Here is a 144179-nt window from a genome sequence, read left to right as displayed (position 1 = left end):
TTATGACTGTGAGGTAAACACCTTATCCATTATACCACCCCCCAGGCTGATAAGCATCATTTGCAAAGCCATAGAATGCATTATATCTTACCTCATACACTGCAATATCAAGAATCTTATTAGACTTGACTCCCAACAGTTTAACTTTGTGAAGGGTAGATCCAATTTAATCCAGTAAACTTCTTGAAAATTGTTATGGTAGCTGTAGATGGTGGCCATGCATTGCACATGCTTTATCTTGATGTGGTTAAGGCCTTCAACAACAGTCCCCATGCAGACAACATAAAAAAGCTAGATGTTTTAAAAATTGTTACACCACAGGGTGGGAGGATGGCATAATGATTAAGGTGTTTACCTTGGAGACAGAAGGTGCAGGGTTTGATCCTCACATAGCCTAATTGGCTAGGCTTAAAATGACCCACAAAGGCAGTTAGCCTAGTATAAACCTATAACATCAGATAACTGACTGATTGACACAACCGAAACAGTATGAGTTGCAGGTACCTCACCAGAAAGTATGAAAGTGACCAGCAGTGTCCCTCGGGGTCAGGGATGGGGTCTCCCCATTTTGCTACTCTCTTTTCATATTTCTAAACAGAGAGCCAGAGACCTCTGACTAATAAACTTTGCAGATGACTGCAAACTGAGGGTTGATGTTAAGTCATTCTATGACACCCAAACCCTCATGAATGAATTTTTCTTAGTAAATTATAGGCGTAATAAAATGGGCTGAAACTAAATGCTAAAAAATCTAGTATCATCACTTTTGATAGTGCACTTCTCCCCCTCATCATACTGCATAGACAGTACTCCACTACAAAACAAAATGTAGTGAGTGACCTAGGTACTTCATTTGACAGCTGAGTCTGTTTTAACCATCACGTGACAATAATTATCAGGAAATCTTTTTTATTTCATCCAATTAATTGATAAAGAAATATCAACTTCTAAATAGCATTGCAGAATGATGGCTCTACTTGAGATTTTTTTTTCAAATTCCGAGCATTCTGATTCTAAGTAAAGTATTGTTTCAGAGTTCTCTTTGAAAGATTATTCTTTTTCTGAGACTTTATCTAAGATGAAAGGGTTTTTTTAGTGGGAGTTGAATGAATGAAATTCCTATTGCACAGAAAATGCATTGTGGTTTGTTAGAGTGGGTATGTGTAAGTCTTAAGGTGTTCATGCTATTTCAGCTGATTTAGACAGTATTTTGTCATTGCTTCTAGTTTACCTGACAGTCAAGCACCTGTCCCCAGGAGGTCAGACAGGTTATACAGGGTACCTCACACTCATAAGTATTTGTTTTCTAATTTAAAGCAAATGTGGTAGAGATTTATCACTCCAAAACTGATTCTGGTAAACAAATATATGCTGCTAACCCCATTCTCTCTAACAAGGATGAGAAAGCTTTTGACAAGTTGGGGAAGAAAGTTTTATTTTATTTATTTTTATTTAGCATTTGTTTACTGGGAAGTCTGACTGAGACAGAGCCCATTTTCAGAGGAGGCCTGGGGAGAAACGCTCCAGATGCATGTCTTTAGTGCATTCTTCTGTTTTTTTTTTCAAAATTCTAAACTGTCAAGCTCATATGTTAAACGTTTTACTTTTATCTTTTAAGAACATGAAAAAGTTAAAGGTTAACCTTCCTTCTTCTAAGGTAGAATATTTTGGGAATGTCTCTTTAATATCTGCTTATCATGTTGCTAAGCATGTTTGAAAGTGTGTTTATGATGTTGCTGATTCTCGCTTCAGAGCTGCTGTTTCTGATCAGTAATGAAATGATTTTCTTGGCTTTATTAAAGTGAAATTTACATTTCTTACCTAGACAAGGAAGTCCTGTTTAGACCTTCTGCTGATGAGGTGCTCAATACGTGTGATGAAAGGGGGAAGACTGAATCAAAGAGTGACACAAAATTTCTGACCCAACGTTTTTAAGGCAAGTAGGAATTTACTTCCGCCTCAGCTGCCTTTTTCAGTAAGTAATTCAACCAGCATAGTCATCAAATACGATTTTAAAAAGCAATGGCAAGGAGGAAGGAAAAGGCTCTACTAAGCATGGGCAGTCCTCCCAGTCACCTGTTCAGGTTCCCCAACTCCTTCACCCCCACCCCGGGAGCATCTCCATTACTCTGATGTTTCATCTTCTCTTGTGGCAAAGAAAAGGAAAAATAAAGATTCATCTAAGGATAAGTCTTTGGAGAAGCGTTGTGGAAAAGAGGCTCAGAAGAGGTCCCCTGACCTTTTGGGACCATCATGTCTGGTGCTGAAGCTGTCAGAAATTTTTGATCCAGCTCCTTTGTTGGAACCTATTGGTATCTTTTTACACACTCCTCCTCCTTTGGTGATAGGCAGGTTCTCTCTGGGGCTGATCAGTCCTCAGCTCAGATACTCCCTTCTCCAAGAGAGGTCCTTTCATTCATTCTCTAGGCTGCCACTAGAACTGATGGATTCGTACCTAAGGTCCATGGGGTCATCAATGAGCCTGTCCAAGGCTGACATGGGCAGGATGATGAGGAGATTTTTCTAGACCCAGATTCAGTTAGATGTCCTCCCTGTACCTCCTGCTGTTGGGGAGCCAGCAACCATAGCTTCCACCTCTCTGTTAGTTTCTCCTTCACCGAGTCAACCCTCCAACTACCTGTGCCAATGCAGAGGATCAGGGTATCTTCAACTCTGTCAGTATCTTTTGGGCAACTCTGACAGCATTGGACTGCAATGGTTCCCAGACCCAAAAGGTTGGAACCAGTGCCTGGGGGAGTCAAGATCAACTCCAAGGCTCTCAGATCCTTCCCTCCCTTTCAGACATTGGCACTTTACAGCTTAGCTGTTGTGTATGCTTTGGAGTTGAGCAAGATTGGGTCTCAGGACTTGCCCTTGTTGAGCTCTTCACATTCCACAGGGATGTCTTCAGGACTAGTTTCAGTTTTGGCTTTTGAGGCTGTTGAAAGAGTTTTTTCAAAGTCTATAAAGCAGGTATCCCACCCATGCTCAGAAGACCCCCAATCTCTGCTGACATATTTGACTCCTTCTCCTCCTCCCCCTCCTGTTTTCACCAGACAACCAGCTTCCAGAGGCCTCCAGACAGTTTATTTTCTGGATTCTCCATCCAGATCTGAGTCTTTCCTGGAGATTCCAACCACAAAAGTGCATAAGGAACACACCTATTAAATGATGCACTTGGACGCCCCTCGGGAGTCCCTCAAGGAGTATACTGATTTCAAGGGAGGGGAGGTTCCTTTAGTTACCCCTGGAAGACATCTCCATTTCTAGAGTTATTGAGACCATGGGGGGCATTGATGCACCCCCTCCCAGGAGGAATTGGCATTCCTCAAAGCCATTGGGGCTGGCCCATCTACTACAAGGGTGATCCCTCTGCCAACAAACTTGTGGATTTGGTCTGACAGTGAGTTTGGAAAAAAACAGATGTGGTGGAATCAATTCCTCAGAAACCAGAAAAGATGTTGGTCTTTCCTCTAAAGACAGACCATACTGGAGCAAGGGTCCCACAATGGATTTCACTGTGGTAGCAACAGCCACAAAGGAAGAGCTTTCAGAGGAGAGCTCTACTTCCCATCTCCTTGAACAAGTTTGGAAAGTGGGTTTATTCTTCAACAGCATTTGCATTATGGATGTTGAATTATTTAGCAAATTTTGCATGCTTTTAGAGGGACTTAATCAAAGAACTTTTCAAGTCCCTCTCAGTTGGTTTAACTGCAGAGTCTCTTAAAGCTGTGGATAAATAGTTGGCTATCCCACAATCCCTCTGTAATGTGTCCATGCACCTATTATCCAAAGCGATGGCTGTCACATCTAGAGAAGCATTTCTATTTACCACCATGCCTGGATGCATCTTTGCAATTTTGCAGAGCATTTCAAGATATCCTTCATCAGTGCCACTTATGATGGGTCCACTGTTTTTGCAGTTAAAGTCAAATAAATGCTTTCTAGAAGTGAGCAGGATGAAAAAAAGCCTGTCTGCCATTGTGAACCACTTCTCCACCCCAAAAGTACTTTCTTCAGGAACTAGAAGGGTTTCAAGAAACCTTGGTTCGATAAATTGCAGGGTTTTATGCATGACAATTCTGGCGATAGACCACCCCAGAGGCAGAAGGGGGAATAACAACAATGAACATTACCTTTGCAGTAGAGGTTGTTCGTAGAACCAAGGGTTTTGAGGCCACTTCTCTGACAAACCCTTCCAGTGCTCCTGAAGGTTTGTCTGACTGCTATACTCTGGAGGCAGCCAGAGGTTGTTTATCTCTGCACCCCACATCCTGGACAGCTATCACCCAAGATATACAAGTGCAAAGAATCATAATCAATGGTTGCACTATTTCCTTTCTTTCTCTACCTCCGAACTCAAAAAGACTTCCCGATGTTCCACCCCTGCAGAGGAAGGCAGTATCTCAGAAAATCAGAAAGCTGCTAGACAAGCAATTTATCCAGGAGGTCCCACCAGATCAGTAGAGATCTGGAGTCTATTCAAGATTATTTTTGGCTCCAAAGAAAAATGGGAACCAAAGGCCCACCTTGGACCACAGCTACCTTAACCAGTTAGTGAAACAGATGAAATTTTGGATGGTCCCATTTCAGACCATCTTGCCTCTTTTGAAGAATAATGACTAGATATGCTCAGTGGGCCTTCAGGATATGTACTACCTCATAGAAATAGCAAAGAAGTCCAGAAAATTCCACTTCTTTCATCTGAGAGCCAGTCATTTACAGTTCAGGGAGTTGACCTTTAGTCTCGCCAGAGCCACCACCCCCCTAGGGTGTTCAGCAAATGCACAGCATTGGTCACAGCTCTCAGACTGCAAGGGTTTGGGGTGTTACCATATCTGGACAACTGGCTCATAACAGCTACCACCAGGAATCTACTCATTCAAGCCAGGGACATCTTGCTTCAGTTATGTGACTAAATAGGAATCACTATCAATGTGTGAAAGTTCAAACTATCAACCATTCAGCTGACTGAATTCATAGGGTCTCACTTAGATGCAACCTTACAAATAGCCAGATTCCTGGAGTCAGGAAGTATTACTCTCTGGCAACAGGTTTCATCTGTTCTTTCCCACCAGAAACCTCCCATCAGATGCATTTTTCATCTTCTAGGGTCCTTGACATCCTCTGTAATTATCATCCTTCATGTCAGATTCTACATGAGAGTGGTACAGGAGATCATTGCAGTTCAATTGTGTCTGTTAATTCAACCCATGCATGTCTCAATCTGTCTTACCAAGATATGCAGGCAACATGTCCAGTGGTTGTTGGACTCTCCTCTAGTCTTCCTGGGTCATCTCTTTATTCTACCACCCCCTCAGCCACAGTGACTATGGATGCTTCTCTGCAGAGGTTGGGGCTATATCAAGGCAAAGACATTCCAAGGCATGTAAATCTTCTCACAGGTCTGTCAACACATCAATGTTCTGAAGATAGGGGTGATCGTCTTTGAGGAATCCCTCCCCAGGCCTATGATTGTTTTCAATTCATACAGTCAGTCAGTGGTCTGGTACATCAACAAATAGAGCGAAATGTGAAAAGCCATGAGGTTTGGCAGTGGATGATGTCTTCCCAGCACTTTCTGGTTGCAACTCATATCTCAGGGAAAGTCAATGTTTTAACAAATAGGCTCAGCAAGTCCATTCAACTCCCCCATGAGTGGTATCTCAATCAAGCCATGGCTGTGCAGATCTTCAACTACTAGGGCAGCCATGCTGTGACCTGTTTGTAACCCCATCCAACTCCAAATGCTGCTGCTATTTCACCCTGATTCCCAAGTAGACAGAGTCACTGAGCATGCTCTGGTCCACATTTGGCCTCCGGGTCTTCTATACGCTTATATGTCCACCCTTCTCATAGAGATATTTCTTCAGAAAACCATGTGGTGCAAGGCCAAGGTGATCCTCATTGTCCCTTTTGTCTCAACAGGTATGATTCCCCGTTTTTCTGGCCTCACCTGATACACCCTCCATAGATTCTGGAACCTCTTTTCGACGTTATTTCTCATCTATCTGGCAAACATCATCCAGACATAACAGCCCTGAAATTAATCGCATGGTTCCTCCATTTCCAATCATAATCAGAAATCCAGACCTTCCTCCCTTTTCTTCATATCTAACGTAATCTCAGAAACCTTCTACAAGAAAAGGTTTACAGAAGTAAGTGGAAGATATTTTCTGTTTGGGCTTCCACCCAAGGGCATGGACTCCTTTTCAGCCCCACTTCTTTCTATTTTGGATTTTCTAGTTAGCTTATTTCAGAAAAGAGCTAGTTATTCTGCCATCAAGATTCAAATGACCACCATCTCTAATTTTCATGTGGGAGAGCATTATGTCCCTATTGCTTCACTAACATTATTGAAAGCTTTTTAAGGGGTACTTTTCTTTTTGCTATCCCTTAAGGATGCTCTTCCACCTTGGGATATTACCTTCTTAATCCAGGCTTTGATCAAACCCCCTGTGAACTTGCTACTATTGCTGAGTTGAAGTTTCTTTATTGAAGATCACTTGTCCTGTTAGCAGTCACCTCCACTCAAAGGATTTCAGGGCTGCAGGCTCTTTCCTGTAAGCCACCTTAGCTGATATTTCACAAAGATAAAATGTCCCTTTGAACCAGCCATAGCTGCTTCCCCAATTTGGCCTCAGACTTTCCTTTTAATCAGACCAAGTTACTTGGAATCATGTCATCAACTTAACAGTTTTCTTTCTGAATTTCTCGAACTAGGACGGGTATACCCTGCATTTGTTCATTGTAAATTAAGATTCTACCTACATCTCATTAAAATCTTTAGGAAAGCTCATTCTACCCAAATGGTTACAACTTCCACAGCTTTCTTTTACAGAGTTCCTATTGAATACATCTGTGCTGCAGCCAGTTGGTCCACTGTATATACATTTATAACCCATTACAAACTGTATTTTCAGTCCAGGTCTCAGGCTTCCTATGCTTCCACCATCCTTAGGAATATCCTTCCATGTGACCACCCAGGGTTTTAAGTAGCTGGGGACTCTGCAGTAGTGGATTTGGACCTTGGAGAAAGAGTGTCCACTCTCCTCTGTCCACTCTCCTCTTTTTTTTCTCTTTTTTTCTTTTTTGATAAGCTGCCATACAGCCAGGTAGAAAAAAAAAGCTTTTTAACTGTTTCAGTTGAAATCAGAAAATATGCAGCGAAAGCGGTACAGTTCTGAACGTACCTCATTTTCTGGTGTATTTTCTGATTTTAATGCACAAAGACTTGATTTTCATTTAAGTATTTATTTTTCTGCTTTGTTTCACAAGTCATGATGGGACACACAATCTGAGGATCCAGTCAGGTGACTTGATAACCCTAAGATCCTGACTGTCTCTTCTGTTTCTCCCATTGTGACTATGAAAGTACCTGAGTGGGAGATCGAGAGAAGCTTGTCTGAATAACAGCTGAAGAAACAAAGAGCACAGGGCACTTGAAGGACAATGACAGGCTACAGAACATGCTGCACTATTAGCATGTATTAACACTGACTATCACTCATATTATGTAAAAATATATTACCGCACCTTTAAGTCCCACTTTCCACAATTTTTTACTTGCCATACTAACAAATGCAGTATAGCTAATCTTGGAATTATTTACAAGTTTGGTTGCGCCTGCTGACAAATTAATTCAATCCATTTATTTACTTTTTCTACAGCTCTTTGACCTGGAAATACTCCATCCTTATTAAATGTCTTGGAAATACTCCGTCCTTATTAAATGTGCATCCCAAACCATTGCTCAACTTTTCACCTCAAATAAATCAACATGATAAAGACTTAGGAGCTAGTTTTCTGCCACCATTTCATAGGTGCAGTTATTTTTATGGCAAAGTGAAGCATACACATATTGAATGTGTACTGAATGTGTGTTTTTATGTTGTACAGAAAAAGTTGATCCTGGAATTTCTCTGGATAGTAGCAGGTAAGTATTTTTTTTATTCCTTCTGTGGTCAAAGCAGATACTATGGGTAGCAAAGGGTCCATGGCTATTTGTAGATGAAATGACTGGTCCTGCTGTGCTGTTTGATGTTATAATGTTGGTATTTCAGGGCTAATGTGCAGTTGGACGGAACAAGTTGGAATTGATTTTGTGCAGCAAAACTACACTGATGTAACCATTTGTGTTATTACTTATTTTTATCCTGATATATGCTTTAGGAAGGCAGTGAGTATAGGGGATGTTTGTGAATGAAATCTGGCCCTTCTGTTTGCTGTTGTAATTCTCCATTTACAGAAATAATGTGTACTTGTTTGAAGTAATATGGAATTCAAGCTGTGATTACTGTTTATGTGACGAAATACATTAGTGTAACGATTATTTATTTTTGATTTAACCTGGCAGGGTAAATCCAGATACTATGGATAACAAATAGTTTGGGGGCTATCTGTAGATGAAAGAATGGCATTGTTACTTGCTGTTGTAATTATTTTGCAGGAATAATGTGCATTTTGGTAAAGCAAGATGGAGTACAGGTTATTAGACAAAAATAATTTAATGCAACCATATTTTTGTTGTTGCTTATCCTGGTAGGTTTAAACCAGATACTGTGAGTAGACAATGGATATTGAAGCTTTCTTTGCATGAAATGACCAGCCCTGCTGTTTGCTGTTCTAATTCTTACTTTGCAGGACTAATATGTATTTGTGTGAAGAAAGCTGGAATACAAGCTGTGATTACTGTTTCTATGAAACAAAAAGTACATTAATGTAATATGTTTTTTGTTTATCCTGGCAGAGTTAATAAATAAAAAAAAAATAAAGTTTTTTTTTCCTAGCAGGGCCAAAACAGATAGTATGGTTAGGCAATGGGTACAGGGACTGTCTGTTGATGAAATGACTGGCCCTTTGCTGTAGTAATTTTGGTTTTGCAAGATTAATATGTATTTGGTTTAAGCAAGCAGGAATACAAGCTGTAATTACCGTTCTGCAAAGTAAACATGCATTAAAGTATTCCACAAAAAAGGCCAATACTTCAACCATAGGCAAATGAATCTCAATGCCAGTCCATCCAGTTTAAAACAAAATAAAACAAACTTTAATTTTCCATTGAGCTCAGTTAAACAAGTTTAGCACTTTCATGGTTGTATCACACCACTTCATCAGACCATAAATGCATTGAATTGTCGTCCCTTATAAGTATACTCAACAATTAAATACAATAAGTCTATAGCAATTACCTTAAATTCTTTTCTATATAGATTGATATAGGTTCCATTAACCAATTTCTTCCTGACACTATGGGTCTCAATGGGGGTTTACTTGGATGTTTATGTACTTTAGGTATTCCATTTATTACGGGTATTACTGGTTTTGCTATTGAAAAATACTCATATAAATCTTTATGTATTGTCCCTTCTAATAGGGTGTCATACAGTATATATTCCACTTCTTTAATAATTTCTTGAAGCTGTGTTTTTTCTATAAGTGAATATACCTTTTCTTCCTGTAACATTCTATACATACTTTTATTGTAAAACTGTGTGTCCATTACACCATGGGGCCTCCCTTGTCTGCTGGTTTTATGGTGATAGTAGGATCAGATTGTAAGTTTTTTAATGCCTCACTTTCCTCTCTTGTTATATTATATTTCTTAGTTCTTCCTTTTTTATCATCTTACATTTTTTCAAATATTTCATTTTCACATATTTTTGTGAACATATCTATGGCAGGACGTTTCTTAGGCATATATGTGCTAGGTTTTTTAAATTGTTTTACACTGACATCACACAAATTTTTAAACATCATTTTAAGTTGTAAATTCCTACTAAACATTTCTAGATTAATAATTGTCTCTGTTACCTCCAGTCGCTGGGATGGGATGAAAGACAATCCCTTGTCAAGTAACGTAATTTCAGCTGGTTTCAACTGTTTAGATGAAATGTTCCATACTGGTAGTCCTTTTTGTGTGACGATGTTCGTTTCGCCCTTGTTGGTGACTCCTGTGAGAATTTTCTCTTGGCTCTGTTTCTCGAGCGTCCTCTCCAATTCGTAGACGCCTCTAGCCTTATTGGAAGTGTTGAAAAAAACGATTCCTCCTTTGATTCTAGCTGATTGCTAGAATTACTATCACTGTGAGTGTCTGAAGTAAGTTGCTGCTCTTCTAGTATTGTCGCTGTTTGTGATTGTTCCTGTATTAGAACCTTCTGTATTGGTAATGCGTTTCCTTTGCGTTTGGCGCCAAGGCGCTCACCTTCATCTTTGGAGCTGTTCAGCCCGGTATTCACTGACATCATCCGCTCTCCTGCTGTTGTTTCTATTTGCTTCAAAGTTAGCCCAGCAATAAGGGATACAAAGATACACTAGGCTGTGTTATAAACAGCAATTAAATACAACAAAACAAAACAAGAGAATTAATCAGGAAACAGCTCTGCAAAAGCCAGAATTACTCACACACTTAGAAAATGTTAGCACTCAAGCCCCTCTCACAAGACTAATTGCTACAATTTCCAAGCAGGCCCCGATACCTGGCAACGCAAACTGTTTTCTTAAAGAACAAAATAATGTGGCTACAGTTAACAATTTTCAAACACAATTCCAACAACAGAAATAGCAGAACAAAATCAAGTGCAGTATATCCAAATCAGTGCAATGAGGTACAGCTTCAGAGTTAGTCCAACCACAAAGTACGTGGATGTTATGTGTAGTGTGCATGCATGCATGCATGACCACTGCTAAGCACATATGTCTCCCTGGCAATGCATATTACATGGTGTCCTGTATGTTCAGTCACATGCATTCAGCTACCACTTTTCTCCTGGTTTAGACCAGCAGAGTGAACATGGTCTCTTCAGGCACTGAGATAATCAGGTTTTCTATATGGTACAAGAAAGACAGTAAAATCTTCCTCCAGCTACTGCACAGAGACTATAGAGAGAACCTGCTTGGGGATTATGAGCCCCCCCCTCTCTAAAACTGATGCCTGGCACCAGCTTGGGAGGGCACTGAGTGATGCCACCAGCTTCAACTGCTCTGGGAAGACGTGCAGGCACAAGGATAGGGATCTGTGGAACCTCCACTCAAATCTTTTCCACCAGTGAGAAGTAGAGGTTAGGGACAGGAAGCCATCTTATTATCATAAGCATCCTGTACTTGGTTTGGTACTGTACATTAGGAGTCACCTGTAATCACAAATCATTTCTGTTGGTGGGGATATGCTGTGCAGATTATTATTTGTCTGACATTTGATAGTGGAAGAGGAGATGCAATAAAACAACATGGCTTGTCTATGGAGGCATAACAGGCTTTCCTGGCAGTGGGGTAAATTTTGTGAATTGTTGTCAGTACTGTACTATTTTAGTGATGCATAACATATATTTTTATGTCTCCCTCTATCCTTCATTCTCTCTCTGTCTCTCTCTCTCTCTCTCTATCTCTTTTTGGGGGTCTTTCACTTGCTTTTATTTTCCTCTATTTTTCTTCTTTTTCTACAGGATCAGATATGGTGTTAAGGTAGCCTCCACAGTGTTCTACAATGGCCATTGTGCCTACTGCTGGGTACCCAGCTCTCCCCAGGCCTGCTTCTCTGCAGCGTGGTGAAAGTCACCATAAGGGATGTAACCTGGATGACTGTGTGTGTGTGTGTGTGTGTGTGTGTGTGTGTGTGTGTGTGTGTGTGTGTGTGTGTGTGTGTGTGTGTGTGTGTGTACATGTGTGCGTTTCTGCATGTGTGTGTATGTGGTGGTGGAGGGTTTCAAAAGTACCTCATCTAAGAATGGTGAAAAGGAGACCCTCCTGGGACATGCACTGGGAATTGTGGTATTTGATGAGGATCAAGGTGGAATGGTGACTATATGCCCACATTTTCACCCTGGATCATCTTCCTTGTGGGGATGACTGAACTGAGCAGGTTTGCTGCCCCCATCCATTAGGCTACAAAAGATGGTGTCTGCCCATGATTTCAGTTGTGGAGGTGACTGACATCTGATTGAGTTTCTTTCTGAGCCAGTCAGACAGGCCCTCCACATCCTTCTCTATTCCCATACTTCTATTATCCCCCTCCGATGTGTACCTCCCATCAGATTTTTGCAGTCCAGTCCTACCCATCACCAGTTTTCCACCTTCCACCTATCCGTGTCGTTCCACTGTTAGGCTATGTGTCAGTACATCTTCTGTTAGTCTTTATCAACATTGTATTTTTTTTTTTAATTTCAACCTTTTAATGAAGTTTAAAGTATTTTAATTTGCTTTACATGAATCACATTAATCCTGCAAAGTTAGAATAAAGAGCAAACGGCAGTTACTCATTTTTCTCCACATACAGCCCGGGCAATTGTAGGCATTGTGTCTGTGTAAATACCACATGCCCAATTCTTATAAAATAAAATAAAATAAAAAAAACTGCCCCACCTTCCCTAAGAAAGAATTAGTGACAGAGCCAAAAATGAGGAGTGAAAAGGGTCCACAAATTAGGGGCATTTTGTAAATATTGCCTTTATTTCAAGAATGCTTTAATTTTTTAACATACAATCAGAAGTACATTTGATACAGTTGCAAATAACAATACAATTGAAAAAAAAAAGAAAATTGTCTTTCTTTCAACAGGGGGAAAAACATATATACAATGTATACAATGTACCTGTGAGATATTTACTAAAACAAATTGTGGTACTCCAGAGAGTAAAGTTCGGTATAGTAAATAGTAATATAGTAGTTATGCAACAGTAAACATTTTCAGAAACAAATTCTGGAGGCAGAGTTCTGCTGAAATAAATCAATTAGATTTAACACTTGCTCAATGATTCTTGGCACATGTCTTAGGAAATAACCTACTTTCCTGTATTTTAGTCTCAGTTAAGGCTACTTCTTTTAAGTGAGATAATTCTTCAAAGGATGGTGGTGAAATTGATCTCCAGTGCTTCGTGGTACTTTTCCTTGGCACAGCAGAAATGGTCAAGAGCAGGTAGAGATTCTCATTATATAATATGTTATTATAATGTATATTATATACAGCTAAAACTCAGTTAAAGAAAAAGAAATCAAGCCATGAAGTTTTCATGAAATCTTATATGAAATTCCAAAAAGGTTTCAAAGAAAGACAGTTAAAAACTATATACATCCAATCTGCATTATAAACCTTGGTACACCTCCAACATTTAATGGTTCTGTTTTTATTTATTTTAGCCATTTTCTTTAGAGTTAAGACAGATCTGTATAAAAATTTCAAAGTAAATATATGCCAAGGTTGAGACCAAGATGTGTTTTAAATATAATTTAAATATTTGAGATTTCTGTTCTTAAGTAAAGAGATATGATCCAATGTTATATGTTTACAAAATGATTCATTTAAATTGATGTTGTACTCTATCAGAATTTTTTTGTAATTTAGACAGAAGCTTTTCTACCTTAGATTTGCTGCATAATATAGCATAGAAAAGTTAAATTAGTTTAAGGTTTTCTTTATGACATGAATGTATGAGAGATCAATGTTTTTCTTGAGCTTGTATTTCAATATTCCATAAAAATAACCAGTCTTGAGTATCCAAATAATGATTATTCATTAGCTGTTGAAGATATTCTGCTGTTACATCTTTAAAACATTGATACCAACAAGAAAAGCCTTGGGTCAAGTTTAATTATGGAGACTTTATTAAAGAAAGATTTGGTTATACTAAATGGAATAATAGTCTCAAACCAAAATTTCATGCCTATTTTGTTGAGTATGATATTTCTGAAAGAATCTAAGATATGGTTCATAAAAGAAAAGGATGACAGAGAGGGAGAATTATATTGTATGTTGTTACAAAGTAATGCCAAAATAATTTACTTTAGTCATCACTAGTATTAAGTAGGTCGAAATTTATAGTGTTCTAATTTGAGTTATAATCCAGTTTACAATAGTTTTAAAAACTGTTGCTTAACATAGGTATCTGCATCAGAAAAGTTAATACCTCCTAAGTTCCAAAGTTTAGTATGATGATGTAGGGCTAGAGTAGATTTGTTTGGAAGCCATAGGAATTTTAATAATTATTTATTAATGTCTTTAGTAAGTTACTTATCAGGATATAGGGTCAAAGCTCATATTATATATAATAGTTTGAGAAAGAAAATAATTTTATTAATTGGAATCTATCATCAAAAGTTATTATACTTTTGTTATATTTATTAGTTAGACTTGAGATTATGTTTAAAATGTTTTTATAATTTATAGTTCTTATTCCTTCAATAGTATTCATTATATATATATATATATATATATATATATATATATATATATATATATATATATATATTCTTAAGTACCTGAAGGAAGTGACCTGTTTACCTATGATATTGGGGGGGGTTGTATTAGTAATTTCCCTTTTTTGTTTAGAAATATAAACTTGGATTTCAGATTGCTAAAGTATAGACCCGAGTATGACTGGAATGGCATTATGATAAAATCTAAGCCTTCAAAAGTTAATCTTGAGTTGGCAAGTGTTAGTAGTACATCATTAGCAAGTAGCATACTTTTGAAAGTATAATTTTCTAAAATGTTGATATTTGAGTTATTTTGAATTAAACATGCTGGATCATCAATGACTATAACAAATAAAATAGTAAGGGAATAATACTGTTTAGTACCCTTAGTCAGGGAAATTCATTCAGATGTGAAAGGCCTTAATTCAGTGTAAGCTTTATTTTCTTTATAAATATTTTTAACAAGGGAATTGAATTGAAAAGGAAAATCAAATAATTTTAAGACTTTAAATAAATAATTCCAATTTAAAGAATCAAAGGCTTTTTCAATGTCTAGACAAATAAGAAGAACTTCTTCATTGTTATTTACAAAGTCTATAATGGGTAATAATCTTTTAATATTGTCATGAGTTTGTCTTTGATATGCAAATCCAGTTTAGCATTGTATTTTTATCTACTCCTGCTTTCTTTTATATACACTACTTCCTACTCTCCCTTTCCCCTTGCACCTTCCCCAGCCTTTTTCTGTACCCCAAAAGTCCTTCTTCCTCCACCTATCATTCCTTCATGTTGTCTTTCTATGTGTTCCTGTGCTTCTTCTTCCCCAGCTCTACCTGTGCTACCATGCCTGTCCATCCTATTTACATGATGAATGTAGGGGCTCACCTCCATGCCCTTGTTGTAGCTATGGGATGCTTTGATGCACATGTGAATTCACATAGCATTGGGAAAGTCACCTACCTGACACTTTATCTTGGGTCACTTGACTGTGCCTAGCATGGTCATTCCAGTAGAGTAGTTCCTATTATTATTGCAGTTACAAAGTGTTTTTTTTTTTGTTATGCAGACCTGCTCCCAGGCAAGATGGCGTTCTTATGTATGCATAACCAGTGTTGAGCCACATTGTGCTAAAGTCATCTCACTATTGTGTTTTTTTTTAATATTCCCTAAAAATTAACAAGTTAATAAATAAAAATCTTTGCTATACTACCGCTGAAAGAATAACAAAATCCTAAGTCCCCCCTTAAAAAACAAAATGAATAATAAAACTGTGTAAATAAAACATACCCAAACACAAGCAAATATAGACACTTACCTTTTTAGTAAATGAAAACTCCATCACAATAAATAAAGAAATACAAGAAAATAGCATTTAAATCCCCCCAAATAGGTAAAATAATGACTTCCAGACATCGGCTCCACTTATGAATGTGTGAAGGATGAGTATAAGTTGAAATGACCAATCTGAAAGTCATGAAAGGAAAATTTTATCATTTGCTCTATGTAATACCATGTAATATGTATATAAATTGAATATGGAGGACACGGAGATGGTAGTTTGTTAATAAACTACAAAAAATGAATAGGGGATAGCAATCAATCATTACAAGATTGCTTTGTCAAGAAAGAAACAGTATGAGGTGGTGCCTCCTGGAACTTTAAAGTGCCAGTTTATTAGGTAATTTTTGATTCACTGTAACCCAATGGTGGCTACCCTAAGAAGAGGGTCTGGATGGAGCATCTGTTAAAATAGATTAACTGTCTTGGTAAGGACAGTGAAGAGGATGCCTGTTAACAGGTCTTTTTTCATGTCCTAAAGTATATCATCTGACAGGGTATAGAAGACTCCTGTGATGCTTCTGCCAGGCCAAAAATCATGTTGATGCCATTAGAGAATTTTGCAGATTTGTATACATTTTGAAAGTTGACTGAATAGTAGTTTCTCAAATATTTTATCCAGAAATGGTAAAATGTATATTGGCCTGAAGTCATTCACAGTTTGCAGAGGTGCTTGAGAGGTAGTAGGATATGTTCTTTGCATACTGTAATAAACCACAGATGAAGGTTATTTGCTCCTTTTGAGGCATTAGAGAGTATTTGATCGACCTGTGTTTCAATACCTTTGTTGTTATGATTTTGAAGTAGAAAGGAAGGTGCCTACTGGTGGATCCGTAGTTATATTCTAGAATTTCAAATATTGTTGGGGGTTTGTAGATGTTATGGATGTAAGCAGAAGTGAGAGTAATTTTAAAGGAAGTTAAGTAATGTTAAGGTCACTGATGTGGTTGTTGTAGTGTTTTATTTTAATCTTAATTTTATTTATTTATTTGATAGGAAGGTCTGTCTGGGAACTGAAATGCCCATTTCTGGCAGAGGCCTGGGGAGGAAAGCTCCAAAACAAAGTTAGAAATATATTTTTAACAATTCATAATAAAAATGGTCAACAAATATTATTTACAAAGTATTTCAAAGCAAACTGGTAATTCATTTTTATATGTGGAGTGTACTGTTACTTGTTCTCAGAATTTCAGAATTTGTTCTGACTAGCCACTGGGGATGCACAAGTCAGTGCATTTCTTTGTGCCTGTCCCAAGCCCGGATAAATGGGGAGGGTTGCGTCAGGAAGGGCATCCGGCATAAAACCTCTGCCAAATGACTTATACGGAGAACATTTTGTATTTCCATACTGGATCAATCGAGGCCTGGGTTGACAGTACTGTTAGCCAACAGGGTGCTGGCAGAAATTGGGCTACTGTTGGCCGAAGGAGAAGAGGAGGGGGAAGGCATGTCCGAAGGCAGAAAGAGAGGAGGAAGGTTAGGAGTGTAGTAGTGAGGGTAGGAACTTTGAATGTTGGCAGTATGACTGGTATAGGGAGAGAGCTAGCTGATATGATGGAGAGAAGGAAGGTTGATATATTGTGCGTGCAAGAGACCAGATGGAAGGGAAGTAAGGCCAGGTGTATAGGAGGTGGGTTCAAATTGTTCTATCATGATGTGGATGGCAGGAGAAATGGGGTAGGGGTTATCCTAAAGGAACAGTATGCCAAGAGTGTTTTGGAGGTGAAGAGAGTGTCTGATAGAGTGATGTTTATGAAGCTTGAAATTGATGGTGTAATGATGAATGTTGTTAGTGCATATGCTCCACAAGTTGGATGTGCAATGGATGAGAAAGAAAAATTTTGGAGTGAGTTGGATGAAGTAGTGGTGAGTGTACCCAAGGGTGAGAGACTAGTGACTGGAGTGGACTTCAATGGGCATGTTGGTGAAGTGAACAGAGGGGATGAGGAAGTGATGGGTAGGTATGGTGTTAAGGAGAGGAATGCAGAAGGTCAGATGATTGTAGATTTTGCAAAAAGGATGGACATGGCTGTGGTGAATACGTATTTTATGAAGAAGGAGGAGCATAGGGTGATGTACAAGAGTGAAGGAAGATGCACACAGGTGGATTATATCCTATGTAGGAGGGCCAGTCTGAAGGAGATTGGAGACTGTAAAGTGGTGACAGGGGAAAGTGTAGTTAAGCAGCATAGAATGGTGGTCTGTAGGATGATGTTGGTGATCAAGAAGTGGAAGAGGAGTGTGAAAGCAGTGCCAAAGATTAAATGGTGGAAGTTAAAAAAGGGTGATTGTGAGGTGGAGTTCAGGGAAGAGTTAAGACAGGCACTAGGAGGCAGTGAAGAGTTACCGAATAGCTGGGTAACTACAGCAGAGCTAGTAAGGGAGACTGCTAGAAAGGTGCTTGGTGTGACATCTGGACAGAGGTTGGAGGACTAGGAGACCTGGTAGTGGAATGAGGAAGTACAGGAGGGTATACAGAGGAAGAGGCTGGCGAAGAAGAAGTGGGATTGTCAAAGAGATGAAGAAAGTAGACATGAGTATAAGGAGATGAGACGCATGGCAAAGAGAGAGGTGGCGAAGGCTAACAATAAGGCATATGGAGAGTTGTATGAGAGATTGGACACTAAAGAGGGAGAAAAGGACCTGTACCGATTGGCTAGACAGAGGGACAGAACTGGGAAAGATGTGCAACAGGTAAGGGTGATAAAGGACAGTGAGGGAAACGTACTCACAAGTGAGGAGAGTGTGTTGAGTAGATGGAAAGAGTACATTGAAGGGCTGATGAATGAAGAGAATGAGAAAGAGAGAAGGTTGGATGATGTGGGGATAGTGAATCAGGAAGTGAAACAGATTAGCAAGGAGGAAGTAAGGACATCTATGAAGAGGATGAAGAATGGAAAGGCTGTTGGCCCAGATGACATACCAGTGGAAGCATGGAGGTGCTTAGGAGACATGGCAGTGGAATTTTAACCAGATTGTTTAATGAAATTTTGGAAAGTCAGAGGATGCCTGAGGAGTGGAGAAAACGTATTTTGGAACCTATCTTTAAGAATAAGGGTGATGTGCAGAGCTGCAGTAACTACAGAGGGATAAAATTGATCAGTCACAGCTTGAAGTTATGGGAAAGAGTAGTGGAAGCTAGGTTAAGAAGGGAGGTGATGATTAGTGATCAGCAGTATGGTTTCATGCCAGGAAGGAGTACTACAGATGCAATGTTTGCTCTGAGAGTGCTGTTGGAGAAATACAGAGAAGGTCAGAAGGAGTTGCATTGTGCCTTTGTGGACTTAGAGAAAGCATATGACAGGGTGCCTAGAGAGGAGTTGTGGTATTGTATGAGGAAGTCCGGAGTGGCAGAAAAGTATGTAAGAGTGGTACAGGATATGTACGATGGTAGTGTGACATTGGTGAGGACTGCGGTGGGAGTGACAGATACGTTTAAGGTGGAGGTGGGATTACATCAAGGATTAGCTCTGAGCCCTTTCTTATTTGCAGTGGTGATGGACAGGTTGACAGATGAGATCAGACAGGAGGCCCCGTGGACTATGATGTTTGCAGATGACATTGTGATATGTAGTGAGAGAAGGGACTAGGTTGAGGAGACCCTGGAGAGGTGGAGATATGCTTTCGAGAGGAGAGGTATGAAGGTCAGCAGGGCTAAAACAGAATATATGTGTGTAAATGAGAGGGAGGGTAGAGGAATGGTGAGGATGCAGGGAGTAGAGTTGGTAAAAGTGGATGAGTTTAAGTACTTGGGATCAACAGTTCAGAGTAATGGTGATTGTGGAAGAGAGGTGAAACAGAGAGTACAGGCAGGGTGGAATGGGTGGAGAAGAGTGTCAGGAGTGATTTGTGACAGACGTGTACCAGTAAGAGTGAAAGGGAAGAGGCTACAAGAGGGTAGTGAGACCAGCTATGTTATATGGGTTGGAGACAGTGGCATTGACAAAAAGGCAGGAGTCAGACTGGATGTGGCAGAGTTAAAGATGTTAAGATTTGCACTGGGTGTGACTAGGATGGACAGGATTAGGAATCAGTATATTTTAGAGGGTCAGCTCAGGTTGGACAGTTTGAAGACAAAGCAAGAGAGGTGAGATTATGTTGGTTTGGACATGTGCTGAGGAGGGATGCTGGGTATATTGGGAAAAGGATGCTAAGGATGGAGCTGCCAGGTAAGAGGAAAAGAGGAAGGCCTAAGATAAGGTTTATGGATGTGGTGAGAGAGGACATGCAGGTGGTTGGTGTGAAAGAGCATGATGCAGAGGACAAGAAGAAATGGAAACAGATGCTCCGCTGTAGCGACCCCTAATGGGAACAGCCGAAAGAAGATGATGATGTTCTGACTATTTTGTACTGTGATTTGGGTTGCTTGCAGAAAGTTAGATTTGTACCACTGCTCACTTTTTTGCTGAATTTCTAATCAGAGTAAATCTGTCTCAGTGTTTCCTAGTGAGGGTAGGTTTTAGCACTGAATCAGGCTATGTCTCATTACTTTGTATAGAGATTTAGGATGTTCATCATCAGATCACTGTTGCAGTAGCCTAAGCTATATGGGACATATCCTACAAAGGACTGGATGACTGATCAGTCTACAAAGCTTTAGGGTACCTTCCAAGCTCTCTAATCATTGTAGAGCTCAAGGAGAGTGGTATAAAGTCACTGGTTAGGGTGCCAAACCTTCAGAACTTTCTTGCCATTGAAGCTGGCTTTGAATGATCAAAGATCAGCTAGTGCCTCTTCTAGGCTGGGCATTTAAATACTCCATTTGGGGGACTTCCTTCCATTTTATCAATTTTTGTGAGGAAAAGTTTAACTTTTATGCTAACATTTATTGCTAGGAGCTAGGACTGGTGTTTTGGTGGCTACCACTAAAGTACTTTACAACAAAACTTAATTTTCTAGTCAGAAGATATGACCAAATTACAAAGGCTCTCCTACCCTCTTGTCAGACCTTTTTTTTTAATAGAGACTTAGACTGGGATCCCAGCTCCTTGGCTGGTCCATCTCCAATCCTTAAGAAGAGAAAAGCTGTATGGGAGGCTTTGGTCATGACCTCAGTTTCCATTTCACCTCAGCCAACAAAGATTGACTCTGCTATGGCCATATTGGTTTTCTCAAACTGCTCATCAGTTTCTCTTGGTTCCTCTGGTGTTGTTCTAATGATTGAGAAACAACACATCCTCTGAGTTTGATAGGCTGTCCTCTTTGGGCAAGGAAGAACCAATCCTAGTTGGTTTTGGAGGAGTGAGCAGACATTGTTCCTTCACAAAGCCTTTTTGAAGAGCTTGATTTCCAGGGAAAGGGCAAATGTTCTTCACACTGATCACTGCTGCAGTAGCCTAAGCTACACAGGTTATATCCTGCAGATGATATGACAGGAGACCAGCTTCTAAAGCTTCAGGGCACCTTTTATGCACCTAAAACCACTAGTCAGCTCAAGCTGAGATGACTAAAAAGACAGGTTTTGGCAGCAAGTCCTTCAGAGCTTTCCTGACACCATGAAGAGCACTTCTCTTTGGGGATTTGAGGAGTGACGATCATCTAATATTGTCTCATTGTTTGGCATGTTCCCTTCCAAGAAAAAAAACTTCTCCAGTACTTTTACAGTTGTTTAAATTAAGTTTGTGTGAAAAACTATTACTTTCAAGCTGTAGAAAAATATTTTTCTTGATGGTCTCATTATATTATGTACTTTTAAACAACAGCACACTTTTTTTACATTTCTGGTAAAATATTGTTAAACACATACTTTTTCTGTGGTGAAACTGTGTTTATTTTACTTCTGGGGCTGGGGAAATTGTTCTATGTGCATTTGATTATGTTTTTGTGGGGGAAAGTTACTTTTTTGCTACATTCCTGTTTTACCAAGTGTTGTTGCTAAGCTTCCCCAGGAAATAAGCACCATTTTCGGTTTAACATGTAATAAACTACTGGTCCCTCGGTTGGATATACTTCCAGTCATCAAAAAGAAAAAGTTAACTAATAGCCTTTGCCATAACAGTAGGCTGGCAATTTGCCACAGCCATAGGTGGGTGACTCTGCTCTGGTGAGGTCCATTCAGCAACCATGGACCAGGGGTTAGCCACATCCTCTATGGCTGTTGGAGTCCCTTCAGAAGGCAACATAGATCCTCTTTTGTTGGTTATGGGAGAAGGAACAGGGAATATGCCCCTGGTTAGCCAGAATGCTGTCCCCAGCCCTGGGAAGCTGTTGCTGGTGATACTATATTTGTTCAAAATTTCTTGTCAAAAAAGAGACAGAAAACTAAGCATTTAACTTCTCCTGAGCAAGTTTATCTGTACATGAGTAATTTACTGGGCTTGGCTCAAGTCTTGTGCAGACTATTGACCTTTCTTGTAAGGTGGTTTCTGGTAAAAGAAAAAGGGATTCCTCTTTACCGGAAGTGGTTCAATATGTGGAATGTGTAGGGGAATGGGGAGGGACAGATGCAGGCTTTTCTCCCCAGGTTTCTGATTCAAATTCTGAGGATGGTGTAGCATCTGAATGTCCCTGTGAGAAATTCACTTTCTCTGAGATTATTTCTGGAATGAGCCAGTGTTTTTCATTGGGAGAACACTGAAGTTGCTCAGTCCCACAGAAAATACTATGAAATGCTACAACTGAAATCTCCAGAACCCTGACTCACCCCCACTCCCATTTCTGTCAGCATTGGAGGCTGTGTTTGTCACAGTCTCTGGTTTCCTTGACAGTTAACCTGCTGCCACTAAGAAAGCAAATGGAGTGTTCAAAGTTCCTCAGTCTTTCATGTTTTTATGCACTAATCCCAGACCTGGCCCAGCAGCTATAGTTTTAGTTAATCCAACTGCTGCTTATCATTTTGTTACATATATTTCTTCTCCTTCAGTCAGAGATAGTAAAACTATTGATTAGTCCAGGTGAAAAATGTTTGCTTCTGCAACATTGACTGCTAGAATTTGAAAGTGTCAGGCTCATATGTTAAAGCTTACATTTTTAATTGGTGTCAGTGTGGCACAACTGCAAACTGCTTTTTCATACTGAGAGTTGTATTTTCTGTTTGTGAGTGCTTTATCTGTGCTTTTCTATACATTTTTTGTGAGGTGTCAGTGTTCTAGTCAGGTATCATATAACTGATTTGTTTGCAGTTAAAAGCATTCTCTAGAGTGTCTTTGCTCCTTTATCTGTTTAAAACTTTCATTTAGTGGCTACAGCTAGTAGCTGTAATAGTTTCCCACCTGCACTTCCTATTGGTGTGTTGTTCTTATACTTGGTGGCTTTGCAGTTGCCCGCCCATACTGTAAATTTGATCTGGGACACTCCTCACAGTCTAGTGTCATTAGCTCATTCTACATAATACAGAAAGAACATTTGAGAAGGCCAACCCATTTAGGTTCTTAACCTTGAATTATCTTCTGTTCCTGCTTTCTCCGTTTTTCTATCTCTTTCAACTTTCTGGTTTAAAAGCCCGCATTTGCGCTTTTCTGCCTTTTCTGTAACTAGTCTAGTCCAGATACAGATTTTCTGTATCCAGGACTGTATGTAAGCTTCTGAGCTCCCAAGCCTTTCTGTATTGGAGGAAGCTTTCTAGCTTATCAGTGGGAGTGGTAAACACTAGGTAGCCTATCTACCATAAGAGGAGTGGTTTCTGGCCCAGAAATTGTAGTTTATTGGCCATTTGGGGATTTTTTTCTATCTCTCTCAACTTTTAGGTTATAAAGCCTGTGTTTGCGCTTGTTTCCCACCTTTCCTGTAAATAGTCTAGTCCAGATACAGACTTGCTGTAACCAGGACTGTTTGTAAGCTTCTGAGCAGTGCCAAAGTCTGCTCTTCAATTTTTCCCTTAGATCTACTAGTTCTCTCCTCTCCTGCACTTTTATAGCTTATTAGTCTAGCACTTTACCAGACTTCTTGTAGCAATTACTGTAGCACACACAAGTGCTACCAGCACTAAATTTTCTACAAGGAAACAGATCCACTACTTATTAATGCCCACCCCTTCAGGCATGTCTACAAGTCAGTTCCCTGTGCTTTCTCCTATTAACCTGGTGAACTTGGGCATCCTCAGACAATGTAGCAACTGCCTCATGTACACCAACAACCCTCTCCTCTTACCTCCCAATACTCAGACTTGCAAGAGATGCACTTATATATCCAAACTGGAAGCCACACACTCTGCAGCCAGGACTGGAATAGCTGGTCAAGAGTAGAAGGCCAACACTTGCAGCACACCATATGGAACACATAGCCCACCAGAACACACACCAGCACTGCCTTCACATAAAAACAAAAATCACATACTCACTTTCATTTAGGCTCTCAATAAAAAGCTACCCAAACAGCAGAGACATCCAAGGCAGAAACACACTCAACACCACAACACAACACTAATCATGAGACACATAACCCTCCTAAACAGTGTGCCACTCAACCAAAGCCCCTACGGCAAAACAGCATGCACAACACACTAGTCATAGGTGAGTCCATAGTGAGGCACACTCATGTCCCACTGACTAGGTTGAATAAGGAGAAAGTAACAGTCAGCTGCCAGTCAGGTGTCAGGATCTGCCACATAATGCAAGCACTCAGGTCCCTCAACAACAGGTACAAATATGACTCAGTCATTGTACATGTGGGTGTGAATGACCTGAGATGTACCTCCCCGTACTACATGAAAAGAGACATGGAGGAGCTCTCGGATTATGTAACCCAGGCGGGTATGACCCTAGCCCTGAGCAGTATCCTACCATCACCCAGAATGATACCACAGTACAAGCAGAAAATGAGTGATTTCAACAACTGGCAAAGTTTCTGGTGTCATTCTAAGGGAAGCCAGTATCTGTCTGCCTGGGATGATATGATTGACAGACCCCAATGCTTTTCCAGAGATGGCCTGCATCTGTCACTCCTGGGCTTCCGGATACTGGCCAATGCTCTTGCTACCCCTATAGTGCCTTTTTTAGGTGGTGTTCCAAAGACCAAATTACCACCATAACAGCTACAAACAAATGTAATCTGAGGGTCATGCTGCTCAACAGTAGAAGTCTAAATCTCAAAATGCGCTCCTTAAAATGGAGAACATCAACATTTGTGCTGTAACAGAGACCTGGTTCAAGGCAGCAGAAAGCACCCCTACACTACCAGGTTATAACTCTTTCCACACTTTTTGACCCCAGAACTTGGACCAAAGCTGCAAAGGTGGTGTTTCATATTCATAAAGGATGCACACACCTCCAGACTGGTAGCCCAACATAACGCATCAGAGATACTTCAGGTGCAGCTAACATTGGGTAAGACAGCAATTCAGGTCATAGCCTGCTATAGGTCCCCAACCATGTCTTAAGACTGACACTCCATGTTTCTAAGCACCTTGGAGAGTATTAGGGTCCAACCTAACACTCTCATAGTAGGTGACTTCAACTGCCCCTCCATTAAATGGGAAAACTACTCATGTACCAATACACTTGCCCAACATTTCCTGGAGTTCATTAATTCCAATGCCCTGGACCAGCTTGTTCTTACCATCACTAGAGGTAGTAACATCCTTGACCTGGTCATTACTTACATGGAGACTGTTGCTCTACACCAATAGTCAGCTCCTCCCTGGTGAGATCCAACCACAAACTAATCACTTTGGAAATCCACATCACTCCCACCCCACCCCCTCCCCCACAAAGGTAACCACCATGAAAAGCTTCTCCAAAGCTAACTTTGGGCGCCTAAATACAGAGGTGGCTAACTTCACGGCACCCATTAAAATGGGAATAGTTGCATGACCACTGAATCATGCACCAATGCACTGTACGAACATGTACACAAATGTATGGATCTCGCCATACCCAATAGAACCAAGACACTCTCCTCCAAAAAAAGGAAGCCAATCTGGTGGTCCACTGCCATAAACAAACTCTACAACAGAAGGAGGAAACTGATGTGGAATAAGATGAAGTCCCAAGACTGGAAAACCTCCCTTATCAGCCTCAACAAAAAGTTGACATCCCTCATCAAATCCTCTAAAGCTAGCTATGAAAACAGAATTGCAGCAGATAGTAAAGACAACCACAAGGCCTTCTATAGTTATGTAAAGAATCTCCATGGCAATACCCAGATTTGCTCTGAGGTAATGCACAATGGTACCCTCCCGCCCCAAAGGACCAATCACAATACTTGTAGATTGCAGGCACCCAGAATTACTGTTGCACAGGTTAAAACAGCACTGTCAAGGCCAAGAATACAGCTTCTATGGGACCTGACAATATCCCTGGCTGTGTTCTACATGAACTACAGAGTGAACTGGCACCTCACCTGTGTGCTCTGTTCAATCACAGCCTCACCTCAGGCTTTGTCGCAACCAAATGGCGCACTGCTACAGTCATCCCTCTCCACAAAGTAGGAGTGACTACAGACCCTGGGAACTATCGCCCGATTAGCCTGACAAGTCTGATATGCAAAGCTATGGAACACATCATCATGGACCTAATAAACAAGGATATATGGAATCTCCAAATTCTGGATCCCACACAGTTGGTTTTTTGAAGGGTAGATCATGCCTGCTCAACTTGGTCGACATCTTTCAGTCAGTCACCAGAGCTGAGGATGAAGGCAAGGTGGTTCATACAACCTACCTTGATCTGGCCAAGGCCTTTGATACCATTACCCACTCAGGAATCATAGAAAAACTCACTAAGGTAGGCATCAACCCCTATATCACTAGGTGGGTTGCAAACTGGCTCACAAATAGAACCCACAGTGTGAAAGTAGCTGACTCCAAGTCAGACTGCTGACTAGTCATTAGTTGATTCCCACAGGGTTCGGTCCTGGGTCCTCTCCTGTTTGGTATCTACTTCTTTGAAGTCCAGGCCGACACGAAGGGACTCTGGCTGACAAAGTTCAGAGACAATTGCAAGTTGGGAGCTATTATTAACTCCCCAAGTGATGTTCACATCCTACAGAATGACCTCACTGAGACCAACGACTGGTGTCAGAACCATGGTCTTAAGCTCAATGCCAAAAAATGTGTCGTCATCCCCTTTGGGAAAAACCTGGCTCCCATGAATTACCACATAGATGGTAGTCCACTGAACACAGAAGGCATTATAAGAGATCTAGGAAAACAGGTTGACAGCAATCTCTCTTTTGATCACCACATTGCTACTGTGGTCAGAAAGTCCTTCTATGTGGCACATCTCATTACTAAGGGTTTTGTATCCAGTAAGAAAGAGGTCATTGTCTCCCTCTACTCTTCCCTCATTATTCCAGTCATCGAGCACAGTACCCCATTTGGCATGTACCTCACTAAAAACCTGCAGCATCTGGAGAGGCCACAATAGTCCCTCACAAAGAGGATCCTAGGCCTTAAACACTTGTCCTATATGGACAGGCTCAAAGATCTCCAACTATTCTCTGTCTCATATCTCCTACTTAGAGGCAATCTCTGCTTGATTTACAAAGCCATGTCCAACCCAGCTCTGTTAGAAGTGCTACATCTAAAGAAATCCCAATCCCTCCGCAGCACATGCTCCAGAGACCTCAACCTCATTACCACAATCAACAGAACGTACTGGAGGGACAGGTTCATAACCCAAACTGCACATGCTATGGAATAGACTTCCTATACATGTCAAGCAGAGCACCTCACTGACCCTCTTCAAGAGAAATCTTTATGATTGGATGGAAAATAGAAAATTCACCCCGGGGATAACTCCAGTGGCTCTACTTGACAGAGACAGTGGCAACTAAGGTTGGGTGGCACGATACCAGGGTAATCCTATGGCTAGGCTTGTAAAGGACCCAGAACCATTAGCCTAGTACACATCTATGAACCTATGAACAGGTAGACACATTTCCCTTTGGTGCCTATGGCTGTGAGTTCTAGTGGGTTCTATTCCCACACTAGGTAGATTGATTGCCGACACTGCAGTGCAGTATAAAGGTGGGGTACTGCACTCCTGAGTGTGTTGTCCAGATAAGATGTTAAACTGAGGTTACATTTGCTTAAGCTGGTGCTAGCTCAGCTGGAAGTAAAAGATTCCAGGGCACGTACCAAAAAGAGTAGTTGTCCTCTATTTTACACAACACAAAAACATTATTTACGTATATAAATATTTACAAACTGTACATATTTACAGACACATATACACACATTTCTATTTCTTTTGGCTTCCTATGGAAATGTTGCCACTTGAAATGGTGAGTGCTGACTAGCTAAAAAAAAAGTCCAAAAACACAGGAGAAGAACGAATTTCGAAAATTGCTCTTCTTTAAGCTTCTTTTTGCAGGGGGAATTTACTCTAGTTGGTCCCGACATATGAAACTGTAACCATTTTTTTTTACTATTTATCATTTTTCTTACATTTTCATTTTTATTCTGATATAATTGACCCACAAGTCTTCTTCAACTACCATAATCTAATTTTTCACCATATGTCTGACAAAATCCATTTCCCATTAAATAAAATTTCCATCAATCTTTCATTCCAAATAACCCATAAGACATAAAATAAAATCTTATCTACACTTCCCACATATTCTTTCTTCCTGTTCTTATCCATACATAATCATATTCCTATCTATCTTGTTTATTTCATTAATATTTTCAAAATGTTTTCTTCACACAACATTTTCAGAGTTTCACCACTCTTTTACGTTAAAAAATACTCGCACCTTACTATCTTGGTACAATACATTTTTTTAACTTTGATGGCTTTATTCATTTCTTTTGGTAAAGTTTCCCACGGACTTGCATAATAATATTGGCATTTACTTCAAGAAGTACCAGAGTTGACTAATATAATCAGTGAAACTCCATTATTTTCTTTCAGGAATAACAAGTCTTTAAAACAACATTTATGTTATAGAACAGAACCTAATAGGTTTGATTTTTCTACACGTGTTGGTACTTTTCCATGCAGACGTTGTACTGCATGTAAATATATTCATAGCAACAAGACATTTATTCATCCTCTACATAAATTTACTATAACCAGTTATAGCTATGCTGATTGTAGGACTGCTAATGTTGTGTATTTTTGTTTCTGTCAAAAATGTTTTGCATATTATGTAGGACAAACTAATAGGGTCCTGAAAGACAGGATCCTTGAGCATGTTAGTGATGTAAATAATTGTAAAGAGACAAGTGCACTGGCAAATCATGTTAGAAAAACTGATTCGTCTCATACTTTTAAGTTTTTTGTTATTCAACATGTCCTCTCAAATATACGGGGAGGTGACTTAGAAAATACTACAGAAAGCATAGAACAAAAATGGATTCTTAAGTTGAATGCTGAGACATATCCTGGCTTGAATGGAAATAGTTCTTTAAAACCTTTTTTAAAAGCCAGACCATTGAAGCACTAGAATTATTATATTATTATATTTCTTTAAGTATTTTATTTAATTTTACGTATCTGTTTTATGCACCTTGTTTTTACCCTGAGTCATTCGTATTCTTTTTGTTTAGATTTTGAATATTGTTTCTATAAAAGTAGAACGTTGCTAGAATGACAGATTTTGCATTATTATATTTTCTGAAGGATATGAAGTCAGAAACTCAAAATTTTAACTAAGTCTTTTTTACATATATTTATAGTAATGTTTTAACCGTTTATTAGTATATTAATGCATATTTATTTATGGTTTTATGTATATTTACATTTACGTATATTTAATGTTACACATTTATAAGCATGACTACTGGATTGTCAGCTGACTTTATTGCATCTTCTATATAAGCTTTATTATGTTAAACTACTGTGTCTGATGAAGCAACTAGTGTAGCTGTGAAAGCGCTAACCATTTTTATTTTTATTTTTGGTTTGAATAAACGTATGTGTGTTAACTTGGTGCATTTTAGTTCATCTATTATGCCTGAGTGGGGAATAGTGTTGAAGGCTTTGGCCAGGTCAAGGTAGGCAGTGGGCACTGTCTTCCCCTCATCCATGGCTTTGGTGACTGTCTCAAAAAAGTCAACCAAATTTAACAGACATGACCTCCCCTTGACGAAGCCAAACGGTGTGGGATCGAGTGTTTGGAGTTTGCCAATGTCCATGTTAATGAGGTCCTTGATAATCTGTTACATGGCCTTGCAGATCAGGTTAGTTAGGCTGATGGGGCTATAATTTCCTAGATCAGTGGACACTCCACCTTTGTGTAAAGGGAGGACAGTGGCTGTCCTTCACTCAGCTGGGACAAAACTGGTACTCAGGCTTTGGTTGAATAGGGTGCCTAATGGTGCTGCAAATTTCTGCCTGAGTTCATGTAGGATGCAGCCCGGGATGTTATCAGGTCCCATCGAGGTTGTGTTTTTTCCTTTGAGAGAGCAGTGGTGACCTGATCCCTAGATATAAGGGGAAGGGGGCAGGTACTGGGAATGTCCTGATTTACTGATGGGGGAGACAGAAGGGTGAAATTTTCACTGAATCTGTCAGCCAGCAAGTTTGCTATATCTACGGCATTTGTATATGTGGTGTCCTTGACCATCAGTTCTGAACAGATCTGGGTGCTACCTTTGAGATTACGGACATATGTGAAGAAGGCCTTATGACTGCCTCTACTAGATGTGGCCAATTTGGACTCGAAGTTTGCTTTGGAGGATTTCACCAGTGTTCTTATTTGCTTGTTTAAGCTAAGGAGAGATTGCTTCCAATTGGACACCTGCTCCTTCTTGGTCCTGTTCAGCAATTTTTTTCTTTTGTTATAGAGTTTATTTATTGCAGATGTCCACCAGACAGGTTTACTCTTCCTTGCGGAGGATGATTTAGTCCTGTCAGGTATTCCTGATTCCATGCATCTATATAAATGTTCATATCGTGCTTTGGTATAGTTTTGGATACTGGTGCCAGTTCCTAGAGAGGGGGAGAGGGCTGTGAAGCTGTTTATACCACCCCCAGGAGGCTGTAATCAGATTTGGAGAAGTTTTTATGATTGACACTAGATAGAGAGGGGTCAGGGGAGATGGTGACTTCAAACATGACCAATTTATGGCCAAATCTTACAAGGGAGGATGATACTGTAGGGATGCTGCAATGGTTACTTATGTTGGTTAATACCAAGTCCAAGATATTATCACCTCTTGTGAGGGTATCGACTAGCTGTTCTAAAGCACTTGCATTGACAAAATCGAGGAATCTCCTGGCATTTGTGTTCTGGCATAAATAGTTCTTCCAGTCTATGTTTGTGTAGTTAAAGTCACCCAGGATCAGGTTAAGGGTTGAATCTTGATCATTTCAAAGAGGTCTAGATAGGCAGTTTGGGCATCTTGGGTCAAATATGGGGGCCGGTATCTAGCTATGATTTGTATGGGGGTCTTGTCAATAGTTAACTGCACCTGGAGTGTCTCCTGTGTCATACTGTTTGACCAGCCTGGAGGTGTGTATGTCTTTAATATATATTGAAACTCCACCTCCTTTGGCTTTACTACCCACAGATTGGGGTCTGAATGTATGATAGGAAGAGTAACCAGGCAAGGCTGGAGTGCTCTCTGTAGCTTTGAACAGGTTTCTGTGACCACACAGATGTCAGCATTTTCCAGGGTTAGGAATGCTTGCAATGACTGCAGTTTCATGTTTAGACTCCTAGCATTTAGCAGCATGACCTTTAATTTGTGTTTTGTTGAAATATTGCTCAATGCTGTCTTAACTCAATGTTACAAGTAGTATTTTTACTGTTTTGTTACACAACACAGACACTGTAGAACAACTTTCACTTCCTAAATTCTATATTATATTTCCACCCCACGATTTTTCTGTTTGCAGTCTTTTTTCACTTGTCAGGAATCTTACATTCTCTAACAGAATAACATCCACATCACATTCAGCACACCATTCCAGAATCCCTATCCTGGCGCTAATTGGTTAGGAGGGTGGCCTGATGGTTAAGGTGTTTGACTTACAAATCCAAGGTGTAGAGTTTGAGTCTCACAAATGATAATTGGCTAGGCTTAAAATGGCTTGCAAGGGCAGTTTGCCAAATACTAACCTATGTTAATAATACTCTTCACATTTACTGAAAGTACAAAAGCTGATGCTTTTCCTTCTTTTTAAGTTTAGGGGAAACGTCTTTACATTTTCATTTTCTTAATTTTCCTTTCCCCAGTTTAATATTATTCCTGAGTTTGTGTACAAATAATTATTGATCCTCAGAATCAGATTTTTCACTGGATAGAACTTCAGAAAAATATTAGTATCCATCTCTTCTCCTGAAATCTCTTCCCGCATGGAGTTTCTCTCATCATTTTTCCCTCCATATTTTTTCTACTTCTACAGCTTCATATTTATCTAGTTCACCCTCTCTCTCAGTCTCTTGTCCTTTCTTGAGTTAAGACAGGCAGTGGGTGGCAGTGAAGAGTTAACGAATATTTGGGTAACTACAGCAGAGCTAGTAAGGGAGATGACTAGAAAGGTGCTTGGTGTGACATCTGGAAAGAGGAAAAAGGACAAGGAGACTTGGTGGTGGAATGAGGAAGTACAGGAGGGTATACAGAGAAAGCGGTTGGCGAAGAAGAAATGGGATTTTCAGAGAGATGAAGAAAGTAGACAGGAGTATGAGGAGATGAGGTGCATGGCAAAGAGAGAGGTGATGAAGGCTAAGGATAAGGCACATGAAGAGCTGTATGAAAGATTGGACACTAAGGCGGGAGAAAAGGACCTGTACCGATTGGCTAGACAGAGAGACCGTGCTAGGAAAGATGTGCAGCAGATAAGGGTGATAAAGGATAATGGGGGAAATGTACTCACAAGCAAGGAGAGTGCGTTGAGCAGATGGAAAGAGTATTTGAGAGGCTGTTGAATGAAGAGAATGAGAGAGAGAGAGAGAGAGAGAGAGAGAGAAGGTTGGATGATGTGGGTATAGTGAATCAGAAAGTGCAATGGATTAGCAAGGAGGAAGTAAGGATATCTATGAAAAGGATTAAGAATGGAAAGGCTGTTGTCCAGGTAATATACCTGTGGAAGCATGGAGATGTTTAGGAGAAATGGCAGTGGTGTTTTTACCCAGATTGTTTAATGAAATCTTGGAAAGTGAGAGGATGCGTGAGGAGTGGAGAAAAAGTGGTTGGGTACTGATTATAAGAATAAGGGTGATGTGCAGAGCTGTAGTAACTACAGAGGGATAACATTGATCAGTCACAGCATGAAGTTATGGGAAAGAGCAGTGGAAGCTAGGTTAAGAAGGGAGGTAAGGATTAGTGATCAGCAGTATGGTTTCATACCAGGAAAGAGCACTACAGATGTTTGCTCTGAGAGTGTTGCTGGAGAAGTACAGAGAAGGTCAGAAGGAGTTGTGTTGTGTCTTTGTGGACTTAGAGAAAGCATATGACAGAGTGCCTAGAACAGGAGTTGTGGTATTGTATGAGGAGGTCAGGAATGGTGGAGGAATTTGTAATAGTGCTACAGGATATGTACAAGGATAGTGTGACAGCGGTGAATTCTGCAGTGGGAGTGACATGTGTTTAAGGTGGAGGTGAGATTCCATCAGGGATCATCTCTGAGCCCTTTCTTATTTGTAGTGGTGATGGACAGGTTGACAGACAAGATCAGACAGGAGTCCCCATTGACTGTGATGTTTGCAGATGACATTGTGATCTGTAGTGAGAGTAGGGAACAGGTTGACAAGACCTTGGAGAGGTGGAGATATACCATAGAGAGGAGAGAAATGAAGGTCAGCAGGACTAAGACAGAATATATGTGTGTGAATGGGAGGGAGGACGGAGGAATAGTGATGATGCATGGAGTAGAGTTTGCAAAGGTGGATGAGTTTAAATACTTGGGATCAACAGTTCAAAGTAATGACAAGTGTGGGGGAGAGGTGAAGAAGAGAGTACAGGCAGGATTGGGAGGGTGGAGAAAAGTGTCAGAAGTGACTTGTGACAGACAAGTACCATTAAGAATGACAGGGAAGGTCTAGTGAGACCAACTATGTTATATGGGTTGGAGACAGTGGCATTAACAAAAAGGCAGGAGTCAGAGCTAGATGTGGCAGAGTTAAAGATGTTATGATTTGCACTGGGTGTGATGAGGGTGGACAGGATTAGGAATATGTATGTTAGAGGGGCAGCCCAGGTTGGATGGCTTGGAGACAAAGCCAGAGAGTAGTGGGATTATGTTGGTTTGGACATGTGCTGAGGAGAGATGCTGAGTATATTGGGAAAAAGATGGTAAGGATGAAGCTGCCAGATAAGTGGAAAAGAGGAAGGTCTAAGATAAGATGTATGGATGTGGTGATAGAGGACATGCAGGTGGTTAGTGTGACAGAGCAAGATGCAGAGGACAGGATTATGTTGGTTTGGACATGTGCTGAGGAGAGATGCTGAGTATATTGGGAAAAAGATGGTAAGGATGAAGCTGCCAGATAAGTGGAAAAGAGGAAGGTCTAAGATAAGATGTATGGATGTGGTGATAGAGGACATGCAGGTGGTTAGTGTGACAGAGCAAGATGCAGAGGACAGGAAGAAATGGAGACAGATGATCCACTGTGGAGCATCCCTAATGGGAACAGCCAAAAGAAAGAGAAGGAGATGTTGTAATGTCAATCTTCACAGGTTACCAGTGATTTGCCAGACATAACACAACTCTATGAGTAAATGACTACAAATATGAGGCACACATATGGTCAGTATACATGACACTGGACAGTTGAATGGTATGAGCTCAATATATCACATGCAGTTCAACACACACATCTGCAACAGTAGTTTACTATGCAAATACCGTGTGTAGGTCTCCCACATTTCTGAGACAAACATATATATCATAGTTGTATTCACAATTAACATATGGATATCTACAACATCCCAGTAGCTGGCCTAGCAATGTCACAGTCAGTATTGTTCAACACACACTCCAGTAGTATTCATATGTGAGCCATCCTTTCCTGGGGTGACTCAGGGGCTTGAGCTGTAATATATGTCACTGCAGACAGACCCAGATACATAAATGTATGCCATAGGTTCTGATCAGCAATATATCAGTACAGCAAGTCTTGTTGAGACATATTTGTTGAACTTCCTATTTCCCATTATTACATACCCCCTACTGCATTCCATTACATGCTTACTTGTTTGGCATACCTTTTTTTCCAAGTATGGTTGGTTTGATTCCAATATGTGTTGGTTGGTTGGTTGGTTTGTCTGTCTGTCTGTCTCTCTCTCTCTCTCTCTCTCTTCAAGATGTAGGGTATATATCTGTTTTGCATAGGCAGCAGCTTGCCTTTTGTAGGTAATGCTCATGAGCAGCTGATGGCCTGTGCACCAATTGGTGTCCCCCACTTGCTAATTGTATGCAGAACAGCTGTGTTATTATTCCTTTAGCCAATGGCATGGCAGCACACTCCTATAATTGAGTACTTCTTATGGGCATTGTCCCTTTTCCTTGCCTGTGAGGAGGACTTCATGGAGGTGTGTGAACAACAGCATCACAGAGGGTAGTTGGAAATACCTCTTACAACGAAAACTGTGGAGACAGAGCAACAAACTGGGGGAAAATGTTCCAGACATAGGGACAGAATGTAAGTATTGCTGTTATACAGTTGATTTAATGTTAGTTTAACAGGGTTTGTGTGGACATGGCTTTTCTGCATGATTTTAAGTCTGACAGTGTTATGTGGTTGACATAAATCTCAATTGTAGGGCTATCCACAGAATGGCTAGATTTTGGAATTTCATGTTTGGTGTGTTCCTCAGACATTGTTTGCCTTTGGAAAATCAGTAATATACTGTGGAGATTGCAGTCAGTAAATGGCATCATCAGTTTGTGTTTCTGACTCCATATCCCTCAAAAAGACATGTTACAACAAACCCTGTTACACCAGCAACTGCCTCAGTTTATAAGAGCAATATTTAACATATGCCCCTGTGTTTGGGACTCTGTCCCCCAAGTATGTCAGACTTTATCCAGATGTCATGCAGTAAACGGTTGATAGATAGGGTATATCATTATTTAGTGCTTTCATTCCTGATACCATTCCAGTGATGTATCAGAATGCCAGACATGTAACATGTAAGAGGCCTTATATATGAGGACAAAGCCTGGACATTCTGTGGTACTCTGAACAGTTGAGAGGTCTGTGTATTTCTGGCGATTGTTGACAAGACTGTCAGGATTGTGAAGCAACATAGTGTGTAAATGTTATTTGGCCTGTGTAGGGAGGGGGAAGTAGATGTATGTGTTATGGCTCCTTTTCTATCTGACTGTGCATGCTGCTCCAGTTTCTGGTGGTCTATCAGCTGTATATGTTTGTAGGGGCAGACTGAAATATGTCCCATACCATGGTCAGGCGCCATACTACACCATGAACTGGGCCAGTATATGTAGGGGTAGTGTGTAAGTGGCAAACATGATGAGATGTTTTGGATCACACAGTCGTTATACTCTACTGTTCATTTGGCTTACTGGTATGTCACTGTGACTGTGGTGAAATTGGTTGTGGGTATGCACTTTCACACTGGTGTCTGTTTTTCAGTGCTCTTACATCTCTGTAGTGTCTGATATATTTGCAAATACATGTGTAATTCCCCATAACAGATTTGGGTTAGTGTTGTGTCAGTCTGAGTGTAGTTTGGACGGTGTTTGGTGACATGCTTAGCAGCTCAGTATAGCTTCCCTAATGTGATGTTATCTCCAGATATTTGTAGGATGTACTGTTGCATGGCCCCCATAAGTGTTGTGTTTCTGACACATCATTGGGATGATGTGAGGATTTAAATCACTAACTGAGTGTTGGACGTGCTATTTCAGTCAGTATATGTTAGAACAGACAGGAGGGTGTTACTGCAGGAACTGTGTCAGCTTATCTACTCCAGTATTCTGTATTTCAGATATGTCCATATTTTCATGGCTTTCTCTCCCCATTTTGTCAGGCTTGGACTAGATTCATTGCACTAAGGGGTTCTGAGCATATCTCTCAACTGGCTGGATTGTTTCAGAATGTCCAGAGGTTTATTGCTCATATTTCTGGTCTATTCCATTGATTAATTATTTTTATTTTGCTGGTAAATCACTGTGATGATCTGAATATTTCTGTCAGTAAATGATGGCATACATTTACGTTTCAGAACTCACATCTTTCAGAACATGTATGCTGAAACAATACCTGTCACTCTAGCAACACTCTACATTTATAAGAGCAATATTTAAAATATGTCCCTAGTTTTGGCCCATTGTCCCCCCATTTTGACAGCCTTTGGCCAGATTTCTTGCATTAAGAGGATGAGAGGTATGGTTCTGAGGTATGACTCCACTACATGTTATGAGTATATATATATATATATATATATATATATATATATATATATATATATATATATATATATATATATATATATAATATATATGTATATATTTTATATAGGGCATTTATAAGCCTAGCCAGAATGTGTTTGGCTTTCACCACCCATTTTAAATTTATTTTGCTATGCCCTTTTTAGGTTAGTATACTGTGCCTCTGTCTAACAGTGACACAGAAGTGATACCCGGGGTAAACCTACGATCTCCCATCCACTCATCAAGATTCCTCTTGAAGAGAGTCAATGAGGACTCTGCCTAACCTGGACTGGGATTTTATTCCAGAGTGAAGGGAGCCTCTGGGTTATGAATCTGTCCCTCCAGCATGTCCTATTTATTTCAGTGCTGAGGTTCAAGTCTCTCAAGCTCGATGGGATTTGGATTTTCTGAGGTGCAGCATGTCCATTAATTCAGGTTGGACATGGCTTTATATGTCAGGCACAGATCACCTCTGAACAGGTGGTATGCCACTGAGTAGAGCTGGAGTTTCTTTAACCGGGCAGCATATGGCATCTGTTTGAGCCCTTTGATCCTCTTGGTGAGTTACTTTTGGGGTCTTTCCAGTTGCTGCAGGTGTCTGGTAAGGTACATCCCAAAAGGGGCATTGTACTCAATTATGGGCCTGATAAGGGATGAGTAAAGAGGCATGACCTCCCTGATTTGGATGTGAATCCCTTCATGATTAGGTGGGCTATATAAAATGTTTTTCTAAACACTTTGGCCACGTGGTTGTCAAATGAGAGATTGCTATCAACTTGGGTCCCCAGGTCCCTAATTACTTCTTCTGTACTTAATGGATTACCACCTATGTGGTAATTTGTAGGCACTTTGTTTTTGCCAAAGGGGATAACTATACACTTTTTGGCATTTAGCTTGAGGCCATGGCTCTGGCACCAGTTGTCTGTTTCTATGAGGCTCTTTTGGAGGATGCTTGTGTCGGCTGGAGAGTCGATTATGGCACCCAGTTTGCAGTCATCTGCGAACTTGGTCAGCCACAGTCTTTACGTGTTGGCCTGTACCTCCGAGAAATATATACCGAACAAGAGAGTTCCCAGGACTGAGCCTTGTGGGACACCACTTGTAACTGGTTTGGAGTCTGACATGGCTCCAGCAATTCTAACCATGTGGGTTCTGTCCTTGAGCCAGTTTGCAATCCATCTAGTGACATAGGGGTTTATATTTAAGCTGGTGAGCCTATCTATAATGCCCGAGTGGGGTATTGTATCAAAGGCTTTTGCGAGGTCCAGGTAGGCTGTGTGGACCACCTTCCCCTCGTCAATGGCCTTGGTGACTGTTTCAAAGAAATCAACCAGGTTTAAGAGGCAGGATCTGCCCTTAACAAAGCCGAACTGGGTAGGATCCAGTGTCTGTAGGTCCCCAATATCTTTATTTATGAAGTCCATGATGATCCTTTCCATAGCTTTGCAGACCAAGCTAGTCAGGCTTATGGGGCGATAGTTTCCAGAATCCATTGAGGCACCACCTTTATGGAGAGGGACCACTGTTGCTGTACGCCACTCTTTGGGCACATATCCTGTAGTAAGGCTGAGATTGAACAGTAGTTTTATGTTTGGATTTAGCTCTTCTTGGAGTTCATGTAGGACGCAGCCCGGGCACCGTCTGGTCCCATTGATGCTGTGTTTTTTGCTTTGGAGAGGGCGGCTCTTACCTTAGCATCTGAGATGTCAGGGGGGGCAGCACTCTGCTGAGATAGATATTTGCCCTTTTGGTGGGGAGGGGGGGAGAAGTCTGCACTGATATATATGCATCTCCACACATATATCGTGTGTATATGCATATATATATATATATATATATATATATATATATATATATATATATATATACATATATATATATATATATATATATATATATATATATATATATATATATATATATATATATATATATATATATATATGTATATATATACAAAACCTGACTGATTCTACAGAATCTTTTCCCTACTGTTGAATAACTCTACTGCATGATATGTTTGAAAAAGCATCAGCAATCCCTATAGTTCAAATTGTGCAGTGGCACATTGTTATGACTATGGTGTACAGGGCACTGCGTTTCAGACTTGGCAGGGCTGATTATTTTGTTGTTAGAGAGAACAGTGGCTGATGGAAACAGAGTTATTAAAGCAGTTTTAAGCGGCTTTAAGTCGGTTTGCATGGGTTTGCATGATGCTATGCAATGCCAACACACGGTTAACCATAGAGATGCTTAATCTGTGTTAGCTTCACATAGCATCACACAAACTCACTTACTCCTGCTTAATCCCATGCTACTTTCTTTAAAAGAAAAGAAAAAGGGGTGATAGGAAAGTGGTGAAAAAGGGACACGTAGAGGGGAAAAACAATATGTAAGTTAGCTTGGGATGTGCAGGACTGGTGTAGGGAAGGTCCATATTTGTCCATTTCTTATACAGCAACAGTTGTGCATTTGTACAGAATTTGGAGGTCAGTTTGGCCACTCAAACCCCATTGAGAGGGGTAAGGACAACAGAAATGTGTTGTCAAGCCAATTGGACCAGATTACCTGTGTCCAGAGGACACGTGTGCGAAATGGACAGCTATGTATGGGGAGATATTTTTGGGGGGGACAGATGCCCTTTTCTTTTCTTTTAAGGTGAGAGTGGGATGTTGGGGAAGCATTGTAGGTACATCTGGGGAGGTAGGTTGGGTAGGAAGACAGACAAGACAGCAAACAGGGGTGGTATATGACACATGAGGGGGTAAACACATTTGACGGGGAGGGTGGTTGAGAATCCAAAGCCCATGGGCCCCCATATGGTTACAGTGGGACTGAGATCCCCCCCATGGGCAGTCACCACTGCACCTTCACAGCCCCAAAGGTGGCTGTGCTGGCAGCTGGACAGGAGGGGCAGCTTGCCCCTCGAGGTGTACAAGGGGCCCTCAATCTGGCAGAGCTGCTTTCCAAACTCAGATCAAAGGGTGCTGCAAACCAAACCCCAGACCTGACTGTGGGTGACAGCCTCCTGTCCACGCCTGCTCCCAGGGGGAACAGACCCCGTCCCCTGCGGTGGCTCTACCCGAAGGTGGTGCATGACCAGCAGACGAGGGAGATCCAGGTTGGGTGGTGCTATGGCCAGATGAGGTGGGACAGGCGGATCCACTGGAATCCACCTTCCCAAACATGCTATGGTGTTGAGGTTTTACAAAATATGTTGGTTAGTCATGAACAACACATTTCAAGATTAGTTATAGCAGCATGCATGGGTGTTCCAATTAACCCCATAAAACAGATTTGCAATGATTACATAGCAAACAGAACACATGTATAAATGGAACAACAGTATGCATCGTAACAGCATGCCAGTAACATTGACAGCAGCAGGCCACCAACAATGGTATTTGAACAAGATATGTTAAAATGCAACCAATCAAACATATTAACAATAATATAACACAAGTTCCAACATTAGGATTGGAGCACAACATACCTGTAGTATATGAGTAATAATTATTGATGCAGATGAGGGGTGGGAGAGACAGAAGATCCATTAACAGCTGTTTATGCTTCTATTTTCCACAACAGTACCGCTCAATACTCTATGGTTCTGCCCTCACTTTACATCTACCTATGCCCATGGCTTTTGTAGTACAAACAAACCTATTAAACTGTCAGCCTGGAATGGTGTGAGGCAAACAGTGACAACTCTGTGTACATGACTAAAGGGGACTCGTACATGTCAGGGTTACATATCTGGCACAGGAGGGGTACCCTGAACTGTTGTTATGTGAGTGTGCTACTGGCATACGTCAATTGTTTTCCTATCTGCATCCAGGATTATTTGCAGCAGTGACCACTAGCCATGACAGTGTGACACGAGAGACATGTATCGGAAATATACCTCTCAACCTCGTAGAGTTGAGAGGTATGATTCGAGAAGAGTGCATATTGTATGTACCTACCCTGCTGTCATTTGCAGGCATGTGGTGGGACAACTGAACAGTTGTACACACTTTATTAGTATACCCTTCATACAGCTACTGGCAACATTTACTTACCTATAAAACCTGTGGGGAAAATATCTGTTAACATGACCTGACTGTTTTTACATTTATTCCTGATTCCTTGTGTGCACATCTTAGTACCACTCCCTGGATTTGAACCCTGTCTAGGTGTGCAAAATTAACAACTAAGCTATTTCCCATCACCCTGAAGTACTGGGGAACTACAGTTTTTTGTTTCACTGTTTTCTGCCTAATAGTCTCTGGGTTAGACAGTCTGAACTTGTAATCCTGTGAGGCATGCATGACAGATATTTATTGTACTGTGCATTACTCCTTTGGATTACTACAACCTGGAAAGCAAAGGTTAACACAAGGCAATGCTGCATGGTACACACATTGATACTTTAATATTACTATTCAGGGTTCAGAGCTTACTACAGTATATATTTCAGATTTAATTTATATCTCGTTTTACAGCTGCACCATCTACGGTTTCTCCTAACAGCTTGTTCACAGATGCACCTCAGTTAATGTATTCTGTCACAGCCATATTTGCTTTGAAGAACATGTATACATTCTATATATGTCTACAACAACATACCAGAATAAACACAACAGTTTTTTTAAGGGTCTTTATTGTACTTCAATATTCATCAGTCATACTTTTTTATTTATTCAGTTCACACAGTAACAGTATACCTACTAGCAGTAAGCAATGTACTCCTTCTTAGCTATTTTAAAAATATACTGCAAAATAGATTTGTACTCACCAGCTTGTCAGCGCAGCCTCAGCAGTCTGTCACCATGGGCTTCCACATTCACAGCCCTCTCTGCTGCAGCTGCAGGGGAGAAAAACACACATTATGCATACCTGTCTATCACATTCTCAGTCTTGTATTTGCTACAAACTACTTGATAGTTATATTTACACACTACTGGAGCATTCCAGTCTTGTCTATCTTGGATCCACTGGTCTAAGAGTGCCCCCTTCATACTCTTTAGGTCAGCATAGTGGTGCCGTACCTGCTCACCAGTCCAGGGGATGCCAGTAGCAATGGCGAGGTCATGTGTGAGGTGGTCCCAGACCTCTGCTTTGTATTGGGAGCCCTGGTATTGGCCCTGCAGCAGTCTCTCCTCATGGTTTTTAACTAGGAGTCCACCCATGACCTTGGTCTTCCAACTGCTCCAGCGTTACGCTCGAAAGCGTACTCCCTCTCCTATGCCAGCCATTGTATCTGCACAGATGAACTACAACAGATTATGGCTGTATTCCAGCCTGTGCTGTCTAAATAGTAATATATTCCTGCCCTTTGCTGTCATTGGACCATTTTGAAAAGGTTAAGGTCCGCTAAGCAGTGCAAATCCGCTAAGCCAGTTTTAACACTGCTTAAAGAGAAGTTGTTGAGCAGTGTTTAACAGTGTGCAAATCCGCTTAGCTGAGCTACCTGCTGCTTAGCATTCACGTCTTGGCATTGGTTACACCTGTAAACATAACTGACCATTGTTAACATTGCTCACTTTTATTTTTTTAAATATATCAGAAGACAGACTTCATTTATTAAGTGTATATGATGTACTTTACATGGCCATCCCTCTATGTGCTTTCCTTACATTGGCAAGGGGTGTGACTATACTGCATGGGACACTTGTGTGTACATGAGTGGTTTCACATGTTATATGCACTCACACTTAGATTGTACACCAGCTACACTACCCTGGTTGACAGAAAACAGTTACTACATAATTTAAGTTAAAAGAAAATAATTTAACACTGCTTTCCCATATAAAAAATAACTTGCCTGTCTTGGTTCTCAAACCATGAATACCTGCATGTAAATGCAGGACTCTAACCACTACACAATCTCAGCTTAGAAATTTCATCTGTATATTTGTATTTATCTCCTATGGGATGTTTAAGTTATGGTAAGCGGAGGGCCATAATGTGCACACCCGCTTAGCTATGCTTAAACATTCCTTAGCCTAGAAAAAATATATAATATTATTATTATTATATTATTATGTTATATAGTGAGTATTGTGGTGTTCTGAAAAGTCATTCAGGACTGCAATCAGGAAATAATGGCATACATTTGGCTTTCAGGCTTCTATCCTTCCAAGATTCCTGCTAATACATATCCTGTTTTCTATCAACTTTCTAAGTGTGTGAGGTCAATATGTATGATGTGTCCCTATTTTTAGTGTTTTGTCCCCCATTATTTGTGGCTTTGTCCACATGGACTGCTGTCATAGGATCATAGATTCATAGGTTCATAGGTTGGTACTAGGCCATTGGCCCTAGGGCCTATACAAGCCTACCCATAACAATTCACTGTCTCTTTCTTCCCAGGGAAGGGAATATTGGCATACATCTGCTTTCAGACTTCTATCCTTCAGTAATTTATGCTAATGCATGACCTGTTTTCTATCAACTTTCTCAGTTTGTGAGGGCAATATGTATGATGTGTCCCTTTTCAGGGATTTATCCACCATTGTTTGTGCTTTTGTACACATTTCCTGCTTTAGCAGGTTGTGGGTCACACATCCCCTGCATTGCTTTCCTGCTGCCATATATATTTTAGTGTCTGTGGACACTGAAATGATCACTTATTTCATTTCAGTGTCTGTGGACACTGAAATACTGGCATAATATTGGAGAAATTCTCTAATATTATGCTAGATCGTATTAGAAAATGCCAGTATGGCACTTTCTGAGTACAGGGGGCGTGTTCAATGTCCATGCACTTGTTAAACATGCCCCCTGCACTCATTCATGGTTCGTGTCAGTGTAAATTAAACAGCAGCATGCCATCATGAATATGCAAGGCGTGCTGCTGTAATATATGGACACGGACCACTCCGTGCAGGAATAGTGCTATTCCTGCATGAAGTTTATTGAATCCCAGGGATTATGATTTACTATAGGTGGATTTTTCTCCTGTTTTGCTAACCTTACAGGATGCCTTCCTTGAAGCAGGTAGTATGTCTTACAGCCCACCAGCTGGACCAGATAGTCTGATAAATTATATAAGCTTCTTTGTACCCATAAATGTATTTTATCAAACCCGAGATCAGACCCTGCAGTTATTTCTCTGACAAATCCATCTTCTGCCAAACACCTTCTGACAGCTAATCCTTTTCCATCTGACAAGGATGGCAAAGCCTTTAATTGATTTGAGAAGAAAGTTCCTACCACTTCCACCTTAGTCTTCAGAATAGTAAATTGTCAGGCTCACAGATCTAAGTTTCTACTGGCTTTTTTGACAATAGGAAAATTGCTGAACTCCCTACTTCAAAAATTAAAACATCTCTGAATTCTTTAATATTTTCTGTGTCTCAGGTAACCAAACACTCAAAAATGTTCATATGATACTGCTGATGTTATTTGTAGAACAGCTGCCACTGCGTCAGTGATGAGAAGGTTTGCCAGGTAGCCTTCTAAGTATTTACTAGAGGATATCAAAACAGAGCTACTAAATGCTCTCATAGATTAAGAGGTATTATATGTCCCTTCTTCTGCTGATATCCTTAAGAGATTTTATGAAAAGGAAAAGTTAATTTAGGAGGTTACCCAGATGTTTCAATACCCCATGCAAAAATATAACAAGAAACTTTCCTTCCAGTTCAGGTTCCTTTATAGAAAACCAAATAAACAACCCCAGTAAGGTACGGGCAAACAAAACTTCAGAAAGCAGAGGCAATGTGGTTCAGAAAAGAAGGGAAGATACTCCCAAAACCAAGGACAATCCATTCCCCCCACACCTTGGCAATCCAGTAAAACTTTACCAAAGTCTAGTTCTTTACTTCCGTTGGTGGTACTAGTTACCTTCAGACACTTGAGTTCTGAGAATAATCCAAAAAGGCTACAGCTGGCAGTGGACCCTTTTCTCAGTGTGATTTCAGGTGAACATAGCTAAATCTCTCAGTCTGTCCCACAGGTTATTTTTTCTGGAATGTCTTCTAGATACATCCCTCATGATGGCTTTTCTTTCTCAGGACAAAGTGGAATGTTACAAGAAACAGTTTCTGATATTTTCCAACCAGAAAATATTCCAGCATTTGTTAGGGAATATCTCAGGATTCTAGGTTTCATGGCCTATGTGACACCCGTGCCCTAGCCCAGCAATCAAGGAGCCTCAGTCCTCACTACTTAACACCAGAGAGGATGTCTCATATATGAGGAAAGGATAACAAATACACACAGTAAAGTGCAATTTCCCTTAAGAGCACACAGAGATCACAGTCAGTCTGGGGCTGGTCGCTCCCTTGCTCTCCAGGACCCCAATAAGACTCCCCACTGGCACAGCTATAGGGTCCAGATCTTAGCCTAGTGGGTAAGCTAAAACCTCTAGCACCCTCTCTGTCCAACCAGTGCTTTGTGTCCCTGCCCAAGTAGCTGGCGCACACACACACACACACACACACACACACACACACACACACACACACACACACACACACACACACACACACACACACACACACACACACACACACTTTGAGGAGAGTTTATACAACCACACAGACACTCCTGGGGAAGGCTGGCACAGGTTCTCCAGCTGTGCCCCCTTTTCCCAGACTATACGGTAGTACCCTGCAACCACCCACTAATAATTATCAGCTACTCAAAGGCCCTTAAAAGGGTGTCCAATTATTAATGTGCAATATTATTATCCAGTTGGTAGTATAACTTAACAGTCAAGGCTTATTAGAGTGGCTTGTTACAGTAATCACTATAAATATGCAATGTACTTTAAAGCTTAAATTATCTCTACACAAAACAGCCACAGTTGAAAGGTATCACAGAAAAGCACTTAGTCTAATCTTTCTAGTTTCTAGCTATTTCTAAAAGAAAACACAAGTCTAAGATAACTTACATAAGAAAACAGGCATTGTGCTGATGAGTTGGATGGTCAAGACAAACATGCGTAATGCCTTCTGATTCTCTCTGTTTAAATAGCTATATTCAGTCCTGATTCTCATTACATAATTTTTCACACTTTCTTGGGGTTTCCATGCTAACAGATACTACATTATTTTGTTATATTGCACCTGCAGGAAGCTACATCAATAAAAGACATTCCACATGCAAACTCTAATAATTATTCCTTAAGTTAAAACAATAAAAAGAATGTGCTAGCCCAGACGGAACGACTCCGAATCTTTAACTTCAAAGTACAGACAGGAAGTAATTTTAACTTTAAAGGACCGACAAGAAATGCCTGACTTAGCTTTATTTACAGCAGAGGGCAGTGTTGTTACATTTTTTTGAAGTTCAACATTTCACAGCATATTCTTTCATTTAAGAAAACAAGCCTGTATTTCAACATTTCACAGTATTTTCTTTCAATTAAGAAAACAAGTCTGTAATTCAACATTCATATTTACAAATGACAGAATTATGTATAAAACCTTATCTGGCTAGGCTGGCAGCCTTCATCTATTTTCACCCATTCTTAATGTCCTCTACAATTCTCATGATTCCTTTGAACAGACTACACTTTAGGAAAATGCAATGTTTCATCAAATCAGTTTGGCCCCTACAATAGCATCCTACATGTCATTTCTTTTTCAAATCCCAGTGCTGGAGATTGTAACGAGGGAGCTACTCTGGTAAATGAATTAGCTATCTCTCATGCCATATGTTCATAGAGTCATGGCTGCTTACTAGGTTAATGACCATAAAGGGCCTTTTTAAGCCTAACCATGCATCCCAAATCTCTGACAAGTTCTGATACCCTTGATAAGTGTAAGCAGGGGTTTGGAAGATGAAACATTTATAAGCAGGTGTCTGGGAGAGGAAACATTTACAGGTTGCCTGTGTCCATTATGGACATAGGTGCCAAACCAGGGATGAATTTCCTGTTTTCCATCCAATTGTCCAAGTTGCACTTGAATTATATTGGGGAGGAACTCTGCTTCACATGGATGGGGAGTCGTTTCATAGACAAGGTAGTCTCTTGGATACATACCTGTCTCTCCAGTAGGTCCTATTTATATCACAGGCAACATTTAAGTTTTTAGAAAGGGTAATTATGGTGCTGTTTGTTTTGTGGATATGCAGGAGGCCCATCAGAGTGGGGTCAGACAATGCCCTGTACACCAGGCATAGATCTCCCATCAAAAGCATGTAGGAGACAGAATACAGGGATAGGGCCTTGAGGAGGTCTGCATAGGACATTTTACTTACACCGTGTATTTTTTAGTGAGGAACATCTGTGGATGTTCCAGTTGTTGGATATGCCTGACTAGGTACATACCAAAGGGAACATTGTACTCAATGATAGGTCTGATAAATGCTGGATACAGTGGGACAATGACTTCCTTGCACTTAGATGCCATACCGTTGTTTATACATTGGGCAACATAGAATGATTTCCTCACTACTGTTGACATGTGATGGTCAAAGGCTAGATTACTATCATGTGTGGCCCTAAGTCCCTGGCTACTGGATCTACTCTGAGGGCTGTGTTGTCAATATGATAGTTACCAGGGGTGGATGACTTCCCAAAGGATACTATTATGTATTCCTTGGCGTTTAGTTTTAGTCCATGGCTGTGACACCAGTTGTTTGTCTGTGTCAGCCCCTCTTGGAGAACATTTGTGTCAGTGTGGGATTCAATGACAGCTCCTAATTTCCCTTCCAGCCCCTACTCAGTCTGTAAACACAAATGAATCAGACTTTCCAGAGTCCTTGGGGACTGGTATTGAAAGGTGGGGGGTCATGGTGCCTTGGAAAAGCAGGACTATTTGAAGCACAAAAATGCTAATGAAATGATGGCACTAATAAACATTTTAATATATTTGAATCATCTTTGGATACTAGCCCCTCTACTAGTAATTCACAGACAGCAGCACGATAATGTTGTACATAAACAAATGGAGGGAACCAGATTCTAGCCCCTTTGCAGACTAGCTGTGGTAGCCTGGAATCTTTCAACTCAGCTCAGTCTTTCACCATCAGAGCAGAACATTATCACAGACAATCTGAGCATGACCAAGAAGGACCCTCACAAATGGAAGTTGCACCCAGGGGTCTTTCAAAATTGATCTATCTGTGGGAAACTCTTCAAATAGAGCTGTTTGCCTCCATTCACAACAGACAATTAAATAAATTCTTTCTAGGATTCATTGCAAGCAGGCCTGAAAGACAGATACCTTTTCATTCCAAAGGATGGAGATGTTCTTGCATACCTTTACATCCTTTGCATCCTTTCCACTGATTTCCAAAATTATTGTAAAGATTCAGATGGATTCTCAAAATATAATTCTGCTGATTACTTTTTGGATCAGACAACTGTGTTTCTCTCTTCTTTTGAAAATGGCCAAGGCAGTTACCACAAGGATTACTCACAGACCAGACTTACTCAAACAAGATAAGGGTTTGATACAACCCAACCTGAAAACTTTTCAGATGAATACCTGGATAATAGAGTTTTAATACCTTGGAGGCAGCTGTTGTTTAAGGATGTGCAGCAGGTATTAATGGAGACTAAGAAACCTGCTAGTAGAATATCATATATTGTTAAGTGGAAGATATTTTGTAGTTGGTGCCAGACAAGTTCATAGGTGTTTACTAGGCTAATGAACACTAGTGCCTTTTTCAGCCTAGCCATGCATCCCAAATCTCTTGCAGGTTCTAGTACCCTTCATTACTATAAGCAGGGGTTTAGGAGATAAAACATTTACAAGCAGGGCCCTGGGAAATGACCCATTTAGAGGCTGCCTGTGTCCATTAGAGACATATTTGCTAAACCAGGGATGAATTTCCAGTTCCCATTCCAATTGTCCAAGTTAACCTTGAATTGGGTTAGGGAAGAACTATGCTTCACATGAATGGATGGCCTGTTCCAGAAATAGGCTAGTCTCTGGAACACATACCTAGCACTCCACCATGTCTTATCTAGATCACAGGAAAGGTTTAAATTTTTAGAATGGGTAATTCTGAGGTTGTTTGCTTTGCAGATATGCAGGAGGTCCATCAGAGTGGGGTCCAACAATGCTTTTTATGCCAGGCATAAATCTCCCCTCAACAACCTGTAGGAGACAGAATACAGGGATAGGGCTGTGAGGCAGTTTGGATAGGACATGTTACTTATACCATGTATTCCTTTAATGAGGGGTCTCTGATAACATTCTAATTATCGGATGTGTCTGGTTAGGTATAAACCAAAGAGGGCATTGTACTCAATGACAGGTCTGTTGAATGCTAAATATAGTGGAACAATTACTTCCCTGGACATAGATGCTATACCTTTGTTTATAAGTTGTACAACATAGAATTATTTGATGCCTCTGGTTCTTCAATACTTGTGTTAATTGTCATTCTCTGGCATTTCTTACTCTTCTATCAAGATTCACCTCTTGGCCATCTCTGCTTGTCTGCCCTTAAATCCTACCCTTTATACCACCTTCTAGTTATAAGGTTTTGAAAAGGGTTCTTCATATCAGTCCACCTAGAAGACAGGTGGCTCCTTCTTGGAATCTCAGTTTTGTTCTATAGAAACATTCACTTTTTAAGCTCTTATGGTGAGTCAACCTTATCTACTTTTTTCATAAGGACATGGTATCTTTGAGGATAAATCCTTCATCTATGTCTAAACTGGTTTCAGCATTTACTTTGGGTCAAGCTATTCAACTTCCTGTCTTTTTACTTCTGGATCCAAAAATAAGAGAGAAAGGATTCTTTATACTCCAGATGTCCACAGAAAACTCAGATACTACACTGATAGGAAAAAAACTTTCAGGGGTTTGAATCAACTGTTTATTTTCTATGAAGGTAAGAAAAGGGACAACCAGAGTCAAAACAGAACATTTCTAAATGGTTGTTTCAAACTGTTGTTTTCTGTTATTTTTACCATGACAGTTCCTCTCCAGACAAGGTCAGGGTGCATTTTACCATGGCTTTGGCTTCTTCTGTGGCTTTTTGGAAATGGTTGCTCTCTAGAAGTCACCTATAGGTAGCAACATGGTCCTCTGCACACTTTTACAAAACATTACAAATTTGATTCTCCAGATCCAGAACAGTTTTACTAAGACTATTCCCCAGGAGTTCCTGTACTCTAATCCTTCTCCTTCCTCCCTTTCTTTCTAAGCTCCAGTAATCTACCCATACAGCTTAGGCTACTGCAGCAGCAATCTGATGATGAACATAGTATAGTTGTGTAAGTTAACTTACCATAACAATAAATGTTCATACAGATTGCCATTGCAGTAGGAATGCCTTCTACCTACCCCACCTTTTATTCTGTTACGTTTTGCTATAAGGTGTGTATATTTATTTACCTTTGTTCATAGCACATAACTAAAATGGCTGTAGCCTGCCTTCTGTGAGGGAAGAAAGCTGCAAGGGTTTGGCACCTCCGCCCCTGAGTTATACTGCTCTCCTTGATCCTTTCAGTAGTTAGGATGCATGGCAGGGGCCATGAAGCATGGGATTCGGGCCAATTGACATATCATTGGCAGGATATATTCACACAGTTGTAACAGGGATGTAATTAAGTATCTATTGTTATGGTAATTTAACTTATATGACTGTACTTTCCCTCTTGTTCTGCTGCATGCAACAGAAAATGGCGACACTACATTCTCCTTTTGGAGTCGCCCCTGTTGTGGAACATCTAGATGAAAAACAGCTTCCAATTCTTCAGCTCTAGCAAAGGGCTGAAGGAGCAACTGAGGGATTAAGCTAGCATATTCACATTAGCTGGGACCTGAGGTGCTGAAAGCGTGATGCCCCAATCAGCCATCCACTGCCAGATTCAGAGTGCCCATCTACACAAGGAGTACAACCACATACCACATTGCTTGTTCATGTACCACCCAACAGACTGGGAATCAGACCAAACTAAGGGGCTCAGTAACATCTTTCCAACAAGGAGGAGAGCATGTAGCTCCAGATGATGTAGCGATGCACCTCCTACCCAGGATGACTACTTTCCTTGAACTCTTCAGGAGCCAAGGTGGGCTGTCCACCCTATTACTGAAGCTTCCATCATATTCAGCTGCAGGAATGGAAGACTCCTTCATGCTGATGATCATTGTCCACCACTCCGGGGTCCAGTGACAGGTGTCTAACACCATGAGAATATCAGTAAATATGTGGCACCTCTGTACTCACTGACCCTCACAGTCATTCCACTGCAACACCCTTATCTTCAGGTGTGTGAATAGCTCTGTGAAAAATTTGATAGCCATCAGACTCAGTAAATGCAAAAGGGCCTGAGCCTGGGCCCTCCACTGTGACTTGACATAGGCTTCCAAAGCCATGACCTCCTGGGTCCTCTCCTTGAGCAGAAGTGACCTAAAACTAGAGGGTGTCCAACTCCATGCCAGTGAATACAGTCCTCAGAAATGGTATCTGAGAGGTTTTATCCCAGCTTATGGTTACCTCAGTGACAATGACCATGGCAGTTTCCTTTCTTGGACAGTGTATCCCTCAGTGTGGACACCACGTATCAATTGATAAGTTAGGGAACCACTTGCAGTTCCTTCAGCTGCAATGCCACCACCATGAGAGGACATGGGTTGGTGAACACCCTGGTTACAAAGTGAAAACCAACTAAGAGCACATTGCATTGAAATTGTCATGTTGCATTGAAGCTGATTGTCTCTTTTTCACTCTTGCTCACTTACTGAATCTGGCTTATCCCGCTCGGGCTCTGTCCGCTCCTCTACCCTACCCCCATTCCTACCCACCCCTGCCATCATTAGATTTATACTCTATCCTAATTAACTAGACACCTTCCCCTACACATCATTCCTCCAATTAGGCTACTATACCTGACCACATCCCACACCCACTCCATTCCGTCAGCTACATATTAGTCTCTGCCTTGCTTATAATTAAAATTTCCTTCTCCTTTCACTCCATTGCTCATGGCTCACTTATACCGAAGTATACCATTTCTTCCTTGAAGGTTGGGCTTCAGGCTGGCAACTCAACACCGTAAAAATCCACTGCCAATCATTAGCGGACCAGAGTTCTACTGTGGCAACTCCTAACCAGGAAAAGCCAAAAGACATTACTTTACCCTTTCTTATTCTACTTACTCAACTCTCCTCTTACCACAGCAAGCTACATTTCACAGAAACTTCCCCTACTCCTTCTGATTCCCTCAATAACCATAACATAACCTACTCCTTCTACATCTCACCATCACTCTTTACCACCTCCCATTTTCATCTTTACAAGGTGAAAACTCTCTCCCACATTCACACCAATGACAAACTAAAACTACTCACCTGTAACCCTAACCCACTTCACCCACCTCACCCTACTTCCTTTAAAAAGACTCTCCTCCTAGCTAGTGACATACAGCCCAACCCCAGCCCCACTAAACCCCAGCACACACCGCTCTGCTCCTCTGCCCCCACAAACTCACCCCTGCCTTGTCCACACTGCACCACTTGTGTGGCATCTGCTTCTCTGAAGTACAGGCCAACACTAAGGGACTCTGGCTAACAATGTTCGCAGATGACTGCAAACTGGGAGCCATTATTGAATCCCCAAATGATGTGGATACTCTACAAGAGGGTCTTACAGAAACAGATGCTTGGTGCCAGAGCCATGGGCTCAAGCTCAGTGCTAAGAAATGTATAGTTATCCCCTTTGGGAAAAAACATGTATCCGTGAATTACCATATAGGTGGCAGTACACTAAACACCAAAAGTGTGATAAGGGACTTAGGGACACAGGTGGACAGTGGTCTCACCTTCGATAACCACATCACCACAACAGTCAGGAAATCCTTCTATGTAGCACACCTCATCACTAAGGGCCTTTCATCCAGAAAACAGGAGGTCATTGTCCCATTGTACTCATCCCTCATTAGATCCATTATAGAATACAACGCCCCATTTGGTATGTACCTCTCAAGACATCTGCAACAACTGGGAAGGCCAGAGAAATACCTCACTAAAAGAATCACAGGCCTAAAGCAGATGCCCTACACTGACCGCCTTAAAAAACTCCAGCTATACTCTGTCACATATCGTCTACTCAGAGGCGATCTCTGCTTAACATACAAGGCCATGTCAAACCCAGAGCTGTTGGACATGCTACACTTAAAGAAATCCCAATCCCTCAGGGCCACACGATCCAGGGATCTAAACCTTGTCATCACAATAAACAAAACATGCTGGAGGGATAGGTTCCTGACCCAGAGACTCCCCAGACTCTGGAATAGATTGCCCATACATGTCAAGCAGAGTGCCTCTTTGGCCCTCTTCAAGAGGAACCGTGACGATTGGATGGGAGAAAGGAAATTCACCCCGGGGATCACATCAGTCACCTTGCTAGACAGGGGTCCAGGTAAGTAAATAGTGTGGGAAGAAATAGCCAGGGAATTGTTATGTCTAGGCTTGTATAGGCCCTAGGGCTGATAGCCTAATACCAAGCTATGAACCTATGAACTTTCAAGACCCTTAACCTGTTCTCAATTAGCATACAAAGCCTTCTCAATAAAACCACTGACTTGCACTCCTAGATAGCCCAACACTCTCCTCATATTTTAATTTTAACCAAAACTTGGTTAAAACCACACATAGCGAGTAATGAAATTTTACCCCCCAATTACAACATATTTTGAGTAGATAGAGAAACTAGAAAAGGTGGTGTTGTTGCTATTCTCTATTCTGATCTACTTAATCTCTCCCCCTTACAAACACCTCCAACAGGCTTTCACCCCGCTGAACTAATTGTACTAAACTGTCACCTGAACTCCCACAAAAAGTTCTCTGTAGCCGCAATTTACATCCCACCAGGGAATAACATTCCTGTCCTTGAAAATATTCTTTCATGGATGACTGACATTTCCTGTGAAATTATCATTCTGGGAGATGTTAACACTGAATGGTCAAAACTAATGGCTGACTCCCCCAATATGTGTATTAACCTTCATGGTTTCAAACAACTCATCACATCCCCCATTCATATTAATAAAACTTCAGGTACCACTTCTATCCTTGACTGGATATTTACTACAGACCCTAATCTTTACCACAACCCCTGAACCTTACCCAACTACCTTAGTGACCACCTACCCATTCACATCCAAAGGCACTCTATTCCAATACCTAGATCCCACATATACAGAGATTGCTATAAATTATCCTCATTTGATGCTGATTCATTTAACTCTAAACTAGCTTCCATTAACTGGTCCTTCCTTCACTACCCTTCCCTTAGTGAAACTGTGGAAAAATTTAACCAGATTTTCCTTGACATCCTAGACTCACTCTCTCCCCAAAGAAAAATTAGGATAAAAGCCACCCATACACCTTGGTTATCAAAATAAACATGATCCCTCATGCGTAAAAGGGATAGTATCTGGAAAGCCTGGCAGAAAACCAAATCCCCTACCCGACTTCAAAGCTACAAGGAAAGCAGAAACCATACTAAAAACATATTTACCAAGACAAGAAAAACTTTTATAATACTACACAGTCCAAACACCTGTCCAACCCCCAAAGATTCTGGTCCACCACCAATAATATCCTACACCCCAGCGACACCTCAATCCCAAATCCCTTCCCTAATAACTCACCACTAGAGACTGCCACTCTGCTAATAACTACTTTATAGACACCATCCACAATCTAACTCACTCTGACCATAACTCGAGTCCACCTAACTCTACCCCCTCTTCTACCTTTAATAACGAAAGCCCTTTCTCTGTTAAACGTGTCCCCAACTCCTACATCAAATCTATTCTTTGTAAACTTAAACCTTTCTCCCCATTTGCTGATAAACTGCCTCCCCTATTTCTTAAGCTTGCTGCTGATTCCATAGCCTTTCCCATGTCTATACTAATAAATAGGTCAATCCAAGAAAGCACAGTCCCCAACATCTGGAAATCCTTCTATACGGTAGCACTGCATAAAGGAGGTAACTCCCCAGACCCCTATAATTGTAGACCAATAGCTATGCTAATCACCACTTTCTAAAATTCTAGAAAAATGTGTCCACTCTCAACTCCTTAATTACCTAATACAGGAAAACCTCTTAACCCCTACCTAACATGGTTTCCGGCCTAACCACAGCACTGCTACAGACCTTTTACCTTTTACTCACATAGTTGCTGAAGCCAGAGATAATAATCAACTTGTGTCCTGATCTTCCTTGACCTAGCCAAAGCATTTGATACAGTGTCTCACTCTAAATTACTAACAAAACTAACTGATCTTAACCTCTCTCCTTCCACTGTGCAGTAGTTCTATAGCTACCTTACTAATAGACTACAATATGTCTGATGACTCACTTCATGCTCCCCAATCTTGCCTGTAAAAACAGGCATCCCCCAGGGTTCTATCCTAGGCCCCTCCTATTCAATATCTTTGCAAACAACCTCCACTCCACCTGCAACCATACTACTCTTATCCAATACACTGATGACTCAACCTTCATCACCATCTCGGATAACATATCCCATCTCCTTTCTCTTACACAAAATACATTTAACACCATCAAAAATGGCTCAACAAAAAACAACTTATCCTAAACCCTAAAGAAACTAAACTCTTACTCTTCCTGTCAAAATCACTTTCAGACCAAAAAGCTTCCTTCTCCATCTTTTCACTGATAACACTATCATCAAAGCAGACCCACATACAAAACTCCTTGGTAACATAATAGGTTCATATGTTCATAGGTGTGTACTAGGCTAATAGCCCTGGAGCCAAACACAAGCCTAGCCCAAGAAAATACCCAGTCGTCCTATTGCCGGACATTAGTACCTTGTACCCCTATCAAGGAAGGCTGTTGAAATGATCCCTGGGGTGAATTTCCTGTTACCCACTCACTCATGAAGATTTTTCTTGAAGAAGGCCAGTGAGGTGCACTGCTTGACATGAATGGGGAGTTTATTCCATACTATGGGTAGTCTCTGGGTTAGGAACTTGTCCCTCCAGCAGGTTCTGTTTATTGTGCTAATGAGGTTGAGGTCCTTGGACCCTGTGGTGCGAAGGGATTGGGTCTTTTTCAGATGAAGCATGTCTAATAACACTGGGTCTGACATGGCTTTTTATGCCAAGCAGAGATTGCCTCTAAGTAGGCGATATGAGATGGAGTATAGTTGTAGTTTTTTGAGTCTGCCTGCATATGGCAAGTGTTTGAGTCCTGGGATCCTCTTTGTGAGGAATTTCTGTGGCCTCTCCAGCTGTTGCAGGTGTCTAGTGATGTACATGCCAAATGGGGCATTGTATGCTATAATGGGTCTAATGAGGGATGAGTAGAGAGAGATTATGACCTCCTTCTTCCTGGATGAGAAACCCTTTGTAATGAGATGTGCCACATAGAAGGACTTTCTAACTAGAGTGGCCACATGATTGTCAAAGGAGAGGCTGCTATCCACTTGTGTCCCTAGATCTCTTATCACACCTTGGGAGATGAGAGGGCTACTGTCAATGTGGTAGTTCAGGGGCACCGAGTTTTTCCCAAAGGGGATGATGATGCACGTTTTGGCATTGAGCTTAAGACCATGGTTCCGGCACCAGTCGTTGGTGTCAGTGAGGCCTTTTTGTAGGATGTTGACATCAGCTTGATAGTCAATAATGGTTTCCAGTTTGCAGTCATCTGTGAACTTCGTCAACCAGAGTCCTTTGGTATTGGTCTGAACTTCAGAGAAGTATATACCAAACAGGAGAGGACCCAGGACCGGTCCTTGTGGGATGCCACTTGTGACTGCCCGGTAGTCAGATTTGGAGTCTGCTAATATAACCATGTGGGTTCTGTCAGTGAGCCAGTTGGCAACCCATCTTATGATATAGGGGTTGATGCCTAGGTTGGTTAGTCTGTCAGTGATCCTTGAGAAGGGGATAGTGTCGAAGGCCTTGGCCAGATCAAGGTAGGCTGTATGGACTATCTTGCCTTCATCGACCTCTCTGGTGACAGATTCGAAGAAGTCTATCAGGTTGAGCAGACATTATCTGCCCTTCACAAACACAAACTGTGAGGATCCAGGGTTTGATGGTTCCCTATATCCTTATTTATGAAGTCCATGATGATGCGCTCCATGGCCTTACAGATCAGCCTTGTCAGGCTGATGGGGTGGTAGTTTCCTGGGTAGGTAGTCACTCCCCCCTTTGTGGAGAGGAATGACTATAGAGGTGCGCCATTCAGTGGGGACAAAGCCTGACGTGAGTCTGTGGTTGAACAGGGCACTCAGGTGAGGTGACAGTTCACTTTGTATTTCATGTAGCACACAGCCAGGTATATTATCAGGTCCCATGGAGGCTGTATTTTTGGCTTTGGATAGTGTGGCTTCTACCTGCACAGCCATGATATTAGGGATTTGGCATTCCTTTGGTATTTGGGATGGCCCTTTTGGGGGTGGGGGAGTAAAGTTTGCACTGAACCTGTCTGCCAGGATGTTGGCAATATTTGTTGGTTCAGTATAAGTAGTGTCATTGTGCAATAGCTCAGAGCATCCTTGCGTTTTGTTATGCAGGTTCTTGGTTATCTTTAGCCTCTGTCACAATTTTGTTTTCGTAACTAGCTTTGCAGGCTTTAATAAGGGTTCTCAGTTTTTTGCTGAGACTTACAAGGGAATTTTTCCAGTCTTGGGACTTAGCCCTTCTCTGCAACAGTTTTTTTCTTCTGTTGTAGAGTTTGTTAATGGCAGGGGACCACCAGATTGGCTTCCTTTTTTTGGAGGACATGACCTTGATTCTGTTAGGGATGGCCTGATCCATGCACTTGCATAAATGCTCATACAGTGCCTTGGTGTATAATTCTGCGGTCATACATCCTTTCCCTGTTTGCGTGGGCGACGTGAAGTTTGACACATCTGTCTTTAGAAGCACAAAGTTGGCTTTGCAAAAATTTTTCACTGTGGTTTCCTTCGTGGAACCAATAAAACCAAACCAAAAAAGACAAAGAAAATGAGAAGCGAGATATGGAAGCCAAGGACACTCCAGCAGTAGATATATAAAATTCATTTATTGAGCACTTTCATCTCAGTAGGACAGACTTCTTCAGAATAAATAAAATCATATGAAAATATCCCTATATATGTACTCCTGCCCCATGATAGGATGAATCAACATGAGCACACCCCATCAATTGTACCAAATCATAAAAGCTTTATTTTAAAGGACTTCAGAACCATAATAAATATATACACACAAAAAAATCACAGACAATAAGCAGCTTTGAGTTTCGAAAAAGGACATAAAGAAATTTTATCATTCAATACAGGAAAAACACTGGCATTTAGTCTGACCTGCCATTTCATCTCATTCATTCATTAGAATTTATTGAGGTGAAATGGCAGGTCAGACTAAATGCCAGTGTTTTTCTTTTATTGAATGATAACATTTCTTTATGTGGTTCTGTGGGATTTGGATATCGACTGTGATGTCAGATCTGACCAGGGAGGAGATGATCACTGGTGTAGAGCAGTGGTCCCCCATGTTAGTGATGACCAGATCAGGAATGTTTCTGCCTCTGGTGGGGGTGAGAATGAGTTGGTCCAGGGCATTGAAGTTAATGAATTCCAGAAATCGTTGGGCAAATGAGTTGGAGCAGGAATAATTTTCCCAGCTAATGGAGGAGTAGTTAAAGTCTCCCAGTCTAAGGGTATTAGGTTGAACCCTAATGCTTTCCAGAGTGTTCAGGAAAATGGAGTGGGAGTCTTGGGACATTGTGGGGGATCTATAGCAGGCTATAACCTGGACTGCTGTTTTATCTAGTGTTAGTTGTACCTGTAGTATCTCTAATGCACTATATTGGGCAACCAGTCTGCATGTGTGCATGTCCTTTATGAAGATGGATATGCCACCTCCTTTGGGGCTTTGTTCCACACCTCCTTTGGGGCTTTGGTCCAGGTTTGGGGGTCAGAAGGTGTGATATGCTGTGCAGCCTGGTAGCACTGGGGTGCTCTCTGGAGCCTTGAAACAGGTCTCTGTTACTGCACAGTGGTCGATGTTCTCCAGTTGTAGGAGTGACTTGAGCGTGTGCATTTTGAGATTTAGACTTCTAGCGCTAAGTAGCATTATCCTCAGGTTGTGTTTGTTTGCAGTTGTTATGGTGGTAGTTTTGTCTTCAGGGCATTGCCTAAAAAAGGCATTATAGAGGTGACAAGAGCCTTTGCCAGTATCCGGAATCCCAGGGATGACACATGCAGACCATCTCTGGCAAAGCATCAAGGTCTGTCGATCATGTCATCCCAGGCAGACAGATATTGGATTTCCTTCGAATGACACCAGAAACTTAGCAAATTGTTGAAGTCAATCATCTTCTGCTTGTATGGTGGTATTATTCTAGGCAATGGTAGTAGTATGCTACTCAGGGCTAGGGTCATACCTGCCTGAACTACAAGATATGAGAGCTCCTCCATGTCTTTTTTCATGTAGTGCAGGGAGGTACATCTTAGGTTGTTCACACCAACATGAACAATGACCGAGTCATACTTGTACTTGTTGTGGAGAGACCCAAGTGCATGCATTATGTTGCGGATCCTGGCACCCGACAGGCAGCTGATCGTAACTTTCTCCTTATTTAGCCTAGTGAGTGGGACATCAGTGTGCCTTACTATAGAGTCACCAATGATTAGTGTATTTGGTAGATTGTTTTGCCATAGGGGCTTAGGTTGAGTGGCACACTCCTTATGTGGACTATGTGATATAGGGGTTGTGTTTGGGTGAGACGTTTGCTTGCGTTTTTGCCTCAGAGGTCTTTGCTGTTTGGGCAGCTTTTTATTGAGAACCTCCGCGAAAGAGGGTGTATGTTTTGTGTTACTATGTGAGAGGTGTGATGGTGTGTCATCTGGTGGACTATGTCTTCTATGTGGTGGGGAATGTATGTTTACCTTTTCCTCTTGACTGGCTAGCCCAGTCTTGGTTTGAGAGGGCGTGGCTTCCACTTTGGTTATGTACTTGAATCTCTCACAAATGGATGTGTTAGTAATTAGGAGGAGAGGGTTATCTGTCTAAATGAGGCAGTTGCTACATTGCTTCAGGATGCCCAGGTTCACCAGGTTGATAGGAGAAAGTGTAGGGAACTGACCTTTAGACATGCCTGGATAGGTGCTTAGCATTTAAGTACTGTAGCTGTTATACAAGTACTGTAGTACTGTAGCTGTTATGCAAGTACTGTAGTTGTTATTCTTCTTTATAAGTATTAAAGCTGTTTCTGTTAGTGCTAGTAGCAGTTTGTGCAACTACAATGACAGCTACAAGATGTTCTGAACAAGTGCTGGGTTTAGAGGTTTGATCTGAATGCCCAGAGATGAAAGCTATCAAGATCTAAGTGAAAATTTAAAGAGCAGACTTTAAGGCACCGGTAATAGTTTACCCTAGCTTATTGGTGCTGCTCAACACGCAAACACAGGTTTTTAAGTCAGAAAGTTGAAAGGGATAGAAGCAGCCCAAAACAGCCAATAAAAACAGTTCTTGAGCTGGAAACCACTCCTCTTAGCGATAGATAGGCTGCTCAGAGCTTACTACTCCCACTGATAAGCAGAAAGACTTCCCTCTATTTCTGCAAGGTCTGGACAACCCAGAACACCAAATACAGTCCTGGAATCAACAAATCTGAGATATCCGGACTATTCTAGTTTGAGAAAAGGCGGGAAACAAGTGAGTAGATAGGATTTTATTTTTGTTTTTTAGTTACAAAAACAGAAATGCAGTATAAAAAATACACTTATAAGACACTAAAAGGCTAGCACACTTGAGTGTGAAGCCTGTATCAGTAAATGCAGTTGAAAAAAATGATTTTAAAAGTTCAGTACACAAAATAAGCAGCTAACAGTTAAATTAAATAATAAAGCTTGTAAAACAGCTATAGAGAAATGAGACAAGGCAAAATCAAGCTCAAAAAGCCAAAAACAGGTACTTATAATCAGGAAAAGTCTCTTTCTCTCTTCTTTCTGCTGCTGTAGTACTCTGCAGAATGCCAAGACAGTATCCACTGAGGTAAAACAAGCCAAAACCCACGCAAACATGGGTTTTTAAGTCATAAAGTTGAAGGGGATAGAAGCAGCCCAAAACGGCCAATAAAAAACAGTTCTTGAGCTGGAAACCACTCCTCTTAGCGATAGATGGGCTGCTCAGAGCTTACCACTCCCACTGATAAGCAGAAAGACTCTCTATCTCTGCAAGTTCTGGACAACTCAGAACACCAAATACAGTCCTGGAATCAGCAAATCTTAGATCCGGACTATTCCAGAAGACCATTGAAGAGTCTACTTCCAATAGTCTAATAGTCTGATATCTCAACTGCAACAGACGACTGCCTTGTTAAGTAGCTCAGAGTCGCACAGTAGGCAAATGGTGGCTGAGGGAATCAAACACTAGATTACAGGCTGCAGCTCATTACTGAGACCAATTAATCCTTTGTGCTAGCTATTAGACTTGAACCAGGGATCTCCTCATTTGCAATCAAAGGCTCAATTATTGATCTATACCTCCATTCAAAAAAATCAGAGGAACAAAATATGCAGATCCCAGATATTTATGTGCCAAACTATGTCTATCATGTGTTCTATCTTGTAAGTATCCAGTGACAGCAGGGACATGACTCCCTGGAGAGTCACATCCAGAACATGTAGCAGATGTGTTCTTTAACAGGTCCAAGGTAGGATGGATTTTTACCCTATTCAAATCCAGAAATATGTGAGAGTATAACCACTGTCTGCATTCCAGAAGGAGGACAGAACTGACCTGTGATATATATATATATATATATATATATATATATATATATATATATATATATATATATATACACACACACACACACACATATATCTATATCTATCTATATATATATATATATATATATATATACACACACACACACACACACACACACACACACATATATATATATATCTATATATATATATATAGATATAGATATATATGTCTGTTGTGTCTTTCGGCTTTTCCCGGTTAGGGGTCACCACAGCGGAACTCCGGTCCGCTAATGATTGGCAGTAGATTTTTACGTACCGAGTTGTCAGCTCTGATGCACAACCTTCAACGAAGGTACGCCCATTCACACATGTCTCCACACAGAAGACGCTTTAGCTGAGAATCAAACGGCACAACATCTTACTGTGAGGCGACAACGCTACCACAGCCCCACCACCTCAGTATTTATATATATATATATATATATATATATATATATATATATATATATATATATATATATAAAATTATATATTCTGGACCAATTCCAAGAACCTTGTGGAGACAGCTTAGTCGTTTAGAGGAAATTACTCTGCTGTAAAACACATGAGCTCTAAGACAATGCCTACCATGAACATGGCAAGAACTCACAGGTCCTTGGTAATAATCCTCCAAGTTGCATCTAATCAGAGAATTGGTCTCACACAGAAATATCTAGATGATAGCAAGGACTGCAATTATTGGGTCTTCAGAGTCTTCTTCTTCATCTATCTATTGCCACTGGGAGGCATGATCATCTGACACTTAAGAGCTCTTAGCCTGCAAGGAGACTTCTTCTACTTGGAGGGGAGGTCAGCTGTGCCTAGAAGAAGTGGTGTAGGATCAGGTGAGGTTAATAACTGTATTCCACAGTGTTGTGGGTTTGCATTTTGTTCAGGAGGTCATCCACCAGGTGTTGAGTAGGGTTAGCCAAATAGAAACTATCCTCCAGAAAGGGGAATCTAGGATGGACTGCCTCAGCTACTTTTCCATGAGGTCAGCCTCAGCTGCACCTTTTCAAGTGTCTAACCTATTATAAAGGACTAGAGCCTAGACACGTGGGTCAAACAGGTGAGAGACAATAGTTATGAATACTACAGCATTCACATAGCATGATGTGGAAATGGTATATACATGAAGCCAGATGTGTCTTGATGTAAGCATATCTTCAATAGTATGTTCAAAATATATTTTCTATTCTGCTGTAAAGATTTACTGTGTATTACTGCTGCCTAATTCACCACAGTGCAAAGCCTTGTACATAGTTTACTGTCATATCAACTTAGCATCAGTTGTAAAATTTTTTTTACAGTTTCTGTACTTCCCTGAATCCTCATGTGAGAACTTTATTCCCACACTAACAATTACTAAATATACTATCTCCAAAGTTGCACTAATTTGGAATAATAATAATAATGTGTAATTCAGTTTAAATTATATTTAAATTAAAAGTAAGAATTCCATTTTATGTTGGTTACTGTAAAATAATGGTTAGTTTATTTATTTTTAACTGGGGTAGAGCATTGATTTCCATGGACCTTTTTCAGTCTCGGCTCAGAAGCATTGCCTGTTTAACTGACTTGCTCAGAGTCACACAGTTAGCCAAATGGAGGCAGAAGCAAAACCCTGGACTATAGGGAGCAACTCAATAACAACTCATAACCTTAATCATTTGTAGCAACTGCCAAGACTCCTATATCAGGAGGATGCAGAAGGATACGTCGGTCCTGCAAAAAATAGATTTTGAGTTCTCTGTTTCATTATATACTAAGGTGGTAAAAGGAAACAGAGATATACTATATGTAAACAGCTCATCATAGGTAAGTTAAGATGCAACATTTTATTGTTGGCTTATTTGTAAGGTGAGCTGCTACCCCTTAACCTACTATATTTAATTATGTATCCTTTGTTGACTAGGTTAGTCCCACTGGGTGGATACTACTACTGGATATTTGGCCAGGGCATCTAGGAACTTTGCCTACTTACAGCTCGTACAGCAAGTGAGTTCATGCACATGTCTCATTCCTAGCACAGTGGTGGCTGGGAGGAGAGTTTGTGGCATGGAGAGAGTAATGAAAGGAATGGAGGTGAAGACCAGCTCACAGGGAGAAATGTGTAGAGTAATTCAGGATTTAGAAGCTGCTTTTCAAAAAAAAAAGTGTTTGCTGAGTTGGAGGTGATCACCAAAGAAGGTGTTGTTACAACCCTTCAGTCTGGAGGGTTGCATGATGATGTATTGCATGAGATGATTAACCAGAGTGAACCACAACATGGAACAGATATTTCCTGGGGTGACATAATGGGGAAAATACAGTTGGGAGCAAGTACTGAGAGCAGAAAGAAAATAAAAGAGGTGACAGCATGAAAAGAAAATTTGTGGCAAGAATACAGAGTTAAAGGAATAAGGAAATGAATAGATATGAGGTATGGGACACTATAATATTTCCCTTAGCTGTGAAATTACAAGAATTAAGAGGTTCCATTTTGGTAAACAAAGAGCCATTTTGTGATATTATTTTTGAGACAGTTCATGGTATGGGAAATTTTCTACTTTAAGTATGAAAATAGACAGAATGATAATCCATGGAACAATTATATAGTAAAAGCTTTTTTTCGAGAAACAAAGAAGAAAATACATATACAGTTTTGGACAGAAGTGAAAAGAGAGAATTTGAAAGTACATTAAAAACATTCATAAAGAAATAATGGACATTTCAAAAAATATGATAACAGGGGTTTATGTACTGGGGGATGGGATTGCAATGTTGTTTTGAAAATAGAAATGGAAAAAAACGGTGCATCTTCCAAGTGTTATAACTGCTGAAGGCAATAGGGGTGTGGTAAAATATTGGGGACAAATAAGAACATGCTATTTTGAGGAGAAAGGACATTTTGTAAATAATTGAGATAAAAAATGTTATATAGGTGGGAAAGTAGGCCATGGTACAAAGAGATGTCAACTAGAATGTTATAAATGAAACAAATTGGGCATTTATGGATGGACTGTAAAGAAGAGTTTAATGAAAAAATAGTGAAAAAATTGAGAGGATATAGAACAGAATGGAAAAGAGCTAGAAATATAAATACAGGCTAACATAGAAAAAAAAAAAATATCAGAGAAGATAGTGAGGAGACAGAAAAGATTCAGAAATTAGTGATGAAGAAGATATAAGTTGTAAAGTGGTGAAAGGGAAAAATCAATTGGGAGAAGAGAAAAATAAACAGCACAAAGAAGTTTAATGGAATTAATTTAAAAGAGAAGAATAAAGGAAATAGGTGTTAGGTAATACGAATTGAAGGGAAGAATGACAAATTAGTATAAGAATAAAATTATTTCCATTAAATTAAGGAAAAGAGAAAGTAATAATTTAAGACGTCTTTCGGTAACTGTAAGTTACCTCATATTTGTTCATTTCCATATTAAAATATGGCATGAAGGATAGAGATTTTAGAATTGTGTAATAAATGCAATGGAACAAGATTCTTAAATAAAGATAGATTATAAACAGAAAAAATATGGAGTGGAAATGCATTTTGAAATTTGGCAAATGAACTTTAAGTAGGAGAGCAGTGAAGATATTAGATGTAACACTAGTAAAAATGGGAAGATTAACTATTGCTGTTTTAAGATGGCAAGATAAAGTATATAGAATTATAGCTCTATATGCTTATGTTACATGTAAAGAAAGGAATAATCTATTTTAACAGATGTTAGAAATTGAATATGAATATTATAATAACAAAAGATTTTTAACTATGATTTAAGGGATAAAAGAAAAGAGAAAAGAAAGGATATAAGAAAAATGGTAGAAGTTATGAAATGTGTTAAACTGGCTATATGGAATAGAACATTCTGGCATATAGAGAGGTATACTTAAATCAGAAATTGATTATTTTAAAATATCTAAATGAGTAAGTACAGCAGAAAGAGAAGTGGTTGTAATGGGATTTATAGCTCATTTGGCAATATGGATGGAGATAAATGAAAAGAAAGAATATATTAAAATATTTCATGGAATAACTAGAATAAATAAAAAGAATGGAATGAAAAAGTAGAAGGAAAAGTTATACAGTTATTGTGCTATTATGAGAGAATTTTATGTTAATTGGTCAGAATGGTGAATTAAAAGAAATATAAAAAATGTTTTTACAATGGCAGAGTCAAACAAGAAAGATGGATAAAGAAATATATGTAGAGATATATGAAAATCCTTTTGAAAATTTAGAAAAGAATGGGAGTACTACGACAAAGAAAAATAATTATACAAAAGAAATTATGAAACAATTAAGATATTTACTACAAGGAAGAAGTGTCAACATACTTAAGCAAAATAGTGAAATAAGATAGTAGTGTAATTAGAGAAATGAAAAATAAGAAAGGAAAGGTAGAAAGAAAACAAATACATTATAGAAATTGTAGTTTACTGTGTGGAAGAAATGTTTAAAGAAAAAAGAAAGAATGTAATAAAATATGGCAAGTAAAAACAATTCAAAGATCAAGTAAATAAGGAAATTGAAAAACAGATTACTTTGTATGAGATGGATATAACATTTAGATAGGGAAATACAGAAGCTCAGATTAAGTAAATAAGGCAATTGAAAAAAGTGATTACTTTGTATGAGTTGGATATAGTGCTTAAATAGGGAAATATAAATTTGGTAGCAGGCCTGGGTGAAATGGGATATGAAATGTATAAAAATTTAATGGAATGGCAAAAAGAATATTTGTTACATGTTCTGAATGAATGGGTAAACAGGGGTTTCATTATAAGGAATTGTGTAGTGGTATATTAAAATTTACATGGAAAAAAAGTAGAAAAAGGAGATATAAAAAAACTAGAAGACCAATATCATTAAATAATACAGAGTATAAGATATTTATGAAGATAATACAAAAAAAGATTGGAAAATAAGATGGAAATATATAATGAAAGAAAATGTATATGGTATGAAAGGAAAAAGATATCAAGAATTGCTAATGTGCTAATGATAGTAAGAGAAATTATGGATGCCATTTTAAATAGAAGAGAGGATGTAAAACTTATAGATGATGTTAATATTTTTATACAACAGAGTATGAAACATCATGGGAATTAATATAGACATATAATAAAATTAATAAAGTTTGTATGACAACATATAGTGTAAATAAAATAAGAATTCTTGTAAATGTCTGGTTAAATAAAAAAAGAGATGAGTAATGGGATAAGACAGGGATCTATATTATATTCAAAGTTTCAGAACTTTGAATACCATATGGTCGACACCATATGATTGAAGTACTGAAACTTCAAAAATCTAAAAAAAAATAAAATAAAAAAAAAAAAGAAAAGTAACTGCTTTAAGTAGGAGGACAAGCCCCCTTGCACCCCCACACCCCCTGCTACTTAAATATACCAACTCCGAGATTGCACTACAGTGTAGGAAAGAGAAATCTTCCCTTTCCACACCATATTTCGTTAAACTGTGATCTTGGAGTTGGTATATTTAAGTAGCGGGGGGTATCGGGGATGCAGGGGAGCTTGGTGTTTAAAGTTCTGAAACTTTGATAATCTAATATAGACCCATAAGACAGGGATGCCCTATGTGTTGTATTTTATTTGCTTTAGTTATGAATATGGTAGTAAGTGAGGTGAACTGTAGAATGAAAAATGCAAAGTGTGTAATGCAAACAGGTGCAAACATTCCACTTGCGATGACATATGTAGATGATATAATAACAAGAACAGTTTATGGATGAAAGAAGCTATGCTTTGTGTAGTTGAATGTTTAAAAGAAATAGGTATGACATTAAATAAGGATAAAAGCATAGGTCTGGGAGATAGGGTAAAGATAGGAGGAATACAATTTACAATGAAAGAAATGTCAGTGATGGAAAAAAATTTTGGTTATAAAGAAATAAGTAGAACACAATGGAAAAAAACATTTAAAGGAATTAAAAATAGTTTTTTTATGGAAAACATACATATTATCTTATAAGAAAAGCTAGTATGATAAATTCAGTATTAATGGGGAAAATAGTGTGTCTATCAAGTGTCTTTATGATTCCAAGAATGTATGAGAAACAATTATTAGCAATGTTTTTTTTTTACATTTATTTGGAGTTCTAGATTAAATACATAAAGAGAGGAGTATTATATATGAATAAAGATGAAGGAGGACTAGGACTGTTAAATCCAGTGGTATTTGTAGCTTCTTTAAATTTGTATAAAGCTTTGAAATGGATAAATGAGAAAATGAGAAATTAGTAACAAGATTGTTTAAATATACATATGAATTTTGGGGGGAAATAATAAAAAGAAATACAAGAGAAAATTTTTTTTATGAAGAAATAAAAAATTATCAAGAAAAAAATAGAAATGTGGAAGATAAAAACTGATGAGATAGAAGAAGATAAAAAAAAACATAGTATAAACATATAATGGTACAATATCATTGCATTAATCCATGGTAAAATTTACCAGAAGAAAAGATTAACACTATAAAAGAAAGGACACAAGAAATGGTGTAGTAATAAAATAGAATGTCGAGATTTTTTTATGGAGACTGAGAATAAATAAATAAATTACCAGGAAAAGGAAATATGTCTTATAAAAAGAAAAGTGAGAGAATATGTTGGTGAAGAAGAAACCACAGAACATGTGTTTTTCTAATGAAAGAGGGTGAAGAAATTCAGGGAAAAATTATGCAAAGAGATTTTTTTGACATTTAAAAGAGAGTAGCAATATAAATACTAATATGATTGAATGTGGACATTATAAGAATAGAAACAAAGAATATAGGAATGGACAAAAAGTGTTTTATGTAGTATGGGTGATTTGGAGTAAAAAATTAAACAAGATTATATGTTTAATGGGAAGTGGATACTGTCAGTAATATTAAGAAAAATCAGATGGTGGTTATGGAAAAAAGAGTGGAGGTTTTGTATGAAGAAAATGTATAAATATGGTAAGCATAAAATTTATAGTTTTTTTAATATACAATGTATAAGCATGAAATTATATAAGCAGATGTGTAATTTTGTAATATGTACATTTATTAATATTTAAAAATGTAAATTTGTAAGTAATATGTTATGTTAATAAGATGTAAATGAATAAAGGACACCTACTCTTTTTGATAGGTGCCATGGGATCTTGTACATCCACCTGCGCTACCACCAACTCAAGCAGATGAGACCTTGGTTTGATGTCTCATCCTAAGGGGGGCACACTGAAGTGTGCAGCACCCCCCTTTATGCTGCACTGCAGTGTTAGCAATTGATATGCCCCCATGTCAGACTAGAACCCACAGCCTTCTGCAGCAAAAGTGAGTATGTTACCTGTTGTGCCACTGACAGTAATAAAGGAGGCTTCAGAGTGCCAGCCCCTTTGAAAACAGTATTATAGAAAATACAGTTTGAAGAACTGAAACTCAGTTTATTCATTTGTTAATGGTATAAGCTCACTGGACATAAGGACACATTTTCATGGGTGACCCCTGAGGAGCTTCTGGTCAGATGATTTGCAGAGACGCACACAGTAGGTAGAGTGAGGTAGAAGGAGTCAAACCCTGTACCCAGACATAGACTACATAAAGGGGTCTATATTAGAAGACTGAAGACGCATTCTTTTGAATGCGTCTTGGTCGAACTTAAAAGGCTGAAAATGCAAAATATCAAAGCAGCTGTTAAGCGAATTCTTTCCCTGGGAAAGAATTTGCTTGGCCGCTTTGGTACTTTGCCATTTTCGGCACTGTAGTGCGGTCTCGGAGTTGGTAAATTTAAGTAGGGGGGGCCCACTTAATGTAATGTTTGAAATTTATTTTTGTTTTAATTTTTTTGTTGAAGCAGCGATTTGGAAAAAAATTGCTGCTCTGACACCGACATTGTAAGCTTTCACTTACATAGGGTTGATTAATCACTGTTCACTTTTTTAAGCATTCAGTGATTTAATATAGACCCTACATGAAGCAACTATGCCAGTGTTAAAAACAAGTTATGTTTCTGTTTGAGCTGACAGGCACCATTCTAGGTATGCTCATTTTATATGGCTGAATGGAGTAAATCCCAAGTAATTTTAACCCACATGTGCTTGCATACATATGTGCACATACATACACACACACACACACACACACACACACACACACACACACACACACACACACACACACACACACACACACTCGCACAAATATTCATATGTGAATTGTTATATTAACTTTGAAATATCTGTATGAGGGAAGCAGGTAAATGGGACAATATTGTGGAGGCTGTCTACTGAGAGGCACTGCTGACTCAAGCATCTTACAAGCACACACCTTTCGAATATGCAGAACTAAGAGACTGGAGCACATGCATGTCCACAGAGCAACAGCTTCATGAACCCTATTCTAAGCTGTCACTCTGTGATACTGCTGCCTAATGAGATTCCATCATATTTAGTATTAGGGGTGTTTATAAGGTATGCATGGTGTTGCCACAATATCTGCAAGTGTGTATCTGAAATTAAACCAAGTTATATGTATAGGAGATACTGTAGTTCTTGGGAAGATGAAGAGACATACAAAAATGCAAGCATACCTTACTGCTGCAATGAAGACCTCAGTCAAGGTTTACAAGTTTTATCTGTCTTTCTTAATTCCTCCTAAAAGTGTTGACTTTGGGAGAATAGACTGAATTACACTTAATTGATAATGACAATAATTAAAGTTATAGACTTCTTTTACTTCAGAAAATGTATATTAATTTGCATCCTATCTCATTCTGTCATTGTCTTAAGTTAATAGTACTAATATTTTAAAAGTGTCCCTGATTGTCCCTAATTATTTCTGGATTAGTCCATGATTATGTTGAGATAGGTCCCTAAATCATTGAGAGCTTTGCTCCTTACCATTCCTGACATAGCAGAATCCAAGACAAGGACTCAGTGGATCTGATCAGTCTGGTTGAAGTTGTCTGGCACTGCAGCTCCACCTGTAGGGCAGCGCATGTACTAGAGCTGCTGTACAGATGGATCTGCATGATTATGTGACCTTTGTACACAACAACACCACCTGTATGATGGATAGGAGAATGCATGCATGACAGATACCCTGATCATCATAGTTTCATTCTCACTCTCCACTAACTAGGACAGGCATGTGGGGGCACTAGCCCCCCTCCCAGAAAAACATCTGTTTTTACCTGATTTGTCTCTGTGAGCCATCCCCTTTGAAATTCAGTGTTGACTTATACAGAACTCTACAACACATTTGTCTTTCTATATCAATATATTTGTTCCTTTTACATTAATGCCTATGTAAATTCTACTTCTGGAACTTTTCTCCCGAGGCCTCTGCTGAAAATGCGCTTACACCCAGACAGACTATCCCGGCTAATAAATGTAAAATAAATAAATAAATGAATATTCATGGGCACTTCCTTCCCTAATGGCTCCCACACAGTAGCAGAACAGCTCTGCCTGCAGTAACAAGTTCTCTTACAGGTTGAGAAGGAGCTGCACTGAAACTACCCCTATAACCTCAATGGGCCACTCCGCTGCTTTGAGGTTTTCCATTGGCGAGCTTTGCCAACATAAAGCTCCAAGTTTTGGCATTGCATGCCCAACTCCCCTTTAGGAATCATGAGCATGGCTCCTCTAGTTCCTATTATCATACTCCACATATGGCCTGGCACCGCCCGTCATGTTTGGACTTGGGTATGGGGTAACTGCTCTGTGTAACATATTGCCCCTTAGACAAGTTCTTTTGAAATCCCGCTGTTGATTTACTATCTTTTTCTGCCCATTTCTGGTACCCATAACATAGTTTAATTGTAGAAAAAGTAATCAAGGGGTTTATTTGGGTGATAGGCTGTAGTTTTCATTACTGGATTGCTTTTAAGTTATCTTCCATTTAAGAACACTTGCATTAGGGCACCTCATTAAAATCTTATTAAGCAACATAAAGAATTCAGAAATAGTGGCCTCAGAAAATGTTGACTTTATTCAAAAAGTCATTTTGGTAAGGGCAAGAGACACCCTCTCCACCACCACCACCCCCACCCTCAAAAACATGGATTAAAACAAATTACTTGTCCTTCTGTGAGGAAAGTTGTTTCAAAGTAATCCATGTTTCCTTTTAGTTGTAAACTTGTAATAAAAAGTACTTTGAATGCTTATACCAGACAGCTGATATGTTAAAAAGTTTGCACCAATAGCATGTAAGATATAATTTAGAAACACAAAATAATTGTATTGACTTGAAGTATGTACATTTAAACTTATTAACAAATGGCATGACCATTTATGTCCTGATATGGGCAGGCTTCTGAATGTTCGAAGCTTGTTTTATAGTCAAGGTAGATCGACATTTCAGCATGCAGGTTAAGACAGTAGTGAATTCCTTAAATGATGCACTTTTTGAATCAGTAATGCAGTTCATTTTTACCCCCTCTGTTGTGTTTAAATTTTACTACACATCAAACAATTGAAAGAAGTACCAACATGAGATTTACACTCACCACATACATAAGATACTGTCTAGCAGAAAGTGTTGATGTAGTGGAATATGTAATAATTTCATTTCCACTTTGTCTTTGTTTTATAACCCCCCTATTCCCATCACATATTTAAACACTTGCGCTTCTAGTTGTTATTACAAAGTAATACCTTGTTTTGAGATATGTTCTTTTTTATCAGACAGCTAAATACCTAACTGGAAAGAAGTGTAGGAGTTGGGAACATCATTTATACCTGCATTTACATCTGGCCAAAGCATAGCAGCAGGTCTGGAATAGTGACTGGCATGTTTTCCACAGATGTCACCCACACAGAGAGTAAAAGACATTATCAGTTACATGTAGCTTTATTTAAATCACAGCAGAAATGCTTATGAATGAATTTACCATTAGTACTATGCTGTGTTTTATAAAGTTTTTAAAGTATCCTCATGACATAGCTTTTCAGTGTTTGCTTCCAGTTTCCTCATAACCTGTTGGCAGTGGGTTGGCGTGAGGGTTATGGATAAAGGTATGGTTTCCATCACCCCATGGAAATGGCTGCAAAAATGAAAAAAAGTCACATTAGTAACGGTACAATGAATATTAAGGGATGTTTTTACACACACAGGGAGTTAAGTAGTTGAAATACAAGGCATATTTTGTTTCTAAACAGACGGCCTGGTCCCTGGCAGGTAGTTTCCTAGAAAGGCAAACTGCACTGTATGCTAATCAACATAATGAGCAAGATCAAATGAGCCAGCAGGACTCTGGTTGATACTTACCTTTGATGGTGGTCGTCTATGAATAATCTTGTTGCTAGGCAACTGTATAACATAGCAGTGAAGAGCAGTGAGCTCCGAGCTTCAGAATCTCATTAACTACCTATTGGCTACCTTATGAAATATGATCATATGTGGAAACAAGTTCTATCATAGTTGCCTAAGAATAAACAGTACAGTTTACCTTCTTATGCAGGGTCACCTGAATTTGTCCACCAAATGTCCATTAACGTTCCCTAAAATCTTTACAGGGAATATTAAGATGTGTTTGTGCATTAAAACACTAACGTTGCAGAACCACTGCTCTGCAGTAAACAGACATGCATTTTTTATAATGTTTTTAAGACCTTGTACTGTACCTCTAGCTTTCCTTGGAGGACAGATGGAATGATCCTGCCATTCAGAGAGTTTGAAGATCCTGAGTTACCACATCATGATTCTGAGGTTCATGCATATAGCAAGAGTATTTACACAATTAATAATCCCTGATATTATGAGTGTTGTTTGGGAAATAACAGACTTAGAGATGCATAGGCACATACAGAGTCAAACACACACATAAACACACAGAGTCACAAAGAGATAAATCCATATAGCTATAGACAGAGACACACACACACACACACACACACACACACACACACACACACACACACATACACACACACACACACACACACACACTTAGAGATGCAGATGCACATACAGAGTCAAACACACACATAAACACACAGATTCACAAAGAGATAAATCCATATAGCTATAGATAGAGACACACACACACACACACACACTTAGAGATGCATAGGCACATACAGAGTCAAACACACGCATAAACACACAGAGTCACAAAGAGATAAATCCATATAGCTATAGACAGAGACACACACACACACACACACACACACACACTTAGAGATGCAGATGCACATACAGAGTCACGCATGCATAAACACACACACACACACACACACACACACACACACACACACACACACACACACACACACACACACACACACACACACACACAAACACACACATGCACAATTGTGTGCAGCAATTTCAGCTACTTTCTTTTGTGAGTACACTTCAGATGTCATATTCTGATCAAATGAATGAAAATATCATGTAGTGCAAGGCATTGAAATCCTCTTATCGCACTCAACAGCCCCTAAATTTATTGTGTCCCTCAAAAACGTTTGATCTTATGGAAAATCTAGCAATGGCACCATTATCTCCCCTGATGACCGCACAAAGCTTTTAGGTGTAATAATAGACATTATACAATGACCCCCCCCATTAATATTCCAAAACGTGCACGCTGATTGGTCAGCATGCACATTGTAAATCAGACTTATACTAATGGAAAAAGGTCCAGTCGCCCAGATTTTTTCCATTAGTATAAGTCTTTTTTTTACAGCAACAGAGAACAAAGAGCAAGATCTCCGTTGCTGTTTAGACACTGTCTAACTATGTTAGAGTTTAACATATTGAGACAGTTTTAAAAAAAAGTAACGGAGATCTTCCTTTCTCTGTTGCTTTTTTTAAAGCTGTCTCGCTATGTTAAACTCCTTTAACATAGCGAGACAGTTTGTAAAAAGCAACAGAGATCTTGCTTTCTCCGTTGCTTCCACCCAAAGCTCTGATGTACTGCGTAAGCATACGCATGCGCAGTACATCAGAACTGCTGCAGAATACCAGACAGCTGCAGAAGGGCAGCAAGGAGGCATTATACAATGCGATTATTTAAGAAAAGTAAGTATTTTTTTTCTTAAATAATGTCATTGCATAATAGCAATAACCCACTTCTGGGTGTGGGTAATGCTGGCTTTACCCACGGTTGTCTTTGTTTGGCCACTCGGGCTTTGCCCTCGTGACCAAACCACACCAACCATGGGTAAATCCAGCATTGCCCACATCCAGGTGTGGGTTATTGCTATATGACCACACAAAGCTTCTAGGTGTAATAATAGACAACCTTAAATTTGATAAATGTAAATCACACTATTAAGTCCGTCAACAAAAAACTTGGTCCCCTATACAGAGCCAAACCTTTCCTCACCCCCCTAGCTAGGGTAGCTATTGCTAGATCTCACCTCCTCTCTACCCTTATGTATGCCTCCCCTGCACTCACCAACCTATCCAAAACTGAACTCAACAAATTATCAGGATGTTACAGTCATATAGCAAGATTTGCTGCTGGCATGGCTTTTAGAACCCATCATTGCCAGAATCTCAAAGCACTGGGATGGCTAGAGTATCCTACCCTTCTACACTTCAACCAGCTTATAATAGTGCATAAAATACTCCATCAACTTGCTAACACCCCCGCCTTCAAAAATATCCTCACCCCTCATAGTGCCCTAAGGCCATTATGCTCGGCTGATAAACTAATGATACTGACCCAAAAATCCAACAACTCTGCAAGGTGATGCTATATTTGCCAGTGCAACCGGTAAACTCTGGAATCTACTCCTTACTACCGTTACCACGGAAACCTCACCACCCCTATTTAAAAGAGAACTCAAAAAATACCTCACATCTCATTGGCTGTGCTCTTGTTCTAAACCTGACTAACAACTTCACTAATACAGGTCTTGCTACCCAACCTACTGTTTTAGCCAAGTATCTATACCTTATTGCATTTTGAATGTCTAAGCATTGTGAATTTTAATATCTGATTGTATTCTTTGTTCACAGTTTTGATATGTCTCAGCTAATCATATGTAAGTCTACACATTGTGTATAATGATATTTGCCTGTATTCTTTATCTATATATTTTTTTTCCTAAACATGTATGCCTGAGTTTATCACTCAGTGATATATGTACTATCTCTTTTTTTGGTATGTGAAGCTTTTCTACCCGGACCTCCGCTGAAAATGAACATATATCCAGTAGGACTATCCCAGTCAACAAATGTAAAATAAATAAATAAATAAAAATCAGTAAAGATTACTGATATTCAATGAAACCAGGAATTATGGTTTCATGCTTCTTATTGTTCAGAAAATGCATGCTGATAAAAAACCTCTTGCTCCATTTATTAAGTGAATTAGAAGTTATGTACTCACCATAACGTTCCATCTGAGTAGGTGTATTCATTTGTCTGCAACCTGTGGGTTATGGATCCGATATCGGATCCGAACCGGCATGGTTTTCCAGCAATGGATCCAAGCTCTCAGCTCCTCCCCTCACCCATAATGCCCTGCTCTACCCTCATGACCTCAGATCGAGTTTGCCAAAGCAACAACACCCTGAAAAGGGTAACATATAATATGCAGGAAACTGAAAGGCCAGGGGGATAGGAGGGCGGGATGGTTGCAGACAAATGAATACACCTACTCAGATGGAACGTTATGGTGAGTACATAACTTCTAAATCTGAAGTAGGATATTCATTTGTCTGCAACCTGTGGGACAGAGTCCCCAGCTACCTGAATCTTGGGCGGCCATCATGGAAGGATATTCCGAGCACCGGAGCCAAAGGATGCTCTACCCTAGATGCAAGATCCAACTTATAGTGGGAAATAAAAGTATGAGATGAAGCCCACGTGGCTGCTGCACAAATATCATCTAGAGGAATCCTAGCCTTGAAGGCTGCCGAGGTAGATACTGACCGGGTTGAATGGGCATGAACACCCTCCGGTGCGGGCCTTCCTGATGCTTGATAAGCCAATAAGATGCACTGTGAAATCCAGCGGGACAGAGAAACTTTAGAAATTGGCTTGCCCAAATTGAATTTTGCAAAGGAAATAAACAACTGGTCGGATTGCCTATGACCAGCCGTCCTGTTCAGATAAAATCTAAGTTGCCTGTGAACATCTAATGAATGTAGCTTATATTCACCTTTGTTTTCATATTTAGGGAAGAAAACAGGGAGATTAATGGACTGATTGATGTTTGCTTCAGAAGCGACTTTAGGAAGAAAGGACGGATTGGTCCTGAGGTAGACACGGTCCGGATGAAATACCAAGTAAGGAGGTTTAGCTGATAATGCTTGAAGCTCAGAAACTCTCTTGGGCGATGTAATGGCTACCAAAAAGGCTGTCTTGTAGGACAAGAATTTGAGATCCACCGTAGCCGCTGGCTCGAAAGGAGGGGCGGTCAAGGCCTGTAGGACCAGAGAGAGGTCCCAAGGAGGAACTGCTTGCTTTATAGGGGGCCTGAGAAGAAAAGTACTTTTAAGAAAAATTTTACACAATTTGGCTGACATAAGAGGATTAGAGTCATGGCCAATGTGATAATGAGAAATTGCCGCCAGTTGTACTTTGACTGTGGAACTGCTGGCACCATCGTTAAAGAGAGTGGTTAGAAAGTCAAGCACTAAAGGGAGAGGAACCGTGAAGGGATTCAGGCCTTGCCGCTCTGCCCACAAAGAAAAACGTTTCCACTTGCTTCGGTAAACCTTTCTAGTGGATGGTTTATGAGCTGCCACCAAAATTGCCTTAACCGGTGATGAAATACCAGGAGTCCTAATCAAGAGTGGAACTGGAGCAGCCAAGCGGTCAGCTTCAGGTTGTCCAGATTCGGAGGAGGAATGCAGGATGGATGGGATATCAGATCCGGGATGGGATCTAGAATCCAAGGAGGATTCACCGAGTGAGACCTTAGGAAGGGGAACCAGATCTGTCGAGGCCAGAATGGAGCAATGAGAATCATTCTGCAACCCACCCGAGAGGCTTTCTGAAGAACTTGGAGCATCAGAGGCAAGGGTGGATAAGCATACAGAAGACCGGGTGGCCAAGCATGCACCAGAGCGTCTCTTGGGGTACCTCCGGAGGAGGTATCAGAGCGAAAAAACTGTCGCACTTGGTGTTTGAGGGAGAGGCAAAAGATCGCATGAAGGGTTCCCCACCGTGCGAATATGCGTTCCGCTACTTGACAATTGAGAGACCACTCGTAAGGGGTCAGAATGGTGCGACTGAGCTTGTCCGCTAGGATGTTGGACCGACCGGAATGTGCGTTGCTATTAGAAAGCGGTTGGTGGAGATTGCCCATTCCCACACTCTCATGGCTTCTCGACAAAGAGGGTAAGACCGTGTTCCCCCTTGCTTGTTGATGTACCAGACAACAGACATGTTGTCCGATTGAATCGCAATTGTTCCCAAGGGAAGAAAGTCCTGAAGTGCTAGCAACGCTAAGAGCACTGCTCTCATCTCTAGAACATTGATATGCAGTAAGGTCTCTGAATCGTCCACGTGCCTTGGACGGTCCGGCCATAAAGTGCCCCCCACCCGAGGCGGGAGGCGTCCGTGGTCACCGTGGCGAGAGGGGAGAAGCACAAAATGGGCGGCCTCTGTGGAGATCCGGGAGTGGAGCCACCACAAGAGGGACCGCTTGCAAGCCTTGCTGATCCCTATGGGATGATGCATGGTGAGAGCAAGTTATGACCACCGTACTATGAGCGTCCACTGTAGAATGCGCATATTGAGCCTGGCAAGAGGAAGAAGTGCTATAGCTGATGCCATGGACCCTAGAGCCCTCAGGACCAACTCCGCCGGAACAGAACTTGAGTGGAGAATGGTCCGCACCTGGAGCTGCAGATTTTGAACTCTGTCCGCAGTGAGGAAGGCTCGTAAACTCCTTGTATCTAGCCTGGCCCCTATAAAATCTAAGAGCTGTGTGGGTGCCAGGTTGGATTTCTTTGTATTTATTGTGATGCCCAGAAAAGGAGCAAGATGGAGAAAGGAGTCTCGCGCCAATAAAAGTAGATGCCTTGTTGGGGCGGTAAGAAGCCAGTCGTCCAGGTAGGGAAAGACCTGCACCCCCTGAAGCCTCAGGTGGGCCGCTACCACTGCTAATACTTTGGTGAACACCCTGGGGGCTGTGGTGAGACCAAAGGGAAGGACCCGAACTGGTAGTGACTGGCTCCCAGCCGGAAGCGGAGAAACCTCCTGGAGCCTGTCCATCAGGATGTGGTAGTACGCGTCCTTGAGGTCTATCGAGCACATCCAGTGATTTTCTCCCAGAAGGGGGAGAATAGATTGCAGAGTGACCATTCGGAATTTTTCTCTGGGGACTGCCAGATTCAAGAGAGAGAGGTCTAGGATTGGTCTTAGTTCCCCCGTCTTCTTTGGCACTAAAAAGAATCTGGAGTAGAACCCTGATCCGATCTGGTCTGGGGGGACGGACTGGATGGCTCTTTTCTTTAGCAGATGTCCAATTTCTGCCAAAGCGGCCTCCCGTTGACCGGGTGGGACGTCTGGGAGGGATTTCAACTTTGGAAAGTGAAGGAAAGGGATGCAATATCCTCTGGATATGATTTGGAGAACCCAGCGGTCCGATGTTATGGACTCCCATGACGCTAGGTGCCCCGAAAAACGTCCCCCGACTGCCTCCAGAGTGGAGCAGTCGGGCAACCCCTCAGGGTTGCTGCGCAGGCCGTTCAGAGAAAGGTTCCCTGGACCCGAAGTTTCTGGGAGCCCCTCTGCCTCTAGGGCGGCGTCCTCCCTGTCCTCCTCTGCCACGGAAGGACTGGTTGTCCGGAGCAGGCTGGGACTGCTGCGACTTCCGGAACCACATCTTCTTCTGACCCTTTTGGTTCCTAGAGTAGGGCCTCTGGGGTGCAGAGAAGCGGATTCCGACGGCAGACAGCGTCTTCCGGTCCTTCTCGCCCTGGGTCAACGTCTCGCGAACGGTTTTGCCAAACAGAGCAGAACCATCAAAGGGGGCGTTCGCAAATGACGCTTTGAAGGGCTCAGAAAAATCGCAGTGACGGAGCCAGGCCTGACGTCTAGTGACTAGTCCTGTCCCCGCAGCTCTAGCGGCGCCTTCCGTTGCGTGGGAGAGTAGCCGCATAGAGGTATTAGTAACTGACCTAAGAGTGGCCATACGGGTGGAGTGCAGAACCCTGTCCTCCTCCGAAATGGACTCTGGGGGGGGATGCAGCGTATTCTTTAATAAGATCTCGCTGCATCCTAATGACATGTGCCAAGTAGTTCAGCGCCCTTACCGAGAAGGTCGCTGAACTAAACATCCGCTTCCCCAAGCGGTCCATCATCCGAGACTCCTTGCTCGGGGGGTGGACTGAGGGACTCTCCTGAGCCAGTTCCCTCTTGGTGGCCGCCGCCATCAACATGGCATCTACCGGAGGCCCCTTACTCCAATGGGCACGGTCGGACGGTGGGCTAAGGATCATATCTGGCCTCTTAGGAATTGGCTCCACGGTGTCCGGTTCCTTCCACGCCCTGGTGGTAATAAGGTCCACCAGGGGGTCGGCAGGGGACACCCAAGAGGTAGACGGGCCCACTTCAAATGCCTCCAAGAACACGGACTCGTCCGAGGAAGACTTGGGGCAGACCACCCCTTATACGGAGCATTTCCATGATGTCTCCAAATGAGACATCCTCGGGGTGACCGTGGGGAGCCTTCCCCTTCCTCCAAGTCCGTGTCTTCTGTGAGAGACTCGGGGAGTCAATGTGCCTCCTTTGCACGTATGCTTGCGAGGGACATCCTCTGGGGGCTGTCAGAGGAGTCCTCACAAGCAGCAATTTGTTCCATAGGAGCAACTTGGGGCACACAAGCGGGCTGTCCCAGGGGCCGGATGGTGGAAGCCTGGCCCAGTGCAGAGGGAGCGGGCGGAGCGGAACAAGTGCCGGGGTCCGGAGACCTTCAACAGGGCCCTCTCCACTACATCAAGCGCCGAAGGGGAGCCGACCTCGACCAAAGGATCCGACAATCGGCTCCCCTCGGATCCGAAGAGTGGATCGAGCCGGGCGCCGGCCTTCCGGATCCGAAGGGACAGTGCGCTCCGACACAGACGGCACCGAAGGAGCACTGATCCCCCCGGATCCGAGGCTCGGATCCAGGCTCCGAGAGGTCGGATCCGACGCACTCGAGGGCAGGGTCGGATCCGAAGTACCAAGTACTATCGGCGCCGACCCACCCCGGCTCCGAGCTGCTCGGCTCAGCTGCTCCGAACCCGGATAGCGGGTCGGAGAAGGAGCAATAGGTTTAAAAGGGTGTTGAGCTCCCCAGAGGGAGGCAAAGCACTCCCATCTGCATCTGGGCCTGGATGAATCTTCTCATCATCCGGTCCAGATCAGCATCCGAAAGGCTATATGTGGATCTCGACGAGGCTACCGAGGTAGGCCTGGAGTGCCTCCTCGATAGCCTCGGCGGAGATCGGGTCTCCTCCTCCTCAGGACCCGGTGAAAAGCACACTGGGGACCGGAGCCGAGAAGGAGGAGACCGAGCCGACAACGGAGCCGGGAGAAGCCAGCTTGGCTGGCGGGGCGAAACAGAGGTCTCGGCCTGCCGCTTGTGGTGCTTCTCCCTCCGGTCCTTTCCTAGCATCCCTCTCCTCTCCAGAAACGGGAGGTTGAGTCCCAGGAGCAGGAGGGGTGCCACGGAGGAATAACGAAACCACGGTTCCTCCCGAAGGAGCGGAGGTCGGAGCCGAGTCCGGCGGTAAAAGGCCCGCCAAGACAAGCTTGGACCTCCGCTCCCTCAGTGCCCTGGGGTTGAACCCTGCACAAATGGAGCATCCAGATGTGAGGTGTTCAACCCCAGGTAACACACCAGTGTGGCCATCAGCCGGGGAGAGCTTATGGCCACACTCGGTGCATTTAGAGAATACAGATTTGGGCTGATCAGCCATCCAAATCTATACAGCTACTAATTAAAAGTAACTAAAACAAATACAGACACACAGGCCCAACACACACACACTACGCCAACAGCGAGGGGAGGGAAAAAATACTTAATTTAACTCTAAATAAAACTATCAAAGAGGGATACCTAAACTTTCACACAAATATGCACAAAAACTTCAAAATTCTGAATTAACAGATATAAAACTAGCACTTAGCTGAGAGCTATAGATACCAATCCAGTCACCAGCGCGGCAAACGAGATCTGAGGTCATGAGGGTAGAGCAGGGCATTATGGGTGAGGGGAGGAGCTGAGAGCTTGGATCCATTGCTGGAAAACCATGCCGGTTCGGATCCGATATCGGATCCATAACCCACAGGTTGCAGACAAATGAATATCCTACTTCAGATTTAGAGTTATAGGTTCATATGTTCATAGATGTGTACTACGCTAAATGGCCCTGGAGCCTTTACAAGCCTAGCCCATAGAAATGCCCTGATATCGTGCCGACCGATGTTAGTTCCCATTGCCTCTACCAAGTAGAGCCACTGGAATGATCCCTGGGGTGAACTTTCTATTTCCCATCCACTCATCAAGATTTCTCTTGAAGAGGGCCAGTGAGGTGCTCTGCTTGACATGTATGGGAAGTCTATTCCAGAGCATGGGCAGTCTCTGGGTTATGAACCTGTCCCTCCAGCATGTTCTGTTGATTGTGGTAATGAGGTTGAGGTCTCTGGAGCATGTGATGCAGAGGGATTGGGATTTCTTTAAATGTAGCATTTCTAATAGAGCTGGGTCAGACATGGCTTTGTATGTCAAGCAGAGATCGCCTCTTAGTAGATGATATGAGACAGAGAATATCTGGAGGTTTTTTTAGTCTGTCCATGTAGGATATGTGTTTAAGGCCTAGGATCCGTTTTGTGAGGTACTTCTGTGGCCTTTCCAGCTGTTGCATTTGTCTAGTGAGGTACATGACAAATGGGGCATTATACTCGATGATTGGCTTAATGAGGGAAGAGTAGAGAGAGATGATGATCTCTTTCTTCCTGGATGCAAAACCCTTGGTAATGAGATGTACACATAGAAGGACTTTCTGACAACAGTAGCAATGTGGTGGTTGAAGGAGAGACTGCTGTCAACCTGTGTCTCCAAATCTCTTATAATGCCTTCAGTGTTCAGTGGGCTCCCATTAATGTGGTAATTAGTGGGAACTGAGTTTTTCCCAAAGGGAATTTTTGGGCATCAAGCTTAAGGCCATGGTTTCGACACCAGTCACTGGTCTCAGTGAGGACTTTCTGTAGGATGTCTACATCACTTGAGGAGTTAATAATGGCTCCCAGCTTGCAGTTGTCTGCAAACTTGGTCAGCCAGAGTCCCTCCATGTTGGCCTGGACTTCTGAGAAGTAAATGCCAAACAGGAGAGGACCCAGGACCAATCCCTGTGGGACTCCACTCGTGACTGGTCGGCAGTCTGAATTGGAGTCTACTACTTTCGCACAGTGGGTTCTATCTGTGAGCCAGTTTGCAACCCACCTAGTGATATAGGGGTTGATACCTAGTTTGATGAGTTTATCAATAATTCCTGAGTGGGGAAGGGTATCAAAGGCCTTGGCCAGATTGAGGGAGGCTGTATGAACTGCCTTGCCCTCATCCACAGCTCTGGTGATTGACTCAAAGAAGTCAACCAGGTTGAGTAGGTATAATCTACCTTTCATAAAACCAAACTGAGAGGGATCTAGAGTTTGGAGATTCCCTATATCCTTGTTAATTAGGCTCTTGATGATGCGCTCCATAGTTTTACATATCAGACTCATCAGGCTAATGGGGTGATAATTCCCAGGGTCTGTAGTTGCTCCCCCTTTATGGAGAGGGATGACTCTAACAGTGCACCATTCAGTAGGGACAAAGCCTGAGGTGAGGCTGTAATTGAACAGGGCACACAGATGTGGTGCCAATTCACTTTGTAGTTCATGTAGAACACATCCAGGGATATTGTCAGGTCCCATGGAAGATGTATTCTTGGCCTTGGACAGTGCAGCTTTAACCTGTGTTGCAGTAATGCTGGGTGCCTGGCATTCCTCCGGTATTGTGATTGGTCCTTTGGGGGGGGGTAAAGTTGGCGCTGAATCTGTCGGCCAGTATATTGGTAATATCTGTTGGCTCAGTATAGGAGGTACCATTGTGCAGTAACTCAGAGCAAACCTGGGTATGACCATGGAGATTCTTGATATAACTATAGAAGGCTTTGTGGTTGTTTTTAGTGTCTGCTGCAATTCTGCCTTCATAGCTGACTTTAGAGGTTTTCATGAGGGATCTCAACTTTTTGTTGAGGCTAATAAGGGAATTCTTCCAGTCTTGGGACTTCACCTTTATCTGCAACAGTTTCTTCCTTCTATTGTAGAGTTTGTTAATGACAGGGGACCACCAGATTGGATTCCTTATTTTGGAGGAGAGTGTCTTGGTTCTGTTGGGTATGGCTAGTTCCATGTATTTATGTACGTGTTTGTACAGTGCATTGGTGTATGATTCAGCAGTCATGCATCTATTTTCCATTGACATGGGTGCTGTGAAGTTAGCCACTTCTGTTTTTAAGAGCCCAAAGTCAGCTTTGGAGAAGTTTTTCATGGTGGTTACCTTTGTGGGGTGTGTGAGTGAGATGTGGATTTCCCTGGTGTTTAGTTTGTGGTCAGATCTAACCAGGGAGGAATTGACTATTGGTGCAGAGCAATGGTTGCCCATGTTAGTAATAACCAGGTCAAGGATATTGCTTCCTCTAGTTGGGGTAAGAATGAGCTGGTCCAAGGCATTGGAATTGATGAATTCCAGGAAGCGTTTGGGTCAGTGTATTTGTGCATGAGTAGTTCTCCCAGTTGATGGAGGGGTAGTTGAAGTCATCTAGTATGAGAGTGTTGGCTTGGACCCTAATAATTTCCAGGGTGCTTAGAAACATGGAGTGAGAGTCTTGGGACATGGTTGGGGACCTATAGCAGGCTACAACCTGAATCTAATTGTCCCTGCTTTTAGGTCTTCCTCTCACTTTTTGTTTACTTTATCCAGAAATCTTGACCAAAGAAGTGCTGAGTCTCTCCCTTGCTCTCTCTCTCATTTTTTTATTTTGACTTTTTTTTTAACATTTGTTTACCAGGAAAGTCCGACTTGGAATGAGCCAATTTTCAGCGGAGGCCCAGGGAGAAACACTCCAGATGCATGTCTTTGTAACATGGGAGGAAATCAGAGCACCAGGAGGAAACCCACATGAATGCAGGGAGGATGTCAGATTCCACACAGTAGGAACCCCAGTTGTGAATTGATCCGGGAACCTCTTGCTGTGAGGTGACAGTGCTAACCGCTACGCCATCCAAATATCTGGCATCTGTCATACACTCACACACACACACACACACACACACACACACACACACACACACACACACACACACACACACATACACACACACACACACACACACACACACACTCTCTCTCACACACACACACACACACACACACACACACACACACACACTCTCACACACACACACACACACACACACACACTCTCTCACACACACACACACACACACACACACACACACACACACACACACACACACACACACACACACACACACACACACACACACACACACACACACACTCTCTCTCACACACACACACACACACACACACACACACACACACACTCTCTCTCACACACACACACACACACACACACACACACACACACACACACACACACACACACACACACACAAACAATACTATTTTCCTCTTTATTTACATTTTCACTTTATCTTCACGAAATACCAAAGCCGCCATGTTTAGTGAGTGTAAAAAATGGCAGTGATTTCCTTTTTCCATTTTTTCCATGGTTCTCTGCATCCCCATTTGCCAGCAGTATGATTTTGAGCATGTCACATAACCAGACATTACCTGGGCTGCCCCTGAAAAGGTATACTTTGTCAAGTGGATTTATCTGGTTAAGAAAAAGATAAAACAAAAAAAATAAAATAAAATTTGTCTCCTTTGGACCTTCCCCCCCATTGTTTTTGGCTTTATCCAGATTTCCTGTGCAAATAATTTAGATGTCTGTTTTTTTTTTCAAATTATTGCAAATTGTAGCTATTAAATAATTAGTCACATGATTCTTAGAGAAATACTTAAAATCTATTCCTTATTTTGAGTCTTTTTATTTATTCACTTGCCACTGTTATAAACTAACAAGCTGCTTCCCACGGTCATGGGTTTGATTCCCTCAGCCTTCATTTGTGTACTTTGTGACTCTAACCAAGTCAGTACACCATAAAGTGCTTCTGATCTATCCCCGAAAATAGGCAGCTACATCCAGTATGCTGTCCTAAACTGTTAGCAAATGCATTATGTATTGTCGTTAAATCCATGTGCCCCTCATATAGCCATTAATTAGTACTTCAGTACTGTGAATTCCAGCACATCTCTTGAGGTGAGTGAAGTATGAGAATATTTACTGTTGCTCATGTTATGTCTGCTTTCAGTGTAGAAGCTGTAAAATTAAAAAAAAGTTATAAAGTAAAGCCAAATCTCTGGTACCACAAAAGCAAAGACAGTAGTATGCATACTGGCAGATTTGAAGAGTGTTTTATGGTAAATGGGGACAGATGGCCAAATAATGGGATACTGGTATGGATGGGGCCCCAATTCATTACCCTGCCTAGGGCTCAATCTGACCATGATTCAGTTCTGTCGCTCTCCTGCTTTGGACACAACAGAAGTGGGTTCTGTTCAAGCAGTTTTATTTTATACAAACACATCACGATAGAAGATTACTGACTTTAACTTAAGTAACTTATATACAAACTAACTGCTGTAATCGTGCATACTTACTCTCTGGCTGCACTCTCAAAATGGCACTAGGAATGCCATCTGCTCAACTTTTATACATGCAGGTTACGTCTTTGGCATGCTTCTTAAAGATACAGCACACGGCACGTGCACTCTGATCTACATCCTTACTCTTGAAAAACAAAACATGCAATGTGATGGATCTATTTGGCATGCAGATATCACACACAGCTCTCTGTCATGCATTTACACAAGATAAGACACACACACACACACACACACACTCTCTCTCTCATATATATATATATATACACATATATATATATATATACAGTTAAGTTCATGTTCCTGGGTATTTCACACTGTGCCTTGATACTTGTCCCTATCATGTGACATAAAACTAATTACACTTAGCAAATGGAGCTGTCTCTGTACAATGTTCAGTCTTAGGATTGTCTGAGACATTTTCAGGAATGGAATCAGAGATAGGAACACACTCTGGAATGGGAACAACATTTGGTTCACTCTGAGATTTAGAGTCTGTGTCACTAATACAATGTTGTGATGAGGATTCTCATACAGGGAGTAAATGTCTGCGATTTCTCCTGTACTTCATACCCTCGGATTCTACAAGGTAGGATCTCAGTTTGGCACATATGCCTGTAACATGACCAATCCAGTCGAAACTTTTCGCCATTTGTATTCTCACTGTTTCTCCTTCTCTTGATGGACAAAGAAATCTGCTCGATTTGTCATAACTGGACTTCTGGATCGAATGCTTCTTGAATAGTTGAGCCTTTATGATTCTGTTGTTTTTACCTTTAGTCCTTAATAAACTGGTACTAATAGGTAGCATCATTCTGGTTTGCCTGGAATGAAGTCTTTGAGAAGATGAGGCAAGAATATCGTCACGGGGTATGTTTCTGAGATTAAGTAAATTCAAAAAGACATTGGTATTGTCACACTTTGACCATTCAAGTAATTGCTTTGTACTCTACTGTGCACGTTCAACTAAACCATTTGACTGTGGATATTTAGGACTGCTAGTAACATGAACAAAGTCCCATTCTCTTTCAAATTTCTGAAACAAATGAGTAGTAAATTGAGACCATTGTCAGAGATAACTTTGTGTAGACTACCATGGACTGAGAAATTACTTTTTGACTTAGTAATAACAGTAGTGGGTGAAAGGTTAGGTAGTAAGTCAGTCTCAAACCAGTTTGAATAAGAGTCTACCAATACTAACTAGAGCTGATTGTTCCACTGTAAGATATCAGTGGCTACTGTCGACCAAGGTAGTTCAGAGACTGGACTTAGCTGAAGTGGTTCTCCTTCCAGATGCGGATTAGTACTATTGCATACTGAAGAAGAAGAAAGTACTTTGTCAATGTTGTGACACACGTGCACTGGCCAAGTAATCAAGGAGCCTCAATCCTCACCACTAACACCAATGAGGGGTGTCTACATTGGGAAGGATAACAAGTACATGCACAGTAAAGTAAAATTTCCCTTAAGAGCACACTGAGATCACAGTTAGTCTGGGGCTGGTTTCTCCCTTTTTCTCCAGATCCACAATAAGACTCCCCACTGGCACAGCTATAGAGTAGAGTCCTTAGCCAGGGTTCAAAGCCAAGTCTTCCCAGCATTGCCTCTGTCCAACCAGTGCTTTGTGTTCCTGCCCAAGTAGCTGATACACACACACACACACACACACACACACACACACACACACACACACACACTTTAAGATATGATTAATATACAGTCACACAGACACTCATGGGGAAGGCTGGCACAGGTTCACTAGCTGTGCCCTTTCTGTCCAGGCTATAAGGTAGTAATCCACTGCCAAAAGAACCCCTATTTATCAGCTACCAATAAGGCCCTTCCCAAAGGGTGACCAATTTATATTGTGCAATATTGTTATCCAAATAGTAAGTGGACGAACAGCAAGGCTTATTGGAGTGGCTTTGTACAGTATCAACAAATGCATGTAAGTACTCTAGAGCTTAAATTATCTCTACACAAAACAGCCACAGTTGAAAGGTTTAAAAATATTTAATAATAAATAATGAAAACACAAGACAAATCTTCTCAATTCAACACAGTGCTAGTCAAGAGTCCAGAAATCACAGGAAAATGCTTAAAATAATACTGTAGAATAGTCTGACATAAATATAGAAAACAGCTACACTAAAGCTGACTAAATTCCTATCTATCACAGTTCTAAATAAACTTACATATAGAGCAATAAGGCGGAGTACTCGTGAGTGATGTTCTTCAGACAAAATCCAAAATGCTCTGATTCTCTCTGTCTGAGAAAGCATTAAAAATAATACATCACTGCTGAGTCATTTTAGATTACATCATTCTTCTCTGGTTCCCACGCTAACAGAAACTCAGAGTTTTAAGATTTCTTTGATCTTGCACCTGGCCAGGAAACTACAGCAATAAAAGACATTATATACTGCACAAATAGGTCCCATCATTGTCATTCCCTAATAGGTCCCATCATTGTCATTCCCTAATAGGTCCCATCATTGTCATTCCCTAATAGGTACTATCATTGTCATTCCCTAATGCAACTCAAGTGGCTGGGGCTTCCTCAGCTACTACGACTTAATCAAGGCTCAGTAGCACATAAACTCTACTACTACCCTGAGAAAATGCCTGCACTCCAGCTGCTAATTCAGCCCCACACCACCACTAGAGCCCTAAGATCTAGCAGCCAAAACCTCATTCATGTAATCAGACATAAAAATGAAGCAGGAAAAATCTCTCTTTGCCTGCACAATAGCCCAAAACTGGAACTCACTGCCAAGCCATATAACAACTACTATTTCTAGTACCCAATTCAAACACCTCCTGAAATCCCATTATTCAAACAATTGGCTCTGCTCTTGCTACTCCCCAGGGTAAACAATAACTATACACAGTTGCAAGGATTCTGCTACTCTCTAACATTTTCCTTACATAGCCCTGCTAATATCCTTGCTTATTCATCCAAACTTAGCATCAGTACAATAGGATAAAACATACCATCACCTGTACACTACACTATTAAAATATGTACCTGATAAAGGCTTTAATCTGTATCTGAGAAAGGTATAAACCTTATCAAAGAACTTCATATTCTCATCTTGGTCTTACTTCAATACCTATATTCCTGATGTGTGGATGTGAGCATATATATGTCTCTACAAATGTTAATGTATAAATGTATTGTGAATGAGAATGTATCTATAAAAAAAAATCTTGTTAGTTTTCTACTAATTCTTCGTTCTAACAGATGCATCATACGCTGTGTAAATGTTCATTTTTGTACTACTTTAAATAATGTAACACCTAAATTTGTTCTTAAGACTTGCTTAGAACTGTATAAATGCTAATAGTGTAACATGGAGCTTTTCTCCCTGGGCCTCCGCTGAAAATGGACCTGTATCCAGTCTGACCCTCCCGGTTAACAAATGTAAAATAAAATAAATAATAAATAAATAAATATGGAAAATCTAGCAATTAACTCTGGTCTCAAAACAACAGAAGGAATTCCTCAGTCCAGACATTATGTCTCCAAGCCTTGAGATCAAACAGTCATACAATGCTTGACTTATCAACTTTCTTCCAGCAGAGTGCACTGTGGTTACATTTTTGAAGTTCAACATTTAACAGTTTTCTTACATTTAGGAGGGCAAGCCTGTGGATTATACTCATATTTACAATGACATAGAATTATCTACAAAATTCTGTCTAGCTAGGCTGGCAGCCTTCACATATTTTCACATATCTTCCCCCCTGGAGAACTCAAGCTAGTTTTTCAAGTGACCCTTGAGAAACGTTGCTTGAGAGGGTTAGGTCTATCTGAGTATAACTTACCCCATCCTCTGTCTTGAGCACCCATCTGCGTTGGCGTTGCTAACCCCACTGCGGTGCTGCACTGACATATCATATGCTTGCAACCTGAGGCTCAATCTTAGCAACTTAGCATTTTGCTGGCTGGCTCTGTGTAACCATGTTAGGAGATTGTGATCTGTAACTACAGTGAATTTTCTTCCATACAGATAAGGCTGAAGTTTCTGCAGTGCCCACACTATGGCTAGACATTCATTTTCTACAGCTGCATAGCATTCCTCCCTGGGTTGGAGCCTACGACTGAGATAAACCACTGGGTGCTCTTCTCCCTCTGAAGAAATCTGGCTAAGTACAGCCCCCACCCCATGGTTCGAAGCATCCACCTGCACAACAAATTATTTGCTGTAATCTGGACTGGCTAACACAGGGAGTCCTCCCAAAGCTTCTTCAAGCTTCTGGAATGCCTGCTCACATGCTGGGGTCCACACTACCTTATCTGGCCTGTTTTTCCTTGTCAGGTCTGCAAGCGGAGCAGCTATGGTACTATGATTGGGGATGAACCTTCTGTAGTACCATTCTGTCCCTAAGAATGCCCTCACCTACTTTTAGGTAACAGGTGCAGGTCATGCCTGAATGGTATCCACTTTGGCAGGTTCTGGCCTGATCTTACCACTCTCCACTCTATGTCCCAGGTAGGAGACCTCTGTCATATCTACCTAACATTTGCTGGGTTTAATGGTCAACCCTGCCCTCTGTAGTCTGCCCAGGACATCCCTGACATGCTGAATGTGCCTTTGCCAGGAATTGCTGTAGATGGCAATATCATCTAGGTAAGCAAGGGCAAACTCTCCTGCTCCTGCTAAGATATGATCTACTAGCCACTGGAAAGTTGCTGGGCATTTTTAATTAAAGGGCATCTTTGTGAACTCATACAAGCCAAAAGGAGTCACAAAAGTTGACCTCTCTCTAGCAGTGGGAGTCAAGGGCACCTGCCAGTAACCCTTGGTAAGATTAATGGTGGTAAGAAACTTAGGCCCACCCAGTCTGCTCTAGGGCCTCATCTGTCCTAGGCATGGGGTAAGCATCTCACTCTGTGTGACTATTTAGTTTCCTGTAGTCCACACAGAACCTGGTACTGCCATCTTTCTTTGGCACCAGCACCACTGGGGTGGCCCAGGGACTGTTGGACTCTTGAATTACCCCTAGTTCCTACATCTCCTCTATCTCCTCCCTCAGAGTCTGTTTGACTCTCTCAGGCACCCTATAAGGGGCCTGTCTAATAGGCCTTTAGGGTCTTGTATCCAACTGGTGCTGCACCAGGTGGGTGCACCCTGTTTTCCCAGTGAACATGCCCTCAAACTCCTGTAACACTGCTCGGATCTCTTGAACCTGGGTAGGAGATAGCTACTGGGACATTGCTAACCCTTCCATTGAGGTGTCAGTCCGAGCCTCACTGAGATCAGTCACCAGTTCTCTCTCAGAACCATTACCTGCTGCCCTACAGCATACTCTCTAGTGTGAGCATTCCTGTCATACCAGACCTTTTTCCTGCTGTTAGGCTTCTGCCAGGTTCCCCTGGGCCAAGCCCATGAGTTCTCTGAGCCTTGTCCTGAGGTTTAGGACATATGCCACAATAGACTCCTTGTCAGATTCACACTCACCCTCCCACTCATCTCAAATTAAATCTAGAGTTCCCCTCATCCTAAGCCCATGCAGCAACTCAAAAGGTGAAAAACCTGTAGATTCCTGGGGAACCACTCTGTAAGCAAACAACAGATGGGGCAAATATCTGTCCCACTCCCTCTTAAACTGGTCTGCAATTGCCCTTGATTGTAGAGTTTAACCTCTCAACAAGACCATTAGCCTGGGGATGGTAGGGGGTGGTCTTCAGGTGCTTCACCCCACAGTACTTCCACAGACAAGCCAGCAGGTCTGGCATGAAATTGGCACCTCTGTCAGTCAGTATTTATTTTGGGAAACCTAATCTGATGAAAATCTCTAGCAAAGCATTTGCCACCTTTTCTGCCTCGGTGGAGGACAAAGCCACTGCCTCAGGGTATCTTGTAGCATAATCTACAACCACTAGGATATACTTTTTCCCTGTTGAACTTGGGGTACTCAGAGGCCCCACAATATCCATAGCTACCCTCTGCAATGGCTCCTCAATCACAGGCAAAGGCATCAAAGGAGCTCTCACCTTGTCTCATTCCTTGCCTATCTTTTGGCACTGCTCACAGGTCCTGCAATACCCTGTTACATCTCTGGAAATTCCAGGCCAATAAAAGTTCTGCATAATATGTCTCTTTGTACGTTTTATGCTCATATGACCTTCAAAGGAAATATCATGGGCTATGGCCAAAAGTGTCAGACGGCAGGCTCTAGGCACTACCAACTGCTGTATTCTCTCACCTTCTAGCCCTCCCTCAGGGGTCTACTCTCTGTACAGTAACCCTTTGTCCCAGTATACAGATTCCCCCTTCCCTTGAGAATCAGGTGCCTCACTAGCTACTACCTGCCTCAGGCCTTGCAATGTATGGTCTGAGAGCTGAGCTTATCTCAACTGTCTCTTTGTAACCCTTCCCAGGTCCCCTTCCACAGGAAGCCTAGCATCCTATGACAGCGGTGCCTCGCTGTCAGCCTGGGTACTACTACTCACCTCCCCCTTTGCAGTCACTCTGTCCAAGGGAACATCATACTCACAAGCAGCTATGACTCATCTTCAGTCTCACTGCTACAGAGTAGATCCCTCCCTGAAGTAACCACCTCACCAGTCCTGGCTGCAAGTATGTGGTCTGTCTGTGTCTACCGCAGGCTAACATACCCACATGCTTGCCTCCAAGCCTGACTGCATGTAACTGCACAAACACGTGGTATTGCCTTATCAAAATCATTCCCTATCAGGACATCTGCAGGGATATCCTCAAACACACCTACTTGCTGGCTTCCTTTTCTACCCTCCCAGTCAAGGTGAACCTAGCCAAAGGTATTTTGTATGGGGTCCCTCCTAAAGCTCTGATTGGAGTAGACTGCCCAGGCAAGTAGTGCTTCTCTGTAACCATTGCAGACTTCACAATGGTGTCTCTCTTAGCAATGGCCTCTTTGCAATTCACTGTGATTGGATATAACCTTATGTGGTATTTTTGTACCCTTGTTGTCTCAAGACAACCTACTGTTGGTATTCTGTCTCTACCACTTACTGGCTCTCTCATCTTTTGTTTTCCACTCTACCTATGTGGACATCTATATGCCACATGGCCCCACTGGTTGCATTCAAAACATTTAACCCTAGGTCCTGGATGTGTACCTGTTTGAGTGGCTCCCCCTACTACTGGCAGATTCTGTTGAGGCAGTCTGGGATGCCCACCAGGGGTTCCTTTAGACCCATGAGCAGTATTGGGTGTCCCTTTCCTGTGCAGGGATGCCCTGCTTGCTAGGTATAGGTCTCCCGTCTTCCCCAATTCATCTGAAGTAGCACATTGTCTATCAGGTAACCAGATCCTCATGTCTTCAGGCAAAGTGCTAAGGGCTTGTTCCCCTCACCAGAAGATCTGCCAGCCCTTCAGAAGTGATGACCTGACATCCACTCACCCAGCTATGAAAATCAGTGCTCAGTTCAGTAACATATTCACACACACTTTCATCTGCCTTGTGTCTATGCTCACAAAACTTTTTTCTATAAGTTTCAGGTGTTAGCCTAAAAAATTGTAACAGACAATTCTTAACAGCAGTATAATCAAAAAATTCATGATCAGAAGGTTTAGACAACACAGTTATGCTTTACCATGGAGTAAGGCAGTCAGGAACCGTACCCAGTGACTATGGTCAACATCATACTGTTTAAATAACCTTTCAAACATATGAATAAAGCCATCAAAATTACCCCCCCTCTGTAAACTGTGGAAGAAATTTACTGACCTTTTGTGCTTCTGGGGTCTGGTTACTCCCTTCCCCATTACCTCTATGCCTGTGGCGAACAGTCAGCATCTCCTTTTCATGCTGCCTCTGACTCTCATTCTCCACAGCTTCCAGGCATAGCAGTTTCTCATTCTCCCCAGCCTGTAGACATCTCAGTCTCTCTGCTGCTTCTGTTTCCAAATGCCTGACCTCCAACTGAAGTCTGTTTAGCTCCAGATGGATTTTTAAGTCCTCTGCAGAAAGGTTGAGCTGTCCATTCTCTGAGTGTTGTACATCTCTAAGGTCAGTCTGATCATCCTATTGATTGCTGTTTTCTGATGCAGCTGTGACCAAAGCTGCAATCATGTCTGCCTTAGGTTTCCATTCACCAGTCCCTTAGCCTGGCACATCTCAGCCAACTGGCTCCTTGTCAGCTTGCCATACTCCTCTGCTGATGTGCTTGCCTGCTCTCCCTGACTAACTAAGCCAACAAAAGAAATAAAACAATTGTGATCTGAACTCTGAATATTCACTGCATGGCTGATTTAGAGTACAACCCCCCCTTCAGAGATCACCGTACACAAGCTACAGGAATTCAATATCCACACCACTACAAGCCAATTGCCAACCAATTAATATGTGGTGTAGATATCCCACCACTGCCAATCAATTAATATGTGACGCCCATACACTGGCCCAGTAATCAAGGAGCCTCAGTCCTCACCACTAACACCAGTGAAGGGCATCCACATTGGGAAGGATAACAAGTACACACAGTAAAGTACAATTTAACACCAGTGAGGGGCATGCACATTGGGAAGGATAATAAGTACGCACAGTAAAGTACAATTTAACACCAGTGAGGGGCGTGCACATTGGGAAGGATAACAAGTGCACACACAGTAAAGTACAATTTAACACCAGTGAGGGGCGTGCACATTGGGAAGGATAACAAGTACACACAGTAAAGTACAATTTAACACCAGTGAGGGGCACATTGGGAAGGATAACAAGTACACACACAGTAAAGTACAATTTAACACCAGTGAGGGGCGTGCACATTGGGAAGGATAACAAGTACACACACAGTAAAGTACAATTTAACACCAGTGAGGGGCATCCACATTGGGAAGGATAACAAGTACACACACAGTAAAGTACAATTTAACACCAGTGAGGGGCATGCACATTGGGAAGGATAACAAGTACACACAGTAAAGTACAATTTAACACCAGTGAGGGGCGTGCACATTGGGAAGGATAGTAAGTGCACGCAGTAAAGTACAATGTAACACCAGTGAGGGGCGGGCACATTGGGAAGGATAAGTAGTACACACAGTAAAGTACAATTTAACACCAGTGAGGGGCGTGCACATTGGGAAGGATAACAAGTACACACACAGTAAAGTACAATTTAAAACCAGCGAGGGGCATGCACATTGGGAAGGATAACAAGTACACACACAGTAAAGTACAATTTAACACCAGTGAGGGGCATCCACATTGGGAAGGATAACAAGTACACACACAGTAAAGTACAATTTAACACCAGTGAGGGGCACGCACATTGGAAAGGATAACAAGTACACACAGTAAAGTACAATTTAACACCAGTGAGGGGCACGCACATTGGGAAGGATAACAAGTACACACACAGTAAAGTACAATTTAACACCAGTGAGGGGCACATTGGGAAGGATAACAAGTACACACACAGTAAAGTACAATTTAACACCAGTGAAGGGCGTGCACATTGGGAAGGATAACAAGTACACACACAGTAAAGTACAATTTAACACCAGTCAGGGGCGTGCACATTGGGAAGGATAACAAGTACACACACAGTAAAGTACAATTTAACACTAGTGAGGGGCATGCAAAATGGAAAGGATAACAAGTACACACACAGTAAAGTACAATTTAACACCAGTGAGGGGCATGCACATTGGGAAGGATAACAAGTACACACACAGTAAAGTACAATTTAACACCAGTGAGGGGCGTGCACATTGGGGAGGATAACAAGTACACACACAGTAAAGTACAATTTAACACCAGTGAGGGGCGCACATTGGGAAGGATAACAAGTACACACACAGTAAAGTACAATTTAACACCAGTGCACATTGGGAAGGATAACAAGTACACACACAGTAAAATACAATTTAACACCAGTGAGGGGCATGCACATTGGGAAGGATAACAAGTACACACACAGTAAAGTACAATTTAACACCAGTGAGGTGCACATTGGGAAGGATAACAAGTACACACAGTAAAGTACAATTTAACACCAGTGAGGGGTGTCCACATTGGGAAGGGTAACAAGGACACACACAGTAAAGTACAATTTAACACCAGTGAGGGGCGTACACATTGGGAAGGATAACAAGTATAAACACAGTAAAGTACAATTTAACACCAGTGAGGGGAATCCACATTGGGAAGGATAACAAGTACACACACAGTAAAGTACAATTTAACACCAGTGAGGGGCATTGGGAAGGATAACAAGTACACACACAGTAAAGTACAAGTTAACACCAGTGCACATTGGGAAGGATAACAAGTGCACACACAGTAAAGTACAATTTAACACCAGTGAGGGGCGTGCACATTGGGAAGGATAACAAGCACACACACAGTAAAGTACAATTTAACACCAGTGAGGGGCATGCACATTGGGAAGGATAACAAGTACACACACAGTAAAGTGCAATTTAACACCAGTGAGGGGCGTGCACACTGGGAAGGATAACAAGTACATGCACAGTAAAGTACAATTTAACACCAGTGAGGGGCGTGCACATTGGGAAGGATAACATGTACACACACAGTAAAGTACAGTTTAACACCAGTGAGGGACGTGCACATTGGGAAGGATAACAAGTACACACACAGTAAAGTACAATTTAACACCAGTGAAGGGCATCCACATTGGGAAGGATAACAAGTACACACACAGTAAAGTACAATTTCCCTTAAGAGCACACAGAGACCACAGTCAGTCTGAGGCTGGTTTCTCCCTTTCTCTCCAGATCCCAAATAAGACTCCCCACTGGCACAGCTATAGAGTGAGTCCTTAGCCAGGATTCAAAGCCAAATCCTCCCAGCACTGCCTCTGTCCAACCAGTGCTTCATGTCCCTCCCAAAGTAGCTGACGCACACACACACACACACACACACACACACACACACACACACACACACACACACACACACACACACACACACACACACACACACACACACACACACACACACACACACACACACACACACTTTGAGATATGATTTATATACAAACACACAGACTCTCCTGGGAAAGGCTGGCACAGGTTCACTAGCTGTTCCCCGTCTCTCCAGGCTATATGGTAGCAATCCACTGCCACCAGAACCCCTATTTATCAGCTACCAATAAGGCCCTTCCAAAAGGGTGTCCAATTTATATTGTGCAATATTATTATCCAAATAGTAAGTGGACGAACAGCAAGGCTTATTGGGGTGGCTTTGTACAGTATCAAAAATACATGCAAGTACACTAGAACTTAAATTATCTCTACACAAAACAGCTACAGTTGAAAGGTTTAAAAATATTTAATAATAAATAATGAAAACACAATCAAATATTTTCAATTCAACACAGTGCTAGTCAAGAGTTCAGAAATCAAAGGAAAATGCTTAAAATAATACAGTAGAATAGTCTGACATAAATATAGAAATAGCTAGACTAAATCTGATTAAATTCCTATCTAGCTCTAAGAGCAATCACAGTTCTGAATAAACTTACATCTAGAGCAAAGGCAGAGTACTAGTGAGTAATGTTCTTCAGACAAAATCCAAAATGCTCTGATTCTCTCTGTCTGAGAAAGTCTTAAAAATGATACATCATTGCTGACTCATTTTAGATTACATAATTCTTCTCTGGTTCCCAGGCTAACAGAAACTCACAGTTTTAACATTTCTTTGATCTTGCACCTGGTCAGGAAACTACAGCAATAAAAGACATTATATATGTAAAATCTACCAATTAACTCTGGTCTCAAAACAATACAAGTAATTCCTCAGCCCAGTCATTATGTCTCAGAGCCTTGAAATCAGTCATACAATGCTTGACTTATCAGCTTTCTTCCAGCAGAGTGCACTGTGGTTAAATTTTTGAAGTTCAACATTTAACACAGTTTTGTTACATTTAAGAGGACAAGCCTGTGGATTCTATTCATATTTAAAATGACATAGAATTATCTACAGAATTCTAGCTAGCTAGGCTGGCAGCCTTCACATATCTTCATAAACTCAGTAATGAAGGTCAAAATATTAACTCTCTCACTCTTCTCTTAGTGGATGCGGAACCTGGGTGGCCATAATGCAAAATCTGGATATATTTTTGTTGTAAGGAAGCAGGAACAACAATTTTAGGATCTTTAAAATTAATACCATCTTCCATCAACATTTCATCTCTGTAAGGAAAATAAGTTTGCACTTCAGGTAGTACACTAGATTGCTTTGACAGCCATCCAACATTAATGTAGTGGTTGAGCTTTTGCAAAATCGGATCAGTCTTTGTGTGATCTCTTAACTTATCAAGCCTAGTGGTAGAAAAATTACGCACTGCCATCTCGTCAAAGTCAAAATTTTCTGCGTCAATCTGTTCCGTCTTATTTCTGGGTGATCTAGATAAGCTATCAGCCATATAGAGTAGTTTGCCTTTTGTATAGACCATTTTGAAGTTGTACTTTTGTAATTTGGGCATCATTCTTTGTAATCTTGCTGGAGCTGAATGCATAGGCTTTTTTAGAATTGTAACTAGAGGTTGGTGATCAGTTTCAATCTGAATAGCTCGACCATAAATTTAATCATGAAACATGTAACATGCAGATACTATCTCAATTTGAGCATACTGCATCTCATTTTGGGTAAGTGTTCTAGATGCATAGACTACTAGTCTTCCCTCTTGAAGTAAAACTGTGCCTAGACCAAATTTTGAATCATCACAGGAAAGGGTGACTGGTTTGTCCACATCATAGTATCTTAATGTAGGTGGGGTGTCAATTTTCTGCTTGAGGTCTTCAAATGCCTTCTGGTACTGTTCTAACCATGACCATGCAACAGTTTTGCACTTTAGCTCTCTTAAAGGTGCTGTCAACTCACTAAAGTCTGGTATGAATTTGCCTAAATAGTTGACCATGCGTAGGAAATGTTGTAGAGCTTGAACATTTTCTGGTGTGGACATCTCAAGGATAGCTGCTTGTTTGGTCGGATCTGGTCTCAAACCAGTACTGGTAAATAAATGACCTACATATGTAATTTCTGGAAGTCTGCATTTACACTTCAGAGGATTGAGATTTAAGTTCACTTCACATGCTCTGTCTAGAACTTATTTTAGGTTTTCTGTCATGCTCTGCCTCACCATTGCCTCCAACCAATAAATCATCTACTATTATGGCACAAGGATAACCTGAAAACATTTTCTCCATTGCACGCTGAAAGACTTCGCTTGCAGAATTTATTCCAAATGGCATCCTTAGGAATCTGTATCTGCCAAATGGGGTTCCAAAAGTGGTTAGTAATGAGGATTTGTGATCAAGCATCACTTGCCAAAATAAAATGTTTGCATCCAAGACAGAAAGACAGTGGCATTCGGTATTAGCGATGCGATCTCTTCAACTGTGCATATAATACAATCTCTTCAATGCTTTGTTCAAATCTCTTGGGTCAATACATATACTGATTTCGTCTGAGCCTTTTTTGTGAGCTGCTACCATAAACGATACCCATTCAGTTGGTTCTGTATCTGGACAAATTACACCTTGCTGTACCATTTTATCCAACCGAGCTTTGACTTTATTCTGCATAGCTATCAGAACTTTTCTTGCCAGTCTGACCACTGGAGTGACCTCTGGGTCTAACTTCATAGAATACACCACTGGAAGTTTGCCCAACTTGTCATCAAAAATATCAGTATACTCTGAGAAAATGGCTTCAGAAAAATTGGAACTCGGAAATGCACTTATGTGATGAACTTCTTTGGTAAAAGAAAGCAGATTCATTCTCAAACTATCTCTGAGACCCAATAAAGACTGTACTGGACTTTGGACTACAGAGAATAACAGGTTGTAATAGTTCTTGGCCAATAAATTCACTCCATCAACTCTTTCACCAAGCACTGATACACCATCTACATAGAAAGCTGACAGCTTCGACTCTACTTGATCAACCTGCTTTTTTGTGTGACCTTTCTTCACAACTGTGTGAGGTTTACTTGATTTGCAAAACTTTTGGAAATGGTTAAATTTTTTACACTTGTGATATTGCTGACCAAATGTTAAAGCATTTCTCTCTTTTAGACTCATGATTGTCAGGGGTGGGAGGTTGGCGTAATGGTGAAGGTGCTTACCTTAGAAACACAAGGTACAGTATTTGATTCTGATATGGGGTAATTGGCTAGGCTTAAAATGGCCCATAAGGGCAGATAGCCTAGTGCTAACCTATGAACCTATGATTTGCACCACAATTGCAACAGCTAACAATAAAGCTGGACTTGGGTTTTGCTGATTCACCTTTGTAATGCACTGAGGATGCTCCCTTAACTGAACTAGCCTTAGAACTTGCTGGAAAGCTATGTGGTTTCCTTGGAAAGCCAGCAAGGGCTGTGGCTGCCATGTGCTTAGGCCTACTTCTCTTTGCCATGTGTTGCATACTATCTACAATTGCTCTAGAGCCTTCTGAAACCATACTGTTGTCACTAGCAAGCATACTTGTGTGTTTTTCTGTCACTTCATGGATCTGACAAATCTCAGTGGCTTTGCTCAACGTTAAATCACTGTCACGAAGCAAGATCTTTCTCACAGCAGCACTATTAATACCACACATGAGCCTGTCCTTTATTAACTTATCTTTTGAGTCACAAAACCAACATGTTTTAGCCTTGTTTCTCAGCTCAGTTATGTAAGTTGCAAAGGTCTCTCCAGATTTCTGATCTCTCTCTCACAAAAAACAAATGCCTCTAGTAATTAGGGCTTACATATTTCTCTAAACTTGCACTTTAAACTCTAGGGGTCTTCCCTTGATTTAGCCTGTACAACAATATTAAGATTTTCACCTTCTCCCTCATATACTGCTGGTGCTTACACAAATGAATGCTCTCTTTCTCTGGCCTCTGACCCAGCTAGAGTTAACAAAATGAATGCCTTGGTGTGTGCATCTTTAGCTGAATAAGCTGCTTGTATAAATTTATCATACTCTTGCTCAAATATCCTCCAATTCTCTGCACTATTCTGATCAAATACAAGTTGTAAGGGCTTTCGAAATCCATCTGCCATATTAATACATACCAGTGAAGGGTTTTGCAAATAAGCACGAACACATACACATACACATATGCCAGTATTTGTAACTTTGTGCTTTTGAAATTATGCTTTTGGGCTTTTCTGCAAAACAATTCTTTTGAGCACTGTAATACTCTTGATATTATTGCATTGCAAGAAATCACTTCTTATCAGTACAAGAAACATATCAAACAACTGCACAATGCAAGCCTCTATGCAACTGGACTTTGCAAAATAAGTCTGTAGGGCATTGTAACACTTGAGATTATTGTCTTGCTAAAGTAATTTATCATTTTAAGAAGCATTTCAAATAACATCACAATGCGAATGAACTAGGCAAGAGAAGGTCAAAGCCAACAACATTTCAAAGTGATTGCACTTTGTGAATAAACTACAAACAACATACTGAAATTTCTCCAAAATGGTGGTACCTTGCTAGGCAACTCTTTACAGAGCAAGAAACACTCTGTAAAGGCAGCACTTTGCGAATAGACACACGCAGCACAAGAAACCTTTCGAAATGGCAATACTTTGACTGCACTTCACGAAATAGTTGTACTTTGCTCACAAATAACTCTTCAGAATACATACATAGTAATAAGCGCACACTGTAAGCACTTTTACGCACTTTGAGATTCTTCTAACTTTAGTTATGCCCTTAATACAATATGAAGCGATAGTTATGCCCAAACATAGCACTTTCCCAAAAAACGTACAGTCGCCTTGCTTTATTTATGCTTAATGGAAACGTTTTTTGCCCTTATTATTTTCGTTTTGCTCATTTAATCTCTTTTTGTGCCCATTGTACTTTTCTTGAGCTCATTTTACTCTAAATATGCCCGTTTTGCCCTTACACATGCTCATCTTACTTTAAACATGCTTGTTTTGCTTTTCTGATAATCGTTTTGTCAAATGTCATTATTTTAAACATCTTCCTTAGTTAAGATACCCTTTTCACCTCTCGTTTGTTTAATAATGCAGTTTGTGCCCTTGTGATGCTCCGTTTTACCTTTTTTATAAAACAGTTTGTGCGGATTCTCATTACCTTTGATTCTTTTCTGGCTCTCTTTTGTGCTCATTTCTCTTAGTTTACCTTTGCTGTCATCTCTGCACATCATGGCTCTGAATGACACCATCTCGCTCTCCAACTTTGGACACAATAGAAGAGTCTTCATGCGTTCTGTTCAAGCAGCTTTATTTTACACGAACACACCATGATAGAAGATTCCTAACTTAAGTAACTTATATACAAACTAACTGCTGGAATCATACATGCTCACTCTCTGGCTGCACTCTCAAAATGGCACTAGGAATGGCACGTGCTTAACCTTTATACCTGCAGGTTACATCTTTGACATGCTTCTTAAAGATACAGCACACAGCACATGCACTCTGATCTACAAGTTCTATCATTGATTAAACTAACCAGCATCTTGGAGCTTCTGTATTGAAACTGTGCTCAAAATAAATCAGTTTCATCGCAATAGATCTCTAAGTGGCACTGTTAAATCTAATAAATTTGGACTGAACTTGGAAATATATTCCACCATATCAACGAATCTTAAAAGACATAGTATGTAATGGGGCTTCTGCTAATTTAGCTTTCCACAGACCTTATCAGAGTCTGTTTTGAGACCTTTAGAGCCAAAATATGAATCTGACACATACTAATATTCAGTTTCGGGCTCTTTTGGACTTTACCTTTTTAGTCACTTGATACTTTGTGAGCCATTTTTCTGTTTAGTGGTTCCTCAAACTATATACCATCACTGATTGCATTTACCCATCTTTATAGTTCTTTAATCATTTAACTTCTACTGTTTGAAACAATTTTGAGGGATATGATATTATAAATGTCAATTTTTATAAAGCTATACCTACACAGAAGGTTGTTAGGTGTACAAAAGTTTGAAATAGCTCTGTCTAGATAATTTGCCAAAACCCTGTATTAGCATCGATTGCAGAAAAGAACATAGTATTATGGATAGTTACAATGATATCTTCAATTGTATGACGTGGATAATGTTCCTTTTAATCCTTTTATTTATGCATTGAGGACCTATGCCTATTCTAAGCTTGTCTTGCTTTGCAGCTGTTTCTGTAGTATTCACCAATTCAGTTAATTCTGTTCACTTAACAATTACACCCATAGTACCCATATGCTTCAAACTCCGGCTCAGTCCTGCTTTTCACCGCTAATGGAACAAGTCTCAATGCATGTGCTATTTGTATTGCTGTGGATGAAATTTTAATATCACACTTTTGTTGTAAACAGCCTAAGCAAGTAAACAAATCAGAATTTCTCTATAAGATATTATCATCATCTAGAGCCTTACATTTCTTGAACTTCACTGAATTATTTGTAAAAGTATTAGCGCTATTATATGTGGCAGTTAACATCACATTGTGCAAATTCTTTCTACTCTGCTTAATTGGGCAAGGCACATCTTCCAGCTCTGTTAAACTCTCTGTGAATATGTCTCTGCGAATCTCAACATGTTAATACAGGACTTAGTAAATAGCATAGATATAACAATAAACAAAAATGAGGTGAATGCAGGAAATATGCACTAGTAACTCAAGTAAATCTTGCACAAGAGCAGCCCTGTAAATCAGAGCACCATGGAAGATAATTATCAAAGGCAGTCAGAATAAACAAACACCAGCAGCCCAGAGTTAAGTTCAAACTACAAGTTGTATGAATACACAAGAAGTTTTAATTAAACACATTCATCCTCATGGGTGTATATCAGAACAACAACAGCGCATACGTGTGACTACGTAAAAGTTGACACATAATACGCGAAACCTGTAAATAGCGAATGGCCACATAATCAAATTTCTTCCTAGTGAAAAAATTCACGTGGCTGTTTGGAAAAAAATAAAATTAAAAACAATTATCAGGTGGGGGGCTTCACCCCCACATCCCCCAACATGGGGGGCTGTGCCCCCCCACACCCCCCTAACTAAATATACCAACACCAAGATCGCAAAGGAAAGGGTGACTCCATGTAACCATAAATAAACTTCAGTGGTAGTACCAGAGTCAGTGAAGGCTGCCACACTTAAGTTGTTTTTATGCCACACATAAAAAAAAACAGGATTAAGCGCTTTCATTTCTGAAAACTTCATCAGAATCATTTTGCTACATCCTTTACATCCTATTTAAAGACCCAACACCTTGCCTATTGGCTGTAACTAATTACATCACTTCCATAACTTAAATCCCATTATTTCCAACACTTTATTGCACAATATTATGAAAAAACTTATAATGTTATATCTGTTAAATTCAAATGAATTCAAATAAATTCAAATAATTATCCAGTCTATCCATGTTATAAAAAAAATATAAAGTCTTAAAAATTGTAAAACGTTGTTAAAACAAATCATTAAAAAAATCATTATAAAAATTTGTGTTTGTCCATGTAGTTGGCCAACTACCTCCTTGCCCTGTGACATATTCATTGAATCGCTTAAATGCGGTTCGATGAATATGTGTCACTCTTTATGTGTTCAGTCAAAAGCAGTTTCATGCTTCTAATATAGACCCCCACTGCTTAGAACTTCATCAGAACTAAAACTGAATCATTGGGTGACTGTTTAAACAGTAAACCAACCTCATTAATTGGTCACATTATAAATTACTTAATTATTTAAAACCGCCTTTATAAAGTGATTTAATCAATAAAAATACATCATAAAATATACAAAATGGAAAATAATTAATTAATAATACTATATATAAACCAAACATATAAAAGTAACAGCATATATCAAAACCATGGAACAAGTCTTAATTCTAGTCCATAAAAAGAGCTACAGCAAAGCTGACACTCTATAGTGTGTAGAACTGTGTGTTCTCAGCAACTGTTTTACCTTTTAGTCCCATTATTCACTCAAGTTAGCTACATAGATGTTCAATTTCCAGAGGTAGACATGATCATCGCTTCTACTCATGAACAAGCCGGATCATTTTTTCCTCCTGTAAAGCCTAACACTTGCAAGACTTACAGGGATAACTAAACCTATGTTTCTGTTCATACCCTTTGTTACACCCTGTTCTGTCCTCACTTGATTATCTTACTCAGATATTTTTTTATTCCAGGCTACTTTATTCCTCCATCAAAGTGCATCTTGCAGCCACATCCAATTTCCATGAAGGTCTGAGCTCCTGTTTTCTAGTTTTGTCTCAGGTTTGCAAAGCTTTTTTAAAAGATATGTTCTTAATACAACTTCCACTGTGGGATCTGGTACAGCCTTAGGACTGACATTTTGCATTGGAGAAGCAGACATTGCCTCATTTTGAAATTTTGTAGATCTAAAGTACCTTTCTTAGAAGAATTTGTTTCTGCTGGCTCTTACGTCAGATGAGAGAATGTCTAAGACACATTTTGCCCCCATAATTTGCAGTTCACAGAGACACAGTCACTCTCCATATTAATACCTCCTTTTTGCCAAAAGTGGCTGCTCAGACTAACCTTAATAAATATGTCTGTCTGTCTGTCTGTCTGCCTTTTCCCCAAGTACTCTAACCTGGGAAGAATACCTTCTCCATGCGCACTATGAAGTGAGTGTTTATATTAAGAAGACAAAACCTACCTGTAATGATAGCCAGCTGTTTGTTGGTTTGTCTAAAAACAGACTGGTTAGGATGTTTCTAAAAGTACCTTAACCAGATGGTTGTCTCATTGTACCTATTTCTATCATAGCAAGCGCAGGAAGTTTGTTCTTTCAGCACTGAAGCTATTTGGAACAGTCTTTTACCAAAGTGCAGCTCTTTATGATATTTGGGTTCCTACTGCTTGCTCTGTTCTCAACACTTTTCAAGATATTATAAGCTGGTGTAAACTCCAGGTCCAAGCCTTCTTTGGAGGGGGGTGGTCACTGTCAAAAAGTATAGGTTTCCATAAGAATGAGCAGCTGGACCACTCTGGAAGATTTTTTTATGAACTCTGTCCCATTGTTTACAAACCACAGACCTCTTCTTACCAGGTAAGAAAGTTATGTACTTACCAAAATGATAGATCCGGAAGGGCAGATCAGTCCTTTGTAACATACCCACCCACCTTCTCCCACCTCTGGCATTGTTGGTCTTGAGCTTTTACTTTTCCAAATTCTGATGCCTCTGTGGACCAGCTGAACATTGTGATGTAGAATGGGATAAAGGTAGTATGTTTTGGCAACCTGGGAATTTTGTACTTGTTAGTGCTCCTAATGTCTGCTGTCCTTCATCCTGTTGTTTGGAGAGAATGGACCTTGTCTTCCAGATTTGTCATTATGGTGAGAATATAACCTCCATTTACTACAAAAATGCTACACTTTTCTGTTAGATAAGACAAAGAAGCAATAAATATTTTGATAACATATACAGTATGTGACTACTGTAATATGTCAATGAAGTGTTAATGAACAGTAACAAAATACATCTAATTATTTTGTAGCTGCACATTTAGGCAAAGGAAACTTGTTTACATTAAAGTCGATTTTGGATAAGATTTCACGACTTTGAATGGAACCTCTAAATTAAATTAGCTGACAGTTTATCTCCATGGATGAAAAGCAGCTAACCTTGCATACATAATTTTCAACATCTAAATGCAAGAAAACTGGAAAAGCCACAAATAATGGGGGAGACACAGGCCTAAAAACAGAGACAATTTTCTTAAATATTTTATTAAAATTTAGAAAGTTGTTAGGATGATATGTTTTGAATTAGCATGTATTTTCTTGAAGGTATGAAGTCTTAAACTCAAATGTCTGCCATTATTTAGGGATCTCAATCTTCAAAAATTTGCCAGAAAAACATATTTGATGAGGAACAGATCGAAAATATAAGGCTAAAATCTGGATGGACATTCTTCAAGAAATCTGGATCGTTGAGAAGTATGCTTACATAACTGTTATGCTTATACTGACTGTTAAACTGAGAAGTACAATACATTTACTAATATGCAATCAGAATAGCAGCTGTTACAGGAATGACTGTACTTAGTGTCAGTGTTACTACTACAATCAAAACTAAACTACAATGTAATATGCTCAGAGACATCGTATGCCACTATGGAATCTCAGACTGATACTTTGTAACCAACTGCTAGTCTGCAGCTACAACCTGCAGTGTGGTGGAAGTAAAGCTCATGGGCTGGCTGTCCTAAAGAGGTCTAGTAGCATCACACAACAGCACAATGTGACTCGTTACACAACTTGTCACAACTATACAATGTAGCCAAACATCAAGAAACAGTCACACTGTTGGGGGGACAGCACTTTGGAAAACGGTATTCCATTCCAAAAATTCCTGGCTTTACCCACGTTGCAGTCTACTATCTGTAAAACACAGTAGACATTGGATGCAGCATGCCCACTGTGTCTACTGCAATGAATAACAGAGCTGAAGCTTAATTATTTTGGCCACCTAGCAGATGGTGTCAAGGAAATCACCATCAAGAGCTAGGTGGATGTATAACTACAGCACTCTTTTGGCCCTATTTGAAGTTACAGGCTCCAGAACAGTAATTTTCAATAGCAGGATTAACTTGGGTAGGTCTGGGATTTGTTGAATGAGGTCCAGGTATGCAAGACAGCATTTCAAATGATTCTTGTGCTCACCCAACCAATTCATACTGAAGTTCACCTAATGTAAATATTTCTCATTTGGTATGTAAGGGAAACTTTATCAAAAAGATTTTTATGCATGGTAAGTGTTGACCATTAAACAGAATCTCAGCAATAAGGCAGTCAGGGCAAGTTTGACTCTAGAGTCCTGCTGCAAGATACCAGCCCACAAATGGCAATTTTTAGAGACAAGTAGTACTATGTATATCCAATACTACTTTTACTCTACATGTCTATACTAAAGCAAATCATATCTAGAAGAAAATCATAATGTGAATGAAATGGGAGTCATAAGCCAGGCCTCTTATGACTGCAATATGCTGGTCATGAGCTTCAAAGAAATTTCTCCATATTTATTATTCACATTTTGAAGGTCTATCAATCTAAGTGTCACACATCCCACATTACTCTATCGATCAGGTGGCGATGGAATGTCACAGTATTCGTAATGGCATGTTGTTAACATAGATCCTGGATTAGGCTTAACATTTCTGATCTCATAAACCATTTGGTGGGAGAGAATATTAATTTAAGAAGGTCAGAAGGGGCCAATTAAATTCTCAATGTTTTAAAAGGATATCTGTCAAACCGTCTCAGTGAAAATAGATATCAGACACTAATAAACATGGTAAAGCTTTGATATTGTTATGAATGAATATTTCAGGTGTAGCCAATAAAATTCTAACATTGCCTTGGTTCTTCAGTTATTAGCAACCTTTCAGAGTAAACACCTCTTCAAATGCAGCCATTTACATGATGTTACATGGTAGGTACCATTTGAAGTTTGCTTTAATCTTCAAACAACTAAAATAAATGGGATACAAAACATAATAAGGCTGGAAGGGGCTAATATAAATCTCTAACCACAAAATTCATCTTGTTTTGCTAAAAGCCTATTAACATAAGACAAATGGTATTATTTGCAGGAATTACGAGGGGGTGCCCACACAAGATATGGGGAGTATTTATTTTGGGATATTAGTCTGTGTTGAAGCACTGTGTATAATAACTAAAGAAACAAATGTATCAAGTAAAAGGATTTATCCAAATGACACAAACAACTAGCTGTTTGTAGCTATATCTCAACTGAAAGAGTTGTACAAGGCTTATATAAATAAATATTGAGCACAGACTCACATTATAATGAACCCAGATGGCAGAACTGATAAAAATAAGTTTCAGCAGGACAAAACATAGTGTCACTAGTGGTCATACAGGTAATGTAGTTGTGAAATGAATCTACAATGATGAAAAGACTGACTGGGGCAGAATGAACTGAGAAGTCTTTAGTGCTCTACTACTCCATTAGTCTGCAGAGCCATAGTAAGACAGGATGACAGTGGTGTGTGTACAGAACTCTCCACAGCTGTGCTATGCCCATGGCATGACAGCGGTGTGTGTACAGAACTCTGCACAGCTGTGCTATGCCCATGACATGACAATGGTGTGTGTACTGAACTCTGCACAGCTGTGTTATGCCCATGGTATGGCAGTGATGTGTGTGTACAGAAATCTGCACAGCTGTGCTATGCCCATGACATGACAGTGGTGTGCATACTGAACTCTGCACAGCTGTGTTATGCCCATGACATGACAGTGGTGTGTGTACTGAACTCTGCACAGCTGTATTATGATCATGGTATGACAGCAGTGTGTACAGAACTCTGCACAGCTGTGCTATGCCCATGACATGACAATGGTGTGCGTACTGAACTCTGCACAGCTGTGTTATGCCCATGACATGACAATGGTGTATGTACAGAACTCTGCACAGCTGTGCTATGCCCATGACATGACAATGGTGTGCGTACTGAACTCTGCACAGCTGTGTTATGCCCACGCTATGGCAGTGATGTGTGTGTACAGAACTTTGCACAGCTGTATTATGATCATGGTATAACAGCAGTGTGTACAGAACTCTGCACAGCTGTGCTATGCCCATGACATGACATGACAATGGTGTGTGTACTGAACTTTGCACAGCTATGTTATGCCCATGGTATGTCAGTGATGTGTGTGTACAGAACTCTGCACAGTTGTGCTATGCCCATGACATGACATGACAATGGTGTGTGTACTGAACTCTGCACAGCTGTGTTATGCCCATGGTATGACAGTGATGTGTGTGTACAGAACTCTGCACAGCTGTGCTATGCCCATGGCATGACAGTGGTGTGTGTACAGAACTCTGCACATCTGTGTTATGCCCATGGCATGACAGTGGTGTGTGTACAGAACTCTACACAGCTGTGTTATGCCCATGGCATGACATTGGTGTGTGTACAGAACTCTACACAGCTGTGTTATGCCCATGGTATGACAGTGGTGTGCCTGTACAGACCTCTGCATAGCTGTATTATGCTCATGGTATGACAGCAGTGTGTACAGAACTCTTCACAGCTGTGCTATGCTCATGGCATGACAGTGGTGTGTGTACAGATCTCTGCACAGCCGTGTTATGCCCATGGTATGACAGTGGTGTGTGTGTGTACAGACCTATGCACAGCTATATTATGCCCATGGCATGACAGCGGTGTGTGTACAGAACTCTGCACAGCTGTGCTATGCCCATGGCATGACAGTAGTGTGTGTACTGAACTCTGCACAGCTGTGTTATGCCCATGACATGACAATGGTGTGTGTACTGAACTCTGCACAGCTGTGCTATACCCATGACATGACAATGGTGTGTGTACTGAATTCTGCACAGCTGTGTTATGCCCATGGTATGACAGTGGTGTGTTTGTACAGACCTCTGCACAGCTGTATTATGCCCATGGCATGACAGCGGTGTGTGTACAGAACTCTGCACAGCTGTGCTATGCCCATGGCATGACAGTGGTGTGTGCACAGAACTCTGCACAGCGGTGTTATATCCATGGCACACTGATGCATGAGGAAGGAAGAATTCAGAGAAGGCACCGGTGCGCATCACCTTATGAAGTCCCAGCTACCTTCATTATTCAGTCCTCACTGAGTTCTGAATGAAGTGCAACAGCATTGTCTCCAACCTCTCAAGAGAGCAGCCCAACCAAGCAAAAGATGTGGTGGAGTTAGTCAAGATCCCATAGAAAGGAACAAGTAAAATGAGAAAGGTTGGCAGACTGTAGATCAATACAGCAGGATGGGGTTAACAAAACTGTAAGGATGAAGGACAATACTACATGTGTGCATATCTGAACATCAGGGTAGCTGTTCTTGGCAATAATGAAATGTTGATACCAGTTATGGTCATATCAGTGATTACAGGCTACTTAGCATATCAGTAATTTAAAAACAGATTATCTCATGACTTAAAACGACTGCTGCTGGGCTTGCTTCTTTGCTGTACAGAGCTTAGAAAAGCAAATAAATGAAAAGTGTTCAGGTGATATTACACAGCAAGGATACTTTGTTACTGTGGTTTTCTCACTAAACCCACAGCATCTCAAACAGCAATGTTTAAGAGTACTCCAGGTATCTTTACAAACCTAGCACTAGAACTATTATTTTAAATAAACAAGAATAAACCTTTGATTAAGGGAAACCAAATAATGTTTTGGCTGCAGGGCAGTAAATTAGAACAGACTGAGCGGAAATTACAGATGTGATCTTATAAACAACTAGTTTGCCACTGCTAAAAAAATATTCTTATTAAAAGGAGAAATCTAGTAGAAATTAAGCTGTATTGAAAACATATACTTTAAGAAATATGCATTCAGTTAAACTGACCTTGGTACGTATACGCAAGTGCTTGTACGCCTTGAATTCTGGCGTTTCATGTTCATGGTGTTTCTTCAACCAGGCATTCAGCATACAGACACAGACCCCTGGAATAGCCACAGTAAAGGAAAGAATCTTCCATGTGCGACCTACAGAAGGAGTGCCACCGAAAATGAAAAAAGTCTTGATTAGTACCAAGTGTCACTTTTGCTGACCTCTGGTTAGCATTCTGCATTATTAGCCAAATGTATTACACTTTTTTTAATTCTCTACAAAGGACACTAGAAAGTGAAACTGGCTGATTATCTGAAAACCTAACCTTAACATAGTTCTGTTATCCAAGACTCTACAATATTGTTTTATGAGCAAAACTCTCAAACTTTAGTGATCACATTATATATGGATATATATAGATTCTCTCCTGCTGTAAGAGACTTTTCTAGCAAAAGAAAGGGCACTGGTATTTTAATGTGCATTTTTAGTCTCAGGCATCTGTTGTTTGAGCTCAGGCTGTCCTGTCATTTATACTTATTACTAATTCATAGATTAGTACTAAGCTAACTGCCCTTATGAGCCATTTTCAGCCTAGCCAATTACCCCTTGTGAAACTCAAACCCTGCACTTTCTGCATGTAAGGCAAACACCTTAACCATTAGGCCACCCTCCCAACCATTCTGATTTGCAATTCCTCATACATTGCTGTATAACTTTGTAGAGTGGTTCCTCTCTCTCCAGAGGAAAAAATCTTTTATTTCTGCTTTAGTGCCAATGGACACGAGCAAGCAAGACGTACAGTCTTCATCGGCTCGGATAATCGTATTGTACAGAAATGTTTTTTGTCGATGCTACAGGTAAATGCACCTGCATGTTCTCATACAGCCAAGCAAGCATTCTTAAAGGTTGCATTCCTTAGGCCATGTGTCTCTGGAATGAGCCTCTGGCTTTGGCCAGAAGTCAGTTCTGCAGTAAACTGTCGTTGTCCATCACCCCCAAAGAAGGTGAGAAGCCCCCCTGCCCTGGCCAACCCTCCAATACTTTCCTCCCTAATCAAAACTAGGTTCCTAATAGTACAAACACTTTACCATACAGCTGAACACCAACTAAAAGTCCCAGTAATTTCAGACACAATTGCTTTCTCCGAAGGACCATTCAACAGAGGCACTTAACCAATGCTTTAGATTAATTAGTCCGGTAAACTGCGGATACATTCTAATAAGGGTGCCTCAAAAAGGATTGTGAACTTTGGCTCTAGATGCTTGCCACTGATGAAGTAATGTCTTCACCTCATGCAAAACCGAGAAAAAGAGATTGTAGATGGCTGAATGGATGAATGGATTTCTTTAGCCCTTCCTTCCTCAAGTGCTGCAGCCCCAAAATCTTACAGTGCCTTCTTCCTGGATGGTAGCACTTCCAAACTACCCAGTTTAATATTTAAGCACCTACAGCAGCAGCAGCAGAAATTCTAATGCATGCATTTATTACAGTCCTTCCTCTGTTCTATATGGTAGCTGCTGGATTTATGTTTGAAACTTAATTCATTTATTTCTGTCATTGTCACTCACTGTCAAAACTACATGCAGTACAAGCCTTAGGATTAATTTTCCATCTTTCCTGCCTCATCTCGGACAGTCAGTGGTACAAGCTCATGTACATTACATAAGCACCGATCCAGTTGTTACCTATACTAACTATAACAGTGAAAAGTACCCACAAACTTGCTTCATGAGATTAAGCATTTTAGTTGCACCTGCCTTTAAACTAATACAGAGAACCTCCTGCACCTTTGCTGCAACCTGCATTAATCTGATTACCCACGTTACCCTTACTGTGGACAGATCTTTTAGATACTATGAAATTTACAAGTGTATCTCATCTCATCTTCTTACCTGCCTTCCCTTCACCATGGGCAGCTGCAGCTTGACTTGCAAGGTATCGTCTCACTTGTGCAAGCTGTGCCACTGTTTTGCTAGTCAGAGCCATACTTTTGTGAATTCCTGTTTTAGGATGTCCGTCTGCACTTAAACAGGCAAAAGCCTGAGCTCACAGTACAGACACAGAATAGTGTTGAAATTCCAAAAAATATTAATATCAACACTACTTAAAAATGTTTCTCTTTAGAGATTGCCTTCCCTCTCTGTTGAGCTGAAGTTTTTCTCTTTGTCTCTTCTGTATTTGTCCTTTAACAGCAGGCCTGTTTCTTTCTCTTCACACTCTCTGACCTTCAAGAACTTTTCACAGGACACCTGTTTTCCCTCTTCTCATTTGACAAGCTCCTATGTGCCTCCCACTGTGCGCTATAATCTCAGAGGTCATACCTGCTAGCAGTCACTTAAACACGCCATCTCTCTCCTGTAACTGGATCTAACACCTGCTATTCACTAAATGAACTGTACGTTCCCTGTCCAGCTTCTGGATGTAGTCCTTCTCAGAGACACACAGACGTACTGTTTTTAATCTAATGTCATTGGCTCCATTACCAGCAGCTAACATTTAGATAGCCACCCCTCACCCAAAAAAACAAAATGCTGGTTCAGTGCCATTTAAAGTAGTAAAGACCATTCTTTTTGTATCATGCCCATTTCAATTATTTTTAATTTTAAGACATCAGTGAGCTTAACTCATATCGCTTCACCTCAGCATATCATATTTCCTGATGCTGATTGAAGGACATGATCTGTCCAACATGTTTATGTTTCTGTCATACCTCACTGTTTAATTGTGTTTAACACTGTAACAGCAGTCCCCATCACACTCACATATGCCCAGGCTTAGCTTTGTTATTACTGATGCTTATTAATAGTGCTGCATATGTGGAGTTTCACCCTAATATACAAGTACCCACCAGTGTAGCTTTACTAAGACCATCCAGTCAAAAACATACAAATATTCCCCACTATGATTTACTTTAAGCTTACTGGCACAGTCCAGCACTGATAGAGTCTTTTCCATCTTATTCATTGCTTTCCAGTTCCAGTTAAACCTGTTGTTGTCCTTTGCATCAATTGCACCCTGTGAAATTCAAGCATCCTTGTTTAAAATCTCCTTGTTCCATTTGCTTTTATTCATGCCTTCATAAAGAATGCTATCCTGACCTCGGCAGCTAAAACATGCCACTGCTGACAATATCTTTAACTTACCCATGTTGCTTTTAATACAGAGCCCCAACCAGCTAGTTGGTGTCCACCCATGATATTAGCTGGTGCCTCATCTCCAGTCTGCCTACTGTGTGCTAGTACCGTAGTTCCAACGTATTCAGTCAGCTGCTACTTGTTAATCCAATTACTGCCCCATCTCTACATATCCATAGACAGTGGTACCACTAATGACACAACTCCAGTGTAATCACACTGCCATCATGTACCCAGCCTCTGACAGCTAAAACCTCCAATCTTGAGCTCCAGTCTACACTTACTCATTCAGATGTTGAGTGCCATAGTCACAAAATATCCCCACAGTTAAGTACTGCCTGCATCTTCCTACCCACACTGGTAATTACCAACCACCCAACCAAAATTACAGAGCACATTGCACTTAACTGCTGCTTTGCCACAATCTATTAACTTATGTCAACTATGTTCTATTTCCACATATTCATACAGTAGTTAGTGGTCATGCCCTGCCCTCTCAAACAGTTGCTTCCTAACCTAGTCTTCACATAGAGATAGCTACTTGCTAGTCTCTATCTTCTCAAATCTAACTCTTGTCTAGGCCAACCAACTCCATATATATATCTGGCTTTGGTGCAGTATCTAATTTATTCATATTGCTAGCTTTTTCCCTGTGCCCAGCTTAGCTATACAGCAAAACACTGCCCCATCCCCCAGAGTACTGCCCCAATCTCAAATACCTACACAATGGATTTATGCCCCAGTCCTAGCCCCAGCTAGCGACTACTGCCTCAACCAGAATTAACGCAGCCAGCCAATAGCTTTGTTATCTCCAGACTACATACACAGCAGATGCCTTCACCACAGTCTGTCTGTAGAGCAAGTCACCGCCTGTTCCTCACCCCTAACCACATAACCAGCTATGGGCTCAACCCAAATGTAGGTAAAGATGCAAATGATACAACACTGTGGAATTCACACAGCGCCAGCTGCTGATGACCAGCAAGTCACACAGCTAACTAGTGAAAAGGTTTTGCAAACTTTTATAAATGCTGTCTTACACTATGTGCCATCTTTTCATGCATTATTTTTTATAGCTATTTTTTCATCTTTTGAATATGCAATTTTCATACTGATTATGTTTTATATATGCAATCTTCATCCACTGCTACTCTATTTGTATGAATTTAATTGTATTCTTACCAGGATTTGTTATTGTATTTGCCGTTTTTAATTTCTCCAAGTCTTCTGGGGTTTCTAATACCATGACGGGAATGGACCCCATTCCTAAGTCAAAGTACGATTAAAGTTCATGAAATTAGTATTGCTTCACTCTTTGTCAACCAAAGGTGCTCTTCACAGCACCCACAATGTGCCCAATAATGACTTCTTCTGCTATTCGTACAGTGTCACATAAATTGGTAACATATCTAAATACGATTGTAAATTCTTTTTTATAAGACCAGTTGCTCCTACTACTATTGGAACTGTCTGGGTATCTTTCTTCCACATGGCTCTTGTTTCTACCTGCAGATCAAGGTATTTTATGACTTTGTGTCTCTCTGTACGCAAGACACTGTAGTCACTAGGTGTGGCAATTTCAATGATCGATGCTACTTTTGTCTTCTTTTCTTGGACCACTATATCTGGTTTTCTAGCATCTATCTTTTGAACTGTTGGTACTGGGTGATCCCATGTGATATAAACTTCATCATTTTCTGATTCTTTGTGGCTCATGTTTCCAGTGTTTTTCAGCCACTTCGATACCATAATGTTTGCACAATCTCGAGTGTAACAATCTCACCACATTATTATGTCTTTCAGTATACAGTCCCTCTGCCATTAGTGCATCGCAACCAGCAGCAAGGTTTGTAACTGTTTCCAATTCGGTTTTACAAAACCTACATATGTCTGCTTCTCCCACATGTTGAATGGACTTTGTAAACCAGCGTGTATGTTGCCCACTATCTTGGGCTGCCAATATTAAGCTTTCATTTCTTGATGTGAATTCACCTCTCCTTAACCATTCCTGCATTCGTTCTTGAACAACATGAGGCTCTTCCAGAAGTTTTCTATACTTGCAACTATATTTATGTTTTTTCCACATTTCTTGCTTTCTCATCTGGTCCTTCACCTTATATTCTTTCTTTTATATTTTAGCACATTCAGTTGCCTGGTTTTTATCCACTTCTGGTTTGATTTCCATTCCTGCTTGATGTCGATATGCTTCTGCTAAATTAAGCAGAGATGTCATCTTAGATTTATTCTCCTCATGTTTCAAAACTTTCACTACATTTGGATCTTGTGAGGTCAGTAGATATGTGTGGAGTCCCATGATTGCAAATCTATACATGTAATCAATTTCAAGGAGGCTTATCCCACCTTCGGAACGGGGAATATATAATTTTGGTATACACTGATTTTTATAAATCCTTTGGTGAGCATGAAGCATCCTTTTTGTTTTAATATCCAATCTATCCAACACTTTTTGGGGCCAGTCAGTCACTACAAAACTATATGTTAGGACAGGAAGAGCAAATTGATTTATGGCTTGGATCTTGTTCCTAGATGTCAATGCGGTTTTCAGGATTAATTTAAGTCTTCTAAAGTATTCCTTACTAAGCTTTATTCACATTTGTTCATGTTTTATTGCTGATCCTTCATCAGTTCCCAAGTATTTATACACCCTCTCTTGCTCAAGTTCTTTTATATCACATTCTTGTCCCAAACTGATGTTTTCCTGGTGCTGCAATTTTCCTTTTTTAAAGGTTGCTTTTACACATTTATCAAGACCAAATGACATTCCAATATCATTTGAAAAAGTTTTGACAACCTGCAGCTGTGCTTTCAGTTCCTCATCTGGTGAGCTATACAATTTTAAATCATCTACAAAGAGAAGATGAGAAGTCATTAGACTTTGTTGTTTTTTTTCTAGAAGCCAAATTGTAGCCATGGCCTAAGCTGTTAAGTAAACAGCTTAATGGATTAATGGGAAGGGCGAATAGCAATGGTGACAGAGTCAGCCTGAAATATCACCCTTTGAATTTTTATCCCTGGGATAATAGTCTGTCCTTTATCATGGCTTAATTGCAAACTGGTCTGCCACTGTTTTATGGTTACTGTAAAGTAGTCAATCAGTGTAGGGTGTATCCTATACATTTTTAAGCATTCTTTTATCCATGAATGTGGGATACTATCAAATGCTTTTTTGTAGTCAGTCCATGCCATACTTAGATTCTTCCCCTTCTTACAGTTCTCCACTATAACTTTAAAACAAATGATCCTTTGTTCCATATGACTTTCTTTTATTGCCCTTTTGTTCTACTGCCACAATTGAGTTTTCTTCTAAATGACTATAAACTCTGTCGGCGTCAATTCCCGTGTATAGTTTATACATCGTCGGAAGACAAGTTATTGGTCTATAATTTTTAGGGTAGCTTGCAGGTTCACTTTTAAGTAAGAGCATTGTTTTTCCTGTTGTTAACCAGTGCGGTGTGTGTTCGGGGTGCACATATAAATATTTCTTACTCATGGCTAAATCCTTGTGTAAAGAAGTTAATACTTTAAGCCAAAGGTTAGGTACTGCATCTGGGCCTGGGGTTTTCCACTTAGAGGCTTTTCTCAACTTTGTTTCAATCTCTCTGGCTGTTACTTCATCCCATTTCATATCCTGTACCTTTAAACTTCTTATTCTTTCTTTTACTTCTTCTATCCATTTAGCATCTTTGTTATGTTCCACATGATCTTCATAGCTACTTCTCCAAAATATATCTATTTCCTCTTTTTTTGGCGGTCTTTCAGTTCATTTTACCTTATTTCCCAATTCTCTATAAAATTTTTTTTGGGTCATCAATAAATTGCTTACTTTATGCTTTTTCCTTATATTTATCTTCATATCTTCTACATCTTTCTGGCTGTTTTGAGATTTTTAGTTTGTTATCTCCAGTAGTGCATGATAGATCCTGGTCTGTTCTAACACTGTGCATTGCTTTCATTACATCTATCTTTCTTAGTATTTTTGTTGATCTATTTCCTCTTCTATAGTCTTCTAACAGTGGCACTTCTTGTCTTAGCTGCTTTATACTTTTCTCTATTCAATATTTCCATGATGGTATTCACTTTCACCCCCTCCTTTCCCTTGCTACCCTATGTTCATGTGGTAGAACTTTATCAGTTATTAATTTAGTAGCACAGTAATATATTTTGTTTACTTCTGTTATATTGCATGGATCTCTATGGAGAGTCCTAATTACTGTGTTCATTTGTTTTATCAAGTTTATGACTTTTGGGGTTTTAGTAACCTTCTGCAGTCTATTTCTCTCATTGATCTTGATATATCTGTCTTTGTCTATTAAATCAAGCAACTCTTCTCTTAACTCCTTTTCTTCCATACTGAGGGCACATCCCTTGTTTTCAGTTTCCTGCAGGCATTTTATAGAAAGTTCTATAGCATCTTCCTGTGACACATTCTCTTCACTGTCATCCTGTGCCATCCATTGCTCTGTCATATGGGACCTCACTGGCCTATCTCTCCTCAACATTGACTGCGTCAGAATTTCCACAGTTTCCTGTTCCTTTCCTTGCTGTCTAGCTTCAAGTCAACGTTTATACTGGTTTCCTGTGGGAGGCTCCAAAATATCTTAATATGGCACCTGACCAGTTACTTCCTGTTCCACTGGTTTCCCCTTAATTTGGATTTCCATTGCTCTATCCTGTTGTGGTGCTTTCTGCATTCGATTTACTACACTGAATCCTTCTCTTTGCAGTTGTTCCATAACCTCAATTTCTATTTCTTTGACTTCTCCATTGCTAATCTCTTTTTCTACACTTCCTCTTTGTCTTCTTATTTTTGTACTGTAAAGTTTTATATGTCCAGATTCCTTTGCATATATTTCTCTTCAAATATCCTTGGTGCTGCTTTTTTTGTATTGATTAGTTTTGCTTTCTCCTTTGCGTAAATATTATACCATATTAAATCTCTTTTCCTTTCCCATGTCCATATTTCTTCTTCACATGTCTCCTGATCTTCTTGCCTTTCCTTATTCTGGAGATTCACTCCATCATGCTGTGATGTAATCTGTGTTAGACCTTCTACATTAAATCCTTCACTTCACAGGCACTCCATAACTTCAACTTCTATTTCTTTAACGTCTGCTTTACTAATCGTCTTTTCTACGTTACATCTTTGTGCTATTAATCTTTTTATTGTGAAATTGTCCATATCTGGATGCCTTTGCCTGTATTTCTCTTTGAATATCTTTGAGACTGCCTTCTCGAGATTAGTTAATTTGGCTTTCTCCTTTGCATAAATATTGCACCATATCAAATTTCTCTTTCTTTCCCATGTCCATATTTCTTTTTTATATTTTTCAAATATCTCTTAAGTTTTGTTGTTTATGTTTTACACTTCCTCAATGCTTCTTTTTCCAAACAGGTCAAAATTTCTTGAGCTATATACAGTTTTTCAAAAATCTGTTGTATTAATGAATGTACATTTTTATTTGATGCTTCTGACAGTTTTTCCTGCAAAAATATTTTTTTTCCCTCTAATTTCTCTCTTAATTGTTTTGTATATCTTGTGTCTGGAAATTATGGGCTTTTTACATAATAGTAACAATACATAATTTCTTTCTTATCCTCAATAGTCCACTCTATCGTCTTTATGGCTCTTCTTTGACCAATCAATTTTTGTTGTTTTTGTAGACTGCTACTTCCTTCTACAACAGGGGCGGGGGAGATCCTCCCCTTGAGCCTGGCCTGGCCTGGCCCCATTGTAGGAATTTTTCCATATTTTGAGGATTCTACACTGTCATTTTTTCCAATCCTGGCACCAGTGCATCTACCAGGAATGGGCACTTTTTTATCCTGGGTTTTGTGCACCCAGCTATCTTTTTTATTTTTTATTTACTTCTGTCCATGATGTATGCTATATAAATACAGTTTATATATCAGTGTCGCCTTGGTGAGATTTTGTGAAAAACAGGATCCACCTCACGAAGGTACTCACAAAGACTTGAGGATGAATTCCATTTCAGCAATACTACTCTGCTTTACTTGCTGACTTTTCATCTCTCCATCAGGACCCCTTTTTGTGTGCCAGGTCATGGCTGATAAGAGTCCCTGGACCAGTTCACTTGCTTGGCTAATAAGAAATAGGTAGATGGATGGATAGATAGATAGATAGACAGACAGAGACATTTTTCCAGCTACAATTTTCCACACAAAAAATACTGCCCTGTCCCTAACCCATTAGAACATCAATCTGCTACTCAGTCCAAATTTCTACCCTTCATCCACTCAGCTGCTTTCCCAACTTTATCCCATGCACATAACCAGCTATTGCCATAATCCGCACCAGACCTATGGAGCCAGCTACTGCCCTAACTCCATTCCACCTATACAGTCAGCTGCTATCCTAACCCTCTGGTCAGTATATCTTTGGATGTTGATATGGCCCAATCTCTTACAGCCTTTATCACTATATCAGTGGGTATTATGTGACCCTATTACACAGACCCCTGCTCAATGTGTCCATGTACACTGGGAAGGCTCAGAGTTTGACAATATTCTCAGCATTTCTTTGTGTTTGGTTTCACATCATCATTTGCAGCTTGCTCAATCTGACACCGGGTGCTGGTGTGACTGCATCATTTGCAGCCTGGTCAGTATATCATTCAGTACTAATATACCCCCTTATCTCTCAGGCCAGATCAATAGGTGCTTTGTTGCTGGTGTGGCCCCCATCACACAGTCCTGATGAGTACATCATTAAATACTGGTAGGGTCTTATCACTCACCGTCCTGTTCAGAATATGTAAGTATGGTGTGACCACACACAATCAACCTTGTTCAGTATGTCAATTGGTACATAGCCTGCCCAGTAAATCAGTATGTACAACATGGCCATAGTAGTCACAACTCTGCACTGTACATCCCTGGGTACAGGTGTGGTCCCATCACTAATACCCCTGGTCACTATGTTAATGGATACTACAATGACCCCCATTCTTCACTGTCATTAGGTAGAGGATAACCTCCATATCCCTTGCACTTCACATGTTATGGGCTTTTTTTAATGTGTTATTGAAATTCTAACAAAAGGGAAAAAGATAAAACATTATAGCAATAACACAGTAGCATTTAACCATGCCTTAACAATTTTGAGAAATCATAGAACACACATAAACCATTAACTATGTACATTATTTACATAGCCCAATTCACATTATAGAGACTGTCATGTATGCACTAATAAAATCCACTAATGAAGAGAAAGAAAAATAAAGACACTTCTCACAACCCTAATTGTCCAACAAGCTCAGCCATTGCTGTGGTAGGGTTTGAAAGGCATCATCTTCATTAAAAGAGTAAGTTATGTAACCTAGGTGCTTATGTAAAAGGCTATACAGGTAGCCTGGGAAGGGACTAGCTCTCTGCTCCCAGTTTTTAGCCACTAGATGCTTAAGAACACTACTGGAAAAAGGGTAAGTAATGTTATGGCACCCATTATTCTCCTGTGTATTTGGCTGGTGTACAGTGGTATGACCCATTAACTCATAGTTCTGTTTGTAAGTCAGGTGGTACAAGTGTAGCATCTGTCACTCACAGTTCTGCTCAATAAGTTAGCGTGTGCTGCTGTGATTCCTACCACATACTGCCCTGCTCAGTATGTCATTGGCTACAGGTGCGTGTGATTCTTATAACTCACAACCTTGATAAGTATGTGATTTGTTAAAAGTGTTGCTAGGGTGGGGAGAAGGGGGCAGCCACTTCATGTGCAAAGTGTTGCTAAGCATGACTGGCAGAATCCTGACTGGACTTAATGACCATACCAGCATTTAGAAATAAATGCCAGTACTGCATTTGCAGGTAGAACTGAAGTGCTGTAGTGCTCGGTGGCATAAACTGTAACAGCTGCTTGTTACAATTTTTTTTCTCTTCAACTTAAAGTTGAGAGTGGATACCAGTCAGACTGGCTGGCAACATCAGGTACAAAAATAGTTAGCTACACTTCTGTATGGGTTATAGGTATGGCCCTCATCACTCACAGCCCTGAGAAGTATGCAACTGGTTACTGGTTTGACCTCATCAGTTACAACCCAGCTCAACAGATCATTGGATTCCGGTGCTGTTCCTATTATGCACAGACCCCACAGTGGTTGCTCCTGTGATCACACACACACACACACACACACACACACACACACATATATATATATATATATATATATATATATATATATATATATATATATATATATATATATATATATATATATAGCCTTGATCAATATGTCACTGGTTACTGCTGAGGTCCTATAAATTACAGCACTGACTGTCTATCTTTGAGAACCAATGCACAGCCCTTCTCAGTAGATAACTGGATGCTCTTGTGACCCATCACACTTGGCCCTAATTGGTACGGGTACAATTAAGGTCCTGTTGATCACAGCCTTACAGTATGACAGAAGGTACCAGTGTATCCTCCCTGTGCACAACTATTCTAAGTGATCCATAGGGTCTAAGTGACCACATCATATATAGCCCTGGTCAGTATGTCAGAGGGTGTTACCTAAGTATATTCAATGACAGTCCTGACAGTATAACCGTAAGTACAAGTGTGCTCCCATCATTTACAGCCCCTTTCAGTAGATATGTAACTGCTCACTTCTAGACTCCTTTTCAGTATATCACTAGGTCCCAGCATGCCCCAATCTCTTACAGACCTTCTAATTAAATGATAGGGTGCTGCTGTGATTCCTTAACATGCAGTATGATCAGTACATCACAGCTGCTACCATGGTCTTCTCACTTACAGCCTCAGCAGTTTGCCAGTAGGAATCTGTGTATCCCCCTTACTTACAGCACTTCACAGTAGATAATTGGGTATTGCAATGACTCCACGTCACACAACCATTAGGTACCACTGGGTTCTCTCACCCAAGACCCTGGTCAGTACCTCACCTGGTGCTGACACAGCTCCATCACACACAGCCCACTTTGGTTGTTCATTGAGTACATTTAAGGTGTCACAAACTATGAGTCCTTATCAGTAGTTATTTGGTGCTGGTACTGTTGCCTTAGCAAATAACGTTGCTAAGCATCTCACTGGTGCTAAGCAATTCTCTGCATCACCGCCCTTCTCATTACATCGTTGAGTGTTACTGATGACCCAGCACCCATAGCCCCGTTAATCAGGCAAGAACTACTAGCAAGTTCTCCTTCACTCAATATTCCTGCCTACTTGTTTCAGGTGCTCCTGTGGTCCCTATCACTCATACTTCTGTTAATCAGGGATCTTCAAACACCAGTGTTGCTCAGAATATTAGCTGCTGGTGAGGTCCCTATCACGCATAGCCCTGATAATCAGAGAGCTTCACTCGCCAGTGTTGCCCAGTATATTAGCTGCTGGTGTGGTCCCTATCACTCATAGCCCTGTTAATCAGAGAGCTTCACTCACCAGTATTGCCCAGTATATTAGGTGCTGGTGTGGTCCCTATCACTCACAACCCTGTTAATCAGGGATTTTCACTCACCAGTGTTGCCTGGTATATTAGGTGCTGGTGTGGTCCCTATAACTCATAGCCCTGTTAATCAGAGAGCTTCAGTCACCAGTATTGCCTAATATAGTAGGTGCTGGTGTGGTCCCTATCACTCACAGCCCTGTTAATCAAGGAGCTTCACTCATCAGTCTTACCCAATATATTAGGTGCTGCTGTGGTCCCCATCACTCATAGCCAGTTAATCAAGGAGCTTCATTCATGAGTGTTGCCCAGAATATTAGGTGCTGGTGTGGACCCTATCACTCACAACCTTGTTAATCAGGGAATTTCACTCAACACTGTGGCCCAGTGTATATTAGCTGCTGGTGTGGTCCCTATCACTCATACCCCTGTTAATCAGAGAGCTTCACTCACCAGTGTTGCCCAGTATATTAGGTGCTGGTATGGTCGCTATCACCTTTAGCCCTGTTAATCAGAGACCATCACTCACCAGTCTTGCCCAATATATTAGGTGCTGGTGTGGTCACTATCATCTATAGCCCTGTTAATCAGAGATCATCACTCACCAGTGTTGCCCAATATATTAGGTGCTGGTGTAGTCCCTATCACTCAGGCCCTGTTAATCAGGGAGTTCCACTCACCAGTGTGGACCAGTGTATATAAGGTGCTGGTGTGGTCCCTATCACCTCTAGCCCTGTTAATCAGGGAGTTACACTCACCAGTATTGCCCAGTATATTAGGTGCTGGTGTGGTCCCTATCAGTCATACCCATGTTAATCAGGAAGCTTCACTCACCAGTTTTGTCCGTTATATAGTAGGTGTTGGTGTGGACCCTATCACTGATAGCCTTTTTAATCAGAGAACTTCATTCACCAGTATTGCCCAGTATATTAGCTGCTGGTATGGACACTATTACTCATGCCCTTGTTAATCACAGAGCTTCACTCACCAGTATTGCCCATTATATTAGGTGCTGGTGTGGTCCCTATAACTCATAGCCCTGTTAATCAGAGAACTTCACTCACCACCACTGCTCAGTATATTAGGTGCTGTTAGGTGCTGGTGTGGTCACTATCACTCATACCCCTGTTAATCAGACAGCTTCACTCACCAGTGTTGCCCAGTATATTAGTTCCTGGTGTGGTCCCTATCACTCATAACCCTGTTAATCAGAGAGCTTCACTCACCAGTGTTGCCCAGTATATTAGATGTTGGTGTGGTCCCTATCACTCATAGCCCTGTTAATCAGGGAAAAATGAATATGAAGTAATAAAACAAACTGGAAAAACAAAACGTGGAAAACGGAACGAACCACAGGTGGCCGCACAGGCTGTTTATTGAAAATAATCACATTAAGCGCTTTCGGTGGAAGAAAGTAACTCCACCTTCATCAGACTGAAACATTTTCCAAGTACAAAAAACATTAATTAAATACTCAATTTAAAAATCAATAAACCAATAAAAACACTCACATCAATTAATACATCATGCTTTTCTAAAAAAACAGATCATCTTATTTTACTAAACATCGCACAATGATTTTCCTAATTTAGTAAAGATAATGAATTTTAAAGTCAGCGTGCTCAGAGAGGAGGCTGATTATAACTTAAATATGAACTAATTCCATATACCCTACATGTTGAGGCCACTATTATATAGTTTCTTAAAAACTCAAATTATGTGTTTTTTTTATATATATATATTTTAAAACTATGTAAATATATGTGTTTATATAAGATTCATGGGGATTGTATACAAACCCATGGACTTACTATATTTTGTGTGGAACCAAGGAACATTTTTACACTATCTAATCTATTCTTAAAAAAAAAAAATAATCAGGGAGTTTCACTCAACAGTGCTGTCCAGTATATTAGGTGCTGGTGTGGTCCCTATCACTCATAGCCATGTTAATCAGAGAGCTTCACTCACCAGAGTTGCCCAATATATTAGATGCTGGTGTGGTCCCTATCACTAATTGCCCTTTTAATCAGGGAGTTTCACTCACCAGTATTGTCCGTTATATAGTAGGTGCTGGTGTGGTCCTTATAACTCATAGGTCTGTTAATCAGGGAGCTTCACTCACCAGTCTCGCCCAGTATATTAGGTGCTGGTTTGGTCCATATTACTCACAGCCCTGTTAATCAGGGAGCTTCACTCACCACCATTACCCAGTACATTAGGTTCATAGGTTCATACTAGGCTATCTGCCCTAGGGCATTTATAAGCCTAGCCAGAGTGTGTTTGGCTTTCGCCACCCATTTTAAATTAATTTTGCTATGCCCTTTTTCGAGGTTAGTATACTGTGCCTCTGTCTAACAGTGACACAGAAGTGATACCCGGGGTACACCTACAATCTCCCATCCACTCATCAAGATTCCTCTTGAAGAGAGTCAATGAGGGACTCTGCCTAACCTGGACTGGGATTTTATTCCAGAGTGAAGGGAGCCTCTGGGTTATGAATCTGTCCCTCCAGCATGTCCTATTTATTTCAGTGCTGAGGTTCAAGTCTCTCGAGCGCGTAGCTCGATGGGATTTGGACTTTCTGAGGTGCAGCATGTCCATTAATTCCGGGTTGGACATGGCTTTATACGTCAGGCACAGATCGCCTCTGAGCAGGCGGTATGCCACTGAGTAGAGCTGGAGTTTCTTTAACCAGGCAGCATATGGCATCTGTTTGAGCCCTTTGATCCTCTTGGTGAGATACTTTTGGGGTCTTTCCAGTTGCTGCAGGTGTCTGGTAAGGTACATCCCAAAAGGGGCATTGTACTCAATTATGGGCCTGATGAGGGATGAGTAAAGAGGCATGATGACCTCCCCTGATCTAGATGTGAATCCCTTTATTATTAGGTGGGCTATATAAAATGTTTTTCTAACCACTTTGGCCATGTGGTTGCCAAATAAGAGATTGCTATCAACTTGGGTCCCCAGGTCCCTAATTACTTCTTCCGTACTTAATGGATTACCACCTATGTGGTAATATGTGGGCACTTTGTTTTTGCCAAAGGGGATGACTATACACTTTTTGGTGTTTAGCTTGAGGCCATAGCTCTGGCACCAGTTGTCTGTTTCTATGAGGCCCTTTTGGATGATGCTTGTGTCGGCTGGAGAGTCGATTATGGCACCCAGTTTGCAGTAATCTGCGAACTTGGTCAGCCACAGTCCTCCCGTGTTGGCCTGTACCTCTGAGAAATATATACCGAACAAGAGAGGTCCCAGGACTGAGCCTTGTGGGACACCACTTGTAACTGGTTTGGAGTCTGACATGGCTCCAGCAATTCTAACCATGTGGGTTCTGTCTTTGAGCCAGTTTGCAACCCATCTAGTGACATAGGGGTTTATATTTAAGCTGGTGAGCTTATCTATAATGCCTGAGTGGGGTATTGTATCGAAGGCTTTTGCGAGGTCCAGGTAGGCTGTGTGGACCACCTTCTCCTCGTCAATGGCCTTGGTGACTGTTTCAAAAAAATCGACCAGGTTTAAGAGGCAGGATCTGCCCTTAACAAAGCCAAACTGGGTAGGATCCAGTGTCTGTAGGTCCCCAACATCTTTATTTATGAGGTCCATGATGATCCTTTCCATAGCTTTGCAGACCAAGCTAGTCAGGCTTATGGAGCGATAGTTTCCAGGATCTGTTGAGGCACCACCTTTGTGGAGAGGGACCACTGTTGCTGTATGCCACTCTTTGGGTACATATCCTGTAGTAAGGCTGAGATTGAACAGCAGTTTTATGTTTGGGTTTAGCTCTTCTTGGAGTTCATGTAGGATGCAGCCCGGGACACTGTATGGTCCATTGATGCTGTGTTTTTTGCTTTGGAGAGGGCGGCTCTTACCTGAGCATCTGAGATGTCAGGGGGGCAGCACACTGCTGGGATAGATATTTGTCCTTTTGGTAGGGAGGGGGGGAGAAGTTTGTGCTGAACCTGTCAGCTAGGATGTTGGCAATGTCTGTGGGTTTGGTGTATTTTTTGTCATTTTGGACTAATTCTGAGCATATCTGGGAATTCCCACCCAGGTTCCTAACATAACTAAAGAAAGCCTTGTGATTATCCTTAGTGTCCTGTGCAATTTTTCTCTCTAAGCTGGCCTTAGACGATTTTATGAGTGCCCGTAGTTTTTTGCTAATACTGATCAGAGATGCCTTCCTTTTTGGGGATTTTGCTCTATCATGTAGTAGCTTCCTCCTTCTATTGTATAGTTTGTTTATGGCTGGGGTCCACCAGACAGGATATCTGCCTTTGGAGGATTGGGTCTTGGTTTTATTTGGGATTGCATGATCCATGCTTTCCTGAAGGTGTTCATAGAATGCGTTTATAAAGAATTCTGCGGTCCAGGCCGTATTTTCCACAGGCCCGGGGGCTTTGAAGGATTCCACCTCAGTTCTGAAGAGTGTGAAATTTGCTTTAGAGAAGTTTTTTACTGTGGTTTTCTGGGCAGGGGGTGGGGTTGGGATGTGAATATCCAGTGAGATTAGTTTATGGTCTGATCTTACCAGTGAGGGATACACTTCTGGTCTGGAGCATAGAGTCCCCATGTTGGTGATGATCAGGTCCAGTATGTTTTCCCCTCTTGTGGGAGTGGTAACAAGTTGTTCCATACCATTTGAGTTTATAAATTCTAGGAACCTTTGAACTAGGGTGTTGGAGCTAGAGTAATGCTCCCAGTCTATGTTTGGGTAGTTGAAGTCGCCCAATATAATGGTGTTTGGAGAGACCTTCATATTTTCCAGTGTTCTCAGGAAGGCCGAGTGGGGTTCCTGGGTTTGGGAGTGGTCTGCAGCAGGCTATAAACTGGAAGGCAGTTTTACCCACTGTTAGTTGCACATGGATAGTCTCTGATGCTTGCTGTGCCACCAACCTGGAGGTGTGGGTATCTTTGATTAATATTGATACTCCCCTCCTTTTGTGGTTCGGTCCAAGTTTTGGGGCTGAAAAGCATGGTATGAGGTATAACCTGGTAGTGCTGGGGTGCTCTCGGAGCCTTAAACCAGATTTCTGTTACTGCACAGATATCGATGTTCTCCATGCTAAGGAGAGTTTGGAGGCGTGCATCTTGAGGTTTAGACTTCTGGCTGAGTAGCATTACTCTTAGTTTCTTATCCCTTGTGATACCTATGGAGGTGGGTTTGTCTTTTGAGCCTTGCCTAAAAAGGCACTATGGGGTGGCAAGAGCCTTTGCCAATATCCAAAAGCCCAGGGTGACAGGTGCAAGCCATCCCTAGTGAAGCATCGTGGCTTGTCGAGCATGTCATCCCAGGCTGACAGGCATTGATCCCCTTTGAATGACACCAATACTTAAGCCAATTGTTGAAATTGATCATCTTGTCTTCATATTGTGGCATCATTCTTGGTGAGGGTAAGATGCTACTCAAGGTCAGGGTCATACCGGCCTGGGCTACATGCTCAGAGAGCTCCTCTATGTCTCTTTTCATGTAGTCCAGGGAGGTACGTCTCAGGTCATTCACACCAGCATGGACAATGACTGAGTCATATTTGTACTTGCCTTGGAGTGACCTGAGTGCTTATGTTATGTGGCGGATCCTAGCGCCCGACAAGCAGCTCACCGTGACCTTCTCCTTGTTCAGCCTGGTGAGCGGGACGTCAGTGTGCCTGACGATAGAGTCACCTATTACAAATGTATCAGGTGGGTTGTGTAGCCTTAAGAGCTGTGACTGTTTGGCACACTGGCTTTGTGAGCTATGTGTTGCATGTGTTTTGTTTTGGGGTAGCGGTTGCTTGGGTGTCTGCTTTGGGGGTCTCTGCTGCTTAGGCAGATTTTTATTTAGAGCCTCTGAGTATGTTTTTGTGTATTTATGTGTTTTGTTTGCTGTCGTGGTAGGTCTATGTGAGACTGGAATTGTAGTGAGTGTGGTTTCCTTCTCCTCTTGACTGGTTACGCCAGTACTGAGTTGAGAGAGCTTAGCCTCCAGTTTGGCTATATGGTTGCATCTCTCACATGTGTTGGAATTTGTTGGGAGGAGGAGAAGGTTGTCTGTGTACATGAGGCAGTTGTAACATTGCCTCAAGATTCCCAGATTCACCAGCTGGACCGGAGAGGATATTGACAACTGACCTTTGACTTCACTCACCATCATTACCGAGTATATTAGGTGCTGATGTGGTCCTTATCACTCATACCCCTGTTAATCAGAGAGCTTCACTCACCAGTGTTGCCCAGTATATTAGGTGCTGGTGTGGTCCCTATCACTCATAGCCCTGTTAATCAGAGAACTTCACTCACCAGTGTTGCCCAGTATATTAGATGGGGTCTATATTACCAAATCGAAAAACCCTTTACGCAAATACCTAAACATAGACACTTATAACGCAAACAGCGAAAATCCCAAAGCAGCAGCAAGAAATAAAATAACGAACTGTCATAGTCGGCCAACCTCACCACCCGCTACATACTACCTACCCAAACAAAATAAAGAAACCACATACATACAGTAACTAAACCCGACTTCTAACCTAAAGTAAAGCACCAAAACTTTACTTCTAACCCTACACTAAACCCCACATACACAACTAACTATGGACTATCCTTAACCCCGCCCTAAAACTAAGGTCCGTAACTACCGCACACTTCCCCTAACAGACATACACCCAAAAAAAATAAATAATACACATACCTACAGTTAAACAAAACCCTATTTCTAACACTACACTAAATCTTACATACATTACCTATCTATTCACTTACCTTAACCCACATCCTAACCCTAAAGTCCTAATTATCACACACTTAACTTATGGAGCTATACCGCAAATGGGCCAACCATAACACTTCGACATTTAAATTTTCGCAATTTTGGAAGTTGGGCGTTTCTGTCTTTCACGCAATACGTGTCGCTGTATTCGTATTCACGATTACGGTCTTTCGATCTAGTAATAGGAACATTATTAGATGCTATGGTGGTCTCTATCACTAATTGCCCTTTTAATCAGAGAGTTTCACTCACCGGTGTTGCCCATTATGTATTAGGTGCTGGTGTGGTCCCTATCACTCATAGGCCTATTAATCAGGAAGCTTCACTCACCAGTGTCGCCCAGTATATTAGGTGCTGGTTTGGTCCCTATCACTCAGAGCCCTGTTAATCAGGGAGCTTCAATCACCAGTGTTGCCCAGTATATTAGGTGCAGGTGTGGTCCCTATCAATCACAGCCCTGTTAATCAGGAAGTTTCAATCACCAGTGTTGCCCAATATATTAGGTGCTGGTGTGGTCCCTATCACTCATAGCCCTGTTAATCAGGGAAAAATGAATATGAAGTAATAAAACAAACTGGAAAAACAAAACGTGGAAAACGGAACGAACCACAGGTGGCCGCACGGGCTGTTTATTGAAAATAATCACAGTAAGCGCTTTCGGTGGAAGAAAATAACTCCACCTTCATCAGACTGAAACATTTTCCAAGTACAAAAAACATTAATTAAATACTCAATTTGAAAATCAATAAACCAATAAAAACACTCACATCAATTAATACATCATGCTTTTCTAAAAAAACAGATCATCTTATTTTACTAAACATCGCACAATGATTTTCCTAATTTAGTAAAGATAATGAATTTTAAAGTCAGCGTGCTCAGAGAGGAGGCTGATTATAACTTAAATATGAACTAATTCCATATACCCCACATGTTGAGGCCACTATTATATAGTTTCTTAAAAACTCAAATTATGTGTTTTTTTTTATATATATATATTTTAAAACTATGTAAATATATGTGTATATATAAGATTCATGGGGATTGTATACAAACCCATGGACTTACTATATTTTGTGTGGAACCAAGGAACATTTTTACACTATCTAATCTATTCTTAAAAAAAAAAAAAATAATCAGGGAGTTTCACTCACCAGTGTTGCCCAGTATATTAGGTGCTGGTGTGGTCCCTATCACTCAAAGCCCTATTAATCAGAGAGCTTCACTCACCAGTGTTGTCCAGTATATTAGATGCTGGTGTGGTCCCTATCACAAATTGCCCTTTTAATCAGGGAGTTTCACTCATCAGTGTTGCCCATTATACATTAGGTGCTGGTGTGGTCTTTATAACTCATAGGTCTGTTAATCAGGGAGCTTCACTCACCAGTCTCGCCCAGTATATTAGGTGCTGGTTTGGTCCATATTACTCACAGCCCTGTTAATCAGGGAGCTTCACTCACCACCATTACCCAGTACATTAGGTTCATAGGTTCATACTAGGTTATCTGCCCTAGGGCATTTATAAGCCTAGCCAGAGTGTGTTTGACTTTCGCCACCCATTTTAAATTAATTTTGCTATGCCCTTTTTTGAGGTTAGTATACTGTGCCTCTGTCTAACAGTGACACAGAAGTGATACCCGGGGTACACCTACAATCTCCCATCCACTCATCAAGATTCCTCTTGAAGAGAGTCAATGAGGGACTTTGCCTAACCTGGACTGGGATTTTATTCCAGAGTGAAGGGAGCCTCTGGGTTATGAATCTGTCCCTCCAGCATGTCCTATTTATTTCAGTGCTGAGGTTCAAGTCTCTCGGTAGCGTGGCTTCGATGGGATTTGGACTTTCTGAGGTGCAGCATGTCCATTAATTCCGGGTTGGACATGGCTTTATACGTCAGGCACAGATCGCCTCTGAGCAGGCGGTATGCCACTGAGTAGAGCTGGAGTTTCTTTAACCGGGCAGCATATGGCATCTGTTTGAGCCCTTTGATCCTCTTGGTGAGATACTTTTGGGGTCTTTCCAGTTGCTGCAGGTGTCTGGTAAGGTACATCCCAAAAGGCATTGTACTCAATTATGGGCCTGATGAGGGATGAGTAAAGAGGCACGATGACCTCCCCTGATCTAGATGTGAATCCCTTTATTATTAGGTGGGCTATATAAAATGTTTTTCTAACCACTTTGGCCATGTGGTTGCCAAATAAGAGATTGCTATCAACTTGGGTCCCCAGGTCCCTAATTACTTCTTCCGTACTTAATGGATTACCACCTATGTGGTAATATGTGGGCACTTTGTTTTTGCCAAAGGGGATGACTATACACTTTTTGGTGTTTAGCTTGAGGCCATGGCTCTGGCACCAGTTGTCTGTTTCTATGAGGCCCTTTTGGAGGATGCTTGTGTCGGCTGGAGAGTCGATTATGGCACCCAGTTTGCAGTAATCTGCGAACTTGGTCAGCCACAGTCCTCCCGTGTTGGCCTGTACCTCTGAGAAATATATAATCAAGAGGTCCCAGGACTGAGCCTTGTGGGACACCACTTGTAACTGGTTTGGAGTCTGACATGGCTCCAGCAATTCTAACCATGTGGGTTCTGTCTTTGAGCCAGTTTGCAACCCATCTAGTGACATAGGGGTTTATATTTAAGCTGGTGAGCTTATCTATAATGCCTGAGTGGGGTATTGTATCGAAGGCTTTTGTGAGGTCCAGGTAGGCTGTGTGGACCACCTTCTCCTCGTCAATGGCCTTGGTGACTGTTTCAAAAAAATCGACCAGGTTTAAGAGGCAGGATCTGCCCTTAACAAAGCCAAACTGGGTAGGATCCAGTGTCTGTAGGTCCCCAATATCTTTATTTATGAGGTCCATGATGATCCTTTCCATAGCTTTGCAGACCAAGCTAGTCAGGCTTATGGAGCGATAGTTTCCAGGATCTGTTGAGGCACCACCTTTGTGGAGAGGGACCACTGTTGCTGTATGACACTCTTTGGGTACATATCCTGTAGTAAGGCTGATATTGAACAGCAGTTTTATGTTTGGGTTTAGCTCTTCTTGGAGTTCATGTAGGATGCAGCCCGGGACACCGTATGGTCCATTGATGCTGTGTTTTTTGCTTTGGAGAGGGTGGCTCTTACCTGAGCATCTGAGATGTCAGGGGGGCAGCACACTGCTGGGATAGATATTTGTCCTTTTGGTAGGGAGGGGGGGAGAAGTTTGCGCTGAACCTGTCAGCTAGGATGTTGGCAATGTCTGTGGGTTCGGTGTATTTTTTGTCATTTTGGACTAATTCTGAGCATATCTGGGAATTCCCACCCAGGTTCCTAACATAACTAAAGAAAGCCTTGTGATTATCCTTAGTGTCCTGTGCAATTTTTCTCTCTAAGCTGGCCTTAGACGATTTTATGAGTGCCCGTAGTTTTTGCTAATACTGATCAGAGATGCCTTCCTTTTTGGGATTTTGCTCTATCATGTAGTAGCTTCCTCCTTCTATTGTATAGTTTGTTTATGGCTGGGGTCCACCAGACAGGACGCCTGCCTTTGGAGGATTGGGTCTTGGTTTTTTGGGATTGCATGATCCATGCTTTCCTGAAGGTGTTCATAGAATGCTTATAAAGGATTCTGCGGTCCGTATTTTCCACAGGCCCGGGCTTTGAAGGATTCCACCTCAGTTCTGAGGAGGTGAAATTTGCTTTAGAGAAGTTTTTACTGTGGTTTTCTGGGCAGGGGTGGGGTCGGGATGTGAATATCCAGTGAGATTAGTTTATGGTCTGATCTTACCAGTGAGGGATACACTTCTGGTCTGGAGCATAGAGTCCCCATGTTGGTGATGATCAGGTCCAGTATGTTTTCCCTCTTGTGGGAGTGGTAACAAGTTGTTCCATACCATTTGAGTTTATAAATTCTAGGAACCTTTGGGCTAGGGTGTTGGAGCTAGAGTAATGCTCCCAGTCTATGTTTGGGTAGTTGAAGTCCCAATATAATGGTGTTTGGAGAGACCTTCATATTTTCCAGTGTTCTCAGGAAGGCCGAGTGGGGTTCCTGGGTTTGGGAGAGTGGTCTGTAGCAGGCTATAAACTGGAAGGCAGTTTTACCCACTGTTAGTTGCACATGGATAGTCTCTGATGCTTCGTGCTGTGCCACCAACCTGGAGGTGTGGGTATTTTTGATTAATATTGATACTCCCTCCTCCTTTGTGGTTCGGTCCAAGTTTTGGGGCTGAAAAGCATGGTATGAGGTATAACCTGGTAGTGCTGGGGTGCTCTCGGGAGCCTTAAACCAGATTTCTGTTACTGCACAGATATCGATGTTCTCCATGCTAAGGAGAGTTTGGAGTGCGTGCATCTTGAGGTTTAGACTTCTGGCGTTGAGTAGCATTACTCTTAGTTTCTTATCCCTTGTGATACCTATGGAGGTGGGTTTGTCTTTTGAGCCTTGCCTAAAAAAGGCACTATGGGGGTGGCAAGAGCCTTTGCCAATATCCAAAAGCCCAGGGGTGACAGGTGCAAGCCGTCCCTCGTGAAGCATCGTGGCTTGTCGAGCATGTCATCCCAGGCTGACAGGCATTGGATCCCCTTTGAATGACACCAATACTTAAGCCAATTGTTGAAATTGATCATCTTGTCTTCATATTGTGGCATCATTCTTGGTGAGGTAAGATGCTACCAAGGTCAGGTCATACCGCCTGGGCTACATGCTCAGAGAGCTCCTCTATGTCTCTTTCATGTAGTCCAGGGAGGTGCCTCAGGTCATTCACACCAGCATGGACAATGACTGAGTCATATTTGTACTTGCCTTGGAGTGACCTGAGTGCTTATGTTATGTGGCGGATCCTAGCGCCTCGACAAGCAGCTCACCGTGACCTTCTCCTTGTTCAGCCTGGTGAGGGACGCCAGTGTGCCTGACGATAGAGTCACCTATTACAAATGTATCAGGTGGGTTGTGTAGCCTTAAGAGCTGTGACTGTTTGGCACACTGGCTTTGTGAGCTATGTGTTGCATGTGTTTTGTTTTGGGGCTGCTGCTTGGGTGTCTGCTTTGGGGGTCTCTGCTGCTTAGGCAGATTTTTATTTAGAGCCTCAGTATGTTTTTGTGTATTTATGTGTTTTGTTTGCTGTCGGTAGGTCTATGTGAGACTGGAATTGTAGTGAGTGTGGTTTCTCCCTCTTGACTGGTTACACCAGTACTGAGTTGAGAGAGCTTAGCCTCCAGTTTGGCTATATGGTTGCATCTCTCACATGTGTTGGAATTTGTTGGGAGGAGGAGAGGGTTGTCTGTGTACATGAGGCAGTTGTAACATTGCCTCAAGATTCCCAGATTCACCAGCTGGACCGGAGAGGATATTGACAACTGACCTTTTGACTTCACTCACCACCATTGCCCAGTATATTAGGTGCTGGTGCGGTCGCTATCACCTATAGCCCTGTTAATCAGAGAGCTTCACTCACCAGTGTTGCCCAGTATATTAGGTGCTGGTGTGGACCCTATCACTCATAGCCCTGTTAATCAGACAGCTTCACTCACCACTGTTGCCCAGTATATTAGATACTGGTGTGGTCCCTATCACTCAAAGCCCTATTAATCAGAGAGCTTCACTCACCAGTGTTGTCCAGTATATTAGATGCTGGTGTGGTCCCTATCACAAATTGCCCTTTTAATCAGGGAGTTTCACTCATCAGTGTTGCCCATTATACATTAGGTGCTGGTGTGGTCCCTATCACTCACAGCCCAGTTAATCAGGGAGCTTCACTCACCACCATTGCCCAGTATATTAGGTGCTGGTGCGGTCGCTATCACCTATAGCCCTGTTAATCAGAGAGCTTCACTCACCAGTGTTGCCCAATATATTAGGTGCTGGTGTGGTACCTATCACTCATAGCCCTGTTAATCAGAGAGCTTCACTCACCAGTGTTGCCCAGTATATTAGGTGCTGGTGTGGTCCCTATCACTCATAGCCCTGTTAATCAGAGAGCTTCACTCACCAGTGTTGCCCAGTATATTAGGTGCTGGTGTGGTCCCTATCACTCATAGCCCTGTTAATCAGAGAGCTTCACTCACCAGTGTTGCCCAGTATATTAGGTGCTGGTGTGGTCCTATCACTCACAGCCCTGTTAATCAGGGAGCTTCACTCACCAGTGTTGCCCAGTATATTAGGTGCTGGTGTGGTCCCTATCACTCACAGCCCTGTTAATCAGGGAGCTTCACTCACCAGTGTTGCCCAGTATATTAGGTGCTGGTGTGGTCCCTATCACTCACAGCCTTGTTAATCAGGAGCTTCACTCACCAGTGTTGCCCAGTATATTAGGTGCTGGTGTGGTCCCTATCACTCATAGCCCTGTTAATCAGAGAGCTTCACTCACCAGTGTTGCCCAGTATATTAGGTGCTGGTGTGGTCCCTATCACTCATAGCCCTGTTAATCAGAGAGCTTCACTCACCAGTGTTGCCCAGTATATTAGGTGCTGGTGTGGTCCCTATCACTCATAGCCCTGTTAATCAGGAGCTTCACTCACCAGTGTTGCCCAGTATATTAGGTGCTGGTGTGGTCCCTATCACTCACAGCCTTGTTAATCAGGGAGCTTCACTCACCAGTGTTGCCCAGTATATTAGGTGCTGGTGTGGTCCCTATCACTCACAGCCTTGTTAATCAGGAAGTTTCAATCACCAGTTTTGCCCACTATATTAGGTGCTGGTGTGGTCCCTATCACTCATAGCCCTGTTAATCAGAGAGCTTCACTCACCAGTGTTGCCTGGTATATTAGGTGCTGGTGTGGTCCCTATCACTCATAGCCCTGTTAATCAGAGAGCTTCACTCACCAGTGTTGCCCAGTATATTAGGTGCTGGTGTGGTCCCTATCACTCATAGCCCTGTTAATCAGAGAGCTTCACTCAACAGTGTTGCCAAGTATATTAGGTGCTGGTGTGGTCCCTATCACTCACAGCCCTGTTAATCAGAGAGCTTCACTCACCAGTGTTGCCCAGTATATTAGGTGCTGGTGTGGTCCCTATCACTCACAGCCTTGTTAATCAGGGAGCTTCACTCACCAGTGTTGCCCAGTATATTAGGTGCTGGTGTGGTCCCTATCACTCATAGCCCTGTTAATCAAGTTGCTTCAATCAACAGTGTTGCCCAGTATATTAGGTGCTGGTGTGGTCCCTATCACTCATAGCCCTGTTAATCAGAGAGCTTCACTCACCAGTGTTGCCCAGTATATTAGGTGCTGGTGTGGTCCCTATCACTCATAGCCCTGTTAATCAGAGAGCTTCACTCACCAGTGTTGCCCAGTATATTAGGTGCTGGTGTGGTCCCTATCACTCACAGCCCTGTTAATCAGGGAGCTTCACTCACCAGTGTTGCCCAGTATATTAGGTGCTGGTGTGGTCCCTATCACTCATAGCCCTGTTAATCAGAGAGCTTCACTCACCAGTGTTGCCCAGTATATTAGGTGCTGGTGTGGTCCCTATCACTCATAGCCCTGTTAATCAGAGAGCTTCACTCACCAGTGTTGCCCAGTATATTAGGTGCTGGTGTGGTCCCTATCACTCACAGCCCTGTTAATCAGGGAGCTTCACTCACCAGTGTTGCCCAGTATATTAGGTGCTGGTGTGGTCCCTATCACTCATAGCCCTGTTAATCAGAGAGCTTCACTCACCAGTGTTGCCCAGTATATTAGGTGCTGGTGTGGTCCCTATCACTCATAGCCCTGTTAATCAGAGCTTCACTCACCAGTGTTGCCCAATATATTAGGTGCTGGTGTGGTCCCTATCACTCATAGCCCTGTTAATCAGAGAGCTTCACTCACCAGTGTTGCCCAGTATATTAGGTGCTGGTGTGGTCCCTATCACTCATAGCCCTGTTAATCAGAGAGCTTCACTCACCAGTGTTGCCCAGTATATTAGGTGCTGGTGTGGTCCCTATCACTCATAGCCCTGTTAATCAGAGAGCTTCACTCACCAGTGTTGCCCAGTATATTAGGTGCTGGTGTGGTCCCTATCACTCATAGCCCTGTTAATCAGAGAGCTTCACTCACCAGTGTTGCCAAGTATATTAGGTGCTGGTGTGGTCCCTATCACTCACAGCCCTGTTAACCAGGGAGCTTCACTCACCAGTGTTGCCCAGTATATTAGGTACTGGTGTTGTCCCTATCACTCATTACCCAGTTAATCAGGGAGCTAAACTCACCAGTGTTGCCCAGTATATTAGGTGCTGGTGTGGTCCCTATCACTCACTGCCTTGTTAATCAGGGAGATTCACTCACCAGTGTTGCCCAGTATATTAGGTGCTGGTGTGGTCCCTATCACTCATAGCCCTGTTAATCAGAGAGCTTCACTCACCAGTGTTGCTTGGTATATTAGGTGCTGCTGTGGTTCCTATCACTCATAGCCTTGTTAATCAGAGAGTTTCACACAACAGTGTTGCCAGGTATATTAGGTGCAGGTGTGGTCCCTGGCACTCACAGCCCTGTTAACCAGGCAGCTTCACTCACCAGTGTTACCCAGTATATTAGGTACTGGTGTGGTCCCTATCACTCATAGCCCTGTTAATCAGAGAGCTTCACTCACCAGTGTTGCCCAGTATATTAGGTGCTGCTGTGGTCCCTATCACTCATAGCCCTGTTAATCAGAGAGCTTCACTCACCAGTGTTGCCCAGTATATTAGGTGCTGGTGTGGTCCCTATCACTCACAGCCCAGTTAATCAGGGAGCTTCACTCACCAGTGTTGCCCAGTATATTAGGTGCTGGTGTGGTCCCTATGACTCATGGCCCTGTTAATCAGGACATTTCACTCACCAGTGTTGCTCAGTATATTAGGTGCTGGTGTGGTCCCTATCACTCATAGCCCTGTGAATCACTCACCAATGTTGCCCAGTATATTAGGTGCTGCTGTGGTCCCTATCACTCATAGCCCTGTTAATCAGGTTGCTTCAATCAACAGTGTTGCCCAGTATATTAGGTGCTGGTGTGGTCTTTATCACTCATAGCCCTGTTAATCACTCACCAGTGTTGCCCAACAAATTAGGTGCTGGTGTGGCCCCTATCACTCACAATCCTGTTAATCAGGGAGTTTCACTCACCAGTGTTGCCCAGTATATTAGGTGCTGGTGTAGTCCCTATCACTCATAGCCCTGTTAATCACTCACTAGTGTTGCCCAACAAATTAGGTGCTGGTGTGGTCCTTCTCACTCATAGCCCTGTTAATCAAGGAGCTTCAATCACCAGTGTTGCCCAGTATATGAGGTGCATGTGTGGTCCCTATCATTCACAGCCCTGTTAATCAGGGAGTTTCACTCACCAGTGGTGCTTGGTATATTAGGTGCTTGTGTAGTCCCTATCACTCATAGCCCTGTTAATCAGAGAGCTTCACCCACCAGTGTTTCTTGGTATGTTAGGTGCTGGTGTGGGCCCCATCACTCATGTCCCTGTTAATCAGAGAGCTTCAATCATCAGTGTTACCCAATATATTAGGTGCTGGTGTGGTCCCTATCACTCATAGCCCTGTTAATCAGAGAGCTTCACTCACCAGTGTTGCCCAGTATATTAGGTGCTGGTGTGGTCCCTATCACTCATAGCCCTGTGAATCACTCACCAATGTTGCCCAGTATATTAGCTGCTGCTGTGGTCCCTATCACTCACGGCCTTGTTAATCAGGGGGATTCACTCACCAGTGTCACCTATTATATTAGGTGCTGTTGTGGTGCCTAATCACTCATAGCCCTGTTAATCAGAGAGCTTCACTCACCAGTGTTGCCCAGTACATAAGGTGCTGCTGTGGTACCTAGCACTCATAGCCCTGTTAATCAAGTTGCTTCAATCAACAGTGTTGTCCAGTATATTAGGTGATGGTGTGGTCTTCATCACTCATAGCCCTGTTAATCACTCACCAGTGTTGCCCAACAAATTAGGTGCTGGTGTGGTCCCTATCACTCACAACCCTGTTAATCAGGGAGTTTCACTCACCAGTGTTGCCCATTATATATTAGGTGCTAGTGTGGTCCCTATCAGTCACAGCCCAGTAAATCAGGGTGCTTCACTCACCACCGTTGCCCAGTATATTAGGTTCTGGTGTGGTCCCTATCACTCATACCCCTGTTAATCAGAGAGCCTCACTCACCAGTTTTGCCCAGCATATTAGGTGCTGGTGTGGTCCCTATCACTCATAGCCCTGTTAATCAGGAAGTTTCACTCACCAGTGTTGCCTGGTATATTAGGTGCTGGTGTGGTCCCTATCACTCATACCCTGTTAATCACTCACCAATATTATCCAGTATATTAGATGCTGCTGTGGTCCCTATCACTCATAGCCCTGTGAATCATGTTGCTTCAATCAACAGTGTTGACACAGGCACATGCTCATTCATGTCCAAGCAGTTGAGATGCAATGGGCCTTTGTGATGTATATCACACCTCTGTGACATGATTAGTTTGCCCCCCCTCTTGTAAGCAAGCACCTCCACATGATTCTTAACCTTCTCCAAGGATTCTACTATGGATTGTGTACTCACAAGAACATATCCATTCCCAAAGAGAGTTGAGAAGGTATAAGTGTCCATTTCTTGCCAGTTCCACTTGGCACTTGATCTACTAGATGAACTTTGGTCCTGTGGGCAGTAGTCAGGATATAGCTGGCATATACCACTTACTTGTGCTGCTTGGGGAACTAAGAAACCTCACAAAATCCATGTCTGCCTCTGAAACAGATTCCTAATAACTAGCAATGGCACCAAAGAAGCTTTATTTCTGTATCTTGCCTTGTCTACCTTTTGATACTGTGCACATTTGCAGTATCTTCTTACATAATTTACAGTGTCTGACCAGTAAACATTTTACATATACATTCTTCATATATGTTTATGCATAAATGGACAAAATAGAAATGTAAAGGTCTGTTACCAGATATAAATAAAAACACAAATATTGCCACTGCGGAAAAGGTATCAGCGGAAAGCAATAAAATCAGTCAAAAACAAGAAAAATCCACTTAACCATCACGAATCGAGTAGTGTAAAACCAAAGTAAATGTATTGGGTTAGCGCTTTCATGCCTCAACAGACACTTCTTCAGACCATAAAAAACACAATAAAACAGTATCATTATATATACAAAACAATGCATTCAAATCGACCTATCAAAAACCCTTACTAATAAAATCATTTAAACAACCTCCTTCCCTTCAAAAAATGTTTTAAAGGGACAGGGCCATTCAAACCTGGGTGAGCATCACTATTTAACTTAACAATCCAATTTGTCTCCCTTTGTTCAAGAGTATTATTCAGATCACCAAGTCTCCCATTACTAATGACCTGGTCTAATACTTTAAATGTAAAATTATGTGAATCATCAGTACTCATAACATGGGTTGCTAAAGCATTGGTGGGGTCACCCTTCCTGATGGCTAATAGATGTTCACTTAATCCTTTCTTTGAGCTGTCTTTTGGTCTTCCCCACATAGAAACAAGGACATGCCTGGCAAATAGCCAGATAGACAACAAAGATACTCCTACAATCAGTCAGTCAAATATTGTGTAGAGTACCTATACTTGGTTACAGGATGTTCGAAAACCTGACGTGTCTCTATAAATGTACATAAATTACATCGGCCACACATAGACATAAAGCCTTCTCTGGGTCCATGGAAGGACCTATTTACATCCTAGCATAATAAACTTTTCAAATTGCTCTTATTTTTAAATACAAACCTAGGATTTAAACCCACTACCTGACCTATCCTATCATTTAACAATAATACCGGCCAGTGTTTCTTAATAGTATCACAAAAGAAACCATGGTCACTGGTATAATGCATCAGAAAATTAATAGTCATTTTTTACAAGCTTTATTTAATGAAGCCTTTACCTTAACTAAAGTATTGATTATGTTATTCTTCTTTCCGCTTTTCCTGGTTTGGGGTCGCCACAGCAGAACTCCGGTCTGATAATGATTGGCAGTAGATTTTTTTACGGGTGCTGAGGCTCCAGCTCGACACCCAACCTTCAACTAAGGCACGCCCATTCTACGCATGTCTTTCGATGCCACTCGACCGCGGGGAGGACATGCAGACTCCACACAGAAGGCGCACCAGGCGAGAATCGAACGGGAGAACCTCTTGCTGTAAGGCAACAATGCTACTGCTGCACCACAGCAGCTTTGTGTCACTAAAGTATTGATTATACTAAATGTAAATGAAGGTCCCTAACTGAATAAGACAGATATGTATTTGTTATGGACAATACTTGCTATATCTAGGAAATGTGTAACCAGAAGGTGAAATTCAAATACACCCCCCACCTTGGAAGAATTCTACACTTTACTGAAACTGCATCGATGGAAATAAAAATCAAAGAACTACAAATCTATCCCAGGCCATTGGGAAATAATCCTTGGAAGAAAGTTATATCTTTGTTGGACACTCTGCAATAATCAATATTGTATCTCTGATAACTGATCTGTTAATTCTATATTTAATAACATACAGTGTATATAATTGAAAGTCAGGCTATTGTAAATATTGTATATAGTTGTTTAAAATTATATTTAAAAATATTATGTAAATGTTATTTTAATTGAAAATAAAAAAAAATATTTGAGGAAAAAAGAAAATTAATAGTGTTAACCTCTCTATTACTATGCCTAGCAGGCTGTATTCTGCCTGCATTCAATATAGGTGAGGCTATGGTAGATCACAACTGTGTAGCTTCCTTTTTCATAAATATTAACCTCTCTATCAGAATAACTCCTCTCCCTAAACTCATCTGATAACTTAGACAAATCCCTTTCAAATACACTCTGTACAGTATCAAGACGGGATGTTTGCATTCCTTGACCCTTCATAACATTCTTGAAAATTCTATGTGGGTGCATACTATCTCTGCTTAGAATAGTATTCACATGGCATTCTTTTCTATACAGCTTAGTAGCTATGGAGCCATCACTGTATCTATAAATGCATATCAATGGTATCCACAGAAAAGTTATAAGTAAATCTCAAGAATGCCGTAGTAGTATGTAAATAGTCAACAAAGTCTGGAATCAAACTAGGTGAACCCCACCATAAAATCGAAATCATCGACAAATCTCTTGAAGAAAACAATGTTTGTTTGTGTCTTTCAGCTTTTCCCGGTTAGGGGTCGCCACAGCAGAACGCCGGTCCGCTAATGATTGGCAGTTGATTTTTACGTACCGGCTTGCCAGGCCTGATGCACAACCTTCAACGAAAGTATGCCCATTCACGCATATCTCCACGCAGAAGATGCTCTAGCTGAGAATCGAACCAGACAGCGTCTTACTGTGAGGCGACAACGCTACCGCAGCACCACCACCGCGGGTCTCTAGTCTCCTAAAAGGGTGGTGATTCAAAACAAAAGTGTTCTCCC

At 41.2% G+C, this 144179-nt stretch overlaps 1 protein-coding gene across 1 annotated transcript; it reads right to left on the bottom strand.

Annotated features, from left to right (window-relative positions):
• Positions 1 to 72243: 72243 nt before the first annotated feature.
• On the bottom strand, positions 72244 to 113735 carry LOC122788415 (cytochrome c oxidase subunit 6A1, mitochondrial-like). The gene is made up of 3 exons (XM_044055486.1): positions 113392 to 113735; positions 111515 to 111654; positions 72244 to 72455 (listed from the first exon to the last, which is right to left on the bottom strand). The coding sequence occupies exons 1-3, from the start codon at positions 113483 to 113485 to the stop codon at positions 72360 to 72362; spliced, it is 330 nt and encodes a 109-aa protein (XP_043911421.1). The 5' UTR covers positions 113486 to 113735; the 3' UTR covers positions 72244 to 72359.
• Between the last annotated feature and the right edge of the window lie 30444 nt (positions 113736 to 144179).

The sequence above is a fragment of the Protopterus annectens genome, chromosome 13.part0, assembly GCF_019279795.1.
Source record: "Protopterus annectens isolate FY-2018-M chromosome 13.part0, PAN1.0, whole genome shotgun sequence".
NCBI classification, from domain to species: domain Eukaryota; kingdom Metazoa; phylum Chordata; order Ceratodontiformes; family Protopteridae; genus Protopterus; species Protopterus annectens.
This window is presented reverse-complemented; position numbering and strand designations above follow the sequence as displayed.

Excerpts from the sequence above, each read along its gene's own strand:
- LOC122788415 (XM_044055486.1), bottom strand. The coding sequence starts at position 113,485 with ATGGCTCTGACTAGCAAAACAGTGGCACAGCTTGCACAAGTGAGACGA. Across the intron at positions 111,655-113,391 it reads CCATGGTGAAGGGAAGGCAG|GTCGCACATGGAAGATTCTT; the intron begins GTAAGAAGATGA and ends CTCCTTCTGTAG. Across the intron at positions 72,456-111,514 it reads ACTTGCGTATACGTACCAAG|CCATTTCCATGGGGTGATGG; the intron begins GTCAGTTTAACT and ends TCATTTTTGCAG.